A 144,179-nucleotide genomic window follows, 5' to 3' on the forward strand; every position below is an offset into this window, starting at 1 on the left:
TTATGAATTGCGCTTATATGGCGAAGAACACTTAAGTAGGTCAAGAGCGTAAGTCCATGAGCATATTAAGATGGGTATAATTGACACCACCTGTAGCATAAGAATTACATAAGGCACACTCGTAGTCAGCTGGAGATACTAAGGGGTTCCCTCCGGTTGTAAGCCAGCAGGGGAGAGGAATGTTCGAATGCAAAGTCTGGGTCAACGAGGAATAATAAGCTCCAGCTACGGGAGGCGGTACATGTACTCCCCTTGATCGGCAGACAAAAGCAGCAGCTATAATCCAGTATGCGCGACAGCATGGATGAAAGCCAGCCAGCCTCTTCCTAGAGACGGGCTCGAGTGATGCTCCTCACGGGTAGATCCCACACAGCAGTGGGGTAGACGGTTCTCTGCTCCAGCAGCCACAGTACCAAAAGCAATATAATCCAGCCGGAAAAGGCTCTGCATTCGCCGGTGTAGATTCTCCTGTGCACGGTACTTCACATTTAACTAGGTCGAACTTGACGTTATTTCACTAAGCTCTGACACTTGTACTATCCTATTCGCACATATTATAAGTGCTCTATTTAGACGCAAAGTTGCTCACTTCACTTGGTCGTTGACTTGTGGTGAAGGCTTTAACGTTGGGATAAGACGATACGTTACTTTGAACGAATGATGAACTGAATGAACTGATACTTTGAACGAACTGAACTGCTGCTGTTTCCACCTGCGCCGTATTTATACGTAAGGTGAATTATCTAGTGCCAACCTCAGTTCTGTCTCGTATTACTGCGCAAACCTGGACATGTTGAGACAAGCCTTGGCGGTGGCTTTGAACTCGCCATTGGGGGTATGGTCGTTGGCGCCTAGGGGTCGCTGTCCAATAGGAGAACGAATATTATGGTCTGGCTTGTACCTAGGTAAAGGGATATTCCGTGTATATATACAAAGAATATACAAGGGATATCAAACGATATACAAATATTATACAAGGGATATTAAGCAATAAATATATATATTCGGTTTAATCTGACCCTTTGTAACAGCTTCTATTAAAATAAATGTATGAACTAAAGCCCACTACATGCCTCCCATTGACCCTTTATCAAACTGGCATGACATTCACCCTCCCCCCACAGTGGGTCAATAATGGTTCTGTCTTTAATGAGACACTTGTGGTCTCTCCTGTTGGCGCACAATAGAAGGAATGTCAACTTCAATGTTTGTGCATGCGATCTGCATCAGATGAAATAACGTTACATTTTTGTGTGCGCGCGTGCACATCCGTGCGCATACTTCTGCTCAGAAAAGTGCTGGGACGGCGTGGTACCGCATGGCATGACCCAGTGGCGGCCGGTGTGAACTACATTTGGGTGGGCGCGGGGGGGGGGGGGCAAGCGGACAGCTGACCAAGCGGACACTGACTCGACAACATTTCCAACGTTAAGTCGAGTTGATTCATACTACACTAGTACACGTATGATCAATCCACTAATGAACACATATATATATCTTGTCATTTTAAACAAGTTACCATTCATTCATTCATCCATTATGCATCACCCACGGCGAAATTAACAACAACAATGACACGCTGTGTTGAGAGAGCGAGAGAGAGAGAGCGAGAGAGAGAGTGAGAGAGAGAGAGAGAATGAGCGAGAGAGAGCGAGCGAGAGAGAGAGAGCGACCGCATTAACTCACTGTTTAGTTGAAACGTGGTCCAGGAGGGCTTGATAAAGTGTATATGTCCACTGTCCCACAGACTGTTGATGTATATCCACTGTCCAGACTGCATCCAGCAAATAGCTTCTTGTTAGCACAACACAAGTACTGATGAGCTGTGTCTTACTGTCTTTGCCCATTTCCGCGTCGAACAGCCTGCAAACTACATGGCGTTCTATCGCCCTGCTCTAAGACACTCTAACCTTAACCAACTTTGAAAGAGTGCCTAAGCTTAACCGTCGAAAGAACTTGCCGTCACGCTCTAAGACAAACTCTAACCTTAACACTTTGATTGCCTAAGGCTAAATTCATGATATACCATAGGTTGCCAGCTCTATTTGTCTATGGATAAGTACCCCTTCTTTGCAGGGCTATAACTTTTTAAATTCTATTGCTAAATTGCCATTATTATGGCCCATTCAAAGTCCTATATGTATTGTTCATTGTGTAGCAACGTTAAACTTTTTCATTCACATATTCATAGTAAAATATGGTCTAATGTATAAGTATGTTTTCATCTCTTTCTGCAGCTTTCTCCAGAACGTGATCTATAGCCCCAAATGCATTATATTGATGATGAAATAGTTTGATGGCCATCGGCGCGATATAAAAATGTTCAACTGGACGTACTTCTAGAATGATCTACGTACGATCTGATGATGACCGGATGGGCGGGGGATCGTTTATAATTCCGTGGGCAGCGTTATATCATTCATCTAGTGTGGGTCATATGTTCATCAGAGCAGTTTATATCGAACACGTTCAAAAATAACGCTGAATCTTACCGTATCTTCCTCGCGCCGTTGGACGATCAGCGTGGTGTAGACCGTTTTCGATTATGGGATGTTTATCCTGAAGAACCATTTCCAGGTTGTATACTACTATATACGTCCAAATAACGTTGTTTATTGAGTTAGGGCGAGCGATTGATCATCCAGTGTGTTGAGATGGAGTCCGGCTACCGATCGCGAGTGCCCGGAGCACATAGGATGAGCACTTCCTGTTTGGCGAGCCCCTCCCTCTTGGCCGATCTGCCGATCGGCCACCAGATGGCGCTCTCGAACCGTTAAACAGTTGATGGGAGCTCACCAGTACATCTCAGGGCTCCGGAAAGAAAATATGATTTCGATCACAGATTTTTGAAATATTGATATCAAAGACGAGTTACGGCGTCTTCGGCAACTTGAGCATGGCGGGGAAGGACGCCTAAAAACGTCTTCCGGCAGCCAAAGTGTTAACCTACTTCGAAGAGTGGCTAAGCTTAACCAGTGTAGAAACTGGCGTTGGCCAATCAGAGAGCGTCTCCGAGAAATGCGGCTACGGAAAGTATAGACGCTGCTTGCGTAGATGATATAGATCGCTTGAAAACGCGCCCAGCTTCCATCATAATACATCATATTTCAACGCACAGCGCGTTACGCACTGATTGGCTGCGACGGATACAGCGATGAAACCAGTGCACGCCCACTGTAAGCGCTATTGCGTCTAGCCCGAGAGAAATGCGGCTACGGAAAGTATAGACGCGGTATTATTCTCTATCAGACAGTCACTTCCTGTTAATGAAAACAATTATTTATATTTGATATATTAACGTTATATTGTGCAAACACTTAAAATTAGTAAATATTATTCATTTTAAACATGTTTATTTTATTTATAGGGCTCTAACACTAGGGCTGACCCCTATTAGTCGAATAGTCGACTAATCGATCGAAAGGAGCCGTAGTCGACTGCCAAAAAATATATATTATAATCTATATATTTTTTTTTAAATAAATATTGGCCTGGGGCCGCATGGAGCGTCGGTGAGGGCCGCATGCGGCCCGCCAGTTGCCCCTCCCTGGTCTATGTGATATATTTTGGACCCACCGCTCGCTTTTAAGCAGTGCTTGAGGTGCACATTAACATGGCTAGTAACGTGGGAGCCAGTGACTGCGTATTCAAGCGAGGCTTGCATCGCAGTCACGAAAGGGGCTAGTAGGCGAACTGGAGTGGGTCGAGGTGGGGTTTGATTGCCGGGGGCGGAGTTGCTCCAGGACTAACCACTCCAGAGGGACTCAACACATTTGTAAAATTGTGTAAATAAGAAAACAATGTTGTTACATAAAATAATTAATTTGATCAAGCAGGTTTGCTGTGGTGTTTGCATGGGAGACGAGGACAATATGGGGAAAAAACAATCAGGGATTTTGTTTTGGAGATTGAGCTGGATAATATGCCTTGGCTAGCTTCGACACTCTGGGTTTGAGGGTTAAGATAAGAACAAATCCTTTAGTCTGGAACGTGTCCCGCTATAACACAACAGGATATAGAGGGGTTTAGCATTAAATGTGATCTTAGAAAAGCGTGTCAATGTTGAGTCGTTTAGAAAGCGGCTGAAACTTGACATCAAAGCACAAGGCTCTTTTTGCACGAGACACAACGGGGGTGACACCCCTGGTATGCAGCCAGCACCAACCCTTTAGGCTGGATGATGGCCTTGCATTTAAATCTTTCTAGATAAGATGGCTCGAGGCTGGATGCCCCACCGTGACAAAAGTGATGTTAGTAAGTCTTCCATTAATACGTCCTTCTCCTTCACCGCACACTAAAATAATTTCAATGCAAGAGCCTGTATTGATAACATATAGTAGTGTAGGGCTGTCCCCGACTAAGGATTTGGATGGTCGACTATGATTGGCCAAAATTTGCCGTTAGTCGACTATTGGTTTAATAAAAAAAAAAAAAAAAAAAGTAGCCTATAATATTATTTTTTTTTAAATTTAACCATTCCATTTGGGCTGTGAGGGTGCTTAATGTCTGAAGGAGTCGACTGAAGGCTTCTTGTCCTCTGCAAAAGCATGCAATTGGTCCACTGATGGATACATCTTGATATTTGTCTATAGTGTGTTCATTAGATGGGTGAAATCCTCTTTCAGTGCCTCTGTGCCTGTTTTCGTAGGCAGTTAGCCTCTGGTGTGCGTGCCATTAGCGTTAGCCACGCTTCTAGGCCTCTTTTCTTTTGGAAAGAATGATACAAAAAAAATAAGTTATAAATATATTTTATTTTTATATTCGACTAAGAGGTTGGCAGTCGACTACGGCTCCTTTCGACCGATTAGTCGACTAATCGACTAATAGGGGTCAGCCCTATAGTAGTGCTAATCAGACAGTTTTGCTTAAAGGGGCATTTCACCAGAAAATAAAGTTTTATTTATTTTGCACATAATATCACACATAAAAAAACTATTTTGCACACATTTAGTTACAGTTCTTGAGAGTAGACGAGTTTGAATATGGCCACCGGTGACGTCATTGAATTCTTGTGTTAATTAATGTGTTGCTACCTCATCAATTAATTGATCTGTAATTAACACAACACAAGGATTCAATGTCCCAGATGACATCACTGGTGGCCATATTCAAACTCCTTTACTCTCAATAAATGTATGCATTTAGACGCAAGAGCCACATGGAGACATCTCATTGGTTTATTGCATATCTCAATAACACCAAAACACTATATACTTTACACAATCAAATCTCATTTTATTACAAAAATCATTTTCCAAATACAATTATAAACAGGTTGCTACGGGCTGAGAGTGGTTTGTCTGGTAATGTGCCGGCGCCTTCAGAAGCACAGGCGGGCCAGTTTCTACGGTGTATATAGTACTGCATTAGCCCACCGAACAGTAATGGGTCTTGCTACTTAAGAAAAGCACAGGTATTGGACCAGTGGGTTAGTTGATTGTACTAACCCACTTCAAGTGACGCCTGCCTGGTGGTCAACATCCTGAATGAGTTCACTTTGAAAAAACCTACTCACTTTTACTATATAAGATTTGAAGACGGTATAATTGACCAAATAAATGATTGAAGCTTATTGCCAACCATTTTTAGATCATACTTTTTTATACAGTCGACCACCAAAACGGTTAACCCTTTCACTGCGACGACACACAGGTTAACCCTTTTCACTGCCACACGACAGCCGGGTAACCCTCTCACTGCCACACGACAGAAGGTTAACCCTTTACTATCACACAACCGACGGTGACCGAAGATACTGGCATCAGGTGAAACCAGAGATCTTGAGGAATACACAGTACCAGCCATGTCAAGCTATAGTTTACTGGAGTAGATTTGGCTCCGGATTCAATTTGATTCATAAAATGTTGTTTAGGTGACAAGTTACATTTCTATTCTAAAGCACAGGGCAGGCTGGCGTACCGAGAACTCCGGGGTGAACCCCCCTCTAGCAGGCTGAGGGGGTTCAGCATCCTTACGGTCGGGAGTGCAGGGCAATTCATGAGCTCATGTTTAACGGCTTTTGCATGTAGGGTTTATTTCTTTGAATTGAATAACGTTTACTGAACTTTAAGTTAACGGATGTTGACTATATGAGGTATGAGGACACGAATCTGTCACCCGTCTGTCAGGATCTAGTTTGTTCTATGCAGCTTATGCTTGTTGTTCCATCGTTCTCTCTTTGAGTACAGTAGTTGGTTGTATCATATGATCATCTTGGCTTCCACACCACAGCTCAGAAAGCCCTCATGCTGTCTTAGCAATGGGATGGAATAATCCCGTCAAGAGGGCAATAAGGTGACATCTAACCACAGAACTCTTTGCATACAGGTACAGAACTCTAGAAGAACTCTGACTAGAGGCTGTGGAAACATAATCAGACCAGTTGACTAGAGGCTGTGGAAACATAATCGGACCAGTTGACTAGAGGCTGTGGAAACATAATCAGACCAGTTGACTAGAGGCTGTGGAAACATAATCGGACCAGTTGACTAGAGGCTGTGGAAACATAATCGGACCAGTTGACTAGAGGCTGTGGAAACATAATCGGACCAGTTGACTAGAGGCTGTGGAAACATAATCGGACCAGTTGACTAGAGGCTGTGGAAACATAATCGGACCAGTTGACTAGAGGCTGTGGAAACATAATCGGACCAGTTGACTAGAGGCTGTGGAAACATAATCGGACCAGTTGACTAGAGGCTGTGGAAACATAATCGGACCAGTTGACTAGAGGCTGTGGAAACATAATCGGACCAGTTGACTAGAGGCTGTGGAAACATAATCGGACCAGTTGACTAGAGGCTGTGGAAACATAATCAGATCAGTTGACTAGAGGCTGTGGAAACATAATCGGACCAGTTGACTAGAGGCTGTGGAAACATAATCAGATCAATGTGAACCCTTTCAGTAGAGCCATGGAGATTTAAAGAAGGTCCAGGTATCATACAAGAAGAATATTGCGCAGTACAGTATTGTATACATTCGACATTACAGTATGTGTGAATGGAGAGCGGTCTAGGCCCACACTTACTATCTGTGAATCAGCTCCCTGTTTTATTTTTATATATTTATTTTCATGGGCATATTTCTCATCAGGGTCCACTTAAGACTGAACAGCAGGGGCTCCAAGCACAGCAGGGGGCCATAATGCAATAAAAGCCTACTGGGACAGAGAGAGAGAGCGAGCGTTAGACTTGGATAAATCAACAAGTCTGCCGTTTGTGTGCTGGTGTGTGTTTGTGTGTTTGTGTGTGTGGGCAGCACAGTTTGGTGCCATAATAATAACTAACTGAAGTGAGAGAGTGAAAAAAATAAAGAGAAGCTCATTATATTCTCAGTAGGCGGTCTGAGTGAATTAAACCTGTGAAATTAACTTCTGTCGACACATCTCTCTAAGCCTCGCCTCCCCTTTCATCCAGTTATGAAGGCAGCAGTATTGCGTCGGTGTGAGAAGCTGTTTGCTAGCAGCATGTTTCTTTGCTAAAACGCTGTTTGAATACAAATATTTAGACAGAGAAGCTTTTCTATTTAATGGACAGGGTCGCCTTTTCACTTTTTAAATTATTTTTACATTTTAAAACATTGTCTGATGTGATGTTAACTAGTACTGGCTGACTGAACCCAGGCTCCATTTAAACATTATGTTGTTGACTAGTACTGAAACCAGACTCTATTTAAACATTATGTTGTTGACTAGTACTGAACCCAGACTCTATTTAAACATGATGATGTTGACTAGAACTGAACCCAGGCTCTATTTATACATTATGATGTTGACTAGTACTGAACCCAGGCTCTATTTAAACATTATGTTGTTGACTAGTACTGAACCCAGGCTCCATTTAAACATTATGTTGTTGACTAGTACTGAACCCAGACTCTATTTAAACATTATGATGTTGACTAGTACTGAACCCAGGCTCTATTTAAACATGATGATGTTGACTAGTACTGAACCCAGGCTCTATTTAAACATTATGATGTTGACTAGTACTGAACCCAGGCTCTATTTAAACATGATGATGTTGACTAGTACTGAACCCAGGCTCTATTTAAACATGATGATGTTGACTAGTACTGAACCCAGACTCTATTTAAACATTATGATGTTGACTAGTACTGAACCCAGACTCTATTTAAACATTATGATGTTGACTAGTACTGAACCCAGGCTCTATTTAAACATTATGATGTTGACTAGTACTGAACCCAGACTCTATTTAAACATTATGATGTTGACTAGTACTGAACCCAGGCTCTATTTAAACATTATGATGTTGACTAGTACTGAACCCAGGCTCTATTTAAACATGATGATGTTGACTAGTACTGAACCCAGGCTCTATTTATACATTATGATGTTGACTAGTACTGAACCCAGACTCTATTTAAACATTATGATGTTGACTAGTACTGAACCCAGGCTCTATTTAAACATGATGATGTTGACTAGTACTGAACCCAGGCTCTATTTAAACATGATGATGTTGACTAGTACTGAACCCAGACTCTATTTAAACATTAGGATGTTGACTAGTACTGAACCCAGACTCTATTTAAACATTATGATGTTGACTAGTACTGAACCCAGGCTCTATTTAAACATTATGATGTTGACTAGTACTGAACCCAGGCTCTATTTAAACATTATGTTGTTGACTAGTACTGAACCCAGACTCTATTTAAACATTATGATGTTGACTAGTACTGAACCCAGACTCTATTTAAACATTATGATGTTGACTAGTACTGAACCCAGACTCTATTTAAACATTATGTTGTTGACTAGTACTGAACCCAGACTCTATTTAAACATTATGATGTTGACTAGTACTGAACCCAGGCTCTATTTAAACATTATGATGTTGACTAGTACTGAACCCAGACTCTATTTAAACATTATGATGTTGACTAGTACTGAACCCAGGCTCTATTTAAACATGATGATGTTGACTAGTACTGAACCCAGACTCTATTTAAACATTAGGATGTTGACTAGTACTGAACCCAGACTCTGTTTAAACATTATGATGTTGACTAGTACTGAACCCAGGCTCTATTTAAACATTATGATGTTGACTAGTACTGAACCCAGACTCTATTTAAACATTATGATGTTGACTAGTACTGAACCCAGGCTCTATTTAAACATTATGATGTTGACTAGTACTGAACCCAGACTATTTAAACATTATGATGTTGACTAGTACTGAACCCAGGCTCTATTTAAACATTATGTTGTTGACTAGTACTGAACCCAGGCTCTATTTAAACATGATGTTGACTAGTACTGAACCCAGGCTCTATTTAAACATTATGTTGTTGACTAGTACTGAACCCAGGCTCTATTTAAACATTATGTTGTTGACTAGTACTGAACCCAGGCTCTATTTAAACATTATGTTGTTGACTAGTACTGAACCCAGACTCTATTTAAACATTATGATGTTGACTAGTACTGAACCCAGGCTCTATTTAAACATTATGATGTTGACTAGTACTGAACCCAGGGTCTATTTAAACATTATGATGTTGACTAGTACTGAACCCAGGCTCTATTTAAACATTATGATGTTGACTAGTACTGAACCCAGGCTCTATTTAAACATTATGATGTTGACTAGTACTGAACCCAGGCTCTATTTAAACATGATGTTGACTAGTACTGAACCCAGGCTCTATTTAAACATTATGTTGTTGACTAGTACTGAACCCAGGCTCTATTTAAACATTATGTTGTTGACTAGTACTGAACCCAGGCTCTATTTAAACATTATGTTGTTGACTAGTACTGAACCCAGGCTCTATTTAAACATTATGATGTTGACTAGTACTGAACCCAGGCTCTATTTAAACATGATGATGTTGACTAGTACTGAACCCAGGCTCTATTTAAACATTATGATGTTGACTAGTACTGAACCCAGGGTCTATTTAAACATTATGATGTTGACTAGTACTGAACCCAGGCTCTATTTAAACATTATGATGTTGACTAGTACTGAACCCAGGCTCTATTTAAACATTATGATGTTGACTAGTACTGAACCCAGGCTCTATTTAAACACTGTCTGGTATGATGGTGACTATTACTAGTCATAATTTCACTGATGGCTTTAGTATTTAGAAACTTAACACTATGATGCTCTCACCGGGCTCCAATAGAAATCCAATGGGGCCAGTGTTTTAGCCTTAAAAAATGTGATAGATGTCCTTTTCCAAGATAGGATCCGATGTTTCTTCATACGATCTACTAAGGAAATGGACATTGCATCAAAAGTGCAGCTGGGCACCTTGGATCCTGCAGCACAAGTCCTACGAAGCTCAGTGCAGGGACGTGCACAGAACTTTAGAGGGGCAGGTGCTCAAAGGCTGAAAAGGGCACTATACCTGTGTGTGTTAGAATCTAGCGCTAATAGCGCACAAGCTCGATTTTTGGGGGCCCCCTTTTTATGCTTTTTGGGGGTTTTTGGTGATCAAATATTGAATAGTGAACTATAATAATCAGTGCAGGAGCTCACTTATCCTTGAAAGACACTTTTATCACTGACTTAAAAGGCCCATACATCTCCATAAATGTTCAGGGGGGAGGGACTAAGTGCTTACCTTACAGACCCCAAGAAGTGCTGTATATTCTGTATTGTTTAATATAAATGCATTTTTTATTCCAATCCCGATTTGTATTTGAGATTCCCAAATCCCATCGGACTTGACTTCTTTGTGTCCCTCAGTGAGTGTAATACCAGCATTCTATCAGGTTTCTATCATCATCACCACCCACGCTATGCATAAAATATATAGGTCCGCCGAGAGGCACGCTGAGGAGGCCGTGCAAAATGCAATGGAATATGGGGCATCTATCTCTCTTTACCTAATATTTTTATTCTATCCTGACATTTTTCAGTTGGAAGGGCAGTCTATTTTTTATGGCACTTTTTTTATGAGGCTCAAAAGGGCAGGTGCTCGAGCACCCCTTGGGCTCTATGTGTGCACGTGCCTAGCTCAGTGTGATGTTTGGTACCATGTAGGTTCTGCAACCATTCCCTCACTTTTCCTGGACACGCATCATGGTGCATGAAGGCCAGAGCACTGGCCCCATTGGACTGTACTGGAGCCTGGTGGTGAGAGCACTGGCCCCATTGGACTGTACTGGAGCCTGGTGGTGAGAGGAGGTGATCATGGACATGGTGGCCTGTACTTAGTCAACATCATACCAGGCGGTGTGTTTAAACAGGGCCTGGATTCAAAACAAGTCAACCAGTCCTTTAAGTCAGTGTTTCTCAACTGGTGGGTCGCGACCCAAAAGTGGGTCGCAGGGCCATTTTGAGTGGGTCGCGGATGTGTGTGTAAATAAAAAGTAAAAAAAAAGAAAAATAATTTTTTTTTTTTTTTTTTATATATATATATTTTTTTTTGCTCTGGTCCAGCTGAAGACAAAGCAGAGGAACAGATTGGACATTGAGCACGACCTCAGAGTTGCTTTGTCTACCATCACCCCAGACGTTGAGACTCTTGTCAGGAGCAAACAACATCCCCAGTTATCCCATTAGCTCCCTGGGATGTTAACACATTCCCTGCCACGGTTATATCCATCAATGTAGGCTCACTGCCACCACTCTAAGCCTATGGAGATGTTCACCTTCTTTGCAGGGCTATAACTTTTTAAATTGTATTGCTAAATTGACATTACTATGGCCCATTCAACATCGATTATCTATCGTTCAGGATGTAGGAACGTTATACTTTTTCATTCATAGATTCTTCCAAAAATACCTTCTAGAATATAAGTATGTTTTTATCGTTTTCTGCAGTAATTCATAGAACGTGAGTTATAGGCCTAAACGCATATATAGATTATCAACTGCCATTTATTGCAGATACACGCTATATTAAAAATGCAACTGTACATGATCGTATATGTTATGATTCATCATGCACGGATGAAAGGGGCGGGGGTCGTTTATAATTCCGTGATCGTCAGTAAATGCTTTATGTAGTATGGGTGATATATTGATCAGATCGGTTTGCAGTGAAAAGAATAAACAATCAAGCTGAAAGTAACGTTACTGTCCTCTTACCGTTCGCCGATGAGACTGGAGGAAAAAGATCCCACTTATTTGACGTCGATCTACTATATCCATTTCCGGTTTGTATGGCGCAATAAACGCCCAAATCATATCGATTATTGAGTTATGGCAGCGATCCATATGCACGCCAGTGTTTGTCTGTGGTCCCGCAACAATATGTGACTGCCGGACGGATTTCCCAGATGCACCGACGGCCACTTCCGGTTGTAACTCGCCCGATCATCCACCAGGCGGCGGTATTGAGGCGTGGCACTATTGTGCAGGGTCCCACTGTATCACCAGAGGCTGGGTGGCGGAATTATGAATGCCATGGCGAAAAAATTAAATATGATCTCAATATCGCTGTACAGCGTGGTTTGGCAGAATTCGCATAGCCGGCAAACACGCTGTACAATTGGATTGGCGGTGGATGTGTTAAGCTAAGAAGTCTGCTAAGAAGGATATATTATTATTATTATTTTATTTCATTGTGTTTTTAGCCCTAGTTGCACTTTTGTTGCAACCCCAATTATCCCATTAGTTCACCCAAACTTAGGTCTGTTATGTTAAGCTAAGAAATCTGCTAAGAAGCATATTATTTATTATTATTTTTATTTCATTGGGTTTTTAGCCCTAGTTACTTTTTTGTGTTTATTTCATGTTTTTAACAGTGCATGAACGATTGTGTATTACTGCAAAAAATATATATATATATATTGAAATAAATCATAGTGGTTCAAAAATGTGGCTCGCGACTTAATGACTGGAAAATGTTGGGTCCCGAGGCTAGACCAGTTGAGAACCACCGCTTTAAGTTATTATTTCCTATGATTTGATCGATAATAAGGAGCCTTGTTAAGATAATAATGTTCCTCATCCTGACCTCCTCCCGCACCAGAAACACACGTGATAATACCACAGGCAGTCGTGTGCATTCAAGTATCCCACCCAGTGACGTGAATGGGGCTTGAAATATACACACGTAAACTGTGTAAATAATTTTTTTTGTGTAAATACATTTTAACCCGCTCATATTTAGCCCGGGTTAAAACGGGTGTTGTCATATGTTTCAGACAAAAAAAGTAAAAAAATTAGACTATGGGGGGAGAATACAGGATTTCCTGGGTTACATAGAACGTAAATCAAGAGAGCTCAAAATATATTAAAGTGACGTTCCATCTATATACCTGTCTAAATCGGACCAGGTGGGGATCGGATTACAGGTGTGTGTTGAAATGCGAGGAGCCGCAGAACATGATTATAGGGACAGGGTGAGTTGGGATAGATTCACACACTCGGTTCAACCGACGATTCAAACTATAAATAATTCACGAGCATTCGTGAGTTAAAACGGTAAAGAAATTACACTATTTGTTTTCACATTCTGAAGAAATCCTTATCTTTGAACTGAATTAGACGTGGATTTCTCCCAGACAGCCCTGCGGCCTATCCTACACATCTATCTGTGGCATTTAACACGTCAAGCCAACACCACGGGAACCCTCTCTTCATGGAGGATGAAGGCACAACGGGAAGCAAGACGAGGTTCAAAGAGCTCCTATTGACCCTTTCACTACCACACTACAGAAGGTTAACCCTTTACTATCACACTACAGGTGGTACAGTCCTCTGCACTCTCCACCGGTCTAAAAGCACCAACACTGGACTTTTCAGCCAATCCCGGAGGCCGATACTGGAATCTCAGCCAATCCCACAAGCCTGATACTAGAAGGTGAAGAGTACCACAGGAAACAACCCAGAGGCCGTGAATCCCATTCCCCACTCTTTAGACCAGCTTTGTGCAATTTGTCCTACCCTGAGGTAGAAAGAACCCCGTTTGGTATTGCGCTTATTTTCTTTTGTTTTTGGTGTGTCATGCGGGTTGCTGTTTAGTAACTTATTAGACTGTAACGTTCTCCAGATCTCTCCTGGCAGGAGCCACCCCTCCCCTGTACCCGCTGAAATCCACCCAGCGCAAAAAATAACACGTTAAACAAAGTGCAATAGGGAGGTGTAGTGGTTACGTCATTGCCGTTTCCCCGCGCGGTCCACCCTCTTTGAAATTGCAATGTATTTCCAATGGACCCATTTCTAAATCGTCTCGTTTAAAACAAATAAAGCATGAACATTGGCACGGTGTACCTTTCTGTGTGTGTGTTCATCCGCAATCTATAGCTCAACATGAAAAAATGCGCAATTAAATCATAAAAGTAGCAAAATAACAATGTTTATGTTTTCGTTCACTGAGAAACTACACTTCACTTCAGCGCTGCTGACTGACGTCACCACAGCTTGGACTCATGGCTTTATTAGGCGAGAGCACTGAACGACGGCCGTTCTACTGGTAAGTGTAGTTCTTTTTTAACAACCAATTAAAAACCTTATAACTAACTTTATTTCAAGCAAAGATGCTTAAACAATAATGTTAGTGATAGACGGGAACTCATTTTGTGCAAAAATGGAAAGCTTGCCAATGTTCATGAGGCAGAATTATTACAATAGCCGATAATACATTTTCCCAATGATAAAACCCTATACGGGTGAACCGCGCGGGAAACTAAAGTGACATCAGACTACACCTCCCTATACCAAGTGGGGCTCTTTTGCCTAGAGGGCGCTGTTTGACTACATCACAGATCACACCTTTAAGTAGATGACCGGTACGAGCAGCGTGGCCTTGTTTCTCTAGCGATCAAAGCCTTTTACGTTACTGCAGGGAAGTGCTTTTGTTTCGCTATGACCGTTACTTGTGTTAGCGTCGGCCTTCGAGAAGCTGTGAAGACCGAAGACACAAATGGTGTCCCACTTAAGCCACACGGGCAGAAGAGAAGGACTCGCACACAGAGGCCTCACAAAATAAAACAACAAAAAACTCAACCGGAAAGTGAAAGCACACAGGGGGAATGTTCCTTCTAAATCTACAAAATGTTCATTGGGTCCCGTCCCGTGCGTCCGTCTGTCTGTCACACCCTCTCTGGACAGGAGGCGCGTGGTGATGTAGGGAGGTCAAAAGGTCGTGTCTCTATTCCAGTTCCACCAACAAGTCTCCCTCTCCCACCGTCTCCCCGGCCTTACAGTGGACGCTCTTTACCTGCACACACCATGGACAAAGGTCAAGACAGTCTTTACCTGCACACACCATGGACAAAGGTCAAGACAGTCTTTACCTGCACACACCATGGACAAAGGTCAAGACAGTCTTTACCTGCACACACCATGGACAAAGGTCAAGACAGTATTTACCTGCACACACCATGGACAAAGGTCAAGACAGTCTTTACCTGCACACACCATGGACAAAGGTCAAGACAGTCTTTACCTGCACACACCATGGACAAAGGTCAAGACGCTCTTTACCTGCACACACCATGGACAAAGGTCAAGACAGTCTTTACCTGCACACACCATGGACAATCAAGACACTCTGTTGACCGTTAAATTGCCAGGTGAGATTCTTATTTGAATGACAAGAGTCTATTATGTTATCAATATCAAACCTCTCAGCAGTCAAACATATTCCTTATAACTGAATGAAGTTTATTTATGGTCTTGTTTACAGACAAATCAAAAACACCTGTGTAGACTTGCAAAATTCAAAAAAATATATACCGGTATATAGAAAATCACAAATGTACATATTTTGCAAGCTCACACACAACTACAATTTCAGTAACAGTAGTAGTAATAATACCATAGCTTCCTAGTAGCTCAAATATGTGACCTTAGCTTCCTAGTAGCTATAATATGTCACATTAGCTTCCTAGTAGTTAAAGTATGTTACATTAGCTTCCTAGTAGCTATAAGATGTTACCTGACCTTTCTAGTAGCTATAATGTGTTACCTTAGCTTTCTAGTAGCTATATGTTACATTAGCTTCCTAGTAGCTATAAGATGTTACCTGACCTTTCTAGTAGCTATAATGTGTTACCTTAGCTTTCTAGTAGCTATATGTTACATTAGCTTCCTAGTAGCAATAATATGTTACATTAGCTTCCTAGTAGCTATAATATGTCACATTAGCTTCCTAGTAGCTATAATATGTTACATTAGCTTCCTAGTAGCTATAATATGTTACATTAGCTTCCTAGTAGCTATAATGTTACATTAGCTTCCTAGTAGCTATAATATGTCACATTAGCTTCCTAGTAGCTATAATATATTACCTTAGCTTCCTAGTAGCTACAATATGTGACCGTAGCTTCCTAGTAGCTATAATATGTTACCTTAGCTTCCTAGTAGCTATAATATGTTACCTTAGCTTCCTAGTAGCTATAATATGTTACCTTAGCTTCCTAGTAGCTATAATATGTTACCTTAGCTTCCTAGTAGCTATAATATGTTACCTTAGCTTCCTAGTAGCTATAATATATTACCTTAGCTTCCTAGTAGCTATAATATGTTACCTTAGCTTCCTAGTAGCTATAATATGTTACCTTAGCTTCCTAGTAGCTATAATATGTTACATTAGCTTCCTAGTAGCTATAATATGTTACCTTAGCTTCCTAGTAGCTATAATATGTTACCTTAGCTTCCTAGTAGCTATAATATGTTACCTTAGCTTCCTAGTAGCTATAATTTGTTACCTTAGCTTCCTAGTAGCTATACTATGTTACCTTAGCTTCCTAGTAGCTATAATTTTGTTACCTTAGCTTCCTAGTAGCTATATAATATGTTACCTTAGCTTCCTAGTAGCTATAATATGTTACCTTAGCTTCCTAGTAGCTATAATATGTTACCTTAGCTTCCTAGTAGCTATAATATGTTACCTTAGCTTCCTAGTAGCTATAATATGTTACCTTAGCTGCCCTGGCAGCAGTCAAGCTGTTCTGCATCTTCATGGCTTCGATAACACAGATCTCCTGCCCCTCCGCAACCTGGAGAGACAACACACACGCACATGTAGAGTTTACAAGCACACACAAAGTTTATGTTACATTAGCTGGCGCCATACATAACATGTAATATTCATGATGAAGTCCTTGGTCTGTCCACCACAGAGCCCTGCTCATTTGCTTAGTGTGTGTGAGTATCTCAACTATTAAATATTCAAGAAGATCTGGATTCCATTACAGCCGTTAGCGGAATGATTTATGACCAGTAAGTTACTGCTGTCCCAGACCTGTGGGGCCCGGGGACCGCCAGGGGTCCTTGAGGTCGCCACACAAATATGAAAAAGAAATGGGGAATAGTTTAATTTCTCCATTTCATGTCCATTAACCCAATGAGAGAAGATACTGTATAAGCGTATACTGTATACTGTATAAGAGTATACTGTATAAGAGTACTAGGGATGCCCCGATCGATCGGCCAGCGATCGGTATCGGCCGATATTCAGTATAAATATGAGATTGGGGAATTCCGATAATGCTTTCTAGTCGCCGATTGCGAAAACCGATCGATGGCGCGAAAAACATGATCCAATTCTCAGCGGGGTTGGAATGTACGAGGCGCCGATCGGGACAAAAGCCTGTCGAATACAAGACACCACCTATCCAGTTATCCTGCGGGTTACCATCTGGGTGGCGCGCGGACCCATCTGGGCCTCTCTCGCGGGTCAACTGGGCCTTGCGGGTTACCCAGTGACTTTATTATTTTTTTCAGCCTTTGCGCATGTTCAATGATTATATCCCGCCTCCCCACACAGACAGAATGTCGGGAATGGCTAGAAGAATAGTTGAATTCTTAACTAACAACAACGAAATATTAAGTTCAATAGATATAAATATCATCAACTAACATTACAAGAACAGTAGAGGAGGAAGTCGGACACATGTTTCATCATCAAATGGCATCTATTGAACTTAATATTTCGTTGTAATATTTTACAAACACACGGGGGGGGGGACGTCCTTACCACGTCTCCGGGCTTGACGGACACGGTGACCACAGCGCCCGGCATGGGAGACCGCAGGATACTGCTGGTGTCTTCTGGAACCTTCTCTGGCATGTAGGCACTCAGCGCTGCAGCCATCTTGGATAGCACGCGCACCTTGAACTACACACACACACACACACACACACACACACACACACACACACACACACACAGAACAACACAAACACACACAAAGAAAACAGAGCAAACATCAACAAGAGTCAGTTGAACTATATTGAAGACTTCAATATGCTGCACATGGAAAATGCTGTGGTTAGTTTTTGATTCATAATAGAAAATTATAATAATTAGGGATGTTCGATATTGGCTTTTTTACCGATACCGATATACCGATATTGTCCAACTCTTAATTTCCGATACCGATATCAACCGATACCGATATATGCAGGGTTTCCCCCCCAAAAAACTGAATAATTTCAGGTAATTAACATTACATATCTCTTGTTGTGGAATTAACACAACATTATGCATACTTTTGACAATAAATCAAGTCTGAATTTGTTCTTACTTGCTTGCCTGGGTAAATAAAGGTTAAATAAATGTTAAAAATTAAATAAATTAACGATACAGATAATTTCCGATATCATATTTTAATGCCAATATCGGCCGATAATATCGGACATCCCTAATAATAATACATTTACAATTTACAAGGATCGTCACCCGGTTGAAACCGACAGCGTCTTCTCCATTTACCAGTGGTAAGAAAGAAGACATCCATTTTGTTATCGTGTTTTGTTGTAGAACAGTAGCGTTAGTAACCGCACACACACACACGCCGCCAGCACGCAAGGACGAGAGAGAATCTGTAGTCTCTCTCTCTGTAACCGCACAGACACACGCTGACCTGAAACGGTACCGGAGATATGCTAGCCAGCGAGCGTATCTCATATGTGTGTGTGTGTGTGTGTGTGTGTGTGTGTGTGTGTGTGTGTGTGTGTGTGTGTATGGGTAAGTGTGTATGGATGATCGTTATTTTATTCTCTCTATCATTATACTGCTAGCTTAGCACAATGAATGGAAGCGGACAGTGACTCTGTCTCTCTCTCTCTCTCTGTCTCTATCTCTCTCTGTCTCTCTCTATGTTTTTTTTTAACCAGTACTTATTATTTGATCTATTATCTACTTTGAAAAGTTAAACTTTGAGTTTGAAATGAAAATAAAAAGGGTCAAATCACTTTTCTGACTTGTTTCACAAAAATGGGTTTTTCTCCGTTTCTATTCCCAGCTGTTTTTGGTGAAAACAACCTATATTCAACTACCAACGATGAAAGAACGGAACATGCTAGACACACACTTTTTGTCACTGATGAAACTAGAGATCTCTATCTGTCTTTTGAGATATTCGATGTGTTCATAGTCATATCACAGAATCTTCTGTGGGACTTGAAAGATGAGTCCGAATGCTCAAAAACCCTGGCAGAGGCTGCAGACCGTTCTATAGAAACTCTGGCAGTCAATGTGTTAATGAAAATAAATAAATACATTTAACCCTTTCACTGCAGCACTACCAAAACGGTTAACCCTTTCACTGCGACAAAAGTAAAGGGTTAACCTTCTGTCGTGTGGCAGTGAAAGGGTTAATAACAATTACCAAGCACATGGTTGATTTAGTTAGTACTGGGTCAAACTCTGTGACACAGCAGTGACCTGGCCGGCCCAAGTGACCTCCACTGATCTCAGTCCCTCGAACAACTCCTTTGTTTTAAAAAGGGGAGCTTTCATGTTCATCGCTCTACCTTAAATCACACTAATGGACATAGCAAAACAATGACAATCAAAGCGGGTCCAGAAGAGGGCAGGGGTCTGCTGAGGGACGCCGTTTATCCTCTTTCCTCTGGCCTTGTGGCCAACATCCCCCCCTGACTGAGGCCTGACGGCCTGCACACAGCCAGCTAGTAAATCAAGAGATTAGAGGAAGATCGGGATGATGGGAACACTGGTTTTCCAGGAGAACCTTTTGTCAAACTACACACACTGCAACACTTACTCGATTCAGCCGTGTGCGTGTGTGTCTCAGAGTGGGCGGACAAAGCTCCTTACACACAGCACACAGACCCCCTACAGATATGGCAGAAAAGCAGGAAGACATTAGCTTTATGCTAACGCCACAGGAGGGCTTTGAGCGCCACCCGTGGAAAGGATGCGTGTCACTTCCTGTGCCTCGGCCAAACTTCCCGCAAGCCGCTCAGTAGACGGCTGCACTGTTGCACCTAGTAGGTTACATAACCATAACAACCTGGGCGTGATGTCACCATAGCAACCCGGGCGTGATGTCACGACAGCCTCCTCCTTCAAACAGTACTGTGGGTGACTCAGAAGCCGGACAACAACAGAGAAGAAACTCAAAGACCACTGCCACTGCCCCACACCCACTCACCTGTGTGCCCATATACTGCAGGGTGATCTCTCCTGAAGCGGCTCTGCTCAGACACTAAAGGAGACAAAGGACAACAGTCTCATCAGTTAACACACAAATATTGTTTTATTACTATAAAAAATTTATATATATATATATATATTCAGGATATATGTTTCATGTATATGTTCAATGAAGGTTTGCCAGTGGACATTTTTTATATGTTTTCTGTGTGTGTGTGTGTGTGTGTGTGTGTGTGTGTGTGTGTGTGTGTGTGTGTGTGTGTGTGTGTGTGTGTGTGTGTGTGAGTTAAGTGAAGGTATGTGTGCTTGTGTGGAAAAGTGTATTTGGTATGCGTTTGTGTTTATGTTAGGAATGGGTCATAAACTAATAACGTAATAATCGTTTGCGGGTATCAAAGGCGATTTTTGTAATGTGGTCGCAAATGTGTGTGTGCGTGTGTGTGTGTTACTGTACCTGCAGTATCCTTGTGGTACCGTTGACAGTGACAGGCAGCAGAGGGGCGGCCAGGTTCCAGTCCCCCCCCACCTCCACCCTGGATCCATCTACCACCACCTACACAGACACACCACATAGTGACACATCAAACAGTACAGACAGCACAGTAACAACATACAATAACAGACAGCAGTACAGACAACAGCACACAGTAACAACATAAAAAACAAGTTTTTTTTTCTTCTTCAAATGTAGCCAAGAATAATTGATTGATTGAAAATTGTATTAACAGATTGCATAATGGGTACAATACAGTACGGCTCAATACACACAATTGTTAAGGGGATGCAGACCAGAGAAAGACGTTCGTCTTGGTTACATCAGGGTCCATCCATTTTCAATTCATCATAACATATATGACATTGTAGTGGGCACTTACATGGACACTTACATGGACTGGACATAATCCACCTACACTTTAAGGACACAGGGCATTGTGGGTAGCTAGAGCGGCCATATGAACTCTTGGCTTGGTTTGTTGTGGTATGCACGCTATGCTAATAAATGACGCACACTGATGTGTGGTCAAAGAAACTTTACTCTCTCTGGTCGTGATTTCCCATCTCCTACAACATACAGATAGACAGTACTGTTACATCTAGACATTTATGACATACCAGATCTACAAATATACAGTACTATTTATGAGTACAAAAAGAGTCTAAAAGACTCTTTCAGTAAAGACCCTAACCCTGTGAAAACAGCAGTCAAAGTGTATATTTTCAGCAATACGTTTGTTTACCAATAGGTTAAAGTGTTATTAGTGAAATATGAGTTTTGGAAATCTAGTCGGAAACAGGCGAATATAGACGCTAGGAAATGCGCACCGCCATTTTGTTTGTAGTCATATGAGGAGAGGAGACCAATGGCTTTCGATGGGCGTTGGAATTTCGAAAAACGACATTAGGGCGGCTAAGTGGCGCAGTGGGCAAGGCGCTCGCCACTAATGCAGGAGATGCTGGGTTCGAGCCCAGCTCTCGGCATTGCTACCAGCTTGGCTGGTCGTTCATACTAATACAATTGGCAGTGTTAGGGGGTGGGAAGCTGGTGGGTGGGGATCGGACGTTGTGGACTGCGACTCCTACAGGTCGGTTGGTGCGCCTGCGCAGCAGAATCAGGAAGCGACGGGGGCGGCGTGTCCCTCCCACGCAGACCCTCGCCGCTGAGAGATCGCGCTGTGCAGGTGAAAAGATGCGACGGCTGCCTCCTCGAGTACCGGAGGGGACACGTGATGCAAGGCTTCGTCCACATTGCAGCCGGCTTGTGGGAGGCATGGCCTAACAGCGTTCGAGACAGGGGAAGGGAGAATTGGACAATACAAAATTGGGATGGGAGAAAAATTGAAAATGGGAGAAAAAGTAGATAAAAAAAATGAAAAACGACATTACCCAGCTCAAGCCAGCTCCTGTCAATCATATGACTTATGGATTTACTTTTTTATTTATCTTATTTTTCGGGGATTATCTACCACAAACCTGCACACGTTATTGGCATAAATTAGAACGCAGTTAGTATCTTTACCTTTCTGTGAACGTCTAGCAAAAAAAGAAAAATTTCCATTATAAAAAAGTAACTGTACTTACAGTAGATTTCATTTGCGGTCTTCGCTGCACACGCCTAGTGATACTGAATCCAGATTGAACTCTGCCATTGGAAAGAGGAGATTTGGCCCGATCCATAGATGTGCGACTTGGCCACACTAAGGTAATTTATAGGCCTGATATTCTATAATCATATTTCAAATTGCATGTGTCCGGATGGCAGAATTCAGTACTGCATCTACAAAACCTTCCGTTTAATCATCTTCCCTTTATTCATTTGCTTAGATTTTTTTGTACAAGTGATCTCAAGAAGGTGCTGAACGAGCTCAGTGGCAGTTTTAGCATGGTGTTATTCACTGTGTGCGTGCGTGCGTGTGTGTGGTGTGTGTGTGTGTGTGTGGTGTGTGTGTGTGTGTGTGTGTGTGTGTGTGTGTGTGTGTGTGTGTGTGTGTGTGTGTGTGTGTGCGTGCGTGCGTGTGTGTGGTGTGTGTGTGTAACTCACAGTGTATGTGGTTCCTGATCTAGTAACAGCCACAGTGTGACGTTCTGCCTCCAGCTCCAACACCAGCTCCCACTGTCTGCGCTCCTGAGGGGTGTTAGACACCCTGGAATACACACACAAAATTAACACACAAAGAACACACACACACACACACACACAAAATGAACACACAAAGAACACACACACACACTTTGGTAAATAATACCAAACAGGTTCAATATTATCTAGGTGGATTGAATCTGTCAAACCCTCACATCGGTACTGACTAAGGCCCCAGATTAGATCTGTCCTCTGATTGTCAGGAGGGGAACATCGAGGATAAATCGGCTCAAAACTCTTGCAATCTGAGTCCTGTTCTAACTCCATGTGGCGGCTGCTGATTGGACAGACCCCAGGGCCAATGATGCTGATCGGAGAGACCCCAGAGCCAATGACGCCGATTGGACAGACCCCAGGGCCAATGACGCCGATCGGACAGACCCCAGGGCCAATGATGCTGATCGGACAGACCCCAGGGCCAATGATGCTGATTGGACAGACCCCAGGGCCAATGACGCCGATCGGACAGACCCCAGAGCCAATGACGCCGATCGGACAGACCCCAGGGCCAATGACGCCGATCGGACAGACCCCAGGGCCAATGACGCCGATCGGACAGACCCCAGGGCCAATGACGCCGATCGGACAGACCCCAGGGCCAATGACGCCGATCGGACAGACCCCAGGGCCAATGACGCCAGGAAGACAGTTCAATCTTTTTTCAAAGGATTAAAGCATTGGTTTAGACAGTCCACAATGGTGTAACAAAGAGGCCAATAAAGACCTAATAAAAAGCTGATGGTCTGTTCGTATGCCTCATATCCAGGTCCTAAAAAGGTAACTAGTGGTTTCTGTCCACTAGTTGACGAGATTGGCGCTATAGAGCACAGTAGGAGAAAAAAAGGGTCCCTGAACATTGTGCACCGTGTGTTCCTCCTCCTCTGCACAAACACACCAGGAGCACGGGGGTGATGTAGAACATCGTGTGTTCCTCTTGCTGCACAAACACACCAGGAGCACGGGGGTGATGTAGAACATGGTGTGTTCCTCCTCTTCCCACACAAACACACCAGGAGCACGGGGGTGATGTAGAACATTGTGTGTTCCTCCTCTTCCTGCACCAACACACCAGGAGCACGGGGGTGATGTAGAACATGGTGTGTTCCTCCTCTTCCTGCTCAAACACACCAGGAGCACGGGGGTGATGTAGAACATGGTGTGTTCTTCCTCTTCCTGCACAAACACACCAGGAGCACGGGGGTGATGTAGAACATGGTGTGTTCCTCCTCTTCCTGCACAAACACACCAGGAGCACGGGGGTGATGTAGAACATGGTGTGTTCCTCCTCTTCCTGCACAAACACACCAGGAGCACGGGGGTGATGTAGAACATGGTGTGTTCCTCCTCTTCCTGCACAAACACACCAGGAGCACGGGGGTGATGTAGAACATGGTGTGTTCCTCCTCTTCCTGCACAAACACACCAGGAGCACGGGGGTGATGTAGAACATGGTGTGTTCCTCCTCTTCCTGCACCAACACACCAGGAGCACGGGGGTGATGTAGAACATGGTGTGTTCCTCTTGCTGCACAAACACACCAGGAGCACGGGGGTGATGTAGAACATGGTGTGTTCCTCTTGCTGCACAAACACACCAGGAGCACGGGGGTGATGTAGAACATGGTGTGTTCCTCTTGCTGCACAAACACACCAGGAGCACGGGGGTGATGTAGAACACAAGTAGTGTACTGGAGGCGTGCAAACCAGTGTTGTCACGATACTGGAATTTTGAACTTCGATACGATACCTTGAAAAGTATCGATATTAGATACCATTTTCGATACCACAGGGAAACATTTAAAATCTTAAAATGTAAAAAAAAAAATTATCTATTTCTATTTTTTTTTATTAATTAACTAAATTTTGCTTTAGTTGCTGGTCGATTCTCATCAGCTTCTCTCTGGTACTATAAGATAAGAGAAATATAACACTTTTAAAACCCTTTGTTTCTCTTTAGATCAGACATTTAAAAATAACTAAATTATCTAATCTAATCTTAGAAATTAAGTAAAGTTAATAGTTCTGCGTGTTAAGCATAACAGCATCTAAGTTAATTGACTTCTGACCATTATAGTCAAAGTATTTTCCTATGAACTGAAACTCAGATCACATAACAAGGCTAGCATCATTGGCGTTCAGTTACAGCTATATTGGCCAACATTAGCAAGCTATCTAGCCAGCTACTGCACCACCAGCTGGCTACCTTTTAATTCACAATACAACAGCCAGCTACTGCACTACGAACTGCCAGGCAGCTAGCTGGCTACCCTTAACCCACAATACAACAGCTATCCAGCCAGCTACTGCACTACGAACTGCCAGGCAGCTAGCTGGCTACCCTTAACCCACAATACAACAGCTATCCAGCCAGCTACTGCACTACGAACTGCCAGCTAGCCAGCTGGCCACCCCCAATCCACAACACCAGCCAACCGTACAAAATACGGTCTCCGCCAATCACATCGATTTGCACAGTTAGTTAGATAGCCACTCCATTGCAAATTAAAAGGTAGCCAGCACAGCCCGTATTAGCTAGCTACAGTGGCTAGGTAGCTAATGTTAGCCAACGGAATAACGATAGCTAGCTAGCCAACAGCTGCAAAAACAAACGCCAATGATGTTATCAGCCGTTGATATTATGAGCTATCAGTAGCTAGCCAGCTAGATAATGTTAGACAACGCCTCGTGTATTAAACTAAAGTTAATAGTTTACTGGGCCATTTTGTTTAATGCTTCAGTGATGTTGAAAGAGGAGCTGTCACGACAAGTTGCCGGAGGCTCTGCACTTGGAGCGAATGAGAAGATTTGTTGACGAGACGGGTCTGTGAGGGGGAGGGGCAATGTGTGCACTGCAGCAGCGTGTGTGCCTGTGTGTCAACAACTTGCTGTAAGAGAGAAGGCAGCGAGAAAGCCAGCTGGTATCGATAGTGCGGGAAATGAGTATTGAAACTGTTTTAAATATTCAGAATCGATATGTATAGAAAAACCGGGCTTCAGATCGATTGGTCGGTACGACCTTCCAAATCTAACACGCTAACTGCCCGTCAATCAAAAGGACGTCAGACTCACATACTGTATAGGATGTACGCGGATGTAAGCGGATATGAACAGATGTAAGCGGATGGGGGATGGGGACCGGGAGAAGGTTGACCTTGGGCCAGTTGGAAGCTCTGTATTCTCTCTCTCTCAGTGTAATTCTGTTATCATGAACCTGCCACCGTTCATTTGCACAACAAGTGTGCCGTCTGTCTTTAATGATACCTCCATACCGCACTGCTGAGAACTCAAGAGCAAAACGGCAGCTCACTGCCCCAACACTGTTTACTGTATATTATATATATATCCATGGTTTCCTTACCTCAAATTACCCAGAAACCTCTGGGAGCGGAGATGAGCGGCAACGTGGAGTGCAGCGGCGGAGGCCAACAGCTCCTTACGACCGTCGGCCCCCAGCTGGTGACCTTTGAACCCCTCGGGGTAGACCTCGGGCAGGAAGTTGGTGGTGATGTCGCCGGCGATGAAACGAGGGTGGGTGATGATCTCACGGAGCAGGGGGATGTTATGAGTGACACCTGGAGAGAGAGAGAGAGAGAGGTGGAGAGATACAGAGAGATACAGATAGAGGTGAGAGACAGATACAGAGATAGAGATACAGAGAGAGATGAGATACTCGTCTCTCTCACCAGATACAAGCTGGTGAGGAAAGCTAGCTCCATTATCTGAATAAAAAAAATAAAAAAATCTAACCCTAACTAACCGTACTGTCATGCACTTGTCCTAATAAACTAACCTACACTGTAGCACTCAACACTTTGATGAACATTGTTGCTCAGCTGATAAGAGTTGTGCCCTTCCTGCTGGCTTGTCGTACAGAACTTGTAAGTCGCTTTGGATAAAAGCGTCAGCTAAATGACTAAATGTAAATGTAAATGTAGCTCCGTGGTGGGAGTCGAGCTACCTAGACTAGAGGTGATGGCAGAGAGGGGGATGAGAAGGAAGCTGGCTGCCATCATGGAGAACCCTTACCACCCCCTCTACGACGAGCTAGTCAAGATGAGAAGCTCGTTCAGCCACAGACTCATACCTAGGGATGGGTACCTTTCACATTTGAACCGATACCGGTACCTGTGAATCGATACCGGTACCCAACGGTACCTTTTTTCGGTACTTTAGTCTCAAGAAATTTAATTGACCTACCTCAGTCGTAAAAAAAAAATCCAAACTTCAAATAACTACAATTTCGACAGTTTTCGGCTTGTCATTGCTCCGACTGCTTTGTTGTTGAATCAAGTCAAATCCTAGGTAAGCATATATTGTGCGTGTGAACGTTGACATGAAAGAAAAAAAAAGAAAAAAAAAAAAAGGGAAAAAGGGAAAAAGTAAAAAGAAAAATAATAATAATAATTTTTTTCCCCCCCGGTTTCTCACTTGATTCGATACTCGGTAGTACCGACGTGTTTCGGTTCGGTGCCTCAAAAGTACCGAATTCGGTACCCATCCCTACTCATACCCCCCCCGACACTCAACTAACCGCCTCGGACAGTCCTTCATACCAGCAGCCTCCAGGCTCCACAACAGGGGGCAGCGACTGCTGCCAGACATTGACCTAGGACTAATAGGAACCCAAGGAGGACAATTTACACTACCTTAGGCATACTGCACCCTATGTGGATACTGTGATACTGTGAATAATGTATATTTCAGTGGATACTGTGATACTGTGAATAATGTATATTTCAGTAGATAGTAAATTATAACACTACCTTAGGCATACTGCACCTTATGTGACACTGTGAATACTGTGAATATATTTTTCAGCTAGTTAGATAGTAAATTATATTTACCTATTTGTTTACACTGCATGTGTTGTTTTTACTACCTGTACCCCCCCCCCCCCCCCTTCCCCCATGCTGCTATGATGCCTGAATTTCCCCAAGGGGATCAATAAAGGAATATCTTATCTTATCTTATACAGAGAGAGAGACAGAGAGAGAGCGAGGAGAGCGAGAGAGACAGAGAGAGAGATACAGAGAGATAGAGATACAGAGAGAGAGAGATACAGAGAGAGATAGAGAGACAGAGAGAGCAAGAGCGAGAGGAGAGCGAGAGAGAGAGACAGATACAGAGAGAGATACAGAGAGAGATACAGAGAGAGATACTGATAGGTGAGAGATACAGAGATAGATACAGAGAGAGAGAGATACAGAGAGAGATACAGAGAGAGAGACGGAGAGAGAGCGAGAGGAGAGCGAGAGAGACAGCGAGAGAGATACAGAGAGAGAGAGATACACAGAGAGATACAGAGAGAGAGAGAGAGATACACAGAGACAGGCAGAGAGGTGGCTGACAAGACCAGAGAGAGAGAAGGGGGTACCATTATGTAGGTGTGTGTGTGTGTGTGTACCTCTGATAACGTAGTTATCCAGGGCATCTTCCATCTTGGCCAGGGCCTCAGCTCGCGTAGCGCCATAGGTCACCAGCTACAGAGAGCAGGGAGGGACATTAGGCATACGAGACACCTACACCGTGTTTCCTGGGTGATAATGGTAAGTGGACTGCATTTATAGAACAGCTTTTATCCAAAGCACTTTACAACATCATGCACCCATTCATTCACACACCGACGGCGGAGGCAACCATGCAAGGTGCCAACCTGCTCATCAGGAGCAGTTAGGGGTGAAGTGTGTCTTGCTCAAGGAATCGAACCGGAAACCTTGTACCGCTGCAACCGTGTACAGAAGGAAGAGCAAAGGGAGACTTGGGACCCTATGCTCTGGTCATTACTAGGGGTGTAACGATGCGACCTCACAACGATTAATTTAGTTAATTACGATTATTCAGGCAACGATTCAATGCATCATGAAATCTCTTCATTTGACCACGATTCGATTAATTTTCGATTAATTTTCTATCAGTTAATTCCCCCAAAAAAAATGTATACACAAATGTGGCTGGGGGAACTGATTCACTCAGCATGAACGGACTATAGGTCAATAAAAACAATACACACAAAAAAAAAAAATTTAAATGTTTTATGTTTTCATTTATATTATTACATGGCGTTTTCACATTCGCCGAAATGCTTGCTTGTGATTGGTCAATAGCGCGCGACAGAGGTCAGTTATCAGACAATAATGACCGCTGTGGGACAATAATGACCGCTGTGCGCAGCTGTTCGCAATCAAGCCCACTGACATCAGTGCAATCAGACACTGCCGGTGTTCTGCTGCCGGCGATGACAGGGGGCGGAGCGACGAGCGGAACCAGTGTTGCGTTGCGAGTCGATGTAAAATGAATTAGGTATATTGTTAGTAAGTTAGCCATGTAATAAGCGGGATAATGTATAGCTATACTCGATCATTGTCGCAAAATAATTGACCTTCACTGACGTTTAAAACACCTCGCCGAGGCGGCTCGGTATTTTAAACTCTGTGTCGGTCAATTATTTTGCGACAATGACCTCATAGCTATACATTATCCCTTACTTAATTTAGATTATAATCGATTCTAACATATTCAAATCGATGCAGTTGAATCGTCACATTAGAATCGATGCATTTAGATTAATCGATGCATTGTTACACCCCTAGTCATTACCACTGCATAAAGACACAACAAAGGCCTTGCATGGTTCTCCGTCTTCCAACATGGCTGCCTGTAGCACAGCAACCATTGTTTTGTACATATATGGCAATGAAAGAAACAATGTGTTGATATATAGACAATTTCAACTTTCCAACATAAACATTCTGAATGGACCCAAGTTTACTTGCTGTTGCAGTGTTTGCTGATATCAATAACTGACCGGAAGTAAAGACGGGTCCAAGCTGTTACCTAGCAACACAATTCCAGTGAAATCGTCTATATGAGAAACATATCAACAAAACATAATTGTAACTGAGGGGTACAATTCCCTGACTGTATTGATAAGTATGGTATCATTAAACCACTACCGCTTTATGTACTTTAATTACTGGCCATACAGTACATGATATATAAATATGATGAACACTTCCCACAATGAATCGGTTCCACACAAAGTGGTAATTAAGTATTTATTGCAGCAAAAGGTACATAATATACTTCTCTATTTTACTTTGGATGCGGTTATAAGGCAAAGGAATGTGCGTAGGCAAATCAATAATGAATGTCCATTCTCTGGTTACGCAGGAGGTAATTATACAACCTGAATCTTAGGGAATTATATCTATGGTACACTAGTAATATATAGCGGGAGATACTGGAAGGGTCCCCCCGGTTGTAAGCCAGCAGGGGTAGAGGATCTGTCGGTAGTAGAGAGTCTGGTCAACAATGACTAAGGAGACTCCAAGTACAGGAGACGGTGCAATAGTCTCTTGATCCACAGACGAATACAGCTGTTCTCCGTAGACTGTAGCTCCACAGTGAAGAAAGCTAGCCGGCCTCAGGCTCTCTGAGGCGCAGACTCGACGTGGCTCCTCACAGGGTAAATCCCACACGTGTAGGCGTCGGCGATTCTCCGCTCCATAAATCACAGGACCAAAACAAATATAATCCAGCCGCAAAGGGCTATGTAGTCGTCGGGTAGATTAATCCAGTGTACATGTCCACACGGTTCTCGTCTAGGTCTCCTCGGGTGAAAGCGCCATGAAAGCAGCCCAGCCTGGATAAGCACTCTAGCTGGTACGAGGAAGTGTTGGTGATGCTGGTCACTGTAGAACTTTAGCCGCACGATACACTATACACAAATAGACTATTACTGACTTAATAGAAATATGTCGCACTCGACGGTATAGTGCCAAACTCTGACAATTCAGTTATTAATTCGCACGCGGTCTCAATGCTCTATTTGGGGCCAAACAGGCCATACTTCACCGCACGGAGTATCGTGGGTGAGGCTTCAACTTATTGGGTAACTCTACTTCTGTATTCACCTGCGCCATATTTATATGCACGCGAACAATCTAGTGCCAACCTCATTTCTGTCTCGTATCCCTGGGCAAGGCCGGGCATGTACAGACATGTCTTGACGGTGGCCTTGAACCTGACTCTGGAGGCATGGCCCTGGCGCCTGTGGACCGCTGTCCAATAGGAGAATGAAATATTATGGTCTGTACTAGGCTAAAGGGATATTCCGTGTATATGTACAAGGAATATACAAGGGATATCAAACGATATACAAATACTATGCAATATATATCAATCAATAAATATATATATTCGGTTTAATCTGATCCTTTGTAACAGCCGCCTCCTAATTAGTCCCACCTAATTAGCTAAGCAGAGACAGATTAACCGCACTGTCCACTACTCAATGTCTGTTGTGAGGGGTCGGGCAGTTCACAAAGTCATGGGGTCATGGTCGTCATCGATAGTATCGGGGAGCCTTGGCAGTTCTATTAGCCTCGCCACGGGTCGGGTGTAGATCCGTCCTTGGACGAGCACTTCGGCTGCTCGGACCTTTCCGTCGGCACCGGTGATCACTTTGCTTACGCGGCCAGCCGGCCACATAGCTCGGGGTAGTGACTGGTCGATAATCATGACGACTGTTCCTTCTGTCAAATTGTCTCTCTCTTTCACCCATTTCTGGCGGGTCTGTAGAGACGGTAGATAGTGGAGTAGGAAGCTGTTCCAAAACTTGTCAGCCAATACTTGACTGTACCTCCACATTCTTCGGCCGTTCGCTTCTTCAGGCCTGTACATTGTCTGTGGTAGCGCAGGGTCCAGCCGCACCATCAAGAGTGTGTTGGGGGTGACTGGGTCGACATCTGCTACATCACTTGAGACGTAACCGAGGGGCTTTGAGTTCAATACTCCCTCGATCTCCGTGAGGACTGTCATTAGGACTTCTTCCGCCACGGTCTGGGCCCCAAGCACGGCGTACAGGGCTGTCTTTATTGAACGTACTTCTCGTTCCCAAGTTCCACCGAAGTGAGGTGCGTTCGGGGGATTAAACTGGAAGTCAATCTGGGATGGAGCGAGGTGGGTCTTAAGTTCTGGGCCCATAGCTTGGAAGCTCTCTCTCAGCTCTCTTTCTCCGCCTTTGAAGTTTGTCCCGTGATCAGACAATAATATAGACGGTTTGCCTTTCCGCAATGTGAATCTTCGGAAGGCCATAAGGAATGAGTCTGTGCTCATGGTTGGAAGGAGTTCTATATGCATCGCTCGGGTGGTCATGCATTTGAATACAATACCCCACCGCTTCTCGGTTCCTCTTCCTTTCTTTATATACAGCGGGCCGAAACAGTCCATACCGGTGGAGTGAAAAGGCTCGTCGCCGAGTCGGAGGCGACAGGGAGGTAGGTCAGCCATCCGGGGTATACTGGGCTGCGCTCGCCACTTACGACAGTCTAGACAGGTTCGCTGGAAGCGCCGCACTGCTTCTCTCCCTTGCAGTATCCAATAACGACGTCTGATCTCCGCGAAGACTCTCTCTGCCCCGGCGTGATGCACATCCTCGTCGTATTTCTTTATGATCAGCTCTGTGACCTTGTGTCGGCTGTTTAAGACTATCGGGTACTTGACGTCATCCGGTAAGTCTGGAGCTCTCCGCAGACGACCACCCACTCTGATGAGACCATGGGCGTCGCTCTCGGGGGCTAGGTGGAGCAGTCTGCTGTCTGATGGGACGGGCTTTGCTCCCTGTAGACAGTCTAGCTCATCGGGGAACGAGTCTCTCTGGGCTCGTTGTAGTAGAAGAAGTTCTGCTTCTTCGTAGTCAGCTGCTGTAATGTCAGTAGTGAGCTGAACCTCTGGGTGGTGCCACAGGAATGTCTTTAGCTGCGCACTCTCTAGGGTGAGGCAATCGTCTATGTCGGGGTCTGTGGAGACAAGTGTGTTCAATCCACAGAACATAGATTTCTTGTTTTCGGCCTCCTCTTTACTCACTTCCCGTGGGGTGGGTGTAGGCCACTCTTCTTCCGGGAGCTTGAGGAACTCTGGCCCGTCACTGTATAGGTTGTGACGGGTGAGGTCATCCAGGGACATTCCCCGGGTGATGACGTCAGCTGGGTTGTGTTTTGTGTCCACATACCTCCAGCTTGCTACTTCTGTTAAATCTTGAATCTCTGTGACTCTGACTCCCACGAAGACCTTGTATCTGCACGAATCAGACCGGATCCATGTGAGTACTGTCGTGGAGTCTGACCACAAGATTGTTCTTTGCACCGGAATGGTGAGTTCACGTTGGATTAACGTGGCGAGTTGCGCTCCTGCTAGGGCTGCGCAGAGCTCTAGACGCGGGATAGATTGTTGCTTTCGTGGGGCTATTCTTGAGCGAGCCAGGATGAAAGCAGTATGTATTTCTCCTCCCTCCTCTCGGGCACGCAAGTAGGCCACCGAACCGTAGGCTACTTCGGAGGCGTCGCTGAAGACGTGCAGGTCCATCTGGCACGTCTCCGGCCTCACTGTGGGTGGGAAGTAGCTGCGGCGTATGTTGACACCTGGGAGTGAGCTGAGTTCCGTCTCCCACTCTCTCCATGTGGATGCAAGGTGTTCGGGTATGGGGTCGTCCCAGCCCTGGTCCTTGTCCCATAACGCTCTTACAATCATCTTTGCCCTGGTGGTGTAAGGTAGAATACATCCTAACGGGTCATATTGTCTGGCGAGTGTTCTGTATACACTCCGTCTGGTGGTCGGTAGTGCAGTCGACCTTCCCTGCTCCTTGGTCAGGGGTGTGTGTTTATAATGGAGCGAGTCTGTTTTGAAGCGCCAGACTAGTCCTAATGTCATTTCTTGGGCTTCTCCTGGGATGGTCACCATCCAGGTCTCGCTGCTTGCTGCCTTGTCCTCGGGGGAGAGGCGGCGCAATACTTGCGGGTCGCTGCTGGCCCAATGCCTGAGATCAAAGCCGCCTTTGATCAGGGAGGCGCGGAGCTTGAGTAGAAGGGCCTCGGCTTCTTCTGGCGTCGAGACGCTTTGCAGACAGTTGTCCACGTAGAAACTATTTCCTACACTTTGTCGGACCTCTTCATCAGCTGCTGGGTCCTCTGCGACGTGCTTTTGCAGTGCAAACGTAGCACAGCATGGGCTGCATGTGGTTCCGAAAGGGAGGACTTCCCATTGATAGATGGCTGGTTGCTCATCCCCGATCCTCTCTCTCCATAGGAACCGCAGCAGGGGCTTGTCCTCCTCCACTAGTCTCACCTGCAGGAACATCCCTTTGATGTCGCCGCTGATGGCCACCTTGTCTTGGCGGAAACGTAGTAACACGCCTAGTAGAGAGGGGCCGAGTGTTGGGCCGGGCAAGAGCTCTTTATTCAGATTTTGTGATCCGATCTGGTAGCTGCAGTTGAACACAATACGATCCTTGCCGTTGTGGTGGACTTTGTGGTGCGGCACGTACCATGATTCGGTCGTCTGATCGGCCTCTTTAATGTCAATTTTCTTTATGTGTCCCGCTGTGATTAGCTTGTTAATCTCAGCGCGGTACACCGTCTCTTGAGCGGGGTCTCTGGCTAGGCGCCGCTCTGTGTTCAATAGATACCGCTCCGTCGCTTCTTTTGGGGCGTGGAAGGTAGGCATACCCTCTCGCCTCAGGAGTGGAGTTGCGTATCTCATCACTCCGTTGACGTTGACTCTCTTTGTCCCGTGCTCGAGGAGGGCTATAGCGTAAATGTCTTCCTTGGAACGAATGTCTTTCTTTTCGTTCTTAAAGGGCATTGTCTCTAGTGTCCATAGCCTCTCGACATGCTGTAGGAGGGTGGTGTCTTCTTCTGTCACTCTGGAGTGGAGGCAGTTAGTGGCTGCTGTTCGGTTAAGAGACTTAGCGAGGGGGCCTTGTAATGTCCATCCTAGGCGGGTCTCGACTGCTGCAGGACAGCCTCTGGGCCCTGTGTGGACCCGGTCTATCGGGACGATGAGGTCTGCATGGTCGGAGCCTATCAGCAGGGTCGGGGTGGCACCGTCTATGAGCGGTATAGGTAGTTGACGCAGGTGCACATATTTATCCATCAGCTTGGCGATGGGGTAGGTGTACTGCGACAGGCCTATTTCTTGGCTGGTGAAAGCATTAGTAATCCTATACCGTCTCTCTGGCTGCCCGCTTGCTGCGATAGTGAAGGAGACATTCTCGCCCTTTATCGTCTTTAGATCTCTTCTTATTGTCCGAATCGTCATCTGGTTTTCGCTCCCCCGCAGCCCCAGCTGGGCCGCAGCGGACGCGAGGAGAAGGGTCTTCTCTGACCCGTCGTCAAGGACGGCGTAAGTGTCCATGACCTTATCTTGGTAACTCAGTGTTACGCGGACCACCTTTAAGAGCACCCGGGCGCCCCCGCTGCTGGCGGGGTCAATGTACATAACACTTGCCTTTGTGCTGCTTGAGGGTGCAGGCTTTCTTCTGTTACTGTCGTGTAGGACATCTAGGTGGGCTCCGTCACACCGATTACACCTCTTCTTTAAGCGGCAATCGGCTGCCATGTGACTGCGCGCACATCGGTAACAGCGTCGGTTGGACTTTATCCATTGACTCACCTCGTCGGCGGTCATCTTCTTGAATGTGTCACATTGTGACAACCAGTGTTCCTTTTCGCAGTACGGGCACACCATCTTCCACTTCTCTTTCATCGAGGGGGTACTGTGGTTCTTGCTGCTCGGTACTGATTCTGATTGGTGCATGACGGTCACCAATCTTCGGCCATCGTTTGCTCTCCTAGGTCCCTCTCTGGAGCTTGGGGTGCTCCGCATGAACGTATCCAACCGTAGGCTGTTGACTTCTCTCGCCAGGATGTCGGCTAGGTCTAGGAGGGATGGCTCGGGACCGTTAGGATCACGGTGGTCTCTTTGCCGCCTGAAGCGCTCTTGTCGGGCGGGCGGAAGCTTCTCTAAAATCCTCTCGACATTAGAGTTTGCGTACAGTTCGTGCATACCCTTTTCTCTTTGCGCCCCCAGCATCCCTACCAGGGATTGTACCTTGATAGACAGGTCATCTAGTGAGCGATTGTCTGTGGCTGGGGGTAGGCGGTCAATATGCCTTATCTCTTGTATTACGTAGTCCCATATGCGTCCATATCTTTGGTCGAGTGCTGCTAGAGCCGCTGTGTATGGGGTAGTAGAGGTGGCATAGGCCAGCGCTATATTGTGCGCTCGGGGCACCTTGAGGTGCTTCAGTAGGATAGCATACTTGTACGGTTCATCAGCTACATCGGACATCATTGTCTCTAAGCACATTCGTAGCTCCGTGTACTGTGCTCTGTTCTCGTGGGTGAAGTCCGGAAACGTCGGTGTGCCAATGTATGATGCCATGGATGGCTGGCACATCGGTGAGCGTTGGAAGAGAGGCCTCCTAGGCGAGTCTCCTCTTACGCCTCTTGGTGGGCTGGTACCTGCTGGGTACCATGGCCCGCGTATCCAGGTGCTGTTCCTCGGGGCTGGTCGTGCGTCAAGCTCACCCGTGAATTGAGTCGGGGGTCTGTAGCGCAGAGCCGCGGGGGTAGAGCCTGGGCTGTACTGGACCTCCTGGTCCTGTGGAGTACTGTGCTGCTGTCGGGCTTGACTCTCCTCCTCTCCCTCTTCTTCTTCCTCTGGCAGGTCCTCTAGATCCTGTAGTCGTCTATTTAGCCTCTCCGCGGTGTAGACCGTTTCTTCCTTGTAGCTGGGTCTCACTTGGACCGGTCGGGGAAGGGGTTCGGAGGGGGGTATAGGCTCTCTCTGGTGGTCGGGCTCAGGGTCGCTTGATCGGGTAGGGGAGGGTGCCCTTGACCCTTGTCTTGACGAGGCCCTGGAACCCCGTGCGGAGGGAGGGGGTGTTGCCCTGGTGATCAGCTGCTCCATTATCTGCGCTTGTAATCGGTCGCGCTCGGCTTCGCGCTTGGTGAGAGCGAGGTCGCGCTCTGCTTCTCTTTGGGCACCGGCAGCGGCGCGTTGGGCTTCGGCGGCGGCGCGCTGGGCTTCGGCCCGGTCCCTTACCATATTCTCTTCCGTCTGAAGGCGTCTAATCTCTAGACGTATACGATCTTCGTCGCTCCGTTGCTGCGCCTGAAGGCGTTCTCTTTCCATGGAAGAATGTTCGCGCTCACTAAGCGTCTGTGCTTGGAGTCGATCGCGCTCTGTTGAGGCTGCTAGGCTGGCGAGGAATGCCTGTGCCAGCATCTTGTCCGCCTCGCTGGGGGAAGACGCTGGTTGAGGTGATCCGCTCCTGGCAGTACTCGTTGGAGATCTGTTCTCCTGTGGCGAGTCCTGGAGATCCATCTCCGGGGTGCTCTCCTCTTCTTGTAGCGGGTAGAGTTCCATCCCTGGAGGGCTGTCTTTATCCTGGAGCTCTCCGGGGACTACTTCTTCGGTCTTGGCGGGGGGTAAAGTCATGTCAGGTCCCTCCTGGTCTCCACCGTGAGCTTGGTCAGTTACGTTAGAACCCACTAGGGCCTCTATTGGCGGGGTAGCCTGGTCGATAGGGTCGGACATAATTTTACTATCTACTTTTTCCGCGTTTACCGTCTGTAGAAAGCTAGGTAGTATATTGGCAACGTAATCCTCCAAGTACTGAGGTGTCTGCCGTCTACGCTGCGGGCGATCTACTTTAGGAGAACCGTTTTGTGGAGTGTTCATCATAGGCCATGTCAATATTAATACCACTATATTAATATTACACTAGTTACCCTCCGGCTCGAAGGACCAATTGTAACTGAGGGGTACAATTCCCTGACTGTATTGATAAGTATGGTATCATTAAACCACTACCGCTTTATGTACTTTAATTACTGGCCATACAGTACATGATATATAAATATGATGAACACTTCCCACAATGAATCGGTTCCACACAAAGTGGTAATTAAGTATTTATTGCAGCAAAAGGTACATAATATACTTCTCTATTTTACTTTGGATGCGCTTATAAGGCAAAGGAATGTGCGTAGGCAAATCAATAATGAATGTCCATTCTCTGGTTACGCAGGAGGTAATTATACAACCTGAATCTTAGGGAATTATATCTATGGTACACTAGTAATATATAGCGGGAGATACTGGAAGGGTCCCCCCGGTTGTAAGCCAGCAGGGGTAGAGGATCTGTCGGTAGTAGAGAGTCTGGTCAACGATGACTAAGGAGACTCCAAGTACAGGAGACGGTGCAATAGTCTCTTGATCCACAGACGAATACAGCTGTTCTCCGTAGACTGTAGCTCCACAGTGAAGAAAGCTAGCCGGCCTCAGGCTCTCTGAGGCGCAGACTCGACGTGGCTCCTCACAGGGTAAATCCCACACGTGTAGGCGTCGGCGATTCTCCGCTCCATAAATCACAGGACCAAAACAAATATAATCCAGCCGCAAAGGGCTATGTAGTCTTCGGGTAGATTAATCCAGTGTACATGTCCACACGGTTCTCGTCTAGGTCTCCTCGGGTGAAAGCGCCATGAAAGCAGCCCAGCCTGGATAAGCACTCTAGCTGGTACGAGGAAGCGTTGGTGATGCTGGTCACTGTAGAACTTTAGCCGCACGATACACTATACACAAATAGACTATTACTGACTTAATAGAAATATGTCGCACTCGACGGTATAGCGCCAAACTCTGACAATTCAGTTATTAATTCGCACGCGGTCTCAATGCTCTATTTGGGGCCAAACAGGCCATACTTCACCGCACGGAGTATCGTGGGTGAGGCTTCAACTTATTGGGTAACTCTACTTCTGTATTCACCTGCGCCATATTTATATGCACGGCGAACAATCTAGTGCCAACCTAATTTCTGTCTCGTATCCCTGGGCAAGGCCGGGCATGTACAGACATGTCTTGACGGTGGCCTTGAACCTGACTCTGGAGGCATGGCCCTGGCGCCTGTGGACCGCTGTCCAATAGGAGAATGAAATATTATGGTCTGTACTAGGCTAAAGGGATATTCCGTGTATATGTACAAGGAATATACAAGGGATATCAAACGATATACAAATACTATGCAATATATATCAATCAATAAATATATATATTCGATTTAATCTGATCCTTTGTAACAATAATCATTTGGTGTCTTATTACTGGATCTTGTAAGCAAGTCACAGTGGAACAGTAATATCTTGCTTTTCCAGTGTTTTACCTACTCTACAACTGGACAGAAATTAGGCATTTTCTTTTGAAAGTGGTTACTAATAGTTACAGGCAGAGAGAGAGAGAGCTACACAAACATTCCTCGCAAGGCCTCCATTTCACCCCCGATAGCTAGTTTCAGATATTTATCAATATCTGACAATATATATATATTTTGTAATCTATATCAAAATCCAATCACTTTTCATCAGTAAAACTAAATATTTGAGCGCTTACATCAGCATGTGTGCAGCATCACAATTCCAACCAATAATATGAGTGTATTCTTAATATGTTCCCCCTCCCAAGCTAGCTTAACCTTCTGTAGTGAAAGGGTTAACCTTCTGTATTGTCGCCGTGAAAGGGTTAACCCTTTGTTGTGTGGTAGTGAAAGGGTTAACCTTCTGTATTGTCGCCGTGAAAGGGTTAACCCTTTGTTGTGTGGTAGTGAAAGGGTTAACCTTCTGTATTGTCACCGTGAACGGGTTAACCCTTTGTTGTGTGGTAGTGAAAGGGTTAACCTTCTGTATTGTCACCGTGAAAGGGTTAACCCTTTGTTGTGTGGTAGTGAAAGGGTTAACCTTCTGTATTGTCGCCGTGAAAGGGTTAACCTTTTTTTTTTTATATATTTTTTGGACAAATCTCTCCAATATTCAAAACATCTCTTTTCACATCACCATATGCAACTTCCAAGATTTGCCTTTTTCTTTTTTGTAAGAACATACAAAACATGTAAAAGACTCATACAAATACATTAACACTTTGATTGCCTAAGGCTAAATTCATGATATACCATAGGTTGCCAGCTCTATTTGTCTATGGAGAAGATCCCCTTCTTTGCAGGGCTATAACTTTTTAAATTCTATTGCTAAATTGCCATTATTAGGGCCCATTCAATGTCCTATATGTATTGTTCAGGGTGAAGCAACGTTAAACTTTTTCATTCACATATTCATACTAAAGTATGGTCTAATGTATAAGTATGTTTTCATCTCTTTCTGCAGCTTTCTCCAGAACGTGATCTATAGCCCCAAATGCATTATATTGATGATGAAATACAGTTTGATGGCAATCGGCGCGATATAAAAAATTCCAACTAGACATGGTTCTAGAAGTTACTACACGTCATCTGATGTTGACCGGATGGGTGAGGGGGCGTTTATAATTCCGTGGGCAACATTATACCATTCATCTAGTGTGGGTCATATGTTCATCAGATAAGTTAGTATAGGAGACATTGAAAAATAACGCTGAATCTTACCGTATCTTCCTCGCGCCGTTGGGCGATGAGCGTGGAACAGACATTTTCCTATTATGGGATGTAGAAATATCGGGTCCATTTCCAGCTTGTATAATAGTATATACGTCCAAATCATGTTGTTTATCGAGTTATTGGCAACGGATCGCTATGTATTGTGATGAGCTAGAGTGCCGGAACCTATACAGAGTGCCCGGAAGTAATATGGGTGAATAGCACATCGTCCAAGTAACTTCCTCTTTGACGATTGCGCCGATCGGCCACCAGATGGCGCTCTTGAACCGCTAGAGGGTTCAGTGGGGCTTTTTGGTGGGTCTCAGGCCAGCGGATGGGAAATATGAATCCGATCACAGATTTTTGAAATATTGATATCAAAGACGAGTTACGGCGTCCTCTGCAACTTGAGCATGGCGGGGAAGGACGCCTAAACACGTTTTCGGCACTTAAAGTGTTAACAACTGACATGGAAAATAAAAAAATACTTACGAAAAAAGAAAAATACTATACATTGTGCGTATACATCCCCGATATATATACTTTGCATGTAGACCGATCTACCTGCGAGCAGGTATGTGCTGCATCCTCTATCGGGATGCCACCCTTCTCCATATTGCATGTGAGAGAAAGCGTCCCAGACACACGCCGTTGTGCATGATAGCATGTGTGTCTCAAATATATGTATGTGGGTACGTGTATCACGTAAGCATGTGTACATGCCTCACCTATGTGTGCGTGTGCATCTTCCAGGTATGTGACTGTACTCCTATCTCTTGTGTGTGTCTCGTATCCATGTGTGCCTCTGCCCCGGGTTAACCCTTTGTTGTGTGGTAGTGAAAGGGTTAATAACGAAAGAAAGTGTGGCTGAGCTGAAGAGATACACCTATGAGGCGGCCGTTTCCAAACTAGCAGCCTAAAGATTCCACCTAGAAACACAGAACTGCTTAGCAAGCTCAGCTCTCCTGTGACCAGGATAATGGCTGAAAGATCAGACCCAGTCACGCTCCACGTGATACCAGCTGAATGGTCATCAAATCCATTCTTCTATGTTGCTCATGACATGCAGGAGATATGAGTCATAGAGGATATTGATAATTATGTTAGGTTCCCTATTCCAACGTCTTTTCCAAGCTGACCTTAGAGATCATGGGGTCGTAGTAGATGCTGATGTCACTTCCCTCCTGGATGCCGCTGTCCACGCGTACCTGACGAGAAAACAAGAGGGTTGTTGTTGAATGTGAATTTATTTTCAGTTTATTACATTTTACTAAAAATGTAAACAAACACCCCCCCCCCCAATCCCAGGACACCCACCCCCTCATATATATATATATATATATATATATATATATAGGAACAAACAATACTATAGTACAAACAAACGAAGCAACAAAAAAAACGAAAGAAAAAGACAAAAAGTAAACACTCACGTTACTGAGACCAAGAGGTTCCTGGTATTGTGACAGACGTCCGATTGAGGGAAGACCAAACGACTTGTAGGGGTCCTGAGGTTGAGACGCAAGAACAGGAGTGGAAAGAAGAAATAAAAGATCAGATACGATTATGATTTATTACAGGTTCTACTGTACATTTATTACAGGTTCTACTGTACATTTATTACAGGTTCTACTGTACATTTATTACAGATTCTACTGTACATTTATTACAGATTCTAGATTCTACTGTACATTTATTACAGATTCTACTGTACATGTATCTTATTACAGGTTATACTGTACATTTATTACAGGTTAAACTGTACATTTATTACAGGTTCTACTGTACATTTATTACAGGTTCTACTGTACACTTATCTTATTACTGGTTATACTGTACATTTATTACAGGTTAAACTGTACATTTATTACAGGTTCTACTGTACATTTATTACAGGGTCTACTGTACAGTTATTACAGGTTCTATTGTACATTTATTACAGATTCTACTGTAAATTTATTACAGGTTCTACTGTACATTTATTTTATTACAGATTCTACTGTACATTTATTACAGGTTATACTGTACATTTATTTTATTACAGGGTCTACTGTACATGTATTACAGGTTCTACTGTACATTTATTACAGGCTCTACTGTACATTTATTTTATTACAGGGTCTACTGTACATTCAGTACAGGTTCTACTGTACATTTATTACAGATTCTACTGTACATTTATTACAGGGTCTACTGTACATTTATTACAGATGACTGTACATTTATTACAGATTCGACTGTACATTTATTTTATTACAGGGTCTACTGTACATTTATTACAGGTTCTACTGTACATTTATTACAGGTTCTACTGTACATTTATTAGATTCTACTGTACATTTATTACAGGGTCTACTGTACATTTATTACAGATGACTGTACATTTATTACAGGTTCTACTGTACATTTATTAGATTCTACTGTACATTTATTACAGGGTCTACTGTACATTTATTACAGATGACTGTACATTTATTACAGGTTCTACTGTACATTTATTTTATTACAGGGTCTACTGTACATTTATTACAGGGTCTACTGTACATTTATTACAGGGTCTACTGTACATTTATTACAGGGTCTACTGTACATTTATTACAGGGTCTACTGTACATTTACTACAGATTATACTGTACATTTATTACAGGTTCTACTGTACATTTACTACAGGTTCTACTGTACATTTATTACAGATTCTACTGTACGTTTACTACAGGTTCTACTGTACATTTATTACAGATTCTACTGTACGTTTACTACAGGTTCTACTGTACATTTATTACAGGTTATACTGTACATTTATTACATGTTCTACTGTACATTTATTTTATTACAGGGTCTACTGTACATTTATTACAGGTTCTACTGTACATTTACTACAGATTCTACTGTACATTTATCACAGATTCTACTGTACGTTTACTACAGGTTCTATTGTACATTTATTACAGATTCTACTGTACGTTTACTACAGGTTCTACTGTACATTTATTACAGGTTATACTGTACATTTATTACATGTTCTACTGTACATTTATTTTATTACAGGTTCTACTGTACATTTACTACAGATTCTACTGTACATTTATCACAGATTCTACTGTACGTTTACTACAGGTTCTATTGTACATTTATTACAGATTCTACTGTACGTTTACTACAGGTTCTACTGTACATTTATTACAGGTTATACTGTACATTTATTACAGGTTCTACTGTACATTTACTACAGATTCTACTGTACATTTACTACAGGTTCTACTGTACATTTATTACAGATTCTACTGTACATTTATTACAGATTATACTGTACATTTATTACAGGTTATACTGTACATTTATTCCAGGTTCTACTGTACATTTATTACAGGTTCTACTGTACATTTACTACAGATTCTACTGTACATTTACTACAGGTTCTACTGTACATTTACTACAGGTTCTACTGTACATTTATTACAGATTCTACTGTACATTTATTACAGATTCTACTGTACATTTATTACAGATTCTACTGTACATTTATTACAGATTCTACTGTACATTTATTACAGATTATACTGTACATGTATTACAGATTATACTGTACATTTACTACAGGTTCTACTGTACACTTTTGACAACACCATGCACACTGATTGAAAACAGATTCTACTCCCCACCAAGAAAAGGAATCATCTCTCAATATCAACGGTAAGTCAACTGCAGGTTTCTGATGCGTTGCTTAGAGAAGCAACACCATGAAACAATAGGGACGGGGAAAGATTGATACAGCGATATTTATCACAATACCTTGTGTACCGATATTATATAGATACAGTGATGCCGTGTTTCAATATTTAAAGAACATTTAAATAAGACTTGTTTTGCTTGACAAGCTTGCTGCCAAAAAATATTGGAGTGAGGTGAACAGACTGGAAAGTCTGGAAATATTATCTTATTAGATAAAACAGATGTATATATATATATTATCTTATATTATCTTATTAGATAAAACAGATGTATATATATATTATCTTATTAGATAAAACAGATGATGTATATATATGATCTTATTAGATCAAACAGATTATGTATTTTTTTTTATCCACTTTTTCTCCTCTTTTTCTATTTTTTCTCCCATCCCAATTCCAATGTGCCAATTCTTCCCTCCCCTGTCTTGAACGTTGCTTGCATATGCCCCCACACTGGCCGGTTGTAGGGAGGATAGAAGCCTTGCATCACGTGTCCCCTCCGATACACGAGGAGGCAGCATGTCACATATTTTTTTTTTGTATTTTATTTTGTTTATTATTTTTTAAACAAACATAAACAAAGATGACAACACACGATAAGATATACAAGCATTAATTAACAGTGCATATCCAATGAAATTACCATTTAGTCAAATGTCTTATACAGGATATACCCCTAATACCTGTTATCTAAAAACCTACACACATATGCTCCAGCTCGTACCCCCCCCTCCCGGACCCCCCATTGGATAATCCAACCATGCATGTCACATCTTTTCACCTGCCAGCGTGGACTCTCCTTGGCGAGGTGTAAGGTGTGGGAGGCTCACGCTACCCCCGCCATTTCCTGTCTCTGCTGTGCAGGCGTCTCCAACCGACCTGTAGGAGTCGCTGTCCACAACGTCCAGATTACCACCCATCGACTTCCACCCGCTAACTGCCAATTGAGTTAGTATGACGGCTGGCCCAAGCCGGAGGCACCGCCGACAGCCGGAGTCGAACCCGGTGTCTCTTGCGTTGGTGACGAGCGCAATGTCCGCTGCGCCACCCAGCCGCCCAGATTATGTATTTCTTATTGCAAATGTTGACAACGTTTTCAGTTGGAGACATAATTTGCAATTGAAAAAAGGTAATAAATCACAATATGGTGTCTGGTGATCTCTCTCCTCAGCAGCTCTCTGGTGATCTCTCTACTCAGCAGCTCTCTGGTGATCTCTCTACCCAGCAGCTCTCTGGTGATCTCTCTGGTGATCTCTCTCCTCAGCAGCTCTCTGGTGATCCCTCTCCTCAGCAGCTCTCTGGTGATCTCTCTACTCAGCAGCTCTCTGGTGATCTCTCTACTCAGCAGCTCTCTGGTGATCTCTCTACTCAGCAGCTCTCTGGTGATCGCTCTACTCAGCAGCTCTCTGGTGATCTCTCTACTCAGCAGCTCTCTGGTGATCTCTCTCCTCAGCAGCTCTCTGGTGATCTCTCTACTCAGCAGCTCTCTGGTGATCTCTCTACTCAGCAGCTCTCTGGTGATCTCTCTACTCAGCAGCAGCTCTCTGGTGATCTCTCTCCTCAGCAGCTCTCTGGTGATCTCTCTCCTCAGCAGCTCTCTGGTGATCTCTCTACTCAGCAGCAGCTCTCTGGTGATCTCTCTCCTCAGCAGCTCTCTGGTGATCTCTCTCCTCAGCAGCTCTCTGGTGATCTCTCTCCTCAGCAGCTCTCTGGTGATCCCTCTCCTCAGCAGCTCTCTGGTGATCGCAGGGATTAAAGCAAAACAAATTCTCCTGACTGAACTTTTTTTCAGGCCAAGTCATATTCTTATTTTAACCTCCACTGTATTTTTTTTTAATAGCGTTAGCGTTTTAAGGGAGCCTACTTGTAGAGCCTACTGTCCTGACTGTGACTATAGACACTACTGTTGTGGTTGTTGTGCCAGGCAGGGAGGCTGTGTGCTGGAGAGCGTGAATGCAAGCTTCTGATTGATGGCGAGCTAGCACCCTTTTCCCATTACTTTGAACCATTGTGTTAGTTTGAACAAACTAGAGATGTTCCGATACCATTTTTTGGGTATCGGCCGATACCGATACTGATCCGATACCAGTGCATACATTAAAATATATATTTTTTTAAATATAAATTATACAAATCTTTTTTTTCTTTACAGCTACTGTTTTATACTGTTTTTTTTTTAGTAATAACTATAAAGTAATGGTATTTATTCAACAACAGGTGATTGTATAGATTAGTATTAGTATCATTAATTGACAACTATCTCAATGAGTTCACCCACGGAATGGTTGTTGGGACATTGATTCCGCACGGACGTTATATGTTGTTGCACTCCAGAAGGCTCCGGTAACTTCAGTTAGTAGCAGAGGCTCTGTTGTGATTTTTGCACAATAAATATTCAACATTCTCTTTTGAGACTCCGCCTCAGACTCTTATCATTTGGCACTAAAAGCTAAACATTGCCACCGATATGGCTGTCCGCAACATGTCATTAATTGTGTGCGAGAGGTCGATCAGTGACCACTTTAGCGTGAGCTAGGTTAGCATGAGCTAACGTTAGATGGAAATAAGACCATATAACGTTACTGGTGAAAAAGTGATTTACCTTGGAATACTCCTGTGCCAACTGCTGTACTTTGCTTGCAGGTCTGCAACCATTATTGCTGGATTATGAATAGACCCAACTTTAGCCAAGGTAACGTTAAAGCTAAAACTAGCTTTTCGGTTAGCTCTACAGCTAATGCTAATAACACCAGCAAGCGAACCCATCAGAGCTCCCCGTCAGACTGCTGTCGGGACGATGCCATTTTAAGAAAGTATCTGCTGTTAAAATGACAAACGGCATTGACACTTTAATTCGCGGTTGATTAAAAACATTTGTTTTATAATGCTCACTCAGCAGACCGCACGTGTTGTTGATAAATTACGTCATATGGTATCGGAGTGCAGAATTAGAGGGTAATCCTGTCTCTCGAGTCGCTGAGTGACAATGACTGCTTGGCGCGATAAAAATGCCCTTTTTCATGATATTTGGCGCCTCTGATTGGCTCAATTTTGTTTCAATCTGTATGCATCTACAAATCATATTATACCAAGGTAGCCAATTCCGTCAGACTGCGAATCAAATTGACGGATCTTCCAATCAAATTGACGGAAATCAGTCTGGAGACGGAACGCTTTAATGCCTGTGATCCCTCTACTCAGCAGCTCTCTGGTGATCCCTCTCCTCAGCAGCTCTCTGGTGATCTCTCTACTCAGCAGCTCTCTGGTGATCTCTCTCCTCAGCAGCTCTCTGGTGATCTCTCTACTCAGCAGCTCTCTGGTGATCTCTCTACTCAGCAGCAGCTCTCTGGTGATCTCTCTCCTCAGCAGCTCTCTGGTGATCTCTCTCCTCAGCAGCTCTCTGGTGATCTCTCTGGTGATCTCTCTCCTCAGCAGCTCTCTGGTGATCTCTCTCCTCAGCAGCTCTCTGGTGATCTCTCTCCTCAGCAGCTCTCTGGTGATCTCTCTCCTCAGCAGCTCTCTGGTGATCTCTCTGGTGATCTCTCTCCTCAGCAGCTCTCTGGTGATCTCTCTCCTCAGCAGCTCTCTGGTGATCTCTCTGGTGATCTCTCTACCCAGCAGCTCTCTGGTGATCTCTCTCCTCAGCAGCTCTCTGGTGATCTCTCTGGTGATCTCTCTACTCAGCAGCTCTCTGGTGATCTCTCTCCTCAGCAGCTCTCTGGTGATCTCTCTGGTGATCTCTCTACTCAGCAGCTCTCTGGTGATCTCTCTGGTGATCTCTCTACTCAGCAGCTCTCTGGTGATCTCTCTACTCAGCAGCTCTCTGGTGATCTCTCTACTCAGCAGCTCTCTGGTGATCTCTCTACTCAGCAGCAGCTCTCTGGTGATCTCTCTACTCAGCAGCTCTCTGGTGATCTCTCTACTCAGCAGCTCTCTGGTGATCTCTCTGGTGATCTCTCTACTCAGCAGCAGCTCTCTGGTGATCTCTCTACTCAGCAGCTCTCTGGTGATCTCTCTGGTGATCTCTCTACTCAGCAGCAGCTCTCTGGTGATCTCTCTACTCAGCAGCTCTCTGGTGATCTCTCTGGTGATCTCTCTACTCAGCAGCTCTCTGGTGATCTCTCTACTCAGCAGCAGCTCTCTGGTGATCTCTCTACTCAGCAGCAGCTCTCTGGTGATCTCTCTACTCAGCAGCTCTCTGGTGATCTCTCTGGTGATCTCTCTACTCAGCAGCAGCTCTCTGGTGATCTCTCTACTCAGCAGCTCTCTGGTGATCTCTCTACTCAGCAGCTCTCTGGTGATCTCTCTGGTGATCTCTCTACTCAGCAGCTCTCTGGTGATCTCTCTACTCAGCAGCTCTCTGGTGATCTCTCTACTCAGCAGCTCTCTGGTGATCTCTCTGGTGATCTCTCTACTCAGCAGCTCTCTGGTGATCTCTCTGGTGATCTCTCTACTCAGCAGCTCTCTGGTGATCTCTCTGGTGATCTCTCTGGTGATCTCTCTGGTGATCTCTCTGGTGATCTCTCTAGCTCGTACCTCAGCATAAACACGGCTCTCGATGGCCCAGCCATTGATGGGGATGTCTTCTTGCTTGAGTCCGAGGGGGTAACCCTTGGCGACGCGGATCATCTGCTCTACCAGGTCCAGACCGGTGATGCACTCCGTGATGGGATGCTCCACCTGGAGGGGGGGGGGGGGGGGGGGGGGGGGGTCAGAGGTCAACGGGTCAGTCTCTTCCTAACTTTCCTCAGAGAATCACTTTTATTCACTAAGGATAGAGCTGACCCCGAATGCTTTGATGCTAAATCGCTATTCCAACGCTTCATTTTCTTTGCCATGTCCGCGGAGCGAGACATAATAAAATGGCAAGTACTGTATCAATAGAACTTGAGAAAATGTGTATAAAACTTTTTTTTTCTTTTTTGCTTGACAAGCTTGCTGCAAAGAAAATGATTGGAGTGAGGTGAACACCAGGTCCAGACCAGTCATACAACTGATCGGGTAAACATTTTAATTAACAGAAGAAAATGTACGTGTTAATATTGACAACCCTATTTTTTTATATATATATATTTTAGTCAGGGGATATATGGGAGACCAACTGGTCACTATGCTGAATGTATATGGTCCGAACCACGATGACCCTAACTTCTATGTGAACCTTTTTCTTAAAGTGACATGCACCCCTTCAGAACTTATAATTGGTGGTGACTTTAACTTGGTATTAGACCCTGCTATGGACAGATCCTCCCCTACCCCTAAACCTTTAACCTCAGCGGCCAAGGCTCTTAAAAAAGAACTTATGGATCTTAATTTGTTGGATATATGGCGGGAGGGGCATGCATCTCAAAGGGAATATAGCTTCTACTCACACATGCACAACAGCTACTCTAGGATTGATACGTTCTTTATACATACAGCAAAACTCCATCTTGTTTCGTCCTGCGAATACTTAGCACACACTCAGATCACGCCCCCCTTTTGATTAAAATAGCCTTAAGCGACTCTCACACAAACTCCAAACGCTGGAGGTTTCCTAACTTTCTAAATAGTAGAGTGGCATTTTCTCTTCGCTGTTCTACAAAAAATGAACTTTGGCCCAAATATGCTAAGAATGATCCATATGCTGTACCTTAACCCTACAGTCAGGATACAGACCAACTCCGAGATTTCACCTTCTTTCCCTCTAAGGCGCGGTACTAGGCAGGGTTGCCCTCTTTCCCCGACACTTTTTGCGCTGGTAATCGAACCCCTGGCTATAGCAATAAGGTCACATAAAGCTAGTGATGCACGATATATCGGCCGCCGATATAATATCGGCCGATATGGCAGTTTTTTTACACATCGGTATCGGTCCGATATCAAGATAGGGCCGATATTTATATAAAAAAAAAACATTTTTTTTAATATTTTTTTTTTATATTTTTTTTCTTCTTTTTACATGTTTTGGCCTTAAATAGTTTCAAAATATCAGTCATTTCTGAAAATAAGTTACAAAAGTAAAAAAAATATGCGTTTTGGAAAATAGCTCTTTATTTGATTATCATAAAAAAGTGTTTTCTATACAGAGATATCGACATTGGTAAATATCGGTATCGGCCAGAACAGCAATATTAATATCGGTTATCGGTATCGGCCACAATTTTCACATCGGTGCATCACTACATAAAGCTATTAGTGGGATCAAGGTGGGTCTTGAGAGCCATGTCATCTCTTTATACGCGGACGACATAGTCCTGTTTCTAACCAATCTTGACTCATCCATGCCTGCCCTTATGGAACTACTGTCAAAGTATAATGTAATCTCAGGCTACAAGATTAATGCACAAAAAAGCGTGGCCATGCCACTTAACTCACTAGCTGAAAAAATACCAAGGTCCAATTTCCCCTTCCAGTGGAACTCACAATTTGTAACATATTTGGGTCTAAAGATCCCGAACCAAATAGATACAATTTTCTTACTAAATCATGACCCACTACTTAAAAAGGTGGAGAAGGACCTAGATAGATGGATGCAGCTGCCTCTCTCGCTAATCGGACGTGTGAACTGCATTAAGATGAACATCCTTCCTAAATTTCTCTCTTTTTCAAACCCTCCCTATATCTATACATAAGAACTTCTTCAAGAAATTACAAAGGATAATATCTGCATTCATATGGAGAAGGAAGAATTTTAAATAAATTTAAAATTAAAACCCTATATAATTCCCCCCGTGTGGTGGACTGAAACTCCCGGACTTCCAACGCTATTACTGGGCTGCACAGACAAGGGCTCTGTGGATTTGGCAGAATGAGTCGATTAATTCCCCTGCCTGGAGACAAATAGAACAATGCCATATGATGGACGTACCGCTGGCCGGAATTCCTTTTATCAGGAAGTACCACACCCTGAAGAATCGGATAACCCATTTATTAAACACACAGCAAGAACATGGTTTGAGATTCAGACACATCTTGGTAGCTTTATTGCATTTCACAGGAAGACTCCCTTCCACAACAATCCAGCTTTGCCAGAATCACTTAGAGATGGCATCACCAAGAGGTGGTACACTCAAGGAATTAAAACTTTTGGGGACCTATATGATAATAACATACTTATGTCCTTTGAACAGTTACGCGCCGCCTTTCACCTTCCAACTACTAATTTCTTCAAATACCTACAGGTCAGACACTTCATAGGTACAGATCAGGGAGGAAACTCCACTCTTCCAAAACCCCTCCTCATAGATGATATTCTAAAAGGAGTTAGTCACACTAGAGGCATCCTATCATTAACATATGATAGAATTCTGACCAGTACAGAAATAATACCCCTAAACGCCAAGAACAAATGGGAGCGGGACCTGGACTGTACCTTTGATGAAGATGAATGGGAATCACTATGTGAGTCCGCACTATCTTTTTCATATAACACTCGACATAAACGTATGCAATTTAACATTCTCCATAGAACCTATTTTACGCCGGAAAGTCTTCACAGGATGAATGATGCTATCTCTGACCTTTGCCCTAGGTGCTCAACGGAAAAAGGTAGCCTGCTCCACATGTTCTGGGAATGTAACAAACTGAGACCTTACTGGGGCTCAATTTGGGAGATTCTCGAAGAAATTAGCATTATTAGGAGACATGTCTGACATTTCTCCAGATAGAGGCAAAGTGCGGATCATTAAATTGGCCATGATTGCAGGGAACAAATGTATTGCCATGCTGTGGAAAAGTGCTGAATCCCCCCCCCCCATGTCTATGTGGCTTAGTGAAATCTCTTCATACATGGCATCAGAGAAAATAATGTTAAATCTTAAGAAAAAACCACATCTCTTTGATAAATGCTGGGCTGGGTTTAGGCAATACTTAGAACATATTACATAGTAGGTTGACGATGTAGGCTATTATTGAAGCTCCCTTTTGTCTGTAAATGTTATTAGTTGCTCTTTGAAGAGAAAAGATGTAACGTTAGATATTTATTTGTTTGGTATAGAAGTATGGGCACCTGTTAGACGGGTGTAATTGGGTTTACTAAATTCTCAAAATGTGTAAAAAAAAAAAAAAAGATAAACTGAATTTGTTGAGGTCCTAGTCTGGGGGAGGGGAGGGGGGGTCTGGCCTAGAGGTTTTCTTTTTGTTTATATTGATTTATTATTTTTATTTCAGGGGGGGGGGGGGGGGGGGGGTTATTTTGTATCTATTTTTCTGTAACTCGGGGAGGGGGGGCAGTTGGCAGCATTTCCTTTTGTATTATTGTTGAACTGTTGAACTGATGCTGTAAAACTGACAAAAAAAAGAAAATACCAATAAACATATTGTTTAAAAAAAAAAAGACAAAAGCAACACATCTATAATAATAACAATAAAATCTCACTCCATCTCTCATACGTGGAAGCAATTCTGATGAATTTGGTGGAACATTGACTATTACTATAAATAAAGTTTAAAAACACACACAGACCTGTAGTCGTGTGTTCATCTCCAGGAAGTAGAAGTTCTTCTTAGAGTCAACCAGGAACTCAACGGTACCAGCTGAGGAGTACTGGACGGCTTTAGCGAGCTGGACCGCCTGCTCCCCCATCGCCCGGCGCGTGGTCGGGTCCAGGAACGTACTGTCAAACACACACAAACAGTTTGTTAGTAACTGAACTGCTTAGCCAAACACAATGTTTTCAATATTATACTCTTTTCTTTCGGCTCGATTTTTTTATGGGTCTTCCTAGGTTTCATTCCACTACAATTGATACATAGTAATGGCTTTCCCTGTTTGCAATTATCAATATAAAAAGCTCATATGTACCTGTTGTCAAGCCCTATTAAATAATATTTAAAAAGCTCATATGTACCCGTTATAAAACCCTACTAAATAATATTTAAAAAGCTCATATGTACCCATTATAAAACCCTACTAAATAATATTAATAAAGCTCATATGTACCCGTTATAAAACCCTACTAAATAATATTAATAAAGCTCATATGTACCTGTTGTCAAGCCCTATTAAATAATATTTAAAAAGCTCATATGTACCCGTTATAAAACCCTACGAAATAATATTAATAAAGCTCATATGTACCTGTTGTCAAGCCCTAGTAAATAATATTAAAAAGCTCATATGTACCTGTTGTCAAGCCCTAGTAAATAATATTTAAAAAGCTCATATGTACCTGTTGTTAAGCCCTAGTAAATAATATTTAAAAAGATCATATGTACATGTTGTTAAGCCGTAGCAAATCATATTTAAAAAGCTCATATGAACATGTTGCCAAGTGTTATTTAAAACATGTCTCCATTCTTATGTATTTAGCTGGTGGGAGACGGTGCAGTGGTTTAGGTTTGGATAACTGACTGGGCTTTGAAAAAGGGGAACACCAGTCGAATTAAGAATTCCAATATGTTATGTGCATGGCCTACTCTACATGGGATACTCTCATAAACCCAGAAAGCAGTGAAGTAAGACTGAACCTTGTGATGTCATCAGGTATAAAGTCTGGAGCCGCTTTATAGAAAATTAATGGGAGACTGAATTTGTTGAGCCACATAATCTATGTTTAAGTTTTTATACCCAAATTAGTTTTATTCTATGGTAGTGTTCTCAGTTCTGAAACAGAAAATGTACCCGTACACTGAGAACATTCTCCTGGGTGCTCTCAGTGTCATCTTTACCAATTCATTGTCTATGGAGCAGCTTTATACCTGAAAGACATGACAAGTTTGAGTTTTAACTGAGGGAGAGTTGTCTGTTTTCACTCGTATTTTTGGACTGTCCTTAGACCAGAGGAATAACATGGATGAATTAATAAAAGGAACTCACCAAAATTATGGGAAATGTGCTTTCGGTCTTCTCCAGAGTCAGACAAGAAGATAGATACCAATTTCCTCTGTGTGTTCAGTAGAAAGCTATCCGGCAGCAAGCTAGCCTAGCTTAGCACAAATGAATGGAAGCGGATGGTCTGTAAACGCTTCCATTACTTTGTGCTAAGCTAGGCTAGCTTGCAGACAGACTTTCTACTGAACTCACAAAGAGTCAAATTGGTATCCATCTTCTTGTCTGACTCCGGTAAGCGCATTTCCCATAATGTTAGTGTTCCTTTATATTGGGCGTAGTTCCCTCGTGTAGGTGTACCGACCTTGGAGCCTCCTCCACCACCTTCTGGTTGCGTCTCTGGATGGAACACTCTCTCTCATTCAACCACAGGGCGTTACCGTGCTTATCAGCTAGAACCTGGATGGGTGAACACACACACACACACACACACACACAATGAAAACATCCCTCAGTACCTACACAATCAGAGAGAAGCTACTAACCCTACTACCCTCAGTACCTACACAATCAGACAGAAGCTACTAACCCTACTACCCTCAGTACCTACACAATCAGACAGAAGCTACTAACCCTACTACCCTCAGTACACAATCAGACAGAAGCTACTAACCCTACTGCCCTCAGTACCTACACAATCAGACAGAAGCTACTAACCCTACTACCCTCAGTACCTACACAATCAGACAGAAGCTACTAACCCTACTACCCTCAGTACCTACACAATCAGAGAGAAGCTACTAACCCTACTACCCTCAGTACACAATCAGAGAGAAGCTACTAACCCTACTACCCTCAGTACCTACTTCAAATTACTTTATTTTCCTTTCGGAACTTCATTTGTGCAGTGGTTGAAAGACAAACATACAGTCACAATACATAGACACTCACCACTATATATATATAAAAAAAAAGAGTTAAAAATACAATAAAAAGATCACTATATAAAAAAACACCAACTACATTAAAACTACAGTACTTAAAGCATGATATATTAAAAACCATGTGGAGCAGTTCTGTATGTATAAATAATAAATAATAGTAGTACAGGTACATAGTATGTGTCCATCAGGTGGAAGGGGGAGTCTATTTTAAGTAGTCCAAAGTCCTTGGGGGGGGGGCAGTCCGGCCTCCACCAGACCTAGGTGTTCAGCAGTCTGATGGAGGTTGGCACGAAGCTACCTAAGCCCCTTTTGTTCAGGGATGAAGCTCTGTATCGACGGCCTGAGGGCATTAGTTTGTAATGGGTGTGAAGGGTGTGTGTGTTATCTACAACTATTTGGGAGGCCTTTTTAACTGTCCGTTTCTTGTGTACACAATCAGACAGAAGCTACATACTACGTAGTGCGTGCGTGTGTGTGATACCTGTATCTTTATGTGTCTGGGGTTGTGTGTGTGTGTTACCTGTATCTCTATGTGTCTGGGGTTGTGTGTGTGTGTGTGTGTGTGTGTGTGTGTGTGTCTGTGTGTGTGTGTGTGTGTGTGTGTGTGTGTGTGTGTGTGTGTTACCTGTATCTCTATGTGTCTGGGGTTGTGTGTGTGTGTGTGTGTGTGTGTGTGTGTGTGTGTGTGTGTGTGTGTGTGTGTTACCTGTATCTCTATGTGTCTGGGGTTGTGTGTGTGTGTGTGTGTGTGTTACCTGTATCTCTATGTGTCTGGGGTTGTGTGTGTGTGTTACCTGTATCTCTATGTGTCTGGGGTTGTGTGTGTGTGTGTGTGTGTGTGTGTGTGTGTGTGTGTGTGTGTCTGTGTCTGTGTCTGTGTGTGTGTGTGTGTGTGTGTGTGTGTGTGTGTGTGTGTGTGTGTGTGTGTGTGTGTTACCTGTATCTCTATGTGTCTGGGGTTGTGTGTGTGTGTGTGTGTGTGTGTGTGTGTGTGTGTGTGTGTGTTACCTGTATCTCTATGTGTCTGGGGTTGTGTGTGTGTGTGTGTGTGTGTGTGTGTGTGTTACCTGTATCTCTATGTGTCTGGGGTTGTGTGTGTGTGTGTGTGTGTGTGTGTGTGTGTGTGTTACCTGTATCTCTATGTGTCTGGGGTTGTGTGTGTGTGTGTGTGTGTGTGTTACCTGTATCTCTATGTGTCTGGGGTTGTGTGTGTGTGTGTGTGTTACCTGTATCTCTATGTGTCTGGGGTTGTGTGTGTGTGTGTGTGTGTGTGTGTGTGTGTGTGTGTGTGTGTGTGTGTGTGTTACCTGTATCTCTATGTGTCTGGGTTGTGTGTGTGTGTGTGTGTGTGTGTGTGTGTGTGTGTGTGTGTGTGTGTGTGTGTGTGTGTGTGTGTGTGTGTGTGTGTGTGTGTGTGTGTTACCTGTATCTCTATGTGTCTGGGGTTGTGTGTGTGTGTGTGTGTGTGTGTGTTACCTGTATCTCTATGTGTCTGGGGTTGTGTGTGTGTGTGTGTGTGTGTGTTACCTGTATCTCTATGTGTCTGGGGTTGTGTGTGTGTGTGTGTGTGTGTGTGTGTGTGTGTGTGTTACCTGTATCTCTATGTGTCTGGGGTTGTGTGTGTGTGTGTGTGTGTGTGTGTGTGTGTGTGTGTGTGTGTGTGTGTGTGTGTGTGTGTGTGTGTGTGTGTGTGTGTGTGTGTGTGTGTGTGTGTGTGTGTGTGTGTGTGTGTGTGTGTGTGTGTGTGTGTTACCTGTATCTCTATGTGTCTGGGGTTGTCTATGAACTTCTCAATAAGCAGCCGGTCGTCTCCGAAGCTTGAGGCTGCCTCCTGGGATGAGAACCTGAACCCCTCCCTGGAACCAACACATGAGAGATATATATCTACATATACACACATATATAGAAGAAAGAGAGAACGAACCACTGAGAGAGACAAACAGATTACCGTGTCTCATCGTCGTTCCAGGAGATCCTCATGCCTTTCCCTCCTCCTCCTGCCGATGCTTTGATCATCACCGGGTAACCTAGCAACAACAAGACCATATTTATCACTAGGTAACCTAGCAACAACACCACCATGATTATCACCAGGTAACCTAGCAACAACAAGACCATGATTATCACTAGGTAACCTAGCAACAACAAGCCCATGATTATCACTAGGTAACCTATCAACAACAAGACCATGATTATCACTAGGTAACCTAGCAACAACAAGACCATGATTATCACTAGGTAACCTAGCAACAACAAGACCATATTTATCGCCAGGTAACCTAGCAACAACAAGACCATGATTATCACTAGGTAACCTAGCAACAACAAGACCATATTTATCGCCAGGTAACCTAGCAACAACACCACCATGATTATCACCAGGTAACCTAGCAACAACAAGACCATGATTATCACTAGGTAACCTAGCAACAACAAGCCCATGATTATCACTAGGTAACCTATCAACAACAAGACCATGATTATCACTAGGTAACCTAGCAACAACAAGCCCATGATTATCACTAGGTAACCTATCAACAACAAGACCATGATTATCACTAGGTAACCTAGCAACAACAAGACCATGATTATCACTAGGTAACCTAGCAACAACAAGACCATGATTATCACTAGGTAACCTAGCAACAACAAGCCCATGATTATCACTAGGTAACCTAGCAACAACAAGCCCATGATTATCACTAGGTAACCTATCAACAACAAGACCATGATTATCACTAGGTAACCTAGCAACAACAAGCCCATGATTATCACTAGGTAACCTATCAACAACAAGACCATGATTATCACTAGGTAACCTAGCAACAACAAGACCATGATTATCACTAGGTAACCTAGCAACAACAAGACCATGATTATCACTAGGTAACCTAGCAACAACAAGCCCATGATTATCACTAGGTAACCTAGCAACAACAAGCCCATGATTATCACCAGGTACCCTAGCAACAACAAGACCATGATTATCACTAGGTAACCTAGCAACAACAAGACCATGATTATCACTAGGTAACCTAGCAACAACAAGACCATGATTATCACTAGGTAACCTAGCAACAACAAGACCATGCTTATCACCAGGTACCCTAGCAACCACACCACGACAGCACGCATACACCGTCATAACAACAGACAAATGTAAATTAATATTGGGTAACCTGGCAACAAGACAACCATGATCAGAAGCTTTGCCTGGCAACAAGACGGCTATAGATTATGGCTGGGTAACCTAGCAACCAGACAGCCAAAGATCATCATTGGGTAACCTAGACACAGCACAACCATAAGCCATCGATGGTTCACTTAGCAACAAGGCAATCTTAAGTCATCATTGGCTTAACGCAAGAACAACAACTGGGCCTGGGTTATGTTTTACGCTAGTTATCAACAACTTCACTGCACTCACATTGTAATGTAATAATGTGTCTGTTAGGGCTACATGCTGGTAGCACAATCATTACTGTGTGAATGTCATCGTTGGCTCGGCCAGTGTTTACTAAGGTGTGCAACTAGGAAGGATGACTACCTCTGACCAGCACTGGCTTTAAAGTAATAATGTCCAACATTTTCATATAAATAAAATGTATATTTTGCCACTCTCCATCACTGATTGATATAACACAGTAGTGATTCTGAATGCTTTTACATGTGCTGTAATCTGGTGTCTGGCAGGACATTCCATTGGAAGATCATCTGGCGCACAGGAAGTGACACGTCACCAGCAGCAACAGTGGTTTGTTTGAAATAAATACTAACTCAGCAGTTGGATGGAAAGCAAGTCAATACGGTGCAAAAAGACAACGGCAATGACTGCTTGTCGCCAGTAGATGTCGCCAAAACAAATAAGAATTAGGATCTTGCGATCACCACTTTAACCCTTTCACTACCACACTACAGACGGTTAACCTTTGGTAGTGTGGTAGTGAAAGGGTTAACCATTTTTCACGTGGCAGTGAACGGGTTAACCTGCTGTATTGTCGCAGTGAAAGGGTTCTATCCCCAGGCCATCAGGTTGCTCAACACTATGCAACAACCATCAAATGCACACACAGCACACACATCCACACACACACACACTCACTTTAAACAAACAACCCACTGCAGCACCCACTCTACACACTTTAGAACACCTAGACACACTTTATATTTATTGGCAAAGAATTTGCACTACAAACCATACCTCAGGACACCTTACTGTAAATTGTACCTAAATTGTACCTCATCCCATGTCTGCTTTGCACTATATAGTATATTGTATATTGCATAGTATATTGTATGGTAACTCAGTTACTTCTATTCTGCATTGAACATATGTACATACTTGTGTCTTCTATTTTTAACTTTTTTTTACTTGCTATACTTATTTTATTTCATACTTATCTTTTGTCTAGCACAGTCTCTGGAGCGTAACAGAAAGAAGCATTTTGTATAAAAGTATTCTGTACTTATGACAACTATTAAAGAAACTTGAACTTGAAACTTGAACTTAACCATTTGGTAGTGTGGTAGTGAACGGGTTAAAAAGGAACCCAATTGAGAAGAAACTCACCAATCTCCTGTGCTATCTTCACAGCCTCCTCTACAGTCTGAGAGAGAGGGACAGAGAGAGACACGTTGGAAAGCCCTGTTTGTTGTGGTGTAACTCATCACGGTGGACACTGTACCTCTCAGCACAACTACTTCATGGAGTGACGTGATGATCACCTCAGAAGTAGTTCCTGTTCAGGCTGTTTACTAATGGTGCATTCTTTTTATATACTTATAGATTCAAGATTCAGGAGATTTATTTGTCACGTACATACTCAAGACATGTAGTGAAATGAAGGTGGCCATGCCCGCCTCGATTGTGCAAAAATAATAATAAAATAGAGGGGCGGCTGGGTGGCACAGCGGACATTGCGCTCGTCACCAACGCAAGAAACACCGGGTTCGACTCCGGCTGTCGGCGTTGCCTCCGGCTTGGGCCGGTCCTCATACTAACTCAATTGGCAGAGTTAGCGGGTGGAAGTCGATGGGTGGTAATCTCGACGTTGTGGACAGCGACTCCTACAGGTCGGTTGGGGGACGCCTGCACAGCAGAGACAGGAAATGGCAGGGGTAGTGTGAGCCTCCCACACGTTACACCTCGCCAATGAGAGTCCGCGCTGGCAGGTGAAAAGATGTGACAGGCTGCCTCCTCGTGTATTGAGGGGACACGTGATGCAAGGCTTCTATCCTCCCTACAACCGGCCAGTGGGGGACATATGCGAGCAACGTTCAAGACAGGGGAGGGGAGAATTGGCACAGCGGGTAATTGGGATGGGAGAAAAATTGAAAAAGAGAAAAAGTGGATTAAAAAAAATATAAAATAGAATAAAATAAAATAGACATGCTAATAGCAAGTAATAAGAATAAAATACAATACAATGCTAAGCTTAAGAATTAAGGTAAAGTACTATATAAAATAATTATACTAATAATTACAGTTATGTTTCTTAACACATTCTGTGCCACACCTCTTCCGGGCGACGGCTATGCGATGCCACCCATTAAACTAATGGAGTCTGTCACCTTGTTTGTAGAGCTATAACTATATTCTATATTATAGCTATGGATACAATACTATAGTCATTTGACCGTGGTGAATATGAGTGTTATTTCGGAATGATCCGGGCCAATTCCTGAGAGGCTGGTTATAAGCTGCAACATGTATTATACTAAATGCATTGGCGTTTTGTCCCTACACACGCCACAATAAAAAAATCATATGCATACGATAGGTATTATGATCCATCATGAATGCATGAAAGGGTGGGGGGGTCGTTTTTCAATGCTTTGATCGTCACCAACGGAATACGTTATGGGCTAGCGTTACACACATATGCTCGGATCGCAATGAAAACATTCTTGGATCAACGCAAGATTGATACCATATAAGCGGACATTGCGCTCATCACCAACGCAAGAGACACCGGGTTCGAATCCGGCTGTCGGCGTTGCCTCCGGCTTGGGCCAGCCGTCATACTAACTCAATTGGCAGTTAGCGGGTGGGAAGTCGAAGGGTGGTAGTCTGGTCGTTGTGAACAGCGACTCCTACAGGCCGGTGGGGGGGCGCCTGCACAGCAAAGTCAGGAAAATGGCGGAGGCAGTGTGAGCCTCCCACACGTTACTCCTCGCCAAATGAGAGTCCGCGCTGGCAGGTGAAAAGATGCGACAGGCTGCCTCCACATGTATCGGAGGGGACATGTGATGCAAGGCTTCTATCCTCCCTACAACCGGCCAGTGGGGGGCATATGCGAGCAACGATCAGGACAGGGGAGGGAGAATTGGCATGAGGTAAATTGGGACGGAGGGAAAAAAAAAAATCACAGAAAAAAGGAGAAAAGGTAAAAAAAAATAAAAAATAAAAAAAGATTGATACCATATAGCCCTTACCTTGACTAGGATGTACCCCGAAAAGAATATTCCAATTATCTGATCGCCATTCCAAGTATTGATGTCCATCTTTTCACCAACATAATCCACCACAGAACACGGATCGGAAGTAATTGTTTCTCCTCAATCCGAGCGTTATTATAGTACGCCCGGACCTATATAATCGACGCACAGCCCCAAGACACAGGGCTAGATCTGCAAAGAATGGATGCGCAGGTGATTGATTGAATGAACATTTTATTAACAGATTGCAGAATGGGTACAATACAGTACAGCTCAATACACAATTGTTAAGGGGATGCAGACCAGAGAAAGACTTTCGTCTTGTTTACATCAGGGTCCCCCATTTTCAATTCATAATGAATTGTAAGTAAGGGTGCAATTAGCACCGTGCAATCCATTCTTTGTGGATCTAGCCCACAGCGTTTCAAATGGTGAGTTTCAAAAAATCGGAAAGAAAACTACCCAGAAACGAGAATCTTCGTTTACGGCACTGAAAGTGTTAAAGAAAACTCCAACATTTTGGGAAATTAGCTTATTTAACATCTTCCCTGGAGTTAGACAAGAAGATACATACCTTTTTTGTCTCTGTGCGTGCAAAAAAATTGTTCAGAGTATATCTGCTTAGAAAACGTAATTGTCGAATTCAATTATTTTTTATTTCTCCACGTGGTAAATACACAGGTCACTGTAGAGTTGTATTTGGTGACTGTAGGGCACTGTAGGGAACGTCAGGCTCTAAAACCCCCCCACTTCCAGTGATGAAGCTGAGCTACGCTAACGGAGCGACTGTTCCCTAAGCTAAATGCACGCACAGAGACAAAAAAGGTATGTATCTTCTCGTCTAACTCCAGGGAAGATGTTAAATAAGCAAATTTCCCAAAATGTTGGAGTTTTCCTTTAAAGTGGATTTTTTTTTGTAGTGCGTGTGTGAGAGAGTGCAAGTGAGGATGTGTGTGTGTGTGTGTGTGTGCGTGCGCGTGTGGTTAATAATCATTGGTTTATCCTATAGTTTGTTTATCTTATGATGTCATACCCTTGAAGTAACTCCTCAGGGCTCGGCCTGGCAACATATTGCGTATTAACCAGACATCACCACTAGAGGGAGTAGTTACACCTAATCTTTCTAACTGACTCACAACCGATGCCTTCCTCGTGGATACACTAATCTACAGACACTTGTAATATCTGCGGAGGGGAGCTGATGTCGTTATATTAATAGGTGGCTGTAATATTTAGGTAAATACAGCAGATGGGATGAGAAAATATTCAACCGCCTTCACTTTCCACAGTTTGTGTTGTAGACTTCGTTTAAAAAGATTAGATTATACAATACATTTAACCCCCCCCCCCCCCCCCCATCAATCTAGACAATACTCCATAATGACAAAGTGAAAACATGCTTTTAGAAGTTGATCAAAATACAAAAACATCTTTGTAATGCATGCCATAAAAAAAAAGCTGCATGATTTTGTCCCAAAACCACATGGGTCACTAACACAAATTGTGCACGTCTGTAAAGAAGAGGACCCTTGTGGTTCCACCGAATCCCTGAATTCCATTCAGACATCTTGAGGGTCAGAGGTCAAAATGCCCATTTTCTCCCCGTCAAAACCCCAGTTCCTCTCCTTCTCCAGTGAGCCAACATGACACGACCAGTACCTTCAGATTCCTCCTGATCTCTAGTGCCGTATGACGTCACTAGATCATATGAAATAAATACACGTATTAACCCTTTCACCTCCGCACGACATAAGGTTAACCCTTTACTATCACACTCATGGACAGAATAGAGGAATAGCCCCCTATAGTTTGAATGGGTTTCCAAACAGTTTTTAGTTATTGTGGGGTATACAATTTTAGCTATAGGTTAGTCTTCTAATGTTTTAAATGTATGTGTTTTGTGTTATTGTCGTGTTTTTGTTGTGGCCTAACAGCCCTGGGACCATGACGGAAATAAGGGTTTTACTCTCATGTTATCCTTTGGATCCTTGTTGTGTGTTTTTAATCCATCAATAAAATAAAATAAAATCAAAATCACTACACACAGTGAAAGTGTTAACCTGCTGTCGTGTGGCAGTGAAAGGGTTAAACAGTGAGGTACAACCTCCACCACGTTCCTGTTGCCAACAGGCAGAGCCTACCAGCTGTCCTACCATGGTGAAACGGAGGCAAACATACCTGTGTGTGTAGGTGTGTAAACCATGCATGTGTGTGTGTGTAGGTGTGTAAATCCATGTGTGTGCGTGTGAGAAGAATGAGTGTGTGAGAGAAGAGTGAGTGTGTGAGAGAGAAGAGGTGAGTGTGTGTGTGTGTGTGTGTGTGTGCGTGTGTGTGTGTGTGTGAGAGAAGAGGCGTGTGCGTATAAGAATAGTGAGTGTGTGTGTGAGAGAGAAGAGTGAGTGAGTGAGTGAGTGAGTGAGTGAGTGAGTGAGTGAGTGAGTGAGTGAGTGAGTGAGTGAGTGAGTGAGTGAGTGTGTGTGTGTGTGTGTGAGAGAAGAGTGAGTGAGTGAGTGAGTGAGTGAGTGAGTGAGTGAGTGAGTGAGTGTGTGTGTGTGTGTGAGAGAGAAGAGTGAGTGAGTGAGTGAGTGAGTGAGTGAGTGAGTGAGTGAGTGAGTGAGTGAGTGAGTGAGTGAGTGAGTGAGTGTGTGTGTGTGAGAGAGAAGAGTGAGTGTGTGTGTGTGTGTGTGTGTGTGTACGTGTGTAAGAGAGAGGTGTGTGCGTATAAGAAGTGTGTGTGTGTGTGTGTGTGTGTGTGTGTGTGTGAGTGAGTGAGAGAGAGGTGCGTGTAAGAAGTGTGTGTGAGAAGTGTATGTGAGAGGTGTGTGTGTAAGAAGTGTGTGTGTGTGTGTGTGTGTGTGTGTGTGTGTGTGTGTGTGTGTGTGTGTGTGTGTGTGTGTGTGTGTGGCGTGCGTGCGTGCGTATGCGTGTGTGTGTGTGTGTGTGTGTATGTAGATGTTTTATGTAAATGTGTATGCATGTTTGGCAGCTCTTTCTCTCCCTATCAGTGGTAGGTGTTAAAGTTAACACAAACGGCACCATTCACACTGCCTGGCCAACAGCACTCATGCATGAGGGGGGAGGGGGGGTGAGAAAAGGAGGAGGAGAGGAGTCCAAACGACTCAAGTATTCAGGCCTCACAACTTGTTGGATGGGGGTCTTGTATTGTACCTGTACATCGCTCGTCATGACCGTATTGTGGACATTGTGTCTGATGCGGTACAAAACATCTCACCATCTAGTGCAGCGATGTACAAACATACTAGAGTGCTACCAGAATGGTTTGGTCTTACCAACGGCATCTTTGCTAACAGGCTGGTCAGGAAGGCCAGTAGCGTGGTTGGGGTGGAGCTGGACTCCCTAGCGAGGGTGGCGGAGAGGAGGAGCCTTGCTAAGCTCCAGACCATCAGGGATAAAACCCCTCCCACCCACTATACACAGACTTGGCTGACAGGAGGAGCATGTTCAGTGCCAGGCTCACACTACCTAAATGCAGCACTGAACGGCACAGGAAGTCCTTCATTCCGACAGCCATCAGACTATACAACGCATCACTGAGCACAGAGTGACAGTTACCATCTTCCTGGATTCTTACTTTTTAAACAGCACTGTGCAATACTACACCTACTGTAGACTATTTATTTACTGTATATTTTATTCCATTTGTATTCTACTCTTATCTTAGGCAATTTGATTTGTTTTGTTATTCTTATTTGTGACCTGTTCCATCTAAATGTTTAATGTTGAGGGATTTGCAGTGACAAATTTTCCTCTGGATAAAAAAACTATTTCTATTCTATTCTATTCAATGTACAAACATACTAGAGTGCTACCAGAATGGTTTGGTCTTACCAACGACATCTTTGCTAACATACCAAATACACTGGATGTTGTTTTTGTTGACACCAGCCACAAGGGGGTGCTAATCATCGGAATTAGGCTGGTGCCTTTGACCTGTACATGGACCAGGCCTTCCAGGACAAGTATATCAAATGCCAACCACTGCTCAGTGTGATGGCTGACCTTGGGTACAGGTGTAGATATAGTGTACTTGTATTCGGAAGTCTTGGCCATCTGAGAATTGCTGCCAAATATTGCTCTGTCTCAGCTATTATTGGCAGCTTAGCCGCGTGGAGAAGGAGGTGCTATGTGTACCCTTAAGTGTTCAGTGCTGCTTGGCCCCGATATATTTGATTCCCTGTTTATGTAATATAATTTGTGGAGCCAAATAAAGTATTCAAATGTGTGTGTGTGTGTGTGTGCGAGCATGCATGTGTGTGTGAGCATGTATGTGTGTGTGTGAGCATGCATGCGTGTGTGAGCATGTATGTGTGTGTATATGAACATGTATGTGTGCGTGTGTGGTTCTCTCTCACCTCAACGACTCCATCGTAGCCTGGGATAGTGTTGACGTTGGCAGCCTTGGCGATCAACTTGCTCTCGATCTTATCCCCCATGGCCCCCATAGCATGGGTGTCTGGGCCAATGAATGCGACCCCCTCTGCTGCCTAGCAACAGAAACAAAACCATAATATTATAGAAACTACATTCCCACCAGTACAGTATGAGGACATTTTTTCTTTTCTCACTCAGCGTTAGTTCCAGTGCCCCCTGCGGGTGTCTTTGCTTCCTGCACAACTATTAAATTGACACTTTACAATCTTACACTTAGTTATTACTGTATATTTCTGTATATATTTTGCCGCATATTTTAGAATGTATTTTGGGAGTTACCGTAAATTGTGGAATAGTCTTAGTGACGGGTTGAAGTTGTGTAAGGCCCTGAAGGATAAAATAATTCAGGAGTACAGTTTTGAGTAAAACATCAAACATTTATATTTCTCGTTTTTTTTTCTCTTAAAGAAAAAGAAAAAAATTATATCTTGCAGCATATTTAAAGTGTATTTCTTTTTTTTTGTATTTTATTTTTTTATTATTTTTTAAACATACACATAAACAAACATGACAACACTCGATAAGATATACAAGCATTAGTTGACAGTGCACATCCAATGAAATCACCATTTAGTTAATTGTCTTATACAGGATATACCCTAATACCTGTTATCTAAAAACCTAAAGTTTTCCTTTCTTATAGTATGTAGTTTTTAAGAATTGTAAAGGATAGGCAAAAATAAGCATGTGCTTCAGCCTATTCCTTTTTTCGGTTATCGAGTTTGGATTTTGTGTGTGAGCTTACTTTGAATATGTACATTTGTGATTTTTTTTCTTTTCCTTTTGAAAGTCCACACATGTGTGTTTTTGATTTATCTGTAAACAAAGACCGAAAATAAAACTATTCATCATCATATCCGGGACCGTACTTTATTCTCTATTCTTATTCATGACTTTTTACTGTAAGCGATCTGTAGTGCAGAATTTCCCTGGTGGATAAATAATGGATTTCTATTCTATTCTAAACTCAGTAGAAGTGACATGTTTTGACAGCGGTGCTGCACAGCGCCCCCTGGAGGCAGAATCAGATAGGGACCATGTGAATTCAAGATTCAGGAGTTTTATTTGTCACATACATACACGAGACATGTAGTGATGGCCATTCTGGATGGACATGGAATGAACCATGCGAGTCAGATAGGGGACCATGTGAGTCAGATAGGGGACCATGTGAGTCAGATAGGGGACCATGTGAGTCAGATAGGATAGGGGACCATGTGAGTCAGATAGGGGACCATGTGAGTCAGATAGGATAGGGGACCATGTGAGTCAGATAGGGGACCATGTGAGTCAGATAGGAGACCATGGGAGTCAGATAGGGGACCATGTGAGTCAGATAGGGGACCATGTGAGTCAGATAGGATAGGGCAGTGGTTCCCAAAGTCGGGGTCGCGACCCAAAGGTGGGCCGCGAGCAGCCACGGGTGGGCCGCGAGATGATTTAAAAAAAAATGATAAAAAAAAAAAAAAAAAAAATTATTTTAATTTTTTTTGTCAGGCCACTGAACTTAGAAGCAGGCCAGGACAGTGTTTCTAGTTGTATTCTAAAATTCTATTCTATTGTATTCTAAAATGTGACTATATGGTTTTATATTAACTTAATAAATAAACAAAAACGAAAAATCTACTTATTTCAACGAACATTTCAAACTAAATAACAGATTATGCACATAAAACGCTGAAAACAACCGAAGCAACAATAGTATTTTAATGAGGCTATTATTATTATCATTATTATTTTGCAACAAGTTAGCCCTCTCATAAATAGCACATATAAATGAATAACTAACTTGAACTAACTTAATAGGATTGAAGTGATATTTGGCTTAAAAAATCGGTCGCCTGGCAAAAAAAAAAAAAAAAAAAAGCCCGACGATGTGCATTGGGCCGCGGCTCTCTGACGCCTTATTTTCTGGGCCCCGGCCTGAAAAGTTTGGAAACCCCTGGGATAGGGGACCATGTGAGTCAGATAGGGGACCATGTGACTGGACATGGATTCGGGTAACGAGCGCTCAGGAGGCAGAGCTGTCGTCTGGTAATCTGAAGGTCACCGGTTCACTTCCCGGCTCCTCCCGGCAGCGTTTCGAAGTGTCCTTGAGCAAGACACCCCCGATGAGCAGGTCGGCACCTTGCATGGTCGCCTCCGCCGTCGGTGTGTGAATGTGTGAGTGGGTGGGTGGGTGAATGTGAGGCATAAGTTGTAAAGCGCTTTGGATAAATATGAAAAACTGATACCAACTGGGACAAAATAGAGAACAAATTAAATATGGAGAATATATACCGTATTGTCCCAAATTTAAGACAGTATCATCCTCTTATCTATTTTATTAAAAAAGAAGAAAAAAAATTATTGTATGTAAACAAGACTTAATATTGATATTGGTTGGTGTTAGTATTACTTGTACATTGTGGTCCGCTATACCGACCTTCTTTATAAAAATAGGACTTTTTTTGCTACATGTGATTAAATCTCCCCAAGTTCATTCGCTAGCTTGTTGACTTACTTTATTCATTTTTATTTAAATATAATAAAAATGTAAATAGGAAAGGAATTGACATTGACATTTTCACATTTCACAAACGTGTGGAGTTTAAGGGAAAGATGTGAAATGATAAAAGAACATGATTGTTTCAAGAAGAATTGCTGTATTGCGATTGTAATAATTGTGAATGAAAAATGCAGAAACCAAAGACCATCTTGGGGGGGGGGGGGGGAGAGGACTTTTAAAGTTTCGAGTCTTGGAAAATGGGGGTTTGATTGATTGATTGAAAAGTTTATTAAGATTGCAGAATGGGTACAGTACAGTACAGCTCAATACATACAATTGTTAAGGGGATGCAGACCAGAGAAAGACTTTCGTCTTGTTTACATCAGGGTCCCCCATTTTCAATTCATCATAACATATATGACACACACGACATACAGATACACTACATCTATACATTTATGACATACCAGATTTGCAAATACAGTACTGTTTATGTTATGTTGTTATGTATGCTAGGCCCTCGACCTGGCATACCGTGCGGCAAAGGGAACCGCTCTCGCCTACCTCCGGTCAATGGTCTCTAACTACACACCCTCAAGACCCCTACGCTCTGCATCTTCTGGCCGCCTCAGACCTACTCCTATCCGAGCTCCGGGAGAGTCATCAAAGAGAAGCCGCCTATTCTCAATCCTTGCCCCACAATGGTGGAATGAACTACCCACCCAAGTTAGGACAGCCGAAACACGTCCAATCTTTCGCCGTCGACTAAAGACGCACTTCAACCATTATCTGAATAATATATATATTTTTTTTTTAAATAATATCTAACCCTAACTAACCTTACTGTCATGCACTTGTCCTAATAAACTAACCTACACTGTAGCACTCAACACTTTGATGAACATTGTTACTCAGCTGAAGAGTTGTGCCCTTCCTGATGACTTGTCGTACAGAACTTGTAAGTCGCTTTGGATAAAAGCGTTTCAGCTAAATGACTAAATGTAAATGTATGTTGGCCGTTGGAAAGGTTTTCAAAACGTATACGTTTCTTCACCAGAAGGGTTCAGTTGTTTTGCATGTCCATGGCTTCAACATGGCCATATATCAATACCATTTGGAGAAACACACAAACAAACACACACGTCCTCTTTTAGAAGCAGTGCGAGATGCCCTGAGGGAACTAAAAGCTAATTACAGATCCGTCACATTAGCATCTGTAAGTATGGCATCACCGTGGCCTCTGGAGGGACAGATACTAGGTCACAGGAAAAAACACAACTTGGAGGATAGTTAGTGAAGCCAAATCTCCACGTAAGGCCTAACAAAAATAATGGTTGGTTTCAGGTTGCCGACCGACCCTGCCGATTTAGGTGCGACCCAATATATTTTATGAGTTTTAAAAAAAAATTATATATTAAAAAAAAAAAAATCTTTTTTTTTTTTTTTTTTTTTTTTTTTTTAAAGAATAAAGTTTCATAGAAATCTTAGTCAAACATTTAGTATTATGGATATTAAACATGCTGGCAGAGTACATGCATCCATGTTGTTGTGAACATTTTAACCCTTTCACTGCCACACGACAGCCGGTTAACCCTTTCACTGTGACAATACAGAAGGTTAGCCCTTTACTATCACACAACCGACGGCGATGCTCCATCATTAGCATCATTAGCTCCGCATCCGCGGAGCTAATGATGCTAATGATGGAGCATCGCCGTCGGTTGTGTGATAGTAAAGGGCTAACCTTCTGTCGTGTGGCAGTGAAAGGGTTAATTAAATAAAGAAATTCCCTATCCATAGTCGCCGTGGGAAAGAATAAAATAAAAAAATTAAATAAAATAAATTCCCTACCTACCCATGGCCAAACTGACAACCAACCTGAAACCAACTATTAATTTTGTTAGGCCTAACATGCTGCTGAAGGCAGGGCTGGGCGACACCGTAACATGCTGCTGAAGGCAGGGCTGGGCGACACCGTAACATGCTGCTGAAGGCAGGGCTGGGCGACACGGCCTCTGAACCATATCGCGGTGTTTCTTGTCTACATCACGACGCACGATATATAGTCACAATATTTTGACATTTCCTCTAAAGCACTTAAAAATGCTTGATTTAACCCTTTGATGCACACAGTCACGCCAACATGATGATTATAACATTATGTCTGCATTAAACCATGAAGATGCTTTCAAAAATAATTAAATTAAACGTTTTTTAAAAATCTAAAAGAGTTGTCTACAGATTTTTTTCTTAACATCCAAGACAATTTATATAAAAACTCTTGGGTGCCTAAGACTTTTGCACAGTACCGTGTTTTCTATCCACTTTAGCCAAAAATACACACACACTACTGTGAGAAAATAATAATATTTTTTATTATCAGCAATGTTATAACATCCTACTGGTAAACAAAACACTGTAAAGGTGTGTGTGCATCATGTGTATTTACTTTTTAATAGCATGAAACATTATGAAGTATTCTCTTATGCCGCTTTTCCACGGTCTGAATCTTACTACCTACTCGACTGTACAGTCTCTCATAGACAGACCTCTCTCCACACTGTTAGCACTGTGCCAGTCTCTCATAGACAGACCTCTCTCCACACTGTTAGCACTGTGCCAGTCTCTCATAGACAGACCTCTCTCCACACTGTTAGCACTGTGCCAGTCTCTCATAGACAGACCTCTCTCCACACTGTTAGCACTGTGCCAGTCTCTCATAGACAGACCTCTCTCCACACTGTGTTAGAGCTGTGCCAGTCTCTCCTAGACAGACCTCTCTCCACACTGTTAGCGCTGTGCCAGTCTCTCATAGACAGACCTCTCTCCACACTATGTTAGCGCTGTGCCAGTCTCTCCTAGACAGACCTCTCTCCACACTATGTTAGCGCTGTGCCAGTCTCTCCTAGACAGACCTCTCTCCACACTATGTTAGCGCTGTGCCAGTCTCTCCTAGAGGCTACTGGGCAGATCCTAGTGGTCAACAGTGTCAGACTGTGGTTGTACTGGGCAGCTCCTAGTGGTCAACAGTGTCAGACTGTGGTTGTACTGGGCAGATCCTAGTGGTCAACAGTGTCAGACTGTGGTTGTACTGGGCAGCTCCTAGTGGTCAACAGTGTCAGACTGTGGTTGTACTGGGCAGCTCCTAGTGGTCAACAGTGTCAGACTGTGGTTGTACTGGGCAGCTCGTAGTGGTCAACAGTGTCAGACTGTGGTTGTACTGGGCAGCTCCTAGTGGTCAACAGTGTCAGACTGTGGTTGTACTGGGCAGCTCCTAGTGGTCAACAGTGTCAGACTGTGGTTGTACTGGGCAGCTCCTAGTGGTCAACAGTGTCAGACTGTGGTTGTACTGGGCAGCTCCTAGTGGTCAACAGTGTCAGACTGTGGTTGTACTGGGCAGCTCCTAGTGGTCAACAGTGTCAGACTGTGGTTGTACTGGGCAGCTCCTAGTGGTCAACAGTGTCAGACTGTGGTTGTACTGGGCAGCTCCCAGTTGGGAAAAGTGTGAGCGTGTAGCATGGCATAGTGGAAAAATAGGACACATGGTCAACAACTAAAATAAACAAAAATTCTCTCAATTTATCATATTAAAAGAGTATACCAGCTATAATCGGTTTGATTGATCCGATTCCCTCTAAGGTAGTAGGCTGTCGTTAGATTCCAAGCTTTTCTCTTCAAAGAAAAGACACATTTACCATTAGTTCAACACAAGGCCTTTGTGTTGTATTATTGGGCTGGCTGGATATGACTTCCTGGCTGTTATAATTTGGCTTTGCCTCAGGGCCAATCACAAACCAGTTAAGTGTCTCTTGTTGCTGTTGTTGCTATGCAGATTTGAGCCCCAATCAGTGCTAATACAGCCCAATTAAAGTGAATGGACCCAGCGCTTCCCATACAGGACAATGGCCAGCAAACATCTGACTACAGCTAATTCTCCTGATGCATTCAGGAAGTGTGGAAAATAAAGCAAGCTGGGAGGGACAAAAAGAAAAAAGGTGCTGCCAACACGGAGAAAGATGTAAACAATACTTGGGTCTGCTTACATCAAACAATAATTTATGTATCATAGATACAATCTAATGTATGAGGGGAGACTGATCCTAGGTCAGTTTTAATAATAAACACAATTGAGCACTCACACGCTCAAACAAGGGGCAAATACAGGGCTCCTTGCTGGTTTCAATAAGTTACATTTAAGACTTAAAAAAATGTAATACCCATTTCATGGCCATACTGGCAAAAAGGTATTATGGAAAATTACTATGAAAGAAGGAATTCGATATTAATTCTTGGGGGGGGGACTTTTTCAGCCCGCACATTTACCCCAAACACATTTAAACGAGATAAGAGAAGTTATGGCAAGATAGAAGTAACCTACAATTCTGGTTATTAAATGTAAGACTTTTTAAGACACAGCAGGAACCCTGTGATAAACAGGATGCTTATTGGATGTGATACGCAAATACCTACAATGTTTCAGAGTGGGTAATTGGGTGCAAAATGTATGAATCTCGTGGATTTCCTCATTTTTCTCCTGATGTAGCTTGAGAGATCATTCTCTTAGATACTTAAGATACTGGTTGTATCGAAAGCTACTTCAACAGTTAATTTATTTTCTTACTTAAATGAATGGTAAATATATAACAGCTTTTATCCAAAGCGCTTTACAATTTGTTCCTCACATTTTACCCATTCACTCACACATTCACACAGACGGCAGAGGCAACCATGCTCATCGGGAGCAATTAGGGGTTTAAGTGTCTTGCTCAAGGACACATCGACACGCTGCCCGGGAGGAGCGGGAATCGAACCGGGAACCTCCGGATTGCCAGACTGCTCTACCTCCTGAGCCACTGTCGAGACAGAATGTTTGATGGGAGACAGAATATTTGATTGAGTTTGTATACCCAAATTGTCTTTATTCTATAGTAGTGTTGTCAGTTCTGACACAGAAAATGTACCTGTATACTCAGAACATTCTCCTGGGTGTCTCTCAGTGTCATCTTTACCATCATATACTCAGAACATTCTCCTGGGTGTCTCTCAGTGTCATCTATAACAGTGGTTCTCAACTGGTCTAGCCTCGAGACCCAACATTTTCCTTAGTCATTAACACTTTAAGTGCCGAAAACGTGTTTAGGCGTCTTTCCTAGCCATGCTCAAGTTGCAGAGGACGCCGTAACTCGTCTTTGATATCAATATTTCAAAAATCTGTGATCGGAATCATATTTCCCCTCTGCAGCCTTCACACACAGTTCTGAGCTCCTCTCAATCCTCTAGCGGTTCAAGAGCGCCATCTGGTGGCCGATCGGCAGAAGCGCCAAACAGGAAGTCATGTGGATGAAGTGGTGATCACCCATATTACTTCCGGGCACTCGCTATAGGTCCCGGGACTCGAGCGCGACACAATACATAGCGATCCGTTGCCAATAACTCGATAAACAACATGATCGCCCAACGGCCCGAGGAGACTGGGGTGAGATTTAGCGTGTAATATTTCCGTGTTCGATACTAACTGATCTGATGAACATATGACCCACATTAGATGAATGGTATAACGCGGAATTATAAACGCCCCCTCGCCCATCCGGTCAACATCAGATGACGTGTAGTAACTTCCAGAAGTACGTCCAGTTGGAATTTTTTATATCGCGCTGATTGCTATCAAACTGTATTTCATCATCAATATAATGCATTTGGGGCTATAAATCACGTTCTGGAGAAAGCTGCAGAAAGAGATGAAAACATACTTATACTTTAGACCAGGGGTAGGCAACCCTAGGCACGCGTGCCTGCATAGGCACGCGGGGGCATTTGCATAGGCACAGGGGGCAGCAGTAAAATAAAATAAAAAATAATTTTTTTTTTTTTTTTTTTTTTTTTTTAAATATTATAGTGAATATTTTGCACTGTTGTCACATCTTGTTGAAATCCTCCCACAGGTTCTTTTTACTACCACATATTTAATTGAGACCCTTTATTTGTTTATTATTTCAATTTAGCTGGAAATACATTGCTACATCATTCAGTAACATTTGCAGAGCCTTATAACAAAAACATTATTACGGTCACCATTGTGACCAGTGGGATTAATCAACACATTTTATTATTTATTTTTCTATTTCATTGAACATTGCACATGTTAAAAGCAATTTTTTTTACTCAAAATGTGAGTATTACCAAGTCAACTTCTTAAAACAATGACAATAAACATAGTTTTATTAGGTTGAAATAATGTGGTTGTGTACTTATTTTTCTGTTAACTTATTATGGATTGAAAACTGAAAACCTTAATGCACAGTAACTGAACTCAATATTTTTAAGTTTTGGTAACTTATTATTATAATTTTTTTTACAGTGTAGTCTTGCGATCAATCAAAACTTATTTACACGATATACCTCACATTCACCCTCCATTCACATCCTGGTGTTCTCCTGGTGTTCTCCATTAGGCCTGTAGGTGGAGCTATGACAGCACACGTACAGTACACACACCGGTGTGTGATGTGTCCAAAAATGAATGGGCAAATGTGAGTGAAATTGTCGCACTGTATGCAGCTGTTTGTCTGTATTGATTTAGGGTTGATACAACCATCATAATAATATTGTTAATAATAACAATAACAATAATGATGTAATAATGTAAAAATTATCATAAAAAATACCTGATTATGAGAAGAAAAAAAATTACGATGCATGGAATATTGTTGAGGCACACTAGTTACAACTATATTTCAAACAGGCACTCCATGTCAAAAAGGTTGCTGACCCCTGCTTTAGACCATATTTTAGTATGAATATGTGAATGAAAAAGTTTAACGTTGCTACACCATGAACAATACATATAGGACCTTGAATGGGCCCTAATAATGGCAATCTAGCAATAGAATTTAAAAAGTTATAGCCCTGCAAAGAAGGGGAACTTCTCCATGTTAAATAGAGCTGGCAACGGATGGTATATCATGAATTTAGCCTTAGTCAATCAAAGTGTTAAGTCGCGACCCAATTTTTTTTAACCACTGATATATTTCAAAAAAAAATTGCAGTAATACACAATCTTACATGCACTGTTAAAAACATGAAATAAACACAAAAACGTGCAACAAGGGCTAAAACCCAATGAAATTAAATAATAATAAATATTATGCTGCTTCTCTTAGCAGACATAGCTTAGCTTAACATAACAGACCTAAGTTTGGGAGAACTAATGGGTTAACTGGGGTAAGGGGTTGCAACAAAAGTGCAACTAGGGCTAAAAACACAATGAAATGAAATAATAATAATAAATAATATTATGCTTCTTAGTAGACTTCTTAGCTTAACATCCCAGGGAACTAATGGGATAACCGGGGATGTTGTTTGGTCCTGACAAGAGTCTCAAAGTCTGGGGTTGTGCTCAATGTCCAATCTGTTCCTCTGCTTTGTCTTCAGCTGGACCAGAGCTGAGAAGCCCCTTTCACAAAGATAGGTAGGGCAAAAAGAATATCGCAAAAAAAAAGAAAAAAAAACTTTTTTTTAGCATATATAATTTTTTTTCACGCATCCGCGACCCACTCAAAATGGCCCCACCAGTTGAGAAACACTGATCTATAACATCATATACTCAGAACATTCTCCTGGGTGTCTCTCAGTGTCATCTATACATCATATACTCAGAACATTCTCCTGGGTGTCTCTCAGTATCATCTTTACCATCATATACTCAGAACATTCTCCTGGGTGTCTCTCAGTGTCATCTATAACATCATATACTCGGAACATTCTCCTGGGTGTTTCTCAGTGTCATCTATAACATCAGGGGTGCGTTGGTGATTTCAAAACTGGTTGCACTGTGTGTTAATGAAGCCACGTGCACGCGCGCTCCCGGGCATGCACAGAAATGTTCCCTCGCGTACGCACAGACTAAAGACAATGCCTAATTGCCTCTACGAATGGAATGGAACACATTTCATTCACAAGTTGTGTGAATGTATCCGAGAACGTATTTGAACACACCTGACGACCTGCGCTATTGTTATGCAAAGTAGCCAGGTGGGTACTTAGCGCGTTGGCGCATCAGTCAAGTGCAGCGCATTCCTGTGTGCGTGCGCGTGCTTCTGCTCACAGAGCCGGTTGCACGGCTTGCAACCCCGTCCCATGAGAAACGCACCCCTGTATAACATCATACTCAGAACATTCCCCTGGGTGTCGCTCAGTGTCATCTATAACCAGTGACTCCCAACCTGGGGTCCGCGGACCCCCTGGGGGTCCGCCAGGGGGCGCAGGGGGTCCGCCAGACCACAGATGATTTGAGGTATTTTTTTTTTTTTTATATATAATTTTTTTCTTTCAGAGAAATATTTAATTAGCATATTTTTATCATCAGAAGCATGAATAGTCTCTCCACTACAATAAAAAATAAAGATAAATAAACATCTAGACATGATTTTTGAACGTTAACAGTAGGCTACCGGTTAGCCGCTAAAACGCGGATCAGTTGACTATCACTTTCTGTAGCTAGCCTAGCACGCTAGTTAACTTTCTCGGCTCGTCTGCAGTCAGCCGCCAGAGGCGAAAATGTGTGACAAACGAAAAGGAGATGACGGCAGATCATCTGCAAAAAAAGTTAGGACCTACAGCAATCGCGAAAATTACATCACCATGGGCTTCACTGAGGGACCAGACAAACTACCTGAGTGTGTGATTTGTGGAGAAAAGTTGGCAAACTCGAGCCTGAAGCCCAGCAAGCTGAAGAGACATCAGGCGTCTAAGCACCCAGAAACCGTTGGGAAGGTTCCGGACTTTTTGCGGAGGAAAGAACAGTCTCTCAAGGCGAACAAGCCTGTTGATGTTAGAGTAGCGTGGAGCAGGGGTGGCAGTGATTTACAGAAGGCTACCGAAGCCTCCTTTGAGTGTTCGCTTTTAATTGCAAAAGCAAAGAAACCGCACAATATTGGCGAGCAGCTCATCAAACCAGCCTGCATCAAAATGGTTTAGAAACTGTGCGGCCCACAGGTGGCGGATAAACTAAAATCAGTACCACTCTCGAACAATGTAGTGAATGACCGAATTGATAAGATGTCAAGTGATTGCGAGCAGCAGCTGTCAGAAAAGTTTAGAAAGGGTCCATTTGCCATACAACTTGATGAAACTACAACTGTCGCAGACGAGGCTGTGCTCATCGTTTATGTGCAATATATCGAAAATGAGGATCTGAAGCAGGACATTCTCATGTCAGTCAACCTTACTACCACCACTCGAGGTGAGGATATTTTTACTGCAGTGGATTCTTACTTCATTCAACATAAATGCAAACCGTTCACCATTAGGGCCTGATTTGAGAGGATGAATACAGGATTTGAATATTGGACAAAATGTTTAAATACATATGGTGCAAGATTAGATTTGTTGATTGAAGGCACAAGTCAAAGAAGCATAGTGGGTCTAATTATGATGCATATGCCTGTGTATAAGCAGTTTGTTATTAAAATGACAAAAAAAAGTATTAAAATGACAAAAAAAAGTATTTTATGGTATTTTATTAGGAGGGGGGTCCAGGAATTTCATCAGAGATGTTTGGGGGTCCCTGGGGGAAAAAAGGTTGGGAACCCCTGATCTATACCATCATATACTCAGAACATTCTCCTGGGTGTCTCTCAGTGTCATCTATACCATCATATACTCAGAACATTCTCCTGGGTGTCTCTCAGTGTCATCTATACCATCATATACTCAGAACATTCTCCTGGGTGTCTCTCAGTGTCATCTATAACATCTTATACTCAGAACATTCTCCTTGGTGTCTCTCAGTGTCATATTTTTTTTTTTTTTTAACTTTGACCAGTCAGCTGGTTCTTTTAGCGTTTATCGCTTTTTTCTGGTCAAGCATGACCGACAGAAACAGGTTGAATGGGGTATAGATCGGGGGAAAGACACTCTGAGAAAATACGGCGAGTCCGGGAGTCGAACTCGTGTACCCCAGATCCGTGACGCGCACGGTTGTCCCCGACGCCGAAATAGCGTCCGAGGTACGCGGTGAGCTACTGGAGCTCCCCTCTCAGTGTCATCTTTACCATCATAATACTCAGAACATTCTCCTGGGTGTCTCTCTGTGTCATCTTTACGAGGGCCATTTCATGTATGCACGAGGAGATATAATAATGATAATCTAGCGTTGATTTCAGGATGATTTGATAATCAGCCGAAGAATTACAACGTGATGACTGGATTACACTAAAATGCCTTTTTCTCGTCTTTTCCTGGAATTACTCAGAATCACCCAAACCATACTCATATTCAAAACGGTATAAAACGGAAATGTACCGATGAAAAAACAATCTTATTTTGCATTGTTGACCAGAAGCAACTCACTGACAGTCTACGGCGTTATTAGATCCATAGCTATAATATAAAATATAGTTTTAGGACTCGCAAGTCTGGCATTCTAAAACTATATCCATTTGCAAGAACCTTGCGCTGAAGGGGGATCAGGTCAATGTGTTAAGAAAAAAGTATTTAAAATATAAACAAATTTAGACATCCAAAAAAATCGATTAGTGACGCCACTTTCACGCAGTTATCGATAAATCGATAAGTGGTCTCAACCTTAATAGAGGCTGCTAGAATGTATAATCTGAGTGATTGTTTAGCATGGGTGGCTCCAGCAGGAATCAAACCCCTATTCCTAGTATAGTGGTACAGTCCTACAGCGCTCTACCCCTATTCCTGGTATAGAGGTACAGTCCTAACAGCGCTCTACCCCTATTCCTGGTATAGTGGTACAGTCCTACAGCGCTCTACCCCTATTCCTGGTATAGTGGTACAGCCCTACAGCGCACTACTCCCCTTCCTGTTATAGTGGTACAGTCCTACAGCGCTCTACCCCTATTCCTGGTATAGTGGTACAATCCTATATAGGGCACTTCCCCTATTCCTAGTATAGTGGTACAGTCCTACAGCGCTCTACCCCTATTCTTAGTATAGTGGTACAGTCCTACAGCGCACTACTCCTATTCCTGGTATAGTGGTACAGTCCTACAGCGCACTACCCCTATTCCTGGTACAGTCCTACAGCGCACTACTCCCCTTCCTGTTATAGTGGTACAGTCCTACAGCGCTCTACTCCCCTTCCTGTTATAGTGGTACAGTCCTACAGCGCACTACTCCCCTTCCTGTTATAGTGGTACAGTCCTACAGCGCTCTACCCTGCAGTGGTCTGTTGTGGTACAGTCCTACAGCGCACTACTCCCCTTCCTGTTATAGTGGTACAGTCCTACAGCGCTCTACCCTGCAGTGGTCTGTTGTGGTACAGTCCTACAGCGCACTAGTGGTCCGTTAGTGGTTCTCAATGTGGGGTCCTTGATGGGGTTCCAGGGGGTCCCCCAGAACAATGAGCTTGAGTTTTATTTAATTTATATTATTGTTTATTATTTCATCAGCTGGATGAGTATATATTATATATATATATATATATACACACACACACACACACACACACACATGACTATTGTGATCATTCACTTTCCCCACCGTTATTTCATTAACTACAAAAAAAGACAGCTATGGAATTCTGGACTTAATTATTATTATTTATATATATATATAATAATATATATTTATTATATCCAACTAACAACACTCACTGCTCTAGCTGGGCTGGTTATCAAACAGGGTCTGCAGTCTACTTGGCACCAGACTGACTTACAGCTACACAAACTCTCTGTCTCTCTCTCACTCACTCATTCACACACAGCAAACACCCCCCCCCCCCCCCCCCCCATAGTGTGATGTTGTGAAATTTCACAATTTAATCACAATTAAACCGTCTGAGCCTTTTCAGCTGCCAATCACTGGGTCGCTCACAGACACCCAGCCTAAACAACCCAGGCACACAAACACCGTCAGCACCATTGTACAAGGTGCAAACAACCACTGAGCGTTGACAATCACACTGATGGTCAAGGACAGGGTTAAGCAATGAAGACTGTTGTGGGAGTATTGTGAGATCTGAGTAGAATCGGGCACCAACAGGCCTAAAGCAGCACATAATCACCAGCCCACACAGTCTGACGAGGCAGAGAGGACATTAGGCCTAACAAAATAAATGGTTTGGCTCCTGTTGGTTGTCAGTTAAGGCCATGGGTAGGTAGGGAATTTATTTAATTTTTTTCCCACAGCGACTATGGATAGGGAATTATTTTATTTTATTTTATTTTTCACAACAACATGGATGCATGTACTCTGCCAGCATGTTTAATATCCATATACTAAAGGTTAAAATACAAAGACACTACTACAAAAGTACAATGCACAAAGGTAGTAGTATTAAAAATGCCACCCCTAAATACTACTCACTAAATATCCTGACGTTAGAGAGCTGTGCAAATATTGTGAAATACTTGCTTTTTATATATTCTCATTGACATGGACTGCACTTTTTTACTAAGATTTAATTAAACTTCATTGTAAACAAAATATATATATATATACATATTTTTACAAACTCAAAAAATATATTTGGGTCGCACATAAATCAGCAGGGTCGGTCGGCAACCAGAACCAAACAATTTATTTTCCATGGCCTTATCTCACACAGCCTGACCAGGCAGAGAGGACAGTATCTCACACAGCCTGACCAGGCAGAGAGGACAGTATCTCACACAGCCTGACCAGGCAGAGAGGACAGTATCTCACACAGCCTGACCAGGCAGAGAGGACAGTATCCCACACAGCCTGACCAGGCAGAGAGGACAGTATCTCACACAGCCTGACCAGGCAGAGAGGACAGTATCTCACACAGCCTGACCAGGCAGAGAGGACAGTATCTCACACAGCCTGACCAGGCAGAGAGGACAGTATCTCACACAGCCTGACCAGGCAGAGAGGACAGTATCTCACACAGCCTGACCAGGCAGAGAGGACAGTATCTCACACAGCCTGACCAGGCAGAGAGGACAGTATCTCACACAGCCTGACCAGGCAGAGAGGACAGTATCTCACACAGCCTGACCAGGCAGAGAGGACAGTATCTCACACAGCCTGACCAGGCAGAGAGGACAGTATCTCACACAGCCTGACCAGGCAGAGAGGACAGTATCTCACACAGCCTGACCAGGCAGAGAGGACAGTATCTCACACAGCCTGACCAGGCAGAGAGGACAGTATCTCACACAGCCTGACCAGGCAGAGAGGACAGTATCTCACACAGCCTGACCAGGCAGAGAGGACAGTATCTCACACAGCCTGACCAGGCAGAGAGGACAGTATCTCACACAGCCTGACCAGGCAGAGAGGACAGTATCTCACACAGCCTGACCAGGCAGAGAAGACAGTATCTCACACAGCCTGACCAGGCAGAGAGGACAGTATCTCACACAGCCTGACCAGGCAGAGAGGACAGTATCTCACACAGCCTGACCAGGCAGAGAAGACAGTATCTCACACAGCCTGACCAGGCAGAGAGGACAGTATCTCACACAGCCTGACCAGGCAGAGAGGACAGTATCTCACACAGCCTGACCAGGCAGAGAGGACAGTATCTCACACAGCCTGACCAGGCAGAGAGGACAGTATCTCACACAGCCTGACCAGGCAGAGAAGACAGTATCTCACACAGCCTGACCAGGCAGAGAGGACAGTATCTCACACAGCCTGACCAGGCAGAGAGGACAGTATCTCACACAGCCTGACCAGGCAGAGAGGACATCTAGGACATTTTTTAAAAAAAGTTCACACAAACTCACACATTATACCATATCCCCAAACGGTAAAGATTCTCACCACAAATTAAATTAGGTTTGCAAGATATTGAGAACCGATGGGTTTCGGTGAGTTCTGATGTCGTGTGAGGAAGCAGAGTTAATACAGATCAGCGTAGTGTGAACAAACACAAAGACCGCTTCAATCTCAGAAGAAGTCGTTTTTCTCCCGCTTCAAAATACGATCAATTAAAAAGGTGAATGTTTTGCTCTGCTCCTTATGACTGCATGAAGGACACAGATTATGACTGCATGAAGGACACAGATTATGACTGCATAAAGGACACAGATTATGACTGCATGAAGGACACAGATTATGACTGCATAAAGGACACAGATTATGACTGCATAAAGGACACAGATTATGACTGCATAAAGGACACAGATTATGACTGCATAAAGGACACAGATTACTTCATAAAGGACACAGATAATGACTGCATAAAGGACACAGATTATGACTGCATAAAGGACACAGATTATGACTGCTAAAGAACACAGATTATGACTGCTAAAGGACACAGATTATGACTGCATGAAGGACACAGATTATGACTGCTAAAGGACACAGATTATGACTGCATAAAGGACACAGATTACTTCATAAAGGACACAGATTATGACTGCATGAATGACAGATTATGACTGCATAAAGGACACAGATTATGACTGCATAAAGGACACAGATTATGACTGCATGAAGGACACAGATTATGACTGCTAAAGGACACAGATTATGACTGCATAAAGGACACAGATTATGACTGCATGAAGGACACAGATTATGACTGCATAAAGGACACAGATTATGACTGCATAAAGGACACAGATTATGACTGCATAAAGGACACAGATTATGACTGCATAAAGGACACAGATTATGACTGCATAAAGGACACAGATTATGACTGCATAAAGGACACAGATTATGACTGCATAAAGGACACAGATTATGACTGCATAAAGGACACAGATTATGACTGCATAAAGGACACAGATTATGACTGCATAAAGGACACAGATTATGACTGCATAAAGGACACAGATTATGACTGCATAAAGGATACATCGATTTGTTATGAGCTTGATAACAAAGCATTTCCTCAACAGTTACTTAACAATGTGTTTAGTTGGTATTGAACTAAATATTCAGTAAAGGTCAAAGTTTCAGACATTTGCGTCAAGGGCCCACACTCAACTGTGTTGCAGCAATTTGTGGTGGTTTATGATAGGCTATATAATATGTTGCCATGGGAACCAGGGAAAGAGACATCATCTGGCTCTCTGGGGAGAAAACCCCTTACAACCCCTGATACAATTGATCTGGCCTCGTCCAAAACTCGGATATCTTCACAGAAAAAGTAGCTCTGGTTTAGCTTGATGATCTAAACTACATTTGAATCACTCACTCACACACACGCACACACAGACACACACACACACACACCAAGCACCCCTACCCCCACCCTACCCTATCCCTCTTGCTCTATTCAGCTTCAGGCTCTTTCTCATGCTAAAAAGGGTCCTTACCCTCAATCTACCCCCGACACAGACACGCGCACACACACACACACACACACCACATGCACACACACACCACAACAACCCCCTCTTAAGCCGGGGGCGATGCAAGCGGCCCCGGGCAGCGTTTGCAATGCGTAAAGCTGCACTAACTGTCCCCCCCACTGTCTGCCACACAGGGGGCCACATTCAGCTGCTAATGTTATGACATCTCCATTTCCACACACAGAAGGCCCTTGATGGCCCACTCTCTCACACACTCACACACACACACACACACACACACATACATACATACATACATACATACATACCTCATGTATGCGCTCACACACACAACGATCATCGATGGCCATTTCATTCACAGTCATAACGTGCTCAAGTCCTAAACAAGAGTACCTAATGTACACACCTGTATCTGTGAAGAATGCGTAGCCGACTTATTTATTAGCATACAGACTTCTTTTGGCTCATCTGCCATTTTCTCAAGTGCTAAACTCAAGCTAAGCTCAAGCTAGCATAAGGACACATAGTATAACTAGATTGTATAGCATAGCATAGTATAGTAGTGTACATAAGACCCAGTGCCTCATCCGTAGCCAACTGTGTATTGCACTATTGCATGACCTTAGCATGTCTTACCATGCTCTTGTAAACTTTATGTACATATACCTGTTATTACTTGTACTATTGCATTGTATTATTGCACATTGTATTATTGCACAAATGTCCTATGCTCATTCCTGTCTTATTACTTGTTGCACATCGCTGCGGGCATGACCCCCCGCATTTCACTGTATGCTTGTATGCCGTGACAAATAAAACTCTTGACTTGACTTGAGAATGTATGAATGAAAAGCACACACGTCGTATCTTCGCTGGGAAGCGACTGTCGGCAGGTTATATTTTAAACCACACAGATTCATTGTCAAGGTGCCCAGATTGACTAAATTATGTACCGATACAATCTCAGGTTTAGGAGAAAGCAAGGAGCTACGGTCAGTTACCCTTTCCATTGTGAAGTCTTATATCTTAAAGGTGGAGTAGGCGATTTCAGAGATATTAGCAAGAGTGAGAGCTTATATGTCCAGCAGAAATAGCTTCAAGATGGATTAAAAAATAATAATAATAATTATTATTATATATATTTCCCAGTCTCTGGCAGTTTTTCCCACTGTGTACTTTTCAACGAGGAAGGCAATGGTGGCAGGCCAAAAATACATTATTGGTTGTTAAGATTTTGTTTTAAGTACACAGCCTGCCAATCAGAGACTGAGATATATATATATACGTTTATGTTTGATGCAGCTAGAAGCTGTGACGCATGCATAGCACCTGGTGCTGGGTTTGAAAAGTGATGCAGAGCTTACTGCTGGACAAGCTCATAACTCTGAAAATCGTGCAAGCTTTCAATTCATGTAGACAATTGATTTTTAATTTGTTTAATAATTTTTTTTTATCTTTATTTCGAACATGTAAATATTAAATACAAACAAAATAAATAAATAAACAAAAAGCAAAACATAACTCAATTTACATGTTCGAAAAGGAGTAGGAAGAAGTATACACTTATTTAATCCTACCCCTTTTCCACTAGTGTACTAATTTAAAACCTTACAAAACAAACATATATATATATATTATGCAAAACAAAAAACAAAAACTATGTAAAACAATATATAACCACTAGGCTGAGAGAGACCACAATTAAACATGTTATGTGACAACAGCAGAGCAACACTGCACTTTGACCTCTGTGACATCATCACGCCGTTATATACAAGCAAGTAGCACGGCTGATCTAAGAACAGTAGCCGCGGTTACATGGACAATAATATTAATTCAGAATTAAATCATTCAGATTTAAATAATTTCAGATTGGCGATTTAAAATCAAACATTTGATCTAAACTATGCTATATGTTATATGTATGCTATGTAAACCGAACCGTGTTTACACCAAAGACCCTTTGTCACCTCCATATTTATATTTGTAAACACTACTGGATCCTACACTGTGAATCGGAACGTGCAATGATATCAATGTTACTCACACTTGTGCTTTGTATATTTATTTTATACCATTTTTATAAAAGATATATTTTTACCTCTTTTTTTTAATAATTTTTTTTACATTTGCTTGTATTTAAATTGTTCATTTTTAGTTAACAAAAAATGAACACAATTTAAATACAAGCAAATGTAAAAAAAATTAAATAAAATAAGAAAAGAAAAGAGGTAAAAATATATCTTTTGTAAAAAATAATGCAACTGGTATCTGTCCTCTCGTCTCTCTCCACTAGACTGAGAGACCACAGTAACATGTCCTCTCCTCTAACCATTTTCAGATTCAGATTCAGATTCCTTTATTGTCACTTATTTCAGTACTTTACAGCAAGAACAGTGAAATTCTATTTATTGTGGTCCTCGACCATAGAAGCTTCTATCTTAATAATAAAATAAGATACAAATTAGGCCACTGCTGAGAGACCATAGTAGTGTGTTTTGGAGTGGGTCCCCATTGACAAACATTGCATCCGCTTTTCTTTTTAAATGCTATTCTATTCAACACTGTACCAGTTCCCAGTGCTGGAATGTAGAGACACTTAAAAGAGACATTTTCACCTTATCAACGAGGCCTTTTGGTCATGGCCCTTTGTTTTTCAGTTATCACATTTTCACCTTGACTATCACTTGCACCTCTGAGGTCATTAACATCGCAGGGGGATGAGGGCAGTGATAAGATAACCTCTGTCTGTGTGTGTGTGTGTGTGTGTGTGTGTGTGTGTGTGTGTGTGTGTGTGTGTGTGTGTGTAACTCACCAGACGCTTGGCAAATTCTTTGTTCTCAGAGAGAAAACCATAGCCAGGGTGAACCTTCAGAGAGAGAGACAAATTGCAAACACCCAAAAAGACTTTGAAAACATGGCAAATAACTAGGGCTGTCAAAATGAATGCTTTAACTCTGGAGATTAATTTAAATTATTTAAAGCGTTAAAAAAAATTAATCTAGATTAATTTTTTTTTTTTATTATTATTATTGCTAAACAAAAATTATTAAAAGTCAGTACTCAACACACAATGCATAATGAAACTAACAATCAAGGTGGCTAAAATGACATGCAAGTACAGAAACAGAAAACAAACAAAAAAGTCTATAATAATATTTTACCGTATACAGTATATATCCAACGAAATTACCAATTATACCAATGCCTTATACAGGATATACCCCTAATACCTATTTTCTAAAACCCTACACACATATGCTCCAGCTCGAACCCCCCCTCCCGGACACCTCCTTGGATAGTACCTCCATTATCCCTCACTCCTAACCAGACACTACCATTATAAGCTAGCTTTTATTCTCTCCACCACTTCTAACCACATTGACATTTTGGATTCGTTGAGACCCAGAATTCTTGCTGTAGACATTTAATCTAGATTAATCTATGGAGTGAAACATTTTCAATATAATATAAGAAAGCGGTCAATGTTTTTTTTTGTATCCACTTTTCTCCCCATTTTCTATTTTTCTCCCATCCAAATTTCGTATTTCCAATTCTTCCCTCCCCTGTCTTGAACGTTGCTAGACTATGCCTCCCACTGGTCGGCTGTAGTGAGGACAGAAGCCTTGCATAACGTGTCCCCTCCGGTACACGAGGAGGCAGCCCGTCACATCTTTTCACCGCAGCAGCTCGAACTCTGTGGCGAGGAGTAACGCGTGGGAGGCTCACACTGCCCCCGATACTTCCTGTTTCCGCCGCACCGGCATCACCCAACCGACCTGTAGGAGTCGCTGTCCACAACATCCAATCCCCACCCACCGGCTTTCCCACCCTCTAACACTGCCAATTGTGTTAGTATGACGGCCGGCCAAGCCGGTAGCAACGCCGAGAGCTGGGCTCAATACCAGCATCTCCTGCTTTAGTGGCGAGCGCCTTGCCCACTGCGCCACTCAGCCGCCCCTGAAAGTAGTCAATGTTGATGGTTTTGTTGAACATTTGTATTTCACAGGAGAGAAACTGTATTCAAAGAAAGCTATTAAAATAGTCTTTGAATCTAAATATACTTTCTTTGTGTTGATTTTACATTAATTCCATGATTTTACTCAAGTAAATATCTGTTACAAGCTTCGGTCTTAAGTAGAAAAATGCTATTTTTAATCTAGATTAATTACAGAAAATTGTGAGATTAATTAGTTAATTATCTATTGACAGCACTACAAATAACATTTTGAATAAAGTGATTAATAGTGACGTGAGGGACATGATGATGGGTCATGGGGGACATGATGATGGGGCAGAGGCCTCCTCTAAAATAGAACACTGTGCTCACAGCCTGTGCTCCGGTGGCTCTGACGGCGGCCATTATAGCGTCCATGTCGAGGTAGCTCTTATTGGTGGGGGCGGGGCCAACGCACACAGCTTCGTCAGCCATCTTCACGTGCACCTGTAAAGAGGCACACACACACAATTATAAAAATCACTATATGAACATTAGAATGGTCTATATTTCTTGACACACAAACACACACCAGCGATTGTTTATTGTTGTTTATTGTTTGAAAGGATCCCCATTAGCTGCCACCTAAGTGGCGAGCTAGTCTTCCTGGGGGTCCACACAGAAAGACAACACAAAACATAACAATACATGAGATACACAATCACAATTCACTTAATTAAAGGAAAACTCCAACATTTTGGGAAATTAGCTTATTTGCCATCTACCCTGGAGTTAGACAAGAAGATACATACCCTTTTTCTTCTCTGTGCATGCAGTTGTAGGAGTAGGAAGACGTTGGGAACTAGGCTAATGGAGGAACCTACTTCCAGTGACTGACGCTAAACTAGGCTAACGGTGCGCGTCTTCCTACTCCTACTGCATGCACAGAGAAGAAAAAGGGTATGTATCTTCTTGTCTAACTCCAGGGTAGATGCCAATAAGCTAATTTCCCAAAATGTTGGAGTTTTCCTTTAACAGTGATAATCTAAAAACAGTAAAACATTGTAGACATCTTTATAAACATCGGAATATTTTCAGAAAAGGTTATTACATTCATGAGTAGACATAAAGATTTTCAGAAAAGGTTATTACATTCATGAGTAAATATTTCATTATTACATTACTACAGTAGGTATTTCCACTCCCAAACGTGAACAGTATTTGCTCACATATTTAAGTAGTGCATTCTTATGTGGTACTTGAAAGACACTTTGCGATTCAATTTACTTATGTTCAGTGGGAAGTTATTCCAATGATTGATGGCACGATAAACAACCGTCCTCTTTAAAGCATTTGATTTTGGACGTGGTAACATAATCTGTCCATCATCGGCAATCACCACCAGAGTACATGGAGAGGATTTGATCTTTCTGTAGAAATACTAGTGATGCACTGACACAGGTATGAGGCTAAAATAAGAGCATATTACAATAAGAACAATATAATTAACTCAAAGTATGCGCATATGGGCAAGTAGGCAGTATAAATAGGTCAAGGTGCAGATGAGGGTATGTATGCCCTCCGTTATATTTGCCTTACAATAAATAGTTACAATATACAGTATATATAATCTAATATCTAATATATATATATATAATCTTAATTAAAAAAAGAAAAAGCTAAATATATGCACTGCATTGAGTAAGTATACAGTATACACATATGGTGCAGTATGCATAAGGTATGTATGCCGTGATATTCTTCATACGTTATACATTGTCAGTTTAGGCGGGAGTCAGACGCATTCAAATACCCAGTTAACCCTTTCACTACCACCACACTACAGAAGGTTAACCCTTTCACTACCACACTAGTGAAAGTGGTAGTGAAAGGGTTAACCTTATGTAGTGTGGTAGTGAAAGGGTTAAAGAAAGGGAGAAAGGGAACCACCTGGGAACTCAATAAGGGAGTGGAAGTAAAAATCTCTCAACCTAACCTCAGCTAATTGTGTGGTCTGGAAAACACAACAACAACAACATCTCTGCCATCGTGTTAACACACACACACACAGAGACACACACACACACACACACACACCGACACCCCATGCTGAGTCACTGACAGACATTGTCCCCACAAGGCCAGATTCCATAGGATTACCATAAACATCTGGATCAACAAGGTGGCAATGTGTGTGTGTTGTTAGAGGGGGTTGGTGCTCAGGCCACTCAGTCTTACCTTGCCATCAAATCGCCACATCAGTGCATCAACAAGGACACTCTACAAGACATTAACTCCTACTTGGCACATTAACATGGCTGCTTAAGAGAGTACAGTGTATGGACGACTGTATCGGATGCTAACGGTCTACAGGGGGCGCTCTGTACTGTATTGGGGGCGACGGTCCTTCGAGTGGGGCAGAGGGAACCCCAGCAAAATGAGAAAATACTTGAATTCCACTTAACCCTTTCACTGCCACACTGCCAAACGGTTAACCCTTTCACTGCAACAATACAGAAGGTTAACCGTTCACTACCACACTACAGAAGGTTAACCGTCTGTACTGTGATAGTAAAGGGTTAACCTTCTGTAGTGTGGTAGTGAAAGGGTTAACCCGTTGTCGTGTGAAAGGGTTAATGTACTTACAACAAGCTGTGACGGGGAGTATTTTATTATTTATTTTGATTATAGCTTTCACTCTCCTCAGTGTTATATCGGCACCTTTAATTTAGATCAGTTAACATAGATCAGTGCTTTTCAACCTTCTTTGTGTCAAGGACCAATTGATATTCATCAGTCCCCCTCTAGTCTCAGGGACCCCCGTCTGAGCGGATACCTCCTTCACCGTGGCATGCTGGGGGGGGGGGGGGGGGTAACATCAACTTAAGAGACACAAACTAACTGAACCAGCTGGTGAGGAAGGCTAGCTCTGTAGTGAGTCAAACTGAACAAGCTGGTGAGGAAGGCTAGCTCTATAGTGAGTCAAACTGAACAAGCTGGTGAGGAAGGCTAGCTCTATAGTGAGTCAAACTGAACCAGCTGGTGAGGAAGGCTAGCTCTATAGTGAGTCAAACTGAACAAGCTGGTGAGGAAGGCTAGCTCTATAGTGAGTCAAACTGAACAAGCTGGTGAGGAAGGCTAGCTCTATAGTGAGTCAAACTGAACCAGCTGGTGAGGAAGGCTAGCTCTATAGTGAGTCAAACTGAACAAGCTGGTGAGGAAGGCTAGCTCTATAGTGAGTCAAACTGAACCAGCTGGTGAGGAAGGCTAGCTCTATAGTGAGTCAAACTGAACAAGCTGGTGAGGAAGGCTAGCTCTATAGTGAGTCAAACTGAACAAGCTGGTGAGGAAGGCTAGCTCTATAGTGAGTCAAACTGAACCAGCTGGTGAGGAAGGCTAGCTCTATAGTGAGTCAAACTGAACAAGCTGGTGAGAAAGGCTAGCTCCGTAGTGGGAGTCGAGCTGGTCAAAGTGGAGGTGGTGGCAGAGAGGAGGATGAGGAAAAAGCTGGACTCTAACCATGGAGAACCCCCCCCCACCCTCTCTGAGGAGCTAGTCCAGAAGAGGAGCACATTGAGCCTCATCCCCTTCCCCCGACAGACCACAAACCACCTCAGCCAGTCCTTCACGTCAGTAGTCAGTAGAACACCAGGCTGTTGGGGCATGAACTGCTGCCAATAGTTGGGAGAACTAACAGCTGGAGAACATGAGAACTGTTCGACTCCCAACTACTAAACACTGCACGGACTCTGGCACAGTGTGCTACTACTATGTATACTATCAAGATACTATTATTTATTATAAGAGTATACATTGCATATAGTTCCATTACTCTATTCTACTAGCACGTCCCCTCTCCCTCCCATGTCTTGCTATGACACCTGCATTTCCCCAAGGAGATTAATAAAGGAACACTTGACTTGACTAATGTTAGATTATTATTAGGTCCACAGCAGTCTATGGAGGAGATAACAGTGGAGGAGAAGGTGAAACCTATGAGAGAGAGAGAGAGAGCGAGCGAGCGAGAGAGAGAGAGAGAGAGAGAGAGAGAAAGAGAGACAGACAGACTCACAGCACTGGAGTCCACATCACTGTGCACGGCCACAGTCTTAATTCCCATCTTCTTACATGTCTTGATAACCTGTCAGAATACATATATATTAATATATAATATATATATACACAAGTAAAAAATAAAAAAACAAAAAAAAAACAGTTTAAGACATCATTCTAGGACCAATAATATTATACACTTTCCATATGTTTTACTTTGGGTATGACGCAAGATACATGTTCTACCAGTATACTGAAGTCTACTGGGGCCTACTGATCAATAAACTATAGTCAATTATATGTTTTTAGAAGAATGCTTTGTGTTTTTAATATATCTCATTATGTACAGTCAGAAATACACAACAGCGCATGTTAAATACTTCCAGGTGAAGTTTCACACTTCTAAAATGATTCACTATCAAATTTAAAGCAGTTTCCAAAAAAAAATCGTACAAATCTAACAAATACTTGGATATGGACAACTAGCCGAGCTTAAAACTAGGGGAGAGGTGCGTTTGGTCAACAGCTATAGGCTAGTGGTCTGTATTCACTTCCTTGTCCGCTTCTCAATGTCAAAGCCCACTTGGATTCAGAGACTGTGTGTGTGTGTGTGTGTGTGTGTGTGTGTGTGTGTGTGTGTGTGTGTGTGTGTGTGTGTGTGTGTGTGTGTGTGTGTGTGTGTGTTGTGGTGTGTATGTGTGTGTGAGTCTCACCCTGCAGGCGATCTCTCCCCTGTTTGCGATCAGGATCTTATCAAAGGTCTGTGGAAGGAGACATGATCACAGATTAGCCACTCGTTTTCACAACAAACCCCTCACTCCTTTCTCTCTCTCTCTCTCTCTCCATGTACCATCTAGGATGGTGGAGTATAACTTTTTTATTTGTTAACAATTTTTTACCGCATACCGAATTTGATCCATAGGGGTGTAAAGGTACATGTATCCGTACCGAACCGTTTCAGTGTGTACCGTACCGTACCGAACGGCTGTGTACCGAACGAATACAGCGGTATGTTAACCAGTAACGACCGCCCACCGGTGGCTGTTTTTTTTAACAATCTGATATAATTATAATTATTTTCTTTTTTCTTTACAAGTCGTTTATTAATTTCAATATATAATATTCGTTGACAGCCCTACAAGTACAATTAGCTACTGCACACTACATCACCCCTGAGTGGAACATAGAAAGCCAAACTTTCCCCCACTGTACCGAAAACCCGTACCGAACCGTGACTTCAAAACCGAGGTAAGTACCGAACCGTGGTTTTTGTGTACCGTTACACCCCATTATGAACTGCGGATGTCATCTCAGCCCATCAAAGTAATTGTGGGCATCCAGAAATGTGGATGGATTTTTACAGTGTAAGGTCCAATCAGCGAACCAATGTAAACAATGGGTACAAAATGGCAACAGAGACATGTTTTCTCCATCTGACGGACTCACCTCTCGATACAAGGACTAACACTAGACACTAGGTCAACATACCTACTTTTCCACTAGTTTCCTGTGTTCTGGGACTGTAAATAAAGCTGGTTGGTAATGTTTGTAAACACTAGAGTATTTTCCATCTCAAGAGGAATGTACGTGACACAGACACACCACATGGTCAGCAGGGAAACCCATAGATGGGTGTCATTTACAGACGTAGCAGAACACAGATAATAATCTCTGGGTTACATGCCGAGCGCTCTGCAGCGTGTTCTCAAGTCACAACTCTTCCTCTCTTGGCAGCAGTATAACCCACCATCAGCACCGAATTAGCTGATGTCTGCAACCCTTAAAGGAAAATAACTCAAACTTTCCAAAGGACAGTTACTGTTAAGTGTTGTGGGTGGTTTGGTTGCTTTGGGAGCTACGATGTGTTGTCGCTAGCCCAGGGAAACAAACACTAAACCAAACTCACACACATGGCCAACACACCTACGTACATTAATTTTTTTTTTTTTAAACATGCCTGGATGAAATCAACCACCAGAAACACAATTCACATCACATCTACAAACGTGTATACAGCTGAGGCTTTATTTCATACTGCAAACAAATGATTATAAAGCTAGAGACAAGTCCCACAACATAATAAATAAAAAAAAATGTAAAATGTTACATTTTATTCATATTATTATTATTATATATTATTATTATTATTATTTTTGTGAAGCTTCGAATTATAATCGAATCTTGGGCCCAGAAGCTTCGACGGCGAAAAAAAGCTTCAAAGGTCAGCCCTAGTGCGTACTGATAGTGCTACAATTAAACACCTGCTCTGAAGGGTGCGTACTAATAGTGCTACAATTAAAACACATTCACTGAAGGGTGAGTACTGATAGTGCTACAATTAAACACATTCTCTGAAGGGTGAGTACTGATGGTGCTACAATTAAACACGTGCTCCTCTGAAGGGTGCGTACTGGCTCCCCTGACTAAAGGTATAATGGAGTGGAGAAACCATGGCACTCCCCTGACTAAAAGTAGTTTTCAAACGAAAATGGCTGGACGTCTGGCCAAATCAGCATAGCTGTGTGAGTCTTTCATCTTTTACATATCTGGCTGTGGCATGGATTGATTGTTTAGATGGGGTTCCCAAACTTTTCAGGCCGCGACCCCCAAATAACGGTGTCAAGAGAGCTGCGACCCCCACTATTATAGGAGGTTAAAAAAAATTTATATATATTTTTTTATAAATGGAAATGTATGGTTGAAACATGCAAACGTTCAAACGCACACACACTAATAAGCATTGGAGGCTTTTAACCAGGGCCGGACTGGGGAAATCATTCAGGCCAGGAAATATAGTGCAAAATATAGCCCCAGTCAGGCCACTTTTTAAGCAGGGGGTCTGGTTTCCTGCATTCTGGTGCAGGATCTTTTTTTATTTGTACCCTTTAAATGCCAATGTTTGTGATGGCATCACAAATTATTGTTAAAAAACAGGCTAGCATAATGTATGATTAGCAACAACACTGATTTTGATGGATTTTCAGTTTTTTGTAACGTCAGATTGAAAAAAATACAATATTTTATTCAACTTCAGCCCTGATCATAACACCACATATTCATTTTATAATTCTAACCCTTTAAATGCCAGTGTGTGTGATGGCATATATTTGCAATACATCAAATGCAAAGTAGATTTTTCTGGGGGGGATTATTACAGGCTAGCATGTGTCAATGATTAGCAGTTTTTTGTAAGGGTCCCGCCTCCACCAATCACATGCGGCTCCCTTTGTGTGTGTGTGAGAGCAAGAGAGAGAGAGAGAGATAGTTCTCCAACTTGTGTGAGTTGCAGTGATCTCCTGGTTGTCCCCACCTAGGTTATCTAACTATTGCGCTGGTGCAACTAGAAACACTGGCCTGGCCTGCTTCCAAGTTCAGTGGCCTGACTGCATACAAAAAAAAAACAATCAATCTGCACAGTGATTGATTGAATGAAAATTGTATTAACAGATTGCAGAATGGGTACAATACAGTACGGCTCAATACACACAATTGTTAAGGGGATGCAGACCAGAGAAAGACTTTCGTCTAGTTTACATCAGGGTCCCCCATTTTCAATTCATAATGAATTGTAAGGGTGCAACTTGCACCGTGCAATCCACTCTTTGTGGATCTAGCCCCGAGTCTGACTCGTTCAGACCGGCTGCCACATCGGTCTCCACTCCGCAGCCAGTGGAGCCGCTCCAGGTTGTGTCTCCTGGTGACATCACAGTTTAGAGCTTTTGAACAGAGCTGTTCCATGTTCACAAATAGTGACTGAAATCTCTCTCTCTCTCCCCCCCTCCCTCTCTCTCTCTCTCTCCCCCCCCCCCCACTCCCCAGAGGTCGCGCAACTATAACTCTCCAAACTCATGACATTAATAATTGTTTTGGGATTGCTTTTGATTAGGAGAAGGAATGGGGCTGTAGGGGAGGGGGGGGGTGTATCGGAGGATTCTGATTAATCCTCTTTTACTTTGGGAAAAAGTGACAGTCTTAATAAAGATCATATGTGGGGAGTGTGTTGGGGGGGGGGTTCTCCCTCTCCCGCTTCATGCCTCACAAAGCTTCTCTCCTGCCTCATCCCCTTCCCCCGACAGACAACCCTCCTCCCCCACCCCCTCTCACCAATAAAACACAGAGCAGCTCCTTCTCCTTCTCCCACCCTCCACCCCCCTGCCTCTCTCTCTGTGTGTGTGTGTGTGTGTGTGTGTGTGTGTGTGTGTGTGTGTGTGTGTGTGTGTGTGTGTGTGTGTTACAGCCAGGGGCTACTCACTCCCAGTGTGTTTGAAGATCAAAGAGGAGTAATGTTTAAGAGGAGAATCTTGTTTATATTGAGTTTCAGGGAAATGAAGTTTCCTGACATCATTTAGAGGCAACAGAGACGAGCGAGAGAGAGATGAGAGCGAGAGAGACGAGTGAGAGAGAGAGAGAGAGAGAGAGAGAGAGAGAGAGAGAGAGATGAGACGAGCGAGAGAGAGAGACGAGTGAGAGAGGCGAGAGAGACGAGTGAGTGTGTGAAGGCGACAGAGACGAGCGAGAGTGTGTGTGAAAGAGACAGAGACGAGAGAGCGTGTGAGTGAGCGTGTGAAGGAGATAAGAGACAAAGGGAGACGGGGAGAGGTGAAGAAAATTATCTCATTAGCTAAATTATCAACCTTGTCAATTAATTTTATCAACTTAACTAAATAACCATTTCATGCATCTGTAGACATTGAATGGCATGACATGGAGTCATGTGCTATTAGCATACCTTCTCATTGGCGTAGATGGTGGAATATTGGGCCCTGCAGGCCACCGTACAGCATCGGGACTGGAGAGAGGCATGCTGCAAGACACAGAAATAACTCTGAACTTCAAACAACCTGTTTATATCTCTTCACTGTTAGATTGGAATATTGGAACCTATTCAACTCGATCAAATGACTGGATGGTTCTTAGGGTTCCTCAAGTTTGTTCTGATCTAGGGAAGTCAGCCTTTTCCTTTGTCCTTCAACTCTCTCTGAAATTGGAGGTTCTCCCTTCCCTTGTAATGTTTAAACGTATGATTTCAGACCATTGTGTGACTACCTGTAACTGTTTTAGTTGGTTATTTTTTAATTATTTTGAAACGTTTTTATGTTTACTCTGGTGTTTACATTTCTGTGATTTTTTTTTTTATTATGTACCGTTTACATTTTGTACAATCGTCGTTTCTGTAAATGAGGGAAACCTCAGATGCGTACGATTTTAAATAAAGGTTGATTTTGATTTGATTTGATATTTTTTATTTTCGTGTCTTACATACAGATGTATGCCCAGCCCATATAGGCTTACAAGACACATAACAATAAGTATATAATAATATACTTTACCAATTACTTAACAAATGACATAGACCAAGATGGCCATAAAAAAAGAAAAATACAAGAAAATACAATAAAACGTAATATAACACAAGCTGTACTCAATGTAAATAAACAGAAAAACAGAAAAACAAGGTGAATTCAAATACAATTATATAGGATACAGTGTGTTTTGTCTCAGGTGCCATGCCTTCTCCAAAAATCCTGCAAAACCGAAGATGTCCTCCACAAAAAAACAACTCAACATACAGCTCTCAGACTGCCAAAACAAATCTGGGTTTGCAATTTGAATTTTTTCAAATAAAGCCCTCCTCAAAGTGGTGTACAAAGGGCAATAAAAAACAAAATGATATTCATCCTCCACCACTCCCAGATCACACAGAACACACAACCGCTCCTCCTCAGGTTTACCCTGGAATCTACCCACTTCCACAGCCAATGGCAGGGTTTTGGGTTTTTGAAATGAATTTTTTTTTTAAAATGCTTCATTTAACGCTTTGATTGCCTAAGGTTAAAATCATGATATACCATCCGTTGCCAGCTCTATTTAACATGGAGAAGTTCCCCTTCTTTGCAGGGCTATAACTTTTTAAATTCTATTGCTAGATTGCCATTATTAGGGCCCATTCAAGGTCCTATATGTATTGTTCAGGGTGTAGCAACGTTAAACTTTTTCATTCACATATTCATACTAAAATATGGTCTAAAGTATAAGTATGTTTTCATCTCTTTCTGCAGCTTTCTCCAGAACGTGATTTATAGCCCCAAATGCATTATATTGATGATGAAATACAGTTTGGTAGGAATCTGTGCGAGATCAAAAATGTCAATTGGACGTACTTCTAGAATTTACTACACGTCATCTGATGTTGACCGGATGGGCGAGGGGGCGTTTATAATTCCGTGGGCAACGTTATACCATTCATCTAATGTGGGTCATATGTTCATCATAGCAGTTAGTATCGAACACGGTAATACTACACGCTAAAACTCACCCCAGTCTCCTCGGGCCGTTGGGCGATCAGCGTGGAGTAGACAGTTTTCAATTATGGGATGTCGAAATACCGGATCTATTTCCAGGTTGTATAATAGTATATACGTCCAAATCATGTTGTTTTTTCGAGTTATTTCCACCGATCGATGTTCACTGTGTGAAGACTGAGTCTCTCTAACATTAGCGAGTGCCCGGACCACATATGGAGTGAGTCCTGCCGGGTTAAAGGTTGACATCCGGTTTCGATCTGCCGATCGGCCACCAGATGGCGCTCTTGAACCGCTAGAGGATTGAGAGGAGATCAGAACTGTGTGTCAAGGCTGCAGAGGGGAAATATGATTCCGATCACAGATTTTTGAAATATTGATATCAAAGACGAGTTCCGGCGTCCTCGGCAACTTGAGCATGGCGGGGAATGACGAGTTCCGGCGTTTTCGGCAGTTAACGTGTTAATCTCCAATTCCGCTTCCTTCAGATACTGGCCCTGGGTCAGTGAAAGGCGGTGCCATCTACACAGAATATTAGCGATGCATCGATACCACATCTTCACTGCCAATACTGAATCGGAGTCTGTGGATACATTTAATTACATAACACCTGTCTCTCCATTAGAGAGATCCATCCTTCTTTGTGCCAAAACACAGAAAATCAAGTCACTTTTCTTTAATTTCTGACACATTTACACATGGTTCTTGGTATCGGACTCTAGTATTGAGGGAAATATCCCATACTCTGTTATGACCAGGTATCGGACTGATATTGATATCAGTGCATCCTGAGGCAATATCGAGTATTAGGGCTGGGTGAATTAGTGGGGGAGCGATATTCTGGATTTCTTGACTGTAAAGTAATGTTGACGACCAGTAAGCAACTGCAGTCGAAGGACATAATAAAAGACTAATAGCTTTTTTCTTAATTGAACATTTATTTAAACAGGCAGGTCAATTAAGAACCTATTCTTATATACAATGACGGCCTGGCGAGAGTACAAAGGGCCTCTCTCAAAGGGTATCATGGAAAAAGGGACAAAAAATTTAAAAGAAAAAAGAAATAAACCAAAAAAAAGAACAATCTAGATAAGACTATTGGACACAGACAATACATAAATCACAGGGGTAAGGGCAATAATTAACCCCTTCACTGCCGCACTACCAAACGGTTAACCCTTTCACTCTTTTTTTCACTCTGACAATACACAGAAGGTTAACCCTTTCACTGCCACACGACAGCCGGTTAACCCTTTCACTGCCACACGACAGAAGGTTAACCCTTTACCGTTGGTTGTGTGATAGTAAAGGGTTAACCTTCTGTCGTGTGGCAGTGAAAGGGTTAAAAGACATACCAAACAAAGAACCAACAAAATAAAATGTAAAGGTATGCAAGACGTGTAGAAGAAGCGGAACAGACTATATAAATGTCAGTTAAAATGCTGGGTGACAGTTGCAGGTGTGTGTAAACAACTCAGCAGACTGAGTCCTTCAAACTAGTGAGAGGGATCCATTTGTCCGTTTTCAATTGAAGTGATGTTCGGTGTGGCATGAATGAATGAATGAAAACTTTATTTAACAGATTGCAGAATGGGTACAATACAGTACGGCTCAATACACACAATTGTTAAGGGGATGCAGACCAGAGAAAGACGTTTGTCAGGGTCCCCCATTTTCAATTCATAGTGACATTTATGACATAGTGACATACATGACATACAGATATATAGTACTGTTACATTTGTGACATATGATATGGAAATATACAGTACTGTTACCCATAGATCCTGACAGATATTATATACATGTGATGGGGAGGGGACTGTACATTAGGAGGGGGTGGGTGGGTGGGATAATAAATAGACCTGCATCCTGGCAGGTGGAACTAGTGTTTGTCAAAATAGACAATAGAGCAGCAGGTGGGTTAACCTGCTGCCAGCCAGCCAGCCACACGTTTGACATTGACCGATAGAGATAACATATAAAAACGATATGAGTGGATTTAAGGTTTCGGAAAAACTAATATCTTAGTAGTATGACAGAGTTGAATATTATATATCGGACACGGAGTTGGACGTTAATAACGACCCAAGCTAACATTATCTTCAACTAGTAAATAGTACCGGTGGTGGTGTAGCTGTGCTAGCTATAAGCTAACGTCAGTACTGTGCTAAAATGGGGCTGAATTAATTAAAAGTGTTTGTTGTCGTGCAACACTTTCTCATACATGCATAAACGAGGCTGTTCTTGCTACGTTATGCACTCTCTCGTCTCACCTTTACAACAAACAGAAGTCTCTGCAGGGTTGGAGTGATCATCCTGTACGCCGCCATGTTGTCTGCCGATGCTGCGTGATGACGTCACACGCAAGGAGGGAGTCGTCTCTTTTGTCCAATCAGGGCAAAGGGAAGAAAGTGTTCCAGCAGATCAGAGTAGGCTGGACGAGATATGCCTCCTAACGTGTGTAAACGGAAGTACAGGCTACCGGCTTTCCGGTTTCGACAAAAACAATTATAGAAACGTGTTTGATTGATTGATTGAAAACTTTATTAACAGATTGCAGAATGGGTACAGTACAGTACAGCTCAATACATACAATTGTTAAGGGGATGCAGACCAGAGAAAGACTTTCGTCTTGTTTACATCAGGGTCCCCCATTTTCAATTAATCATAACATATATGACATACATGACATACAGATAGACAGTACTGCTACATCTATGACATACCAGATTTGCAAATACAGTACTGTTTGTGATACGAAAAGAGTCCAGAAAAGAGAGTATATACATTTGACGTAGAAACTGTACATTGGAGGAGGTGGGTAGGTGGGGGGGGGACTGTACATTGGAGGTGGTTGGGTGGAGGAGGTTGGGTAGGAGGGGTGGGTGGGTGGGGGACACTGTACAACTGTACAAGCAAAACTGTACATTGGAATATTGACAAAACCATACTTGGTAATTTACTGTACATTGGAGGGGGTTGTGTTAGGACATTTACAGGGGCCAGTTTCGAATTGCAGTGTGAAGTGCACAATATTTCCTCGTTTAAGCCATGCAACGGCTTTGCCTGAAGAATTTACTACACGACCGGGTCGTTCTATAGCTTGTTTGCCGACAGGATTTGCGGAAAAGTTTTGTCCGTTCGGAGGCAGCTTCCAGAGGAAGTACATACACCGGAAATTCTACCCCACAGACACTTTCGGCCGTAGTTCTTTACCAGGCTTTATATCACGGAGATAAAACTGGGAACGAGGTTAATATCAGAGCCATTATGAACAATTAATTTAATTGTAGCTAAACATTTAATAATAATAAATTGCTTCGCACGCAGAACGTGCGTCGTTGTAGCCTAGAGGGATGAGTGTTTGAGATTTATAAATGGACTTAGCCCAGGCTAAAGAGCAACAGATTGTTCGTACATCCCCAGGGCACTAAACTTAATTCCTTTAAAATAACAGTAATGCATTCTTTTTCCTGGTTGGATTCTGTAAGATGTGATGTTTCTTGTGTTGTGTTATTTGTTGTTGTTGGTGTCTCTACCACTGCTGCAAAGCAAATTTCCCCTTGAGGGACAATAAAGTCTGAACTGATTACATACATGATATACGAGTCTGTATTGTATTGTTTTCATTTAATTTAGGCTGTAATATCCATCACTATACAACGGTGGAACATTTGTACAACAAACTCCTGTCTGGCCCATGGCTACCTATCACAACACCAACCATATAGGCTACACACAAAGGAGCTTAAACAAGCACACGTGTCTTTCTTTTAATATATATCTTCCTGTATATATACACTTTACAGCCTAATTATGTTTGTGTTTTAAGTTATTATTGTATGCACCAGCTACGACTATTTATACATGATGCAAGACTTTTATTTTATACTTGAGGGCTACATGTGTGCAAAATATGCTACATGGAAAATTGTTATCTTGATTAATCATAATTAAAAGAACATGTGTTGCCTAGGGAGTGTTGACTCATACAGGCTGTAATGAGTCACATATTCATTGTGCAAAAGCATGCATGCATAAGCAAGCCATATATATATATAAATGTACTATAATATAATGTGTTTGTATAAAGGAAAACAAAAATAAACGGATCTTATAAACAAGATTTTATTACAAGCATGAAAACATTCAAAAAGTGGGCCTATTGCACCTATGCACATGTTAACAAAATAGATCTATAAATAATTGCATTTCAAGTATTGAAACGACTGTACAAGTCCTTCCTTGAAAATTACACTTTCAAAAAAAATTGCTATCAAATATAGTAATGAATGGCACAGTGGCAACCTTTGGTATACAAGTCTAGGATATCTCAATCACTAGTACAGAAAGATATGTCCCCCAAAACAGGTTTGATCGATTGATAACTAACAGATTGCAGAATGGGTACAATACAGTACGGCTCAACAACTGCTAAGAGGATGCAGACCAGAAAAAGAAAAAGTCTTGTTTACATAAGGGTCCTCCATTTTCAATTCTTCATCAAGACATTTATGACACATACAAATATACAGTACTGTAAGAAAAATACATCTAGAAAAGGTCTACACAGTAAAGAGTACGACCCTTATCAAGGGTATCAATCACTCATATATGTGTCCATTTGTCCAAATCAATAATTATACATTTCTGAACCTGAGTCTATTTGGTTTCCATCCTGTTCAGAGTTCTCCGACGCCTATTCCTCTTCTTGGCACTTCGCTGGAGTTCTGAACTTCTGGTGGCTTCTTATAATAATAACTGGACTTTTGAAGAAGTATTTAACCATCATGCAGCGACACACACAGCTGTGTCCTGACGACGCTCGGCGACCGTTACACCTCAGATATACCACTCGCTGAAGTTGGGTGCCGACATGGTGCCGTGCGCGGTGCTGCTGAGCACCACTGAGTCTGTGGACATGGTGCTGTGTGTGTCCGACCCGGGAGACACCATCCCGGGGGGAGTGGGGGAGGACTCGTAGCCGGAGCTGGCCGCCGGGGACCCGTCCGAGAGACAGGGCGAAGAGTCATGGACCTGAACGAGGACCAAAAAAAATTCATTAGCACACGGTTGAGGGGGCAAAATAAAGCATTACAAGCATCTGCAACAGCACCCACCACTTATTACAACACTAGGACTGATTATAACGTCCATTCTGTATGTTTGGATACGACATTCCGATCCAAAGTCAACAAATAACCATGCGTAAAAGAAGACAACCCACGCGTAAAACCCGTGCCAAGTGTGCGTAAATCGCGGCACAAAAAAAATAAAATACCCGCGGTGCGTTTGAGTCTTACCTTCATGTGTTTGCGGAGGGAGCTGGGGTGCGTGTAGGACTTGTCGCACATCTTGCACACGTAGGGCTTGTCGGACGTGTGGACGTGCATGTGCTTCTTGCGGTCGCTGCTGTTGGCGAAGCGTCGGTCGCAGCCGAAGAAGTCACACATGAACGGCTTCTCTCCTGGAAAACAACAACAAGTGCACGAATGTTAATGGGATTCCGTTCGTATGCATTCAGAATTGTGCAGTTCTAGAAATACAGTATAAAAATAAGCCAAAAGAAACGTGTTATCCCAGGCCCCCCCCCCCCCCCGACTTGAAATTCACAAAAAAATGCAATCACTGTTTATAATTTGAAACAAACCAATGATGATTATTATTATTATATTACCTGTATGCGTTCGTTTATGGATCTTCAGGTTCTCGGAGCGCGCGAACACCTTGCTGCAGCTCGGGAACGGACAGGGGAACGGTTTCTCCCCGGTGTGCACGCGGATGTGGTTGACCAGCTTGTACTTGGCCTTGAACGGCTTGGTGTCCCGCGGGCACTCCTCCCAGTAGCAGACGTGCTGGCTCTGCTCGGGACCCCCCACGTGCTCCACGGAGACGTGCGTGACGAACTCGTGCATGGTGCCGTAGGTCCTCCCGCACTGGGAAGCCCCGGTCCCGTCTGCAGGGTCGACCCACTTGCAGATCAACTCCTGCTTGATGCACGGCTGGCGCATGTAGCGGAGGAAGGCGGCCGGGTGGTGGTGAGCCGCCATGCCCATGTTCAGCCCGGCCGCCATGGCAGCTCCGTACTGATGGCCGTACGGGTCAGCTCTGGAACCGGGCCCCTGGTGGAACTGCTCCCCCCGGCCAAACACCTCCCCGACCCCGGCCAGTCTCCCGCCCAGCTGCTGGTCGTGAAGCCCGGGGAAGAGGAGGTGGCCGTGTCCGTGTAACTGTGCCTCTCCGCCGGGGTGGTGGAAGGAGCCGGCCATGGTTCGCAGGAGGTGCTGCTGCTGCTGGGTCTGGTGGTGGTGGTGGTCGCCGGCAGGCCCCGCCGGAGCCTCTCCGCCGAACCCCCGGTTCCTCAGGAGGAAGTCCCGTGTGGAGTTGGCATAGGACGCCGCGTAAGAGGCTGCCGCCGCGCTCTGGCCCTGGTAGGAGGAGTGGTGGTGGTGATCGGGACTCAACTTGAAGGCGGTCGCAGCAACTCCCTGCATGTGCAGCGGCATCGAGTTATTATCCAACCCGGCGGCACCGAGGTCCCGGTCCAGCTGCTGCATGTCGCCCTGCGCGCCGGGGGAGTGTCGCGGGAGGAAGGCGCCGCCGCGGTGCCCGGTGCCCGACGCAGAGGAGTGAATACCGGGTTCCAGAAACATCCCGCACACGAGGACTAGAGGAGGTTCAGATACTGGAACCTTTTTAAATGTTGTTGGAGTGTCTCTCAAGTGAAATAGATTCACTCAATACGTACCCAGTCACAACAAAAAGGAGGAGGCTAAAAAAACCAAAGCAAAGGCTATCAATAACGGATAAGTCTCATTAAGCTTGTCCCGCAGGTAATTCATATAGTGTGTTCTTCTCCTGTACAGGCTGGAGGGGTGACTGACGATGCGACCTCTCCTCCTCCTCCTTTTTACAACCCCCGGGGTTCCACAAACTCCCGTCTGATTGGCTACGTCCCCCGTCCCGTCCCCCCATATAGTTTTTGCAAGTCAGCCAATGGTGTGAGCTTTTTTTTGGGCACCTCGCTCCGCCCCCGATCATGGTGATTTCGGGGGACACTGATGAGGGAACGTGACGCACCAGTTATAGGCCTCTAGGAGCCTTTTAACCCCTCCACTGCCACACTACCAAGCAGTTAACCCTTTCACTGCAACGATTCACAGAAGGTCAACCCTTTCACTGCCACACTACAGAAGGTTAACCCTTTACTATCACACTACCGACGGTTAAACCTTTCACTGCGACAATACACAGAAGGTCAACCCTTTCACTGCCACACAACAGCAGGTTAACCCTGTCACTGTGACAATACACAGAAGGTCAACCCTTTCACTGCCACACAACAGCAGGTGAACCCTTTCACTGCCACAGTAACCGTCGGTAGTGTGATAGTAAAGGGTCAATAACCTTCTGTAGTGTGGCAGTGAAAGGGTTAAGAAAAAAAAAGTTGGTCCCGCCCGGCCTACTACTACCACCACTGACCTTTCCTCATGTAATAACAACCAAATCTCACGTATATATATGTTGGCTTTTTTAAGATGTTCAGGATTTTGGGGAAACACACAAGACGCATTTCGTTCCTCTCCATTTGTCCTGATTTGTTATTATGTGGTCCCTAATCAAATGCAATGGACCTGTCTCAAACCCTGCCCTCTTTTCTTGATCCTCCAATCACAACTGTCGCTTACCTCGGACAAACCAAGTTTGTCCGAGGTAAGCGACAGTTGTGATTGGAGGATCAAGAAAAGGGGCAGGGTTTGAGACAGGTCCATTACAAAGTCAAACAGAAAATCAATGCACCTCATAATTTAATAACAACAACGGTGCCTCGGAATAGACCTGTCTCAAACCCTGCCCCTTTTCTTGATCCTCCAATCACAACTGTCGCTTACCTCGGACAAACTTGGTTTGTCCGAGGTAAGCGACAGTTGTGATTGGAGGATCAAGAAAAGGGGCAGGGTTTGAGACAGGTCAATTCCTGTTCCCATTACGCAGAGCAAGTGGAACTTCATATATAATAATAACACTGTTGTGCCTGTGGGTGAAAACAAGGGTTTATCTGCAATAATTACATCGTAATAATGTACAACGTAACACACTACTCAGTCAGTAGCACTAACTTGTACCCAGTTTAACCACCTGTATACATTGTATATTGCTGTTGCACTTTACTGCTACATTTGCACTCTGGTTGGATGCCAAACGTTGTACTGTTCTGTATAATAACGACAATACATTTGTATCTAATCACGTCAGAGTAATGTCATAAATGTCACTATGAATAGAAAAGGGGGGACCTTGATGTAAACAAGACAAAAGTCTTTCTCTGGTCTGCATCCCCTTTGTGTGTATGGAGGTATACTGTACCCATTCTGCAATCTGTTAAATAAAGTTGTCATTCATTCATTCATTCATTCATTCATTCATTCATTCATTCATTCATTCATTCATTCATTCATGTCGTTGTTGGCTATTAGGAACAGGTAAAAACGGGCATGGAAAATCCAAAGCTAAAGCTAAAGAATAATTATTTATAGCTTGTCGTTTTTGTTGTTGTTAAATCGTTTGATAAGGGGTTCAGACATAAAAGGGAAGGGGGACCTAAATGATGTAGAGCAGAGTACTCCACGGTTCCTATAGGGCTCCAGTCCTGGGGGTCTCAGGGGTCTCTCTCCACCCCACTGGTGGCGCCGCGTGGAGCGGACCAAGTTCAAAGGCGCGTCGCGGCCTCTGGAGGAAGAAAACAAGCCCCTCCAGGCTGGAAGGAAAGAGCCTCTCTGGACACATAAACCTTGTCCCAGACAGGTGAGGAGAGGAAACAGCTACACGTTCAAAAGAAACACACGCCTTTCATGTTTAGATATAGGGCCACGCCATGGGGCCTAATTGTAGCAAAAACAACAAAATGTGGATTAACTAACTAACGTCTCAAATGAAACTGCATGAAATAGCACCGACGTATACTGAAGACATTATGTACTGGAAATGAAGTTTCGAGTTTTGTTTTATTTGTCACATTTAAGGTAGATATGTGTACATTATATACAGTGAAATGCTTGTTTCAGTATATGAGCCTCCCATGAGATTGTGCTTCATACACAAGAATAAACACTGCAAATTATACAATATAATTATTGTATAAATGTACAAAATGCAAACTTTTTTAAATGTAAAAAATGTGGTATTCTAGTGCTATTCTAATATTTTAGTAATACATATATAATATGGTGTGGTGTTAAAAGGTGCAGTGAATGTTAAAGTGTTTCATGTGCAATGAATGTAGATGCATGGTTTTTAGTCACGAACCGCTGCTGTTAATCTCTGGTTGCCGTTTGAGTCGCTGCAAAATGACCAAAAACTGCGATTTTACTGTAATCCCATGCCAATTTAATTTCAACCAAACCCATAATGCAACTGAATCACGTTACTGACCAAATAAATAATGATCTAACAGGCCTATCTATCATCCCAGTCCGAAAAAAACCGACCACCGTAGCTATAACACTATAGCAACAAGATTGATCTCCAAACAGCTACTCCTCTGGAAAAAGTGGATTTTGCGAACAGACAATAACAGATAATAACAGAGTTGTATGCCTTTGGGCTCTGGCTTTTCTAGTTGTTTATGGATTAATATGATGGGGGGGGGGGGTCCCGGGGGGGTCGGGCATGACACGGGCACCCTGCGGTTTGCTGACCTACATATAGGCTGCTTTTCTTTATTGAAGCTAAACTCCACTTACACTACCGTTTCCAGCACAGTGGGGGTCCTTGGAAGTGCAGGGGGCCGTGCCACCAGTATGTGTGCAACACTTATAATAATGAGTTTTTTAATCACCTAAATAATAATTACACTAGTAAAGACAATACAACACCCAGAGACACATATATTTCTTCAGATAATCTGACTAATATCAACAGCCTCAGGTCCACTGATACAGGTCCACTGATGACGCTGTCTCCCAGGTACTGCACAGCACTCTCTCCCACCTTGACCGTCAGAAGGGGGGCTATGTGAGACTGTTGTTCATTGACTACAGCTCAGCGTTCAACACCATAGTCCCCACCAGACTGGTGGACAAGCTGATCGAGCTAGGCCTGAGCTCCGCCCTGAGCGCCTGGGTACTGGACTTTCTGAGTGAAAGACCCCAGGCGGTCAGGGTGGGGGGTCAGACCTCCAACACCATCACCCTGAGCATCGGGTCCCCCCAGGGCTGTGTTCTAAGCCCCCTGCTGTACTCACTCTACACACACGACTGTGTGGCCAAGTTCAGCTCCAACTCCATTGTGAAGTTCGCCGACGACACGGTGGTGGTGGGGCTGATCTCGGACAACGACGAGAAGGCCTACCGGGAGGAGGTTGAGGTACTGGAACGTTGGTGCCAGGACAACAGCCTGCTCCTGAACATTGGTAAAACCAAGGAGCTGATCGTGGATTATAGGAGAGGACAGCGGGAGACACACACACCACTGAGGATTAACGGGGCTACCGTGGACAGGGTGAGCAGCTTCAAGTACCTGGGGGTCCACATCTCAGAGGACCTGACATGGTCAACACACATAGGCACAGTAGTAAAGAAAGCGAAGCAGCGCCTCTACCACCTGAGACAGTTAAGGAAGTTCAGAGTATCGGGGAAGATACTTCAGTCCTTCTACTCAGGAGCTGTAGAGAGCATCTTGACCGGAAACATCACTGCCTGGTATGGGAACAGCACGGCACAGGACAAGAAGGCCCTACAGAGTGTGGTGCGCTCAGCCGAGCGTACCACGGGTATTGCGCTACCTCCCCTGCAGGCTCTATACGACAAGAGGTGCAAATCCAGAGCCTGCAGGATAATGAAAGACCCCCACCACCCCAATAACAGCCTGTTCCAGCTGCTGAGGTCAGGCAGACGCCTGCGAATTCTAGAGACTAAGACGGAGAGGCTTAGGCTAAGCTTCTTCCCCCAGGCCATCAGAGCCTTGAACAATGAACATCGAGAGACACAGAAACTGAACTATCCACACACAAGTACATACACGACACGCACGCTGAGCACGCTCACACACTAGCAGCCACTTTAACACTCATGCCGCACACACGCACACTTATGGCCAGAGGAAAGGCCACTTAAAATAGTATAACATCAGGAACAGTGTATTGCACTACTAAAGCTAACTAGCATGTCCTATATGCTCTGTAAATACTAATGTACAGATACCGAGATGGCACACCATGTACCTGTTTATTGCACTGTTTTATTGGATTCTATTAATATGTTGTACCACTGTATTTTATTGGATTCTATTATATGTTGTACCACTGTATTGCACATCGTCGCGGGCAAGACCAGCCGCATTTCATTGTATACCTGTATGCCGTGACAATTAAAACTCTTGAATCTTGAATCTTGAATCTTGAGCCTGCAGCAAGCAGAGTTTGATAAATTATGAACTGAGTTAGGGTGAAAAAAAGCAAATTTGAGGCTTTATTAATAAAAGTCCCAGACCGTTCACACGTTTTTCTATTGGCTTTGGAATTCCCTATCTCTGTCGTATCATGTTTTCCTCGTTATAATCTCTCAACGCGTGTGTTAATGCGGGGGAGAGAGAGAAAGAGACACTGTGTTAACCTCATGATAACCCTATGTTGGTAACCCCACCGATGTGTGGGGTTATCCTAATGTACAGTCTCCTCCCCATCATATGTATTGTATATAATCTTTGTTAGGATCTATGGGTAACAGTACTGTATTTGCATATCGTATATGTCACAAATGTAACAGTATATACCTGTATGTCATGTATAAATGTCATATGTTGTGTATGTCACGTCAAATGTATATACTCTCTTTTTTAGACTCTTTTTGTATCACGTACTGCATATTTGTAGATCTGGTATGTCATAAATGTATAGATGTGGCAGTACTGTCTATCTGTATGTCATGTATGTCATAAATGTTATGATGAGTTGAAAATGGGGGACCCTGATGTAAACAAGACGAAAGTCTTTCTCTGGTCTGCATTGCCTGAACAATTGTGTGTATTGAGCTGTACTGTATATTGTACCCATTCTGCAATCTGTTCATAAAGTGTTCATTCATCATATAACCCTATATGTTGATAACCCCACCGATGTGTGCATGGTTTGTGACCAGAGAGTGAGGAAAGGAGGGGAGGGTGCACAACGAGGAGTCGAGGAGCTAGGAGAGGACGCATGGCGCCACGGTGTTGGGACGCGGTCCGCTCTGACTGAACTCCCCTCCATTCACTGAGTGAAGAACCCGCACGGAGGCTCTGACTCCCGGCAGGGTCTGAACACCGAACAGCGGGGGGCGACGAGAGCAGCGCCGCATGCGCCCTAACCACACACACCGATCACACGGGCAGGGAGGAGGGAGGGCGCAACAACAACAACTATACTAAAACGTTTTCCCGGTTTGGATTTGTACCGATCGCACCGGGGGAAGCGAGGCTTTACGCGCAGAGGAGCGGGGGGGGGGAAGCCCGCGGAGGAGGGTTAGCACCATGCAGCGGGGGGCGGCTGCTGGAGCCATCAGGCACAATGGCCTCGTCTCTCCGCTCGGGAACAACAACTCTGGCGGGGCCTCCAACAACATCACCGTGTCCACCGCGTCCAGCGTCCCCGGGGGAGGCGGCGGCGGAGCGGGAGGGCTGACACTGGACGGCCTGCTGGACTACTCCAAGGGCCCCCCCGGTGGCGTCATCAAGACCGAGCTGCTGTGCCGATGGACCGACACCGGGATCGACCGGACGAGACAACAAAAGATCCTCGCGTCCGATCGCGTCTGCGAGCAAAGTTTCAGCTCCATGCGCGCCCTGGTGGACCACGTCACCACCGAGCACGTCGCGGCCGGACCGGAGTCCCCGGGCCAGAGCCTGAGCAGCAGCCTGATTAGCCTGCATCACGTCTGCATGTGGGACGGCTGTCTGCGCGGGGGCAAGGCGTTCAAAGCCAAATACAAGCTGATCAACCACATCAGGGTGCACACCGGGGAGAAGCCGTTCTCCTGCGCCTTCCCCGACTGCGGGAAGATGTTCGCCCGCTCCGAGAACCTCAAGATCCACACACGCACGCACACGGGTAAGAGGCTGTGTGTGTGTGTGTGTCTGGGTATCTGAAATGTCATATTAGAACATTAATTTCACTTTTAGTGTGTGTATAACGAGATGGGACAAGAGAGAGAGAGAGAGACCCATCTTCAAAAGAGTCGAAGGCTCTCTCTCTGGCAGGAATCCCCTCCATGTTTACATGGGCCCCGTTCCATACCGATTCACATCCCATCCTCCCTTCCTTCCTTCCTTCCTTCTCCTCTAGACAAGCACGTCTCTGCATGCTGCTCGCAGAGTCATGTGAGGTGAAGCAAGCAGCTGTAGGGGATGATGTGGGGGAATAATGACTCCTGGGGCATGGATTATTAGATACCAGTTTGAAGAAAAGTCAGGCCTATATATGTTCAAATAATGACGAGACAAAAAATGACAAAGGCGACACAATTATAGCTGTTATTGACACAATAACAATGTCATAGTCTGACAATTAAAATTAAACATGCAGCTAAAATGCAGCTTTTCAAGCATGTCACTATAATGTACCACACATTTCACTATCATGTACATGTACCTTGTATGTGGCCCTATATAAATCCAAACTATTATTATTATTATTATTATTATTATTATTATTATTATTATTATTATTATTATTATTATTCACTCATCCTACCATATTTTAGTTACTGTGTGGAAGTGTGGGGTAACACGTATGAAAGCAACATAAAGTGTTATTGACACAATAACAATGTCATAGTCTGACAATTAAAATTAAACTTGCAGCTAAAATGCAGCTTTTCAAGCATTTCACTATAATGTACCACACACTTCACTATCATGTTACATGGACCTTGTATGTGACAAATAAAATAAAACTTTATAATACATTATAATATACTAGCTTCCTTCCTACTGTGTTGATGCTGCTGCAAGGCCGCAGAGACAGGAAACATGTCACTATACTGTTAAAGGACGGGGATGTGACTGATAGAAACGTGACATTTGGAAACTTATTTTGGAACAAAACAGCATTGTTGTTGTTTATTGTTTAAAAGGATTCCCATTAGCTGCCACCTAAGTGGCGAGCTAGTCTTCCTGGGGTCCACACAGAAAGACAACTAAAAACACAAAACATAACAATACATGAGATACATATGACAATTACAATTCACTTAATTAACAATGATAATCTAAAAACAGTAAAACATTGTAGACATCATTATAAACATCAGAATATTTTGCTCACATATTTAAGTAGTGCATTCTCAGGTGGTATTTGAAAGACACGTTGCTATTCAATTGACTTATGTTCAGTGGGCAGTTATTCCAATGATTGATGGCACGATAAACAACCGTCCTCTTTAAAGCATTTGATTTTGGACGTGGTAACATAATCTGTCCATCATTGAAGCATTGAAAGCTTCTCAGGAGTGACGTTGAGGCGACTGAACACAAGTCTTTTTCATTTCCTTCATCTCATTTCACCCAGGGCCTGTGTTTCATAGTCATCGTCAAGCGTTTGCCTGCTGGAACAGCCTCACCTCATTGGCATAATAACCATTTAAAGACCCAATCCTTAATCCTAAAGTAAACACAGATGTACCCACCAAAAAACGAGTCAGAGAGTCTTTGATGTTGAGAACCACGAAGGGGCTCTTGAAACTTGAACTTTACTTGTATTTTTTAACAATGTCGTGTTACGGTTGTTTTGTTTGCGCTTTACTCGTCGATGATGTCGGTGGTTGTGAGCGAGACGTGGATCGCTTGACTTCACAACAGTCCTGAAAACAGACCTAGTATTGACAGACCTGTGGCTTCTAGCCTCCTGTCCATCATACTACAATTTTTCTGATCATGTTTTATTTTTATTTCCATTGCTTTGTAAAGTATCATTTGGTTTCATAAAAGGCCCTATATAAATCCAAGCTATTATTATTATTATTGAAAAAAAAACGGGGGAAAAAAACTACATAAAACTATAAATGTGAAAAGGCTTCGCTTCAGGTCATAATGTGGTCACATGACACTCAAAGGGGTCAACCTTTTATCCCATAATAAACACACAGCTCAGTTACATGAGTTACCATGTGATTTGTATAGGTCAAGTGCAATCAGGACATAGCATCAACATTATGCTGACGCTAGTAACAATGTAATGACGGAACTGTAAACAGGCCAGCGCTGCTATATTAAAGGGGCACTTTAATATAATAAACAATGCAGATTTATTTTGCACATAATCTCGCACACATCCAAAAGGTCTAAACCGTTTTGGACACACTCATTTTGTTTTCAAGATTCACGAGTTTTATTCATCACATACATACGGTGAAATGCGGTTGGCCATGCCCGCTTCGATTGTGCAATAAAACAATAGTAATAGTAATAATAATAAAAAGATAACTAGAATAGACATGGTAAATGTGCAGTATGCTGCTATACTTGCTGTTACTAACTATACTATACAACAATCACAACAAGTTATTTTCTTAACTTGTTGTTTGACAGTACATGAGTTTGAATATGGCCGCCAGTGACTGTAAACTCTTTCAATATTTCTCTTCAAGCGTCTTGTCTTCCAGGGGAAACACCTACACACACACACACACACACACACACACACACACACACACACACACACACACACAGCAAGTCTTTCTGTGTACAAACTGCACAGGCTATAACATATGACGTATATCACGTTGGTTAGGGTACCTTGTGTATACGGCACCTGTGTATAATTTATACTTTACTTACTCATAGTATATATTTAGATTCTAAGGTTTATTGTAACCATATTTATTGTAACGTATAATATAACTGATAGGGCATAGCCTACAGATCCTCATCTGCACCTTTGATCACGCTGCCTACTTGCTCATATGCATATATTCAGAGTTAATTATATTGTTTACACTGCCTATTTTTACTTTTCTACTGTACTATAGTTTTTATTGCCTGTATTTATGTCTTTCTACTATTATTATTCCCATATCTGTACCACTAGACCACTGCACTTCCGCATTACATTGAGCTCATGGGAGAGAGAGCGGGGGGAGAAAATGAATGAATGTGGATGAGAGCCTTGACATTAAGTGGTCGTAGCTACGGCTGTGGGGGTGCTGGAGACATGATCCAATAGACCTTTATACGCCTGAGTCTCCTGAACACGGAGAGACCAATCCCAAGTCGATCAGCACTTTCTCGGCCGAGCTATAGTCACTTTGCCGCACCTACTCCCCAAACTCTGCATGCGCAGATTGATAAACCTAGATCCCTGGACAATCCAGAGAGACTCCGTGGGCAATCTGCGCATGCGGAGTTCTGGAGTAGGTGCAGCAAAGTTAACGAGAAAGTGCTGATCGACTTGGGATTGGTCTCCGTGTTCAGGAGACTCAGACGTAAAAAAAGGTATATTGGATCATGTCTCCAGCGCCCCCACAGCCGTAGCTACGACCACTTGGTCAAGGCTCTCATCCACATTCATTCATTTTCTTCCCCCGCTCTCTCTCCCATGATTTCAGAATCCCGGAAGTGTTGCGGTGGTCTATGCTGCTATGATGCCTGCATTTCCCCAAGGGGATCAAGAAAGGAATATCTTATCTTAAAGTGTGTCTCTTGCCTTCCAGGGGAGAAGCCCTTCCAGTGTGAGTTCTGCGAGCGGCGCTTCGCCAACAGCAGCGACCGTAAGAAGCACTCGCAGGTAAGCATTGAAAACCTCAGACGTTATAAAAGTTCCTGTTTTGTATATAAATGCCTGCACAGATTAGCCCCTCCCCCTCTCAAGGAGTTTATCCACGAGAAAAGGAACACTGGATTAGCCACTAGGTCAAACACCAGAGGGGATTGTGAGGTCCATTTTAGAAAGACCATCCTTTAGCAAAAAAAATGTATCGATAAAGGGAAGTGGAACATGGAACAGCCTTCCGGTCCCCTTAAGGGATTGTACCACCTTGTCCACCTTTAGGGGCCAACTGTTAGACAGCCAAATATGCACTCAGTAGCAGAGGTGCGTTCCTCATATCAACTCTGATTGCACGCACGCTAATGACGCCACATGCACGCGCATAAATGTTCCCTCGCTTAAGCACAGACTAAAGACGGTGCCTAATTGCCTCTACGAATGGAATGTAACACATTTCATTCACAAGTTAGGTGTGAATGTATCTGAGAACGTATTTAACACACCTGACGACAGGCGCTATTGATATGCAAAGTAGCCCAGGTGGGTACTTATAGCAAGTTGGCGAGTGCAGCGCACGTGCGTGCAAATCCGTGCACGCGCTTCTGCTCAAATCTTTGGGTGCACGGAGTGCAACCCCCGTCCCATGAAGAACGCATCCCTGCTCATTATGGATGTTAGTGATGTTGTACTGACTGAATGTCATGCTAGTGTGGTCATGTCAGTGATGTCAGTTTTTATGAATGAACGTTGTAAGGTCCGTTTTGCGTTTGTTTTATGTTAGGACTACGGGTGGAAATTAGCCCTGTGCTATTCCCGGCATATTTACATCCCTATATCATGCTGTGATGTTATGCATACACTCGTGTAAATGATGTTCATTAATTTGCATTGTCCTTAATAAACAAATCTTACTCTTAATCTTAGGTGCACACGGCCTCCAAGCCCTACGACTGCAAGGCGCTGGGCTGCACCAAGTCCTACACGCACCCCAGCTCGCTGCGCAAACACATGAAGGTCCACGTCAAGTCCTCGCCTACCTCCGAGCCCCGCGACCTGTACGAGTCCATCCTCCACCGACACCACCACCACCACCTCCTCCACCCGCCCCACCACCAGGCGCTGCTGGAGCCGCTGGACCTGAAGATGAACCGCCTGTCTCCCACCTCCGGCGTCCGCTTCCCCCTGTTGTCGTCGTCGGGCCACAACGACCTGTCCCCCTCGGAGGACGCGGACCGCAAGCCCCCCCTCCTGCGCAGCTCGTCGCCCGTGGCGATGCCCCTCGACCTCTCCCTCCCCGGCCTGGTGCGGAGCCGGCTGGCGCAGCAGGGGGGCGGCGGGGCCAAGGGCCCGCCGAGGGCGCACCGCTCGGTCAACCCGCCGCTACCTCAGGTGTCGAACATTAAGGAGTGGTACGTCTGTACCAGGACTACGGCCCAGCAGCCCCCTCTACTGGACCCGGAGGACATCAAGTCGGAGCCTAGCGATGATGACGAGTACAACACGTAGGACCCGCCCACTGGGCGACTGGCGGATGGGTCCGTGGGGTTTACAACACGTAGGACTGGGCGACTGGCGGATGGGTCCGTGGGGTTTACAACACGTAAGACCCGCCCACTGGGCGATTGGCGGATGGGTCCGTGGGGTTTACAACACGTAGGACCCGCCCACTGGGCGACTGGCGGATGGGTCCGTGGGGGTTTTTGTATAAAATTTTAAAAAAGAGAAGAAAACAAAAAAGAGACATTAACCATCATGAAGATGCAGGTCGAGCTTAGAGCATGGTGTGTGAGAGCGTTCTGTTGACACCTATGGGAGGAGAGTGAGCGTGGTTTAAAAGTGCCATCTTTATTTAAGGGATTGGAGCCTGTGTGCATGACAGTGGGATTGGAACCCGTGTGCGGTCCCTCCCTCCGTTGGTGCTCGACGCGGAGTAGCGGTCTGCCTCGGACCTCGGATCTGAAACCGGTTAACCCTTTCACTGCGACAATTCACAGAAGGTTAACCCTTTCACTGCCACACAACAGCCGATTAACCCTTTCACTGCCACACGACAGAAGGTTAACCCTTTACTATCACACAACCGACGGCGACCGTCGGTTGTGTGATAGTAAAGGGTTAACCTTCTGTTAAAGGTGTCCAAGCTCCCCCCCACCGCCAGTTGAAGTTGGCGCTATAGGAGAGAAAAGTGGTCCCCCAAAAACGGTGTCACTTCCCCAGCAAGCGCACATGGCACGGTTAACCTGTCTGTAGTGTGGTCGTGAAAGGTTAACCGTCTGTAGTGTGGTAGAGAAAGGTTAACCGTCTGTAGTGTGGTAGAGAAAGGTTAACCGTCTGTAGTGTGGTAGTGAAAGGGTTCAATTAAAAACCTCTTTGTTTGGTTTTCAACACTTCTCCTATTGCACTTAATATTCAGAGGGTTTCCGTGATTTATGCGTTGCTCAGTGTTCTCTTGGTGTTCTGGGTTCAGCTTAGTGATACAGGTCGCTAGCCCCTTTTCGTGACTGTGATGCACCGAGTGAATCCACAGTCACTTCCTAGCCCATAGCCAACCAACCTAGATTTGCCATGAAGGACTGGTTCTGCCCGAACCATTCGTTATACAAGTATCACAGAGAAATTTCAAAGGTACTCACAGTCGCACGAGGGTTTCGGACAGAGATACGTGATGGTTTGAAAGCTTGGCGTTGCTAATAAACATTTTAACACATTTTTATAAATGTGTAAACATCACAAAGGCAGCGTTCGCTTCTTCTCTTATTCTGCATTTGTGACATGCCTGGTGCGCCCAGCATGCACCGCTGCCTCGGTGATGTTTACACGTTTATACATTTTAAAAAAATAAAAAATTATTAGCAACGCCGAGCTTTCAAACCATCACGTATCTCTGTCCGAAACCCTCATGCAACTGTGAGTACCTTTGAACTTTCTCTGTGATACTTGTATAACGAACGGTTCGGGCAGAACCAGTCCTTCAGGGTAAACCTACGTTGGTTGGCTATGGGCTAGGAAGTGACTGTGGATTCAATCGGTGCATCACAGTCACGAAAGGGGCTAACAGCTCGCTTAACCCAGTTTGAAACTAGCTGTTCTGGGTCCAGCTTAGTGATACAGCTCGCTTCCCCACTGAGCAGAGTGGAACACCACCTGCCACTGTCACCTTCAAATTATGTATCAAACAATTACCCGTAAACCACTCCAGCCTGGAGTTAAATAGGATTTGGAGAAATACCTCCGTACTAGACCTCACAGGAAGGTGGTCTCCTCACACACCTGTTAGGTGGTGATCTGGTGCTGCTGGCCACTGAAACTGTGTTAGCCGGTCAGAGTTTTGGTTCTGAACATTAACACTCTCTAGCAGACCGCGTGACCTCATGAACCGCTGACCCCTCACGTTAGCTGCCCCACACTAGGTGTGCTCGCTAATGCCACCCGATGACTCTCACTTTGAAAACCTGGTCCAAACACTCATACATCTATCTATCAGATATATGGAACTACGGTGGTGCAACCTATAGGTTATATATTTTCAAGTGTCAAACGTTTTACTTTAAATACTTTTTGCCTGTTGGCGATATTATTGATGACGTGAGTCGGGGGGGGGGGGGGGGGGGGGGGTGACTAGAAGTTAGGAAGGGCAGCTAATGTTGGGGGCTGATTTGTTCATGAACTCATACTGAGGTGAGCGCACGATAAAATGATGTCAATGTCTTCGCAACATGAAATATCGCCACAAGGCCCGTCTGCATCGTGGGGGAGGCTAACGAGGGGGAAGCTAACATGGGGGAAGCTAACGTGGGGGGAAGCTAACATGGGGGAAGCTAACGTGGGGGGAAGCTAACATGGGGGAAGCTAACGTGGGGGGAAGCTAATGTGGGGAGGCTAACGAGGGGGAAGCTAACGTGGGGGGAGGCTGACACATATGGCAGGGTGGAATCGCGCATCTTGCGCTACATGACTATCAATGCGTATTCCTCAGACTTATCACATTGTAATATCATATCAGACATTATTATTATTATTATGGTCACAAGAGTTATTACTACACAAAGTGTTCTGAGGCCTTGGTTTACATCAAACTCCATAAACCCCCCCCCCCCCCAGAAAATACAGACATGAGCGCAGCTATGTTTTGAAAATATCCTCAAGAAATCAAAAAACGCGGGGGTGCGTTTGTTTTAACGTGCCAGAAAAAAGCATCACTTTCAAGGTGAAATAACTCAAGCGCTCCTCTCGTTTTGTTTTCTTCGTGTATATCGTGAAAAGGTATTCGACCTCTGACCCTGGCGGCCTAGAGGCAAGCCCTTCTTCACAGAGCCCGGAAGGAGGCTGAATCCTCATCATTTCGCCCCCGTCTGTGAACTAGAAGTGGAGGCGTGTGTGCGAGACGTGTCGGACAACACCGCCCCCCCCCCATTTGTTAAAGTACTATGCATTGCTACAACACAACACAGGGATATGAAGAGTTAAGAATGCTGCTCAGTCGATAGTTGTGAGTGAGGGGAGGCGTGGCTCACTGTAGACTCAGTATAGACAAGACACGCCTCCTTGTGAGGTGTGAGTGAGGGGAGGCGTGGCTCACTGTAGACTCAGTATAGACAAGACACGCCTCCTTGTGAGGTGTGAGTGAGGGGAGGCGTGGCTCACTGTAGACTCAGTATAGACAAGACACGCCTCCTTGTGTCTGCAGAGATGCTGCACACACACACGGAGAGAATCATATCGGACAAACACACACACGGAGAATCCCATGATTCTGAGTGGGACACAAACACACAGTACTTAGATCACGACGTTGTAGAGACTGACGCTCGAGACTGGTGACGAGACACTTAATGCTGGAGAGCTGGGGCACTTCTTAATACAGAAAAAGGTCAACGGTCAATGGCATCCCATAGAATGGTAGATCGGACGACGGCTGGGGTTGCCCAGGAGACAATATATCTGGTTATTATTATTACTAGACAGTCTTCATTGTGATGTGCCAGGATGTCACAGAGAGAGAGAGAGAGAGAGAGAGAGAGAGAGAGAGAGAGAGAGAGACATAAAGCCCTTACTCCACCTGGAGTCATATCTCATAATTTCATTGCTGGTTTAACATGGAAAAACAGTCCAAAAGACCCAAAAAAGTCTTTGTTGCGCATGAAAAAGTATCCATCTCTCTGTAATTATTAGGGACGGGTCATGAAAACCGAATAATCGTCTCACAGGGATCAAAGTCGACTTTTGTAACGTGGTTATACATTTCCTTTCATAATGCGAACCGCGTCGAAAGGCAATTTTAAGAAAATGGAAACTCTTTGGGCTATAATAGCGTGGGACGTGTGACACTGTGTGCCACAAGGCTGACTCGTCAAAAGAAAAGAGAGGAGAAGAGAAAAAAAGCATTTGTTCACGCGACAACAAGTCAGGACGACGGACCTATAGCTAGTCAAATTAGCTTAGCGTGACGAGCACAAGTGGAAGAGTGCCAGATGCCGCAGTGAGAGTTATCTTCTCTTTCTTACCCCGTCATCCTCCATTCTAGCCGTTGTGAACGTGGCGGCGCGCGCACCCGATATACTGTTATTCGTCCAGACCACCCGGCAACTAACCGACCATGACAAAGTGACGTCGTGCACACCCCTAGTGATTATAGCCCATCTGTATGTTTGGACTGTAACTTTTACTGTGTGTCCGTTTGACTGGCGTGTGAGTGTGTGTGCGAGTGAGTGTATGTGTGAGAAAACTGAAAACGAAAGATGCACACACAGGTGTGTGTGTGTGTGTGTATAATGTACTGTGTTGAATACTTGCCATGAAGAGATATGAAACCCTGTTTACCTTTGATTGTTTATTGTTATTGTTTATTGCTGTATGTATGTATGTATGTATGTATGTAAGACATGCTGGCTTATACCTGCGTGGTTGCTATGATATTTTATGACGTTTATTATTGTGTTTAAATCTATTTTCCCATGTTTCCTTATCGAGTCATTAAATATTAACATACAAAAACAAAAGGTCGTTTAAGCATTTAATACAAACACACACACTGTATTACTGGGTAAGTGACTGCTATGTGCAGGGAATGTCTTTCTCTCTCGTACACACACACACAGAGCATGGTGACAGCACATTATCCAATAGTGCTTTTAGGACTAGTGACTAAGTACCTGGTATTAACATATGATCTTATCTGGATAAATGAACCATCAGATCTCACGTTTGCGTCTACTACACCTGTTATTATTTGTATGCATTCTCGTCTGCATTCTGATCAGATGTCATTCCTCACATGCAATGTGCAAACATTAGTGTACTGGTGGCATTTACACCTGGCTGACTGCCCGAGAGCCCATCACAATGTGAGCCAAACGGCCTCTGATCACATTCTGATCTGCAATGCGTACTGTGTGCATTTACACCTTGCATTGACATGCTTCTTTTTTTACAGTTCACGTTAACCCTTTCACTGCCACACTACCAAACGGTTAACCCTTTCACTGCGACAATACACAGAAGGTTAACCATTTCACTGCCACACAACAGCAGGTTAACCCTTTCACTGCCACACTACAGAAGGTTAACCCTTTACTATCACACTAAAGGGTTAACCTTATGTCGTGTGGCAGTGAAAGGGTTAATACCAGGTGTAAACGGGGCCTAATGCACGTGCCCACATATACACAGACAAAGTGAGCGAAATAAATAGTTTGTGTACTTGAGGGCGCAACAATAATGAAGTGAAACATCTTTATGTGTTAACAATGTCAAGATGAAGAGGCATCAACTTCAACAAAAGATAATCCCAGCGGAACAGCCCTTTAATAACGCCTTCCCCTCATTGTCTCATCATTTTCAACGTTGAAAATCGGATTCTCTCCAGCGTGTTGTTGTACAAGTGTTCTCCTGAATGGCATAAATCAACTAAATGAGGGGTAACAAAAAAAAAGCCGCCATCACTACACAAGAAAGGGAAGAAAGGGAGCAGAGTCTTTGTAGTAAGTGAAACTCATCGTTGGAATACCGTCCGGTTGCCTTAGCGACGGCGCTGAGTCGGGAAGACGGTTCCTTTGTAGCTGATTTGTTCCCCCCCCCCCGGGCCCCGCCCCCTCCCTCTCGCGGGGTGACCGGCTGCAGAGGCGACGTCCCGCGCGCGCGCCCGGTCACTTCTAGACTTGGTGACGCCGCCAAGGAGCGCGCGAGCCCAACCAAGAAGCGCGGAGTGACAGAAGTATTTGAATTTGATCAGAGACCGAATTTATAGCATTGAAAATAATAACTTTGAAAATCATGTATCTGATTTTTTTTCATTTTTTTTCACATAGGTAAATTCGAAGAAAAAAAAATTCAGATACATGATTTTCAAAGTAATTATTTTCAATGCTATAAATTCGGTGTCTGAAATTAAAATACCTCTGTCACTCCTTTGCTTCCATACGAGAGCGAGAGAGAGAGAGATAGATGCAAGCTACAGCTATTTGAACCCTTTCACTGCCACACGACCAGGGGTGTAAAGTAGCCTACTTGAGTAATTGTACTTCGTTACAATACTTAAGTACTGTTTTGGGGGATTTGTACTTTACTCAAGTATTATTAGGTTTGTATACTTGTACTTTTACTCAATTACATTTCAGAGAAAAAAAACATACTTTTTACTCCTTACATTTAAAATGCAGACCTACAAAGTACAAATCTCGCAGGTCCAACTATTTTAATTAGTATATTTGTTTTTCTGGCCGAACTAACGTTAGCGTTATTAATCCTGCGGCCGCGCTTTATTTAAAAACAGCCAATCAAATCCCCATCAATGGAAAATTAACCCGCCCATACCCATGCTGATTGGTCCTTGTGCAAGACTAGAAAGCGGGGATCTTTGATTAAACGCCTGTTATCAGAAGAATAGACAGTAAAAAAAATTGTTTTTACTTTTACTTGTTAGTACTTATGTACATTTAAAAGTAGAAACTTTTTTACTTTTACACAAGTGTGTTTTTAGCCAGATACTCTGACTTTTACTTGATTAAGATTTTGAGACGGTACCCATACTTTCACTTAAGTATCATTTCAGGGTACTTTTTACACGACAGAAGGTTAACCCTTTACTATCACACAACCGGCGGTCGTGAAAGGGTTAACCTTCTGTGTATTGTCGCAGTGAAAGGGTTAACCGTTTGGTAGTGCGGCGGTGAAAGGGTTAAAGGGGCACTCCGCCAAATAATGTGAAGATGTACATATAAATGTGTTTGGATATGGCCACCAGTGACGTCATCGGGGGCATTTAATTTAGGGAAAATACACACCTGACATTGAACTTTTGACTGTTTCACTCCGTCCCTTCTATTTGCCTCGGGAGTTCCCACAGTTATTTTTTACTATTGTTTACATTCACCCTCGTGCGAACGCATCAGCTGCTTCCAAGCTGATTGCTGACGTCACGCACCGACTCGACGCAATCAGCCCAGAGGCTCCAAAATTCATCCTTGGTGATTTTAATCATTGTCGCTTGAACACGACTTTGAGGACATATGAACAGTATGTGACCTGTGCCACCACACAGAGGAACTCTATCATAGACCTGTGTTACGGCTCAGTGAGCGGTGCTTACAAATCGCTACCACTGCCTTCCCTGGGATCTTCAGCGTGTATCTGATTCCCATGTACACACCCACTTTCAGGCGGCTTCCGCCGGTGGAGAAACCAGTGAAATGCTGGTCGGAGGACAGCATCTCCTCCCTTCAGGCCTGCTTCGAATGTACGGACTGGGACTGTTTCTTTGCCGCATGCAGCGATAACATTAATGAACTTTGTGACACTATCTCTTCGTACATCACATTTTGTGTAGATTCCATTATCCCGAGTAAAGTGGTTGTTATTTATCCAAATAATAAACCTTGGATAACCAAGGAGTTAAAAGCAGTTATCAATAAAAAGAAACTGGCCTATTGTACAGGTAATGCCCTAGAGAAAAAGGCTGCTTCTAGAGAAGTTTTTATTGCTATTAACTAAGAAGGCCAAACAAATGTATAAGGACAAGATAGAAGCTCAATATAGCAGTGGAGACCTCAGAGCCGCATGGCAAGGTATAAAGAACATGGCTTCCAGATGTGTGTAGATCTAGGTCAGATCCCCACATTATGGAAGACATCAACCATCATACCCATCCCTAAGTCAAAAGATTCAAAAGAATTGAAGGACTTTAGACCAGTGGCGCTTACCTCATTAGCAATGAAGGTTTTTGAGAAGTTTTTAAAAAACACTACTATGTCTTTTATTGAGGGTAAATTAGATCCCTTTCAATTCGCATATCAGCCAGGTAAAGGGGTGGAGGACGCTATGCTCTTCATCTTGGACATTGTGTATAAACACCTGGAAACACCTGGAGCTCATGCTAGACTTTTATTTGCAGATTTTCAGAGGCTTGACTCTTATTTTAGTCTCCCACACCAGCTTCTCATGCTGATTTTAAATGTCCTCACTGAGAGGGTCCAGCAGGTCTTTGTCAATGGGCAGATGTCCAACATGTCGATTTCCAACACTGGCTCCCCCCAAGGTTGCGTTTTGTCTCCCCTTTTATTTATTATGTACACGGACAGCTGCAGATCGCTTCATGACCAAAGGCATCTGGTTAAGTTTTCAGATGACACTGTCCTGGTATCCCTACTGCAGCGCTCCAAAACTGATCATGGACCTGTACTTCACGACTTTGTGAATTGGTGTGATGAGAATTACTTGGACCTCAATGTCTCTAAGACTAAGGACATGATAATTGACTTCAGACACAACCCCGATCATCAAGCCAGTGTAGCTAGTGTAATTCACGATGAGGACGTCCAGATTGTTGAATCGTACAAATACCTGGGAACTGTGTTTGACTGTAAACTGAAGTTCAACTTAAATACAGAGTCTATTGTTAAAAAAGGTCAGCAGAGGATCTACCTGCTGAGAAAGCTGAACTCTTTTAATGTTAGTGCGAAGATCCTAAGCACTTTTTATAGTTATTTTATTGAAAGCCTCCTAACTTTTTCTTTTATCTGCTGGTTCAGTGGCCTGTCTATTAAAGATAGGAACAGCCTACAGTACATAGTGAAAGTGTGCTCCAAAATAATTGGAGTAAAACAGAGAGACCTATGTTCTCTCTAGACGGACCAGGTGGTCAAGAAGGGGACGAGCATCACTAATCAACCTCATGCTCTGTCTCAGCGGTTTTCACTGTTGCCTTCTGGCCGCCGTTATGACGTCCCACCAAATAGGACCAACCGCTACGCCAAATATTTTGTCCCCTCGGCTATCAGACTTTTAAACACACAGTAGTCATTTTAAGTAGCCTTTTGCACTTGGTTGTCTGTTTTTACTTTGCTGGATTGTGTATCACATGGAGTGTTTCTCTTTTTTTTGCCGTGCTATCGTTGAGATGTTTTGTTGTTTGTTTGTCTTTGTTGCTCGTTGGTGAAGCTGCAAATATGAATTGCCCCACGCGGGATCAATAAAGTTGTCTGAATCTGAATCTGAATCACACAAGGGTTAAAGGAGAACTATACACAAGGGTTAAAAGAGAACACCACACAAGGGTTAAAGGTGAACACCACACAAGGGTTAAAGGAGAACACCACACAAGGGTTAAAGGAGAACACCACACAAGGGTTAAGATAAAGATACGATAAGATATTCCTTTATTGCAGCATTTAGTAAACATCAGACTGGCAACACATCATCCACATTGAATTCTGATCCTTTTTGGAGGAAAACAACTGCAGGAATTAGATGGCATTTGTTCATAAACTACAACTTTAGGACAAAACACAGGGATTATAAATCATGCTGAAGACTATCAAGGCCCAGAAATAGTCATTACCTCTTGGTTTTAAGGCTATGGTTAGACTAGTGTATTCCTGGCGTTTTTTTATACGTTTTTGACGACGTTTCATGTCCTATCTACACAGAAACGCGTTTTTTGGCGTTTTTTTGTGGATACGGCTGAAACGCAAAATTGTGTTTGCGTTTGGAGATACGCAAAAAAACGAGTCGACAAACAGCGTGTAGTCAGCACGCTAGCCGTTGTTGCGAAAACGCCCATGCGCAGTAGATACCATCTGCGTGCCCTTCCGGTGACAGCAGAGTGTGTGTGTGTGTGTGTTTGGGACAGAGCTCCGTGTCCCAAATAGCTTCAGCTACCATGTGTTGTCAAGTTATTGTTATAAGGACCCCAGTCCAAGCTACAACAGTCTGCATTCCCTTAACAATTGTTTGTATTGAGCCGTATTGCTTCTAGCCACAATGCTATATTGTTATAATGGCATACTCCATTGACGTTAGCATGCAGCTAACAATGCTACAATGCTACCGATCGTTTTTTAGCCTAAACTATCCGCTCTTGGTGGTCACTTGTGTTGATGTTAGTTTTGTTTCATCAACAAATGACAGGCAGAACACACAGTGAATGTATCCGTTTTGTTTATTGCACTTTTATTAGGCTTTGCTGAAAAAAGAATTGCTGCATTGAGCAAGATGGTGGCGCGGCATAGGCGCCTGCCTTATTGACATTTTGCTGGAGCTTCCAGGAAGTGTATTGGCACATTCGTTCTGATTGGTTGAAATTGCCTTCATGTTTGCCACCTACTGCCACCTACTGCTTTGGCAGTGTACTACATCAGTGTGCTCTGGTGACAAAAACGAAAAAAAAACGAAAGTGTGACTCGAGGCGCATGACGTCGCGGCGATACGCGGCGATGCGTATAAGAAAACAATACGAAGATGATACGAAAGGTGTAACCTCAGCCTTAGGCAGTGGTGCGTTCCTGAAATCAACTGGGATTGCACTCGCTATTTGCATATCAATAGCGCCGGTCGTCAGGTGTGTTAAATACGACCGGCGCTATTGATATGCAAATAGCGAGTACTTATCTGGGCTTGCACTTAGTGCACCCCCGTCCCATGAAGAACGCATGCCTGGTTTTAGGTCACTTGGAGATTCATAAGCGTGATATTAAATGTCCAGGTAGGGAAATGAGGAGATATCCTGCAGCTGACTGGGGAAATATAGGCCTGAGAACGGATCAAACTTAACTTTTCACAATGGCACAAACGCTCAATGACGGCCAGTGTTGGAAAGTGATTGCTTGACTTAACATGATGCATGAACAAAACAAACTTTTCAAACTATGTAAGCATTCAGCCGACAGTTTTTATACAGGCCAAAATACAATGGAGGTCAATAGGAAGTGTCTGTGTTTCTCCCAAAAGCAAATATTGTATTTCATAAAGTTTTTATCCAGAGAGTCATTAGCTTCAACCAGATTATTGTATTGTAAATGAGGGCTATTGTATTTAAATTTTATTGAACTATTTTATTGCATAATTTTACTGTCTATTCTATTTTATTAACCATTTTTACTGCACTTTCTTTTTTACTCTGTCTATTCTATTTTAAAACTGAATCAAACTGTAAACAGAGAGGCCTATTGGGATGTTAGATCCTAATATGAAAAACTGTGATTTGCATTACCTTGCTGCTATATTTTTTGTGCTAGTTTTATATGTCATTTTATGCCATAGAAGGAAACCATAAACAAGGTGGTCTATTGGGATGCTAGATCCTAATGTGAAAAACTGTGATTTTATGTCTGCACTTTATGTGCTCATTTTGTCTTTTTTCCAGCTGTGAAGCACTTTGAGCTGCAATTCTTGTATGAAAGGTGTTATACAAATAAAGAATTATTATTATAATGTATTAACATGAAAAACAGGGGCATTGTAGTTATTACAAAACATGATGTACAGTAGTAAAAAATAACAACAAGCTCTATTGATCTATGGATGTACAGTAGTAAACAGAACAACAAGCTCTATTTGTTTGTTTATTGTTATTTGCACTTACAAACATACATTCTGGAATAAAATAAGTAAATGAAGAACAGTTCAAATGTGCAGGAAAGGTCAAAAAGCCCAAGGGCTTATAAGCGAAAAAGAACCCCCCCCCCCCCCCCCCCCGCCCCACATTATGCACAAACACACATGTGCATATCCCTCTCTCATACACACAGATACATACAATACAGCATTATACAACAATTATAATGGTGGGGGAAAAAAGACTGCTCACAAATACACATGGATACTACAGACTACAATAAATGTCCTATTAAACCCAATAATACACGAGACCCTCTTCTTGGGACCAAGTAGGGTTTCGTCGATAATCCAATGTACAGATGGCGGACAAGTAAACATTACGAAAGGATATGGATCAATAGGGTCATAAAGACTAAATGAAAAACGATTCTGTCATGGCGAATGTGTTAGTTGCTTAAACAATGTTGGATGATGTAATTGATGGGTCATGAGTCATTGTGGAACAAAATAAAATCGCGTGAATTGATTGATTGATTGATTAATTGCAAATTAATTGTTTCCAACTGGTTAAGTTTAGGCACTCTTTCGAAGTCGCCCTCTTTCGAAGTTGGTTAAGGTTAGAGTTTGTCTTTAGAGCAGGGCGATAGACCACCAGCCCTGATTCCAAACTCTAATTTTTTTTAAATTTTTTATTATTATCTTTTTCCCCCCTCCTCTTTTTCCGATTTTTCTCCCATCTCACTGTTAGTCGTTATGCCAATTCCCAACTCCCTTCCTGGTTGTTGCGCACCCCCCCTACTGTTGGTCCGAGAGGCCGGAGACTGTCACATGCTATCCTCCGACACATGCGCAGCCAGCCGGCAGCCAGCCTGGCAGCGCAGATTCTCACTGGGAGAGTGTAACGCGTGGAAGGTCACACTACCTCCCTCCAGATCCTTCCTTTGCTGAGCAGGCGCCCCGACCGAACTGTAGGGGTATTTTTCTGTTTACAACGCCCAGGACCCACCCATCATCTTTCCCACCCTCTAATACTGCCAATTGTATTAGAAACCCCCCCCCCCCCCCAAAGAAAACGTTTTTTTCTCCCCCCTATATAGGACAAAGAAAACTTTAAAAAATTTGTTTTACCTACTTTCTATAGAAGCATCTGAATGAATGAATGAATGAATGAATGAATGAATGAATGAATGAATGAATGAAAACTTTATTAACAGATTGCAGAATGGGTACAGTACAGTACGGCTCAATACATACAATTGTTAAGGGGATGCAGACCAGAGAAAGACTTTCGTCTTGTTTACATCAGGGTCCCCCATTTTCAATTCATCGTAACATATATGACATACAGATAGACAGTACTGCTACATCTATACATTTATGACATACCAGATTTGCAATTACAGTACTGTTTGTGATACAAAAAGAGTCCAGAAAGAAAAGAGTATATACATTAGGCGTAGAAACTGTACATTGGATTGGGTAGGTGGGGGTGGGGGGGGACTGTACATTGGAGGTGGTTGGGTGGGTGGGGGGGGGTTGGGTAGGAGTGGGGGGGGGGGTGGGTAGGAGGGGTGGGTGGGGGACACTGTACAACTGTACAAACAACACTGTACATTGGATTATTGACAAGACCATACTTGGTAATTTACTGTACATTGGAGGGGGTTGTGTTCGGACATTTACAGGGGCCAGTTTCGAGTTGCAGTCTCCCTTAGGTGTTTTTTGAGAGTGTTTTTGAAAGTGGGTAGTGATTCACATTCCTTTACAGCTTTGGGTAGGGCGTTCCACATTGATGTGGCATAATTGCTAAACGTGTTTAGTCCCTTGTTTGAGCCGAATCTGGGTTTAACATGATTTGTGGAGCTCCCTCTGGTGTTGTGATCGTGGTATTCACTGACCTTTGGGAAGTATTTTGTCATGTACATGGGTACCTTGGTCGTGTAGTGTATCTTGTAGACCAGGCCCATTGCAAGTTGCTGTACTCTGTTGTCTACTCTAAGCCATCCTAGGTTGTCAAAGTGGGCAGGGGTGAGGTGGGTTCTAGGAGTAAGGTCAAGCAGTAGTCTGACCAGTTTGTTTTGAGATGTTTGTAATTTTGTTTTTAGCGCCTTTGAGGTGCTTTGGTACCATGAGGTGCAAGCATAGTCGTAGTACCCTTGAATGAGTGCTCCTGCTAGAGTCTTCAGGGTATTCTTGTTTACCAGTGAGGAGATCCGGTACAAGAATCGTGTTCGTTGGTTGACTTTTTTTATTACATTGGATGCCATTTTGTCACAGGAAAGATTTGCCTCTAGGATGGAACCCAGGTAGGTAATATCTTCTTTCCTTGTGACAATATTGTCAATATCTAAGAATGAAGTTCTATAGAAAGTAGGTTCAAAACTAAAGAAAAGTTGGATGTGTTAGTTTGTTGGATGTCTAGTTGAAAGACAGTTGGATGTCTTAGTTTGTTGGATGTCTTAGTTGAGAGACAGTTGGATGTCTTGGTTTGTTGGATGTCTTACTGAGAACAGTTAGATGCACTTCCGAGCTGCTTCCACATGGAGGCAACTTCTTTTTTCTTTTTTGGGAACTACTTTTTCTGCGGATGGTTTTTTCAATAAATCTTCAATTAATGTGTGTTTATTAGCAATAAGGTTGGATGAATGCGCCAGTTGTATAATGAGCTGTACTGTATTGTACCCATTCTGCAATCTGTTAATAAAATGTTCAATCAATCAATCAAAACTACAGGATCTGTAGTTCTTTTTTAAGTTTGCTTTTAAATGTATTTAATGTGGAACATGTTTCTGTTAGATTTTGTATATCATTCCACATCACTGCACCTTGATAAACAAATGAGAATTTGGCAGAAAAGAATGCGTAAGTCTTTATTTCTTCTTGTGAAATGTGCATGATAATGAGAATTAAACTCAAAATAACTTTGAAAGAAATTAGACAAAGATAAAGGAAGACCAATCACGTTGTACATAAGAACCCCTGTTTGGTACTTGTTGACTTCATAAATTGTGAGTAGTTGCAGTTGTTTAAATAATGGTTTGGTTGGGGCTAAATAAGAAGAGTTGGTTGCAATTCTTACAAAGCTCTATGGATTTCTATTGATCTATGGATGTACAGTAGTAAACAGAACAACAAGCTCTATTGATCTATGGATGTACAGTAGTAAACAGAACAACATGCTCTATTGATCTATAGATGTACAGTAGTAAACAGAACAACAAGCTCTATTGATCTATGGATGTACAGTAGTAAACAGAACAACATGCTCTATTGATCTATAGATGTACAGTAGTAAACAGAACAACATACTCTATTGATCTATAGATGTACAGTAGTAAACAGAACAACATGCTCTATTGATCTATAGATGTACAGTAGTAAACAGAACAACATACTCTATTGATCTATAGATGTACAGTAGTAAACAGAACAACAAGCTCTATTGATCTATGGATGTACAGTAGTAAACAGAACAACAAGCTCTATTGATCTATAGATGTACAGTAGTAAACAGAACAACAAGCTCTATTGATCTATGGATGTACAGTAGTAAACATAACAACAAGTTATATTGATCTATATATGTACAGTAGTAAACATAACAACAGGCTCTATTGATCTATGGATGTACAGTAGTAAACATAACAACAGGCTCTATTGATCTATAGATGTACAGTAGTAAACATAACAACAAGCTATATTGATCTATAGATGTACAGTAGTAAACATAACAACAAGTTATATTGATCTATAGATGTACAGTAGTAAACATAACAACAAGTTATATTGATCTATAGATGTACAGTAGTAAACTTTACTTTAACCACACTTTAGTGAGTAGGAGAAATGCGTTGTAGGTTTTGGTCTTTTGTTGAGAGAATAAATAAATAAACAAATAAACAAATAAATAAAATGACACTGGCCTTATCCTTTAGATTTAGCAGGACTCTCTGAAACAGGCTATAATTCCTAGTTGACGAGTTGCAGCGCAACCCCTGTTGATTTCATTACGGCTAATCTGACTAGCAGATTAACCAGGATTCATTTCATTCAGACGGACTGACTGACCAGCTTAAGCTAGCAGTTTAGACGGGCTCTGTTGGCCTCTAACTTCCACCTGAGTGAACACACACACACACACACACACACACACACACACACACACACACACACACACACACACACACACACACACACACACACACACACACACACACACACACACACACACACACACACGCATGCACACACGCACGCACACACACACACACACACACACACACACACACACACACACACACACACACACACACCACGCACACAACCAAGTATACCGTAGCCTACACACACTGTGCCTGAAAACACATAACACAAACTGTTGTACACACACAAACACACAAAACAAACCCATTACAGTCATATGTGCGTGTGCCCCACACACACACACAGAGGAAAGGTTAATGCCTCATCCTCCAGCCGCATCACCTTCTGTTAGCTGTGACATAGAATGATCTTTCTATGATGTGTGTGTAAAGATAAAATAAGATAATCCTTTATTGGTCCTCTTGGGTGTGTGGGTGACAGGGTGTGTGGGTGACATGGTGTGTGTGTGTGCGCGTGCACATGTTTGTATTTGTGTGTGTGTATGCACATTGCACATGTCCATTCTGCCTCCTGAACACTAAACATTTCCCATCCAACAGGCCGTTAGTCACACACCAGCGCTCGAAGAAAAGGATAAAGGAGAGTAGGAATAAAAGGAGGAGTAAGAAGGAGGTTTGTGTGCGTGTGTGTGTGTGTGTGTGTGTGTCTCGACTTCAGGAAGAGCTGAATGAGCCGCTTGGCCAATCAGCGCCCCCGCTGTGAACCCCTGCTGAGCTGAAAGGGAAACCCCGCTGAGCGGAATCTGACCAGAACACCCCACACAACACAGGCCACAACTGTTCACCCTCTGTTCCCTCTCTCTCTCTCTCTCTCTCTCTCTCTCTCTCTCTCTCTCTCTCTCTCTCTCTCTCTCTCTCTCTCTCTCCCTCTCTCCCTCTCTCTCTCTCTCTCTCTCTCTCTCTCTCTCTCTCTCTCTCTCTCTCTCTCTCTCTATCCCTCTCTCTCTCTCTCTCCCTCCCTCTGTCTCCCTCTCTATCTCTGTCTCCCTCTCTCTATCCCTCTCTCTATCCCTCTCTCTATCTCTCTCCCTCCCTCTCCCTCTCCCTCTCCCTCTCCCTCTCTATCTCTCTCTCTCTCTCTGTGAAAAGAGGAGATGTAAACGGTGGGTATGGACATATTGAGAAAAGCTGATGGGGGAATAATGAACTAACCTGTCTGTGTGTGTGTGTGTGTGTGTGTGTGTGTGTGCGTGTGTGTGTGTGTGTGTGTGTGTGTGTGTGTGCGTGTGTGTGTGAGTGTAGGTGTGTGTGTGTGTGTAGGTACGTGTGTGTGTGTAGGTGTGTGTGTGTGTGTGTGTGTGTGTGTGTGTGTGTGTGTGTGTGTGTGTGTGTGTGGAATTCCTGGTGTAAGCTGGCCTGTTGGAAAGAGACTGTGTGTGTAACCATCATCGTCCTAGTTTTCATAAAAGCAATGTTTTTAATATTTTGTATCGCTGGGTTCCAGGTGTGGATTGTGGGAAAATTACAACGTCCTAAATTACTCCAAATAATTCTGTATTAACCCTTGTGTGGTGTTCTTCTTTAACCCTTGTGTGGTGTTCTCCTTTAACGCATGTGTGGTGTTCTCCTTTAACCCATGTGTGGTGTTCTCCTTTAACCCTTGTGTGGTGTTCTCCTTTAACCCTTGTGTGGTGTTCTCCTTTAACCCCTGTGTGGTGTTCTCCTTTAATCCATGTGTGGTGTTCTCCTTTAACCCTTGTGTGGTGTTCTCCTTTAACCTTGTGTGGTGTTCTCATTTAACCTTGTGTGGTGTTCTCCTTTAACCCTTGTGTGGTGTTCTCCTTTAACCCTTGTGTGGTGTTCTCCTTTAACCCTTGTGTGGTGTACTCCTTTAACCCTTGTGTGGTGTTGTTACGTACCCCAGTAAGGGTTTGATTGATTGAAAACTTTATTAACAGATTGCAGAATGGGTACAGTACAGTACAGCTCAATACATACAATGGGGGATGCAGACCAGAGAAAGACTTTCGTCTTGTTTACATCTGGGTCCCCCATTTTCAATTCATCATAACATATATGACATACACGACTTACAGATAGACAGTACTGCTACATCTATACATTTATGACATACCAGATTTGCAAATACAGTACTGTTTGTGATACAAAAAGAGTCTAGAAAAGAGAGTATATACATTTGACGTAGAAACTGTACATTGGAGGAGATTGGGTAGGTGGGGTGGGGTGGGGGGGTTGTGTGGGTGGGTGGGGGGGGGACTGTACATTGGAGGTGGTTGGGTGGGTGGGGACGCAACACAAGGCCACAGACAGGGTAGGTGAGGGTGCAGTGACACTAAAACCATGAAACGATTTGCAAAATAGTATTTATTTGACAAACAAAAAAAACTCAGCAACACAGAGAGCAAGGAGGACTACCTAGTGGCACCAAATGAAATACAAAAGGAAATGAAAACCCACCCCCCTTTACAGGCGCTGAACACCCAAAAGTACAAGTGGTGGTGCTCACTCTAAAGCTGGTGTCTTTAATATCAGGTCACCTACGTGATGAAAAAATGTAGACCCAGGGTATCTTCCTGTCCTCAATGTCCCTGTGTGCGAAACAAAAAATTAGTATACAGGAAAAATAATCACCATAGGCTGGGTAATAAGGGAACAAACAAAAACACAAACAGGTTATGGGATAAACAGAAATGTACAACAGGCAGGAACACAAAAGATACAATACTATCGAAAATGGCGCAAAGAACCAGAGCCTTGACCAGCTCTCACACAAAAATGAGCTCCCACAGAGCTTTGACTAGCTCTCACACCAAAATGAGCCCAAACAGAGCTTTGACCAGCTCTGACACAAAATGTGCTCAAACAGAGCTTTGACCAGCTCTGACACAAATGTACCCCAAAGAGCCACGGCTCTATACCACAAAATGAGAGCTCTACCACCAACACCACAAAATATAATTACCACCACAGACACCGACAGAGCTCTGGCTAACACTGCACACAATGGGATATATGAAAGGAGAGAGGAGGTTGATTTCTGACGAGCCTCAGCTGTTGCTGCTGCTGTTGCTGTTGCTGGAGTGAGATGGTGATTGACCAGCTGCTGCTGGAACTGAGAGACCCTGAGAGACAGATATGTTACACAGGAGGGAGACAAAAGACAACAATACAACCTGCCTACATACATAACACATAATATACATAATTCCCTATATATATATACATAAGGTGTTCTCCTTTAACCCTTTGTGTGGTGTTCTCCTCTAACTCTTGTGTGGTGTTCTCCTTTAACCCTTGTGTGGTGTTCACCTTTAACCCTTGTGTGGTGTTCTCCTTTAACCCTTGTGTTGTGTTCACCTTTAACCCTTGTGTGGTGTTCTCCTCTAACCCTTGTGTGGCATTCTCCTTTAACCCTTGTGTGGTGTTCTCCTTTAACCCTTGTGTGGTGTTCTCCTTTAACCCTTGTGTGGTGTTCTCCTTTAACCCTTGCGTGGTGTTCTCCTTTAACCCTTTGTGTGGTGTTCTCATTTAACCCTTGTGTGGTGTTCTCATTTAACCCTTGAGTTCGTAAATAAAAAAGTTATCATAATCAAGACATGAATGGAATAAATAATGTTTATCTTGAAAAATATGGAGAACCCTTATTGACGGCCTATGCCCCAAACGGGGGGAAACAGGCGTAAGTAAGTAAGTAAGTAAGTAAGTAAGTAAGTAAGTAAGTAAGTAAGTAAGTAAGTAAGTAAGTAAGTAAGTAAGTAAGTAAGTAAGTAAGTAAGTAAGTAAGTAAGTAAGTAAGTAAGTAAGTAAGTAAGTTGAAAAATATAAATGAAACAAGGTAGAGGCAGACAGTGAAGGAACACAGTGAACCTTTCTGTTTAATTTTCACCATATTTACTGGACCCGAACACACAGGGCCGCCTCAGGGTGTGTGCGAGCAGTGCGGTCGCACAGGGCCTCGCGGGGAGGGGGGCCTCGCAAAAAAAAAAAATTATATATTTTTTATTTTTTTATTAAAAAAATTGAATTTTAACAATCACTTTCCATGACAGACCTAAAATCTAGTTTTGCTTACATGCTTATATATTTCACATTAGACATGTTTGTAGAATGTGTCTGACTTGTTCCGGGCTCTGCAGATATACTATTGGAGCTCTGTGGCTCTGCAGATACACTATTGGAGCTCTGCGGCTCTGCAGCAGATATATTATTGGTTTCAACGAGGGGAGGGGTTACAGGTAAGGTACGGCCGGGGTGCGTCTGACTATTTCCACGGGAGCGCTGTGCAGCATTGGAGGTTATGCCAAGACGAAGAGGACGTTCGGCAGATGGACTGAAGATGAAAGTTGTTGCATGTTAGAAAGTTCAGTCAGGCTAGCCATGTCAGCTTAGCTAAAGGCAGGGACAGCTAGTTAGCTTTAGCTACGTTATCGAGTGCTAACGTGTGGTTCAGTCGGGCTAGCCATGTTGGCTAGTAGCTTAGCTAAAGGCAGGGACAGCTAACTAGCGTTAGCTAACCTAGCTAGCTAGCGTTAGCTACGTTATCGAGTGCTAATGTGTGGCAGATAAACTAGGAACAGACTCCCAAGTTAATCCCAACGGGGGGGACAATATGGACTGGTGAACTTCGTCAACTCCACGGTGGTGAACTTCGTCAACTCCACGGTTGTCTCCTTCCTCTTGGACTTTTGGTGAGTTTTTAATGCACTCTATTCTATTCCCGCCGTGGATCTCTCTCTCTCTCTCTCTGTCTCTCTTTCTCTCTCTTGCTCTCTCTCTCTCTGTCTCTCTTTCTCTCTCTTGCTCTCTCTCTCTCTGTCTCTCTCTCACTCTCTCTCTCTCTGTTGCTCTCGCTCTCTCTCTCTCTTGCTCTCTCTCTCTCTCGCGCTGTCTCTCTTGCTCTCTCGCTCTCTCTCTCTCTCGCTCTCTCGCTCACTCTCTCTCTCTTGCTCTCTCTCTCGCTCTCTCTCTCTCTCTCGCGCTCTCTCTCTTGCTCTCTCTCTCTCGCTCTCTCTCTCTTGCTCGCTCTCTCTCTCTTGGAGTCTCTCTCTTGGCCGTCACATTGGTTGTGCGAGGGCATTGCCCTTTGCTACACGTTGGCTGGGTCCCTTCGTTAGGTTTTACCTCATGGACATGACTGGGGGTTTTGTCTCCCAGGTGGTTCTGAGGTTTGGGACCTCCCCTGCGTCCCGCCCTTCGGTGGGTTAGCAGGGGTGTGTGGGTGTGTGCCACGGGGTGATGTCTGGGATGTGGCCTCACACACAGACAGTATATACACACACACACCTAGACACATGCATGCACACACATACCCCCCCCCCACACACACACACACACACACACACACACACACACACACACACACACACACACACACACACACACACACACACACACACACACACACACACACACACACACACCTAGACACATACATGCACACACACACACACACACACACACACACGCACACACACGCACACACACACACACAGACACACACACACAGCCTCGGGCAGCGCTAATATGTTGACTGTATGCCCAGCCTCGGGCAGTGCTATTATTTAAGAATACGTTGACTGTATGCAAAAAAAAAAAAAAATTAAATGTATTAAAAAAAAAAAAAAAAAAATTATATTATATATATTTTTTTATTTAATTTTTTACCTTTAGGGGGGGGGGGGGGGGGGGGGGCTCACGTTTAAATCTCGCACAGGGCCTCGCATTTCTCCCAGACGGCACTGCGAACACCACGTATGTAATATAAATATGTAGGGAGGTGCACAGTACTGTGCACTCAATGGAAATGTGTTATTTTATATGTTCTTCACAGAAAATTAACCAAGGCCAATGAGTTAGGCCAAGTTAAAATAAAGAATTCCTTGTATCATTTCTCTTTTAGTTAACATTGAAAACAGGTCCCACAGACCTGAACACCATACAAGGGTTAAAAGCTATTACCTACTTATTGGCTACATTGTTTCATTACTCTATGTCAAAAGGTATGTTTATGTTAGCTTAGTCTAAAACAGTGGTCCTCAAACATCTTCATGTAAATGTAGCTTAGAAGGTTAACTTCGTCTAAAACAGTGGTCCTCAAACGTCTTCATGTCAAGGACCCACATTGATACATATAGGTCAGGGACACGACTACCGCCCTGTAGCCCTCACCTCCATAGCCATGAAGTGCTTTGAGAAGCTAGTGAAGGGCTACATCTGTTCCTCCCTCCCCATCAACCTGGACCCTCTGCAATTTGCATATTGCCCCAACAGGTCCACGGAGGACGCCATAGGCCCATAGCCCATGTGCTGCACACAGCAGCATCACACCTGGACAAGAGGCAGGGGAACTATGTGAGAATGCTGTTCATCGACTACAGCTCAGCATTCAATACCATAGTCCCCTCCAAACTCATAGCCAAGCTCAGGGACCTGGGCTTGAACTATGACCTCTGCCAGTGGGTCTTGGACTAACTGACGGGCAGACCCCAGGTGGTAAGAGCAGGCAACTGCACCTCCTCATCCATCACGCTCAACATAGGGGCCCCCCAGGGCTGTGTTCTGAGCCCCCTCCTCTACTCCCTGTACACACATGACTGCGTAGCACAGCGGAACAACAACACCATCATCAAATTTGCTGATGACACAGTAGTGGTGGGCCTGATCTCTGCCAACGACGAAAGGGCCTACCTGGAAGAGGTAGAGAACCTGTCACAGTGGTGTCAGGAGAACTGCCTCTCCCTGAACGTCAGCAAAACAAAAGAGATGATTGTGGACTTCAGGAGGTCGGGGGTCAAGGACTACAGCCCCCTCAGCATCGACGGGGCACCGGTTGAGAGAGTGAACAGTTTCAAGTACCTCGGAGCCCACATATCCGAGGATTTGACATGGACCACACACATTGACAGTGTTGTGAAGAAGGCACGACAACGCCTCTACTTCCTCAGGCGCCTAAGGAAGTTCCAAGTCAGTCAGAAGATCCTTAGGAACTTCTACTCATGCACAATAGAGAGCATCCTGACTGGCAACATCACCTCCTGGTTTGGGAATAGCACTGCACAAGACCGTAGCGTAGCAGACTACAAAGAGTGACACGTTCAGCCGAACGCACAATTGAAGGGGGGCTTCCCACCCTCCAGAACATTTACAACAAGTGGTGCAAGGGGAAGGCTAAGAGAATTATTAAGGACTCGAGCCACCCGAACAACTGCCTCTTTGAACTGCTGCGGTCAGGCAAGCGATACCGGAGTCTTAAGGCGAGCACAGAAAGACTCAGAAGAAGCTTCTATCCCCAGGCCATCAGGCTGCTAAACGAACAATAAACACTATGCAACAACCATCAAATGCACACAGCACACACACCCACACGCACACACTCACTTAAACAAACAACACACTGCAGCACCCACTCTCCACACTTTAGATCAAACAAACACACTTTATATTTATTGATAAAGGATTTGCACTACAACTCGTACACCTACTGTAAATTGTACCTAAATTGCACCTCATCCTATTTCTGCCTTGCACTATATAGTATTGTATATTAGTACACTACACAGTATTGTATATTATATGGTAACTCAGTTACGTCTATTCTGCATCGAACATTGTACATATGTCTATACTGAACACTGTGACCTCATTTTTTTTACTTCTAATTTACATGCTATACTATGTTATTTTATTTCATACTTATCTTGTCTTGCACAGTCTCTGGAGCGTAACAGTAAGAAGCATTTTGTATAAAAGTATTCTGTACTTCTGTATGACAACTATTAAAGAAACTTGAAACTTGAAACTTGACTGTCACTTTGTTTATTTGTTTATTATATGGATCCCCATTAGCCCACACCCATGGTGAAATACTATTCTTCCTGGGGTCCAAACTTAAAACATTAGAGTGATAACAAAACAATAGAAACATAAAAAAAAACACTTTAGCTTGAGTACATTCTCAATATCTGCAAAATCACAACACAAAAAGATGAGATGTTGTCTCAGGGGCTCCAGAGGAGATACGTGTTGTTTAGAGACGACCTGGTCCAGAATCCATAACGGTCTACACTGTAGGTTGGGAGATGACAGAGGGAAACCTATGATCAGAATAGTCATTGTTGTACATTCTCTCACTGTACTAATCTCTAGTGAATAGAACATTAGTGACATTAAACTATTCCCCATTTTGCTGAGGAACTGCCTGGAACCCTCTCAGAGACCCCAGAGGGCCCTGGACCCCACTTTCTTTTCTTTTTCTTTTATTACGGATCCCCATTAGTCATCACTGCAGCAACAACTAGTCTTCCTGGGGTCCACACACAACAAAAACAGTACATACATACATAACATTATAGTAGCATACATTTAAAAATATATTCCAATATTCCTACATATAAAAATAATTCCAAATAGCATTACAGTACACAAAAGTACACTTCACTTTGAGAACCACTGGTCTAAAAACAAGGCAGGTTTAAGCCTAACGTTGCACAGTAGACTACTTTTAGGTCATAATAATAAGGAACAATCTTTTTTTAAATGCGAGTCTGTCACGATCCTAGGCCCGGTCCTGGCTGGACTGGGCAGGATGGTAACATTGGGCAGTGCCCTCCACCTAACACTGGGCAGTGCCCTCCACCCAACAGTGGCTCTCTACCTAACATTGGTCTCCTACCCTCTGGTGGCCATCCGCAGACGGTGCGGTCCAGTACACTGGACATCCTGACTACTATTTTAACATTAATTAATAGTGTGATCAATGTGGTGTCCTGGTGTGTGCTGTCATTGACTTTCCCTTCCCTTGTGTGATTTGGTGTACTGGTTGGGTTGTTATGAGTTGCTTTTGTGTTTGTCATTGACTGGTGTCTAGGTTGTTGTGTTTCTGTGTTGGCCAGGTGTTTCTAATTGTTAATTAGTTGGGGTATTTAGGTGTCTGTCTGTCCTCCCTTCCTTGTGGTGACATTCCTCCTGTCTCCTTCCCCGTTTTCCTGTCCACGCCGTATTGTGCTGTCATCCTATAGTAAGTGTTAGTGTTTGTTGTTTTGTTGAGTAGGTTGTTAAGTAGTTTATGTATGTTCTTTGTATTGCACTGGATTCTACAGTAAACTCCCTCTCCAAGCTTCAATCCTCGTCTCTGCCTCCTCCATACCTTTCCCTTTCTGCAAAACTGTATTCTACCTACCTCCACCGTAACACGGGTCCCCTAAAGAGACATTTTGAAACCCTCTGTAGCTTCAAGATACAGATGGAAACAGCACCATCTGAGTGTCTTACAGTTACAGTTACATCTGAGTGTCAACAAGAGCGAAAGCTAAGCATACCATTAACGAAGAGGATGGAAAACAAGAGAAGAGGCAAATGGCCGACATTCAATGGAAAAGCAGAGAACTATGAGCTCTGGGAAGAGCGCATGCTGTGCTGCATGCACGGGGCGGGGCTGAAGGAGACGATCCTGGCGGCCCCCACCGGAGAACTGACAGTGGAAGAGCAAGCCCTGGACGACCAGCGGAACGCAAGCGCGTACTGCGAGTTAGCGCAGATGCTCGACGACACCAGCCTGGGGCTGATATTCCGCGACACTAAAGACAGAGGCCGAGAAAGCCTGGCGGTACTGAGAGAGCATTTCATCGGGCGAGGAAGACCCAGAGTCGTGGCCCTCTACATAGCACTAACAGGCCTGAGGAAGGGGACCACCGAAACCGTGACCGAATACGTCAACAGAGCGGAGAAAATCACGACGCCACTGAGGAGTGCCGGAGAAGCACCAAGCGATGGGCTAATGATGGCGATGATAATGAGAGGACTACCGGAGCTGTACAAACCGTTCACACTCCTGGTAACACACGGTTCAACGGACATGACGTTGGGACAGTTCAAGGCTAAGTTAAGGAACTTCGAGGCCTCAGAAGACACCCACCCAGCCGCCACGGAGGAGGGGGAGAGGGTGCTAAAGGCCCGAGCGACGCCAAGAGAGAAAACCAGGACCACAACGGAACTGGCGTGTTGGCGATGCGGAGATAAAGGCCATCAGAGAAGCGAATGCACAAAGACAGTCTGGTGTAGCTTCTGCAAATCCACGGGGCACACAGACAGAGCGTGCATGAACAAACACAACCAGAGCGCGCGATACGCGCATGGACAAGATGGCGGCTACAGACGAGACGAAGGCCATGGACAAAATGGCGGCTACAGACGAGATGAAGGCCACGGACAAAATGGCGGCTACAGACGAGACGGAGGCCACGGACAAAATGGCGACTATGGACAAGATAATGACTGTGGACGGGGTGACGACAGCGGACACGATCGACGTGAGATGAATCGAGACGACACACGGAGAATCGATGGCGGCGACGATCGACGTCAGGCGAGTCGAGACGACACCCGGAGAATAACGGGACAAGAAGACTGCGCTTTTGGAGCGCGGACGGCGGGCATCGCCGGACCGGCCCAGCTGCAGCGGGCCCAGAGAAGGGGACTGTTCGTGGACACGGGTGCGTCGTCCCATGTCATCAACGACAGGAGTCGGTTCAAGAACTTTGACGACACTTTCCACCCGGAGAGGCACTGCATGGAGCTGGCGGACGGTAGACGCATCTACGGATTGGCACAAGAGAGGGGAGACGCACAGGTATGCCTCACGGACAGCAAGGGGCGCCGGCGTACGGTTACGCTAAAGAATGCTCTATACGTACCATCGTTCCCACAAGGACTATTCTCTGTAATAGCTGCTACTGCAAGCGGCGCCAAGGTATTCTTCGATAAAGGTAAACATTTTCTTGTAGAACCTGACGGTACCCGGTTTGACATAAAGATGTACCAGAGAATATTTGATCTGAAAACAGAATGTAATGACAACGACCAGTGTAATGATAATGATGATGTGTGTAGCAGGACGGCCAGTCACGATATTCAGACATGGCATGAGATTATGGGTCATTGTAATTACGAGGATTTACTGAAACTGCAAGTAGTGTAGGGCATGCACATTGAAGGGGAGAAGCGTAGACCTGACAAAAATTGTGCAATGTACAAAATGGGGAAATTTACCCAACCGAGATACAGAAATCCCACAGACAGAGTAAGGGTACCACTTGCACTAGTTGACATGGACCTAGCAGGCCCAGTAAGCAACGAGTCCATAGGAGGTTTTAGATATGTACAGTCTTTTACAGACGTGTGTACAGGGGCTGTGTTTGTTTACTTTATCAAAAAAAAAGTGACACACTCCAGGCCACAGAATAATTCCTGGCAGACGTAGCCCCTTATGGTACAGTAAGATGTTTGAGGTTCGACCACGAAACCGAGTTCACAAACAGAGAGTTCCATCACTGTTGAGAAGGTATAAGATAAGACACGAGACGTCACGTCCATATCCCACACACCAGAGCGGGGTGGCAGAGAGGGAATGGCACACCCTTTTCGAAATGGCTAGGTGTAAGCTAGCAGATAGTAACTTACCAAAGAGCCTGTGGCATTATGCTGTGCAAGAAGCCGCTTACACCAGAAACAGGTGCTTTAATAAGCACTCGGGCACCACCCCGTATACAGCGCTGACAGGAAAGAAGTGTAATCTAGCCAGAATGCACCGATTTGGATCAGTGTGTTATGCGTACCTGCAGGACAGGGGAAAACCCAAGTCCAAGGATGTAAAAGGATTTTTTGTAGGACACGACAGAGGAAGCCCTGCTTTCCTAGTTTATCACCCCGGTAACGGGAGAGTGCAGAAACATATGCTAGTCAAGTTTGTCACGAAGACAACCTGTGAGAGTGAGACACAGACAGAGGAGCCAGAGCTGGACTCCAGAGCAAGGTGTGTAGAAACAGAAACACATCACCCCAGTGTCCTTAGTACAGTTGTGCAGACAGACAGTCAGCAACCCCCAGAGGGCGATGACGAGGAGCACCTGAGGGTGACGTCAAGTGCCCCAAGCAGTGGGAGGTATCTCCCAAGGGAACACAAACCCCCAGAATATCTGCCAGATTATGCCAGGAAAGGGAGTGACAAGGAGGACAATACACCTACCCCCGTTGAGTACTACTACAGGGTAGTCAGTGGGGTAAACCCGACCTTTAAGGAGGCCACATTGTCCCCCAAAGAGGGCAGACATACAGTGGGAGGAAAATGGGTGTATTCAACCAAGTTACCAGAGGGCAGACAGACAGTGGGAGGGAAATGGGGGTATTCAACCCAGGAGGGTATTGAAGACCACAGTAAATACAAAGTATGGCTCATAGAAAATTGATTAAATGCTGAAGAAATTAGCCCTATGTTTGGTCCCATGTTTAAGTACAGAGGTGGATGAGTTACCAGGTTTAAAATACTGAAATGGATCTTATGTTTAACCCCATGTTTAAGTACAGAGGTGGGTGGTTTACAATGTTAAAGTACAGAGGTGATTCAATGTTTAAATACAAAAGAGGATCTATGTTTAAAATACAGAAGTGGAGGGCGGCTACGTGGCGTAGTGGGAAAGGCGCTCGCCACGAAATGCTGGAAACGCTGGGCTCGTCAGTTCGAGCCCAGCGCTCCACATTTGCTTTCAGTTTAGCTGGTCGTCCGTACTAATACACATTGGCCGTATTAGGGGGTGGGAAACTGATGGGTGGGGATCGGGCGTTGTGGACAGCGACTCCTACAGGTCGGTTGGTGCGCCTGCGCAGTAGAATCAGGAAGTGTCGGGGGCAGCGTGAGCCTCCCACGCGTTACTCCTCGCCACTGAGAGATCGAGCTGTGCAGGTGAAAAGATGCGACTGCTGTTACCTCAGGTACCGGAGGGGACTTGTGCTATGTATGACTTAGTCCACATTGCAGCCGGCTTGTGGGAGGCAAGAAACAGCGTCCGTGACAGGGGAGGGTTGAATTGGATGATACGAAAATTGGGATGGGAGAA

General features: G+C 43.6%; 3 protein-coding genes across 3 annotated transcripts; 1 reads left to right on the forward strand and 2 right to left on the reverse strand.

Moving 5' to 3' along the window:
• Nucleotides 1-5,211: 5,211 nt before the first annotated feature.
• Nucleotides 5,212-99,926, reverse strand: pcca (propionyl-CoA carboxylase subunit alpha; the record flags this gene model as incomplete). Its single annotated transcript, XM_084321475.1, has 23 exons — nt 5,212-15,156; nt 16,862-16,939; nt 17,920-18,060; nt 20,342-20,395; nt 20,798-20,896; nt 22,883-22,985; nt 26,339-26,552; nt 28,385-28,460; nt 41,371-41,439; nt 41,665-41,739; nt 48,502-48,645; nt 52,412-52,562; nt 54,081-54,175; nt 56,414-56,516; nt 56,609-56,687; nt 59,231-59,267; nt 65,472-65,603; nt 86,117-86,170; nt 87,632-87,745; nt 91,311-91,379; nt 92,005-92,052; nt 96,021-96,095; nt 99,870-99,926. The coding sequence occupies 23 exons, from the start codon at nt 99,924-99,926 to the stop codon at nt 15,088-15,090; spliced, it is 2,136 nt and encodes a 711-aa protein (XP_084177601.1). The 3' UTR covers nt 5,212-15,087.
• Nucleotides 99,927-102,438: 2,512 nt separating this feature from the next.
• On the reverse strand, nt 102,439-104,249 carry LOC311234571 (zinc finger protein ZIC 2-like; the record flags this gene model as incomplete). The annotated part of the gene is made up of 3 exons (XM_084321819.1): nt 102,439-102,633; nt 102,900-103,063; nt 103,274-104,249. 3 exons carry the CDS (start codon nt 104,247-104,249, stop codon nt 102,439-102,441), a joined length of 1,335 nt encoding a protein of 444 aa, XP_084177945.1.
• A 5,854-nt stretch (nt 104,250-110,103) lies between these two features.
• On the forward strand, nt 110,104-116,357 carry LOC311234572 (uncharacterized protein; the record flags this gene model as incomplete). The annotated part of the gene is made up of 3 exons (XM_084321820.1): nt 110,104-110,680; nt 114,279-114,352; nt 115,259-116,357. The coding sequence occupies 3 exons, from the start codon at nt 110,104-110,106 to the stop codon at nt 115,838-115,840; spliced, it is 1,233 nt and encodes a 410-aa protein (XP_084177946.1). The 3' UTR covers nt 115,841-116,357.
• Between the last annotated feature and the right edge of the window lie 27,822 nt (nt 116,358-144,179).

This window comes from Notolepis coatsorum (genome assembly GCF_963971535.1).
Source record: "Notolepis coatsorum genome assembly, chromosome: 9".
Classification (NCBI taxonomy): Eukaryota; Metazoa; Chordata; class Actinopteri; order Aulopiformes; family Paralepididae; genus Notolepis; species Notolepis coatsorum.